We start from the raw sequence: 120,802 nt of genomic DNA, 5'->3' as shown, positions 1-120,802 counted from the left end.
ACAATTTTATGCATTCCTAATAATCAAGCAGTTATTTACTCGATAAAACATCTTAATAACAAGCCTTTGTATCTTTTTGGAAAGTTTATGTATACATATAGGTAAGCATTATTATACTCAATGAAACACCCTTGTGACAACTTTTTCGAAAAGTTGAGTGTCGTTGTCTTTCGACAGCTTTTGTTATATTACCTTTGCATTAACGATAAATAACTCATATGGCTCAAGGCAGACAATATCTTATCCTAAACATTTTCAATACCAAATGTTGGTCAATCACCATGATAACAGTCAATCTATTGAAGTGTAAAGTCAGTCCAGCTCAATTTGACAATGAAAAAAATGAGCATAATATCACTTGAGCTGCATGCCTCCAGATGAGCAAAAGAAAGTCAACTTTGAGAAAAATGAACTTGGACTTAAAAAATTAAAAATATTCACAATGCAGTTAATGATCTACATGTTATATGCAATGAATGACTGATTTTGCAGTACATTGTATTTATCATCATATTTCTACTGCATGACTAATGTAGTAAGGGCCATTTTTGCATATTTTTACCTTTATTTGGTAATTACTTGAATTGGCGTTTGTAAATGTGTAAATTACTTACTTTGTTCACATGACAATATTTTATTTTTTAAAACATTTTCAAAATTTTCATGACAATAGGCATGAATATGGAGGCGTCCTGCTTTAAAGAAATGTTACCCAATATACCCCTTGTTTGGAATTGGCCCTGTAAATACTAATTTAATACTTAATATTTAACCTTGTTTGTTACGAAACCAGATTGTATTGTGCCTTTAGTGTTTACCTCAATGTCAATGTTATGAATTATGAAGATTAGAAAGAAAAAAAGAAAAGAAATTAGTTTAAAATTTATTTCTACTACATGTATTTTGTACTATTAACCTTTGCCCTCAATGTTTGACCCAAATTTCTAAAAGGCAATATATTTCCTATTGTTATAGAATATTTGCTTGTGATAGCTAGTTATAATGTCTTCTTACTGAAAATTTTAATATCTTTATCTACGTCAAAACCATGTCTCAATCTTCTTTCTCACTTTCAGCATCTTTGACCTAATTTTTTTACTGTATCATTAAAAGTGTACAACTGATTTCTTTTAAAAAGTTTGGATAAATTTCCTAAATTCAACTGTTGATTAGTATACTATAAACTTAAGGACATTTTCGGGAGTTTTCATTTAGACATATAGGCAAAATAAAAACTGTTCAATAGAATTTCTTTAATTTTGCCTATATGTCTGTACGAAAACTCCCAAAAACATCTTTAAAAGATTTCTTTTACTTTGGTTGTAATATTTCTGTTTGTTTTTACTTATGGGGCAACTGTGACTAAGTGGTTAAGGTCATTGACTTCAAACAACTTGTCCTTCACTGCCGTGGGTTTGATAAGAGACTTTGGATTCTTTCATGTGAGGAAGCTATTCAGCTAGCTTACAGTAAAGCTGGAAAGTAGCCATATGACTTTTACAGTGTTGGTGCCACCTTTATCCCAACCAAAACAAAAAAAACTTTTGCATTTTTTTTTCTCTTTTAACTCTTTCAATATCCTGGACCCATGAAGTCATAGCCATTGCCAGACATGCATACCGTTCAAATAAGAAAATTCTTGAGTCACAGTAATTAATATTATCCTTACAGTGTAGGGTATAAAAGTGTCTTAATAATTAGACACAATGGAATTATTTGTGCACAGATAGTCTAGATACTAGAAGGTAGCTACCATAAAAGAAATAAGAAAGCCAGGGAAATAACACTCACAGTTCTCAAAACCTCTTTGGTCTAAGGGATACCATCTAGGGTACAAGTACTGGTAAATGCCACAAAGTGGAAAGTCGAACAACACGTCTGTATGAATTTCTGTATTCTTGTTAGGTTTTTAGTGATTGAAAGATGAGGCCATTTAAAATAATTACCAGGTAATGAGTTTAAATTACCACTCTATAACTGGATAACACACTAAGGAAAAATGCTTAACTATATAATTTAGATCTATGACATTTTAAACAAAGAAAGGCTAGATAATTGTTTAGGAAACTTAAATAAAGACCATTGTTTGTCATATCAAGGATACGTCAATGGCTATTAATGAGAAATTATGATTATCATAGTTGTTATGGCAACAAGAAATACGTAACTATGTACTGTGATAATACCTTGATAAATGGTACTGAAAAATCTATAACTTTTAATTATCATAATGCTACTTTAACAGAGAAAAGGTTGCGAAATCTATTGATTTTCTTTGTTGTTACAAAGGCATCTTTGTATTGGTTGATGGGTATGAAAAGACACCGGAAAGGTCCCCTTTCTGCAGAAAGGACTTGACATGGCTGGAAAGGGCCGATTATGTTCTTAATAATGGCATTTTCCCAAAGATTTCAATAAATATAATTATAGATTGACTTTCTAAGCTATTAATATTGAACAAATGCAACCTGTTAGTTGATATATGTAATCTGATCAGAATCAAAACTGTAATTTACTCACATTCAGTATTTTGATAGTCAATTTCCTTTAGGTAATAAACCGACAATTCCAAAAACAGTACCATTTAGTTTTAAGTATCATTATTCTAATAATACTTTTTGGGGACCCAGAAATGGCAGTTAAAAGCTGGGCCAAATAACTACTACTCTTAACCAGTATCAAACCATGAACCAATTGTCAAACCAGTATGAATTTAGAAAGGGAAATTGAATCTCACCTCTGCTGGGATTTGAACCCTGCATTAGGAGTCATGCTCTACCCCTTTACCGCTCTTCTTCCACCATTTCACAAATATAACTTAGTGACTGACGAAGGTGTACAAAAGGAAGATGGCTGAACAAATATAACATAGTGACGCATGTGTACAACAGGAAGATGGCTGAACAAATATAATGTAGTGACGCATGTGTACAACAGGAAGATGGCTGAACAAATATAATGTAGTGACGCATGTGTACAACAGGAAGATGGCTGAACAAATATAACATAGTGACAAATGTGTACAACACCAAGATGGCTGAACAAATATAATGTAGTGACGCATGTGTACAACACCAAGATGGCTGAACAAATATAATGTAGTGACGCATGTGTACAACACCAAGATGGCTGAACAAATATAATGTAGTGACGCATGTGTACAACACCAAGATGGCTGAACAAATATAATGTAGTGATGCATGTGTACAACACAAAGATGGCTGAACAAATATAATGTAGTGATGCATGTGTACAACACAAAGATGGCTGAACAAATATAATGTAGTGATGCATGTGTACAACAGGAAGATGGCTGATTTTTGAATTTGTTGAGGGTTTTTTTCTGATATTACATTTGTATTTGCGAGATTTTAGTTTTGACCAAAATATTTCCAATAATACAAATGTTCAGATGATTATTTTATTCATATTTCTTGGTTATGAAAAGATGAATTATAGTTATATTGTTTAATATTTATTAATGTGCTTATTAAAAGTTGATAATTTCTACATCAAGATGTAGTTCAACATAAATAATGTCGGGTGACAATAATTATAGACTTGTCATTGCTTTGTATGACATTATGCTCTTTCAAATAACAAAGAAACTACAGTTACTTTAAAGCAGGTTAAAGTGGATTGGTCTACAATGGGCACATTTTTTCTTCTTAGGTATTTCAAATATGGATATAAACAATAGAAATGTATATTTTGGATATTCTTATAAAATTGTTGAATAGGTTCTAAGTAATGTATGATGAACATTATCTAGAACAATTTATAATCTGCTTTATAATAATATGTAGATCTTATATTGAAATCAAATACTTCAGTATCTCACACTTGCCAACAACATCTATATACAATTCTTTCGTGGTTGGTTGTTATGTCTTGATACTAAATTACTGTTCAGCATAATTATTTATTGTATTACAGACCTTTTATTAAATAGAACAATTCACATTGCTTTCTAATTCATACTGGTTGTTTTGGTTATAAAGCCACTTTTCTGTTTTGCTTGTGAAAGAAGACCACAGTGTGTTACTATTTCATAGTCCCTGCCGACACCATGCTTATCTGGAGATGTTCTTATTGAGAAAAAATGACGTAAATGTTATTGTCTTTGTATAATTATTTGATTTAAACTATGATAGTCATACATACATGTATATGTACTATCTTTAAATTTCAAGATGCAACAGTGAATATCTGGAAAATAAGTTTATACAGTAAGTCTCTTCATACACTTGTATTACAGCTCTGTGGTCTCTTTTATTATAACAAATTGTTAGAAAAATACTAAATTTAAAATAATTTGAAATACGAGTGCAGTACATCAATGTTTATATAAATATAAGGAGGATTGTGCAACAATATTAATGTTTGGAATACTTATGGAAAATATACCCATTGTAGACCAATCCACTTTAAAGGCCCATTATGCCTCAGAAATGCTTTTATTTTTTATTTCTCAAAAGCTTTTTAATTTTGGTGTACTTTTAAAGAATCTGTAAGTTACTCATTGGCCAATTACCATAACTAATTACTGTAACTATCTGGAGATCAGCTTTTGCTTTTTGGCAATAAGTACAGTTATAGTAAATAAGTACTTTGTATGGAAGTCAAAATACTACATGTCCTTTGTTTACATTTTGCTTTTTTTATGACAAATTATTCAACATTTATCCCAATTTTTTTTCTTCAGGTAACAAGCATCTAACATTCTCTAAAACCATTATTTTAACTTTATAAAATTCATGGTTGCCCTTTCTAAAGATGTTAAGATTTAAGTTTCTAATGCATACTGTGCCTTGAAGAGAGGTACTTTTTAAAATACATGTCACCATGCACTATTTTTTATAACATCTGGTTGATTTTGAGCTCCGCATTTCTACCAAATTACTCCTGGAGTAAAAACTTTTTGCATACTTCAACAATAATATTTAGTACTGTGAATAGGAAGTGCCATAGACTAGCTTTTAGAACTTAAGTTTTCGCATGTGCTACTTTTTATATACTTGACAATCCAAATTTTCGTAAAAACTAGCACCAATCTGAAGGTGTAGAGGCCAGTCAAGATTCACACTGACATCCAGAAATATTCTAGCAAACATCAGATGTTCGTTTCTTTTTTAAAAAAATCTTTCTTTCACATCTTAGTACAAGTTTTGGGAACAAAATAACAACAAATTCTTTCTTTTTTACTTCTTTTTTTTTCCAAGACACAATACCATATTTTCATAGTACAGGTGATACAATCACTGAAAATTCAACAATAAAAAATACATGTATATTTAGTACAGTCTCACTTCAATTTCAGCACAAAAAAAATATATAGAGATGCCCAAAAGAGATTTAGTTCTGTTTCATGCCCCCTATTTTTTTCTTCAACTTTTTTGGGGACTTCTGCTTTTTCAAAATTTTCTTATCAATGAATATAAAATTGCATTTGTAAAAAAAATGAAACAAAACTGAAAAAAATCCTTCCAATTATTAGTTTTTTTTGTGAGTCGGAGACAAGAAACAAAACTCCAAATAAAACCAGAATTCACTGCTGACCAGTACTAAGCCTGATTTTATAAATACTCGATGATTTAAAAAAATATTCAATCAATGATACTTTAATATGTTTTTTCTTGTTTCTTTCTACAGATAAACTATTGACTTTTAAAGTACTTATATTTTGATATTCTTTGATTCTACATGTAACAAAGACTTCGACCAAATTTTCAGAAAAGACCAACTGCGAGGCAATCTTGCTAATTTCATTTACAGATATGATTACATGTACGTTATTGAACGACCGTACAAATTATCATCATTTCCTCCAACAACATTTCATTTAACAAACAGAACCAATCCTGTCTTATAACTCATAGTAGGTACATACATGAAAATCTAAATGATATATTTATTCGTACAACTGTACATACATGTACTTCATAAAGTATTAAATAACAAAACAAGATGTTTTTTACTGTTGTGTACGTGACTTTCCTGGAAATCTCTGTTTCCTGAAACAACAAATAAACCGACTGTATATGTATACAGATAAAGAGATCATCGCGAATGTTTACAAAATTATTAATGTAACAAATACTAACATATTAAAGATGTATTAAGCATCAAATTCATATCCTCAATTATCAATTATTTTTACTTAGATCTCATATAAACCTTAAGTAAAATATGTTTAGCGTATATTGAAAAATATCAAATGTATATGAGGAACAAGAATATTTGTGATAAAAATAGAACCTCCCTGATGCTATATTCACAAAGCTAAAGACATGGTTTTACTATGAGGAATAAAAAGAAAATCTATCTTTACCCTCCATGACCTTGACCTTCACCAAACTGTGACCTTAACCTCCATCCAACAATAACCTTCACTCAAATGTGACCTTGAACTTCACCCAACTTTGATCATCACCAAATTACAAGGGGAGAGGTCAAAGAAAGATATCAACACACCAAATATTAAATAAATTTGTCAATAATTGAAGGGCTATGGGAAATGTTAGCTTTCATCCCGCTTTACCAGAAAAGTGATGAACCTTTTCCTCCAGTATAGAGCCATACCTGTCTGACCAGACTCTACTCTGTTAGTAGATCAAATTTTGATTTTGAAATACCCTTAAACTTCAAGTGGACTGATCCAAATTCAAAGCAGAGCACGTCCATTCCTTAAGTGTCCGGTGTAATGGAAGGACAACAACAAACCAGCAACTTCATGCTCTTTGAAAACACTAATCAATAATTATTTTGTATAAAACAATGTATGTTATTGTTAAAAAAAATTAATACCTTAAAAACACCAAGTCTAATCCTTGTGACTGACTTACAGTCTTTATCTATATACCTCAGGTTTAAATTTAAATTTTCAACTTTTAAACATACATACAACTATTGAAAATTATTTTACTTCAATTTATAAATTTAATAAATGGATGTTCACAAAGTATCTATGGCAACAAAAATAAAACAGTTTACCTGCAAAAAATATACTTGCAATTAAGAAACATAACCACATGTTTCCTACTTTCTGAGAAATCATAATTCAGATAGTTTAATAATAATAATATTGAAAAACAGAAAATATCAAGTCCTTGGTATCCTAGAAAAGCAATGCCTTTAAATACTATGATTGTTCCAAAAAAAATGAAGATCTGGGAACTTTTTAAATGTAAGGTCTTTCTACAAATAAATGTAACTTCAACTATACTTATTTTGTGACAGTGTACATTTGTATCAAACAATATACAAGTCCAGTGACTTCTCTGTCAATCTTGACAGAAAAATCTTGACAAAAGAAATGTTTTTCAAGACGTTTCTTTAGTCTTGAAACCACGGTTACCAGTACAGAATTGATGAAAATAATTTAATAGCAAATAATACAAATACAATACAGAAACATTTGAAAATAATTAATCAAAATAGAATCAGAGTTAGATCTACATCATTTAAATGCAGATCTACCTTGTGCATTTTGATTTGATTTTTTCTTATATCAATGCTTACAGCCACAGTGACTTGCCTTTGCCACAATTGTGAGGTCAAAGGTCAAGCTTTAATACTGGTGACTGCTCATTTAAATTACATATACAAATTACATATACTTTGATTGATATTCCATAAACCACTAATTAACTTTTCTGAATTTGAAGTAGGAAAGGTATGTTTTTAATTATGGTAGGGATAAACAGTAAATTTACATTTGTTGGATATTTAATATTACCAACAAGTGAAATGGCACATCCAGTTATTTTGGAGGAAGATCTCAGGTGCTAATTCTTTCATTATTTCAGGCATTAGCCGGCAAGCAAGCTGAACCACCATTATTTCCCTAAACTATCTAGTTAGGTTTCTTACAAGAAATCAAAAGTGTAAGTATAAAACAGTTCCACATGCTTTTGCAAATGAAACTACAATGACTTTAACACAGTTAATTGAAGCTCCATATTATTTCATTCTTTCACTGTTCAATTCAGTGCAGATCTCTATCTCTTAAGCAAATACCTGTAAATTTATTCCAGAAAACAATAATTAATTCCCTCAAATTATTTTAGAGCATATCCAATAGGCTGTACAAGAAAAAAGAATAAAACAAAAAAAAAGTTGCTTCCTTTGTCCACTCATAGGCTTGATGTTGATATGAAATTTGTACAAATGAAAAATAAAACAAACACAACAAAATCATGATACATGAAAATATTGCAGGGAGTAATGACATAAAAATTTGAAAATACAAATCAAAATATTGAAGAGCAAACAAAATACACACTACATATATGTGCAATAGTATAAGATCTCCAGTACAACAAAACTTGTGTGCAATAAATCTAACTTGTAATCTACCTGTATCTAAATATTTTTTTTTTTGCATACATATGACATATATATATACATACATCTGATCTCAGCGTGAAGATATACATGTATGTGGCTAAAATATGTGTATGCTTACAGAATGAATATGTGAAATATTACATTGTCTCCTTAATACCATACAATTTATTTTCACATGTATGCAATTTCTGGTCAATTTACTCTTTTTTTTAACAATTTTTTTTATATAATTTTTTTCTTTTTTTTTTAATTTTTTTTTTTTTTTTTTTTTTTTAAAATTTTCTTCTTTTTTTTTTTTTTTTTTTAATTTATACATTTTTTGTTTGAGTATAAAGCTGAGACGAGTCTATAATGTAAGACTACTTGTAATGAGAAAAAATTATACACAGCAAATATTGAAAATTTATAAAATAAAGTTACAATGCAGTAAAATAAAATTTCAACATAGTACAGTTGTAGTTTTTCTACAATTTATCACTTTACTTCTGAATTTGTAACATTTTTTACTGAACTGTAACAGTCAAAGAACATCTGAGAAACATTCATTAACATTTACCCTCCTTATTATCTCAAATGGAATCACCCATCTTTCAATCTGGACAAAACCATTTATCATTTTTAGCGAAAATTTCAAAATATGTACTGACTGAATAGCAGACAGTGCAGACCAAAAGGTTAATGCAGAAAACTTATATACATTGTCTTATAATTCTTAACTATATTATATGAAGTTGTTACTATTCTAAGTAAATTAGAAAACATAATGCATATTGTGATAAAATGGGTTTTTGAAAATGAGATGAAAACCCCTAAGAATGTACATTATGCTGGCAAATTACTAGTTAAAGTGAGAGAAATAACCCTTTCCTTCTTTGGCTGGTGATAAAAGCATATAAAAAAAAACAATAAAGTAAAATCAGTTAGCTAAAATCTAGTAAATCAAACAATTGGTCTTACAGGCTTAATGAATCAATAGACTATGAAGTTTTTTATTGTAATTGCTTAAAAGAAAATAACTGTTAATGATTCAAATAACAGTTAAACTTTTATGTATGTAAGTCTTAAAAATAAAGTCCACTCAGTAGACACAGACGAAATTTCTAATTGTAAATTTGTTGGTAAGACATATAAAATCATGACAAGTTGCCTTGTATCTTCCGTAAACAAACGGATTATCAACATTTTTTTTTTTAAGTTTTAATTCTTCAAAACACATCAACATCTATTTTTTCTCTTCTTTTCTATATGAAAGTTTTAAATATAAAATCTCATAACAAAAAGTATCTACAAAAATATTTTCAATCGTATGACATTAAGTTTTTAATCTTTAAAGGTGTTTCATTTAGATTACCAAAATTCAAAAAGTATGAATACATTAACAGTGAACATGCTTATTAAAGCTATTTTCCAAACCTTGGAACTTTCTCAAATGAATTTGCAAAATATGTAAAAAAAAATATAATAAAACACACTTTACTGACTATTGCAAAAAATGTTATCACATAGTTTTAAAACATACATCAAAATACTTAACTTACAAAAAAAACAACTTTAACAATATCATGAACAATAAACAACTTGCAGGATATATTGGGAGGACATTTTGATGCAAAACTTTCATTTAACCTAAACTTTTAAGAAAAAAAATATCTCTTTCTATATAGAAAAAAAAATTAATATACAAATATATCACTGTGTAAAAATTAAATATTTATACTTTATAAGATTTCTTCAACAGATAATAAAAATGTCATTTCACATCAAGATTTTCTTCTTTTTTTTTTAATTCAAGTATTCTTAAACAAAAAATTCTTGTAGCTCTTGTGTACAGCTTTAACTATTTTGAGTTTTCATGAAATTTTGCACCAATATGACCCTGATGTTAGCATGAAGTTCCCTGCACTATATAATACGCATGTCATGGCAATATCCCTAGATGAATTAAAGTTCTCCTAACTTTACATGAGACTCATTAGATAAGGCATATTCATTTTTTCTTTTGTTTAAGTTTCACAGTGTCAACGTCAACAGCAATACAACATTCTTATGTACAAATAAATCACTTCTACTCTACTTCCTGTCTAAACGATGTCACTTCCTGTCTGAATGCCATCACTTCCTGTCACAGTTATTATTTTTTGTTCATGTTTAGAGCATTCATGATGTCTTGGCCCTGAAGAAGGCGGCTACTGTTGGGTGGAGCATTCACATCCACATCATGGCTAGACACTGATGTGAGAAGGTTCTGAAGAAACCCCGTTGTGTCTGGCCTTTTCCTTGATATGATATTATCCTAGAATACAAGATCAAAAATATTTTAATAGAGTGATGGAGAACATTTGAGGCAGGGCAATTTGATTTTTTTTTATCTATCCTACAAATACAGGTGAAAAGCCTTACAGGTGAACAGTCTTTCACTCTATTGGTTCCTATCCTACAAATATAGGTGAACAGCCTTACAGGTGAAAAGTCTTTCACTCGACCAGTTCCAATCCTACAAATATAGGTGAACAGCCTTCTACTCATTCTAACAGTGCCAAAATTCTAACAGTTCCAAATGCCAATATCCTCCAATCCTTTAGGTTAATACTAAATTTTATCAAAACAAAGATGAAACTATCCCATAAGAAGATATTCTTCACAAGTTTATACTACAAAACAGAAAGTGTGAAACTCCTGTCAGAAAATCAATAGCAGTTTCTATAATGAATTTCTAACAACAATCATTATAAATTAAGTATGTATATGCAAGGATTTTTTTTCAATATAATCTTATAATCAGAAGTGTGTAAGCAATTTTGCTACAGAATCTTTATATGTGATTTTAACATAATACAACAAAACAGTTTGCTTATATTTGCAAAATCTGTTTAGAAATCTAAATCAAGTTATATGTCATATGCTAAAACATATCAGTACAACAAGGTGAAGAATTGTTTGGACACATTTTTGGGCACGGTTTATAGCATGTAATTATGAAACTTTCCTTTGGTCTGAAAAAGAAATAATAAAGACAATGTATACCTTTTTACGGACACTGTAACCATGAGCAACATCCTCTCCTTTCAACAGGAGGTTCATCAGTACACTGTTATCTTGAGGAACTCCTACTGTAAAATCAGAAATAAAATCTCTATGTTCAAATTCTACATTAAGAAAGAGGGATCATGCAAATGTCTGTATTTAAAAACAAAGAACAGGATTTTCTAAAATCCTTAAATTCTAGCAAATTTTAGCTGAAAAATTTCTTTCAAAATAAAATATGAATGACATATACATTAAAAACATTTTTGATCTGTTCAATAATCAAAACTTTCTGTTTAATAATCAAAACTATAACTGAAAGGTTCATACAGCTATTTCCCAGCTGTCCCTGACAGAGGAACACCTCTGGTACCCTTAATGCATAATTTCAGATACAAAATATAACCAGGTTGAGTCCGAAACTTACTTGAAGCTAGCTAGATAATTGTTCAATATTGAAAATTCTATATCCCTCGGCAGAACTAGAATTTACGAAAACAAAAGCTGTCTGCAGGACAGGGTGCTCGACTATTCTCAGTGCATGATAGTGAAACAAGAGCCTTAGATAATGTAGAATTTTTATAAGTTCAAAGAACGACCATAATTCTGTCAAAATCTCTCTTAGAATTCTGAGCCTTGGGCAGTGACCTTCTATTATGCTCTCAAATAAATATGTTCCCTTCAGTAGTTTTTGAGATACAAACTTGCATGCAAAAAATTAACAAAAGTGTGACGGCTAAGCCCACACCTTGATGAGTACAATAGCTCTCCCTATTCTTCCAATAGTCAAGCTGATAAAGAGGTTGGGCAAGTGGTTCTGTCAGCAGCCTTTAGTATCAAAGTCTACCTACTACAAACATTTTCTATTAGTAAAATGTAGTTACCATGTAGGCTGTTCCCAATACTGACAGGTATCTGATACTTTGTCATTTTCACAGGCGGACCTTTCTCCAGGTTACTACGATCCAATCTCCGCTTCATCTTCATCATCATTTGATCACGTGGCCCCTCTAAACTCTTCTTTACTAAATTATCTCCAATCACATCATAAGCTGTCTTTGATTTCTTCTCTGTAGTTGGTCCGTCATATCGTTCATCTCTCTCATGGAAAACGCTCTCTGTACAGCCGAAGATTCTAAATATAAATGTAAGGATAATGATTTTGATTCGATATAACATATTTTTTTTTTAATTTATAATTTTCTTCACAACACTTTAACAGGCAAATTAGATGCGAAAATATCTATAATTCTGTTATAACAAACATCTTAAACTACATAAATACTGTAAATGTTTACATATGTATGGTTTTACCCCACTTAAACATATACTGTAAAATGTTTACATATGTATGGTCATTCAAAGTAATTATACAGTTTGTTAACATAATTTTATGGTTTAACCCCATTCAGAATACAATTTCAAATATAAAATGTATGTTTGACTGTTTTATCTTGAAATAAAGTCATGTAGACTTTTACATGTTAAAAGTTTGTAGCATAGATTAGACAAAAAAATTTAAAATACAGCATCTGATAATGTATTAATACATTTTTACTATTATTATTATTATTATCCGAAGTTTGATTGGAAGGGTCAAGAAGTTGTGATCAGGTCTTACCCTGGGTTAAAGTCAGCTCCCATATTGAGAAGGCTGTCAGTTGAAGGCTGACTTAATATGTAGTCTTCATCAGAAGTCATTGGGATAAATGGTGCTCTCAGAGTAAAGTCTATCTCCTGTAATATAAAATACTGAAATGATAATTATGTCAATAAAATAAAGTAAAAAAGATGCTTCCTTAGCATTTTCTAAAGTTCATGAAAGACAGGAGCATGAAAGGTCTTGTAAATTCTTGACCATTATCTTGTACACTGTCATTATATATTCAAAGTACTGGACAGGAAAAGGTTAATAGGGACTAGAGGACTGTTTACTACTCTTAAATAATCAAAAGTTGTTAAATAGGAAGTCAGACTTCATTTATTAACAAGAATATTTTTCCCCAATAATAATATCTCTACAAAGGATTGGTTATACTCTGTATGTAACTTTTTGGATGACTTTTTATCCTTAATACACATTTTATAGTTATAACTTCAAGTATATTTTCCTAAATCCAAAAGAAATCATGTAATTAAATATGAAATATTACTCTGAAAAGACTGTACAAAGTGTACATGCATGTGGACTGAAGTATTTTCTAGTGGTGTTTAATACATGTGTCTTTATAGCCCTTTGTTTCCTGTTATAATGCCCAATAAAATAAAATGTCAAAAAAATAGACCAGCATTAATTATATATTCGCTACTTGTGCTTTTATAATTCGCTACTTGTGTTTTTGTTATTATTTTCTATTATTTGAATATTACAGACCTGGCCATTCTCCATGCTGGGGTCAAGTGTTGTAAAGAGTTCATCCATGGCGCTGATATCTTGTGGATTGATTGTTGTTAAGTAATTGGCTGGGCTCTCTGCAGGGCTCTTGAAAAACAAAAACAAAAAAAGAACAACAATAAATATATTCTAGTTTGTAAAGAACAACAAAAAGGGTAAACAATTAGTAAACATCTCTCACTTTCACCAAACTTGTAAAGATTAGGAACTAACTGATAATAAGTCACACTTGTATGTTAATAAAATGACAATCACATATAGGCTTGGCATGTTTCAAAATATGAAACCATAAAAAGTCCAAAATAACTTGTTCTACCACAAGAAAACTAGCTTCAGAACCTGGGTACCGTTTCACTAACATACTTACGCAAATTCTTAAACTTAACGCAAAAATTTCCATTGATCTTTTTATGTCCATAGCAAGTATTTGTTTTTATATTTTATGTTAATTAAGTTTTGAGCAAATGAAAGATTGAATATATAAGATTTAAAAACATGTGAGTATGTTTGAATTTATTTCCTAGCACATTGAAAAAAATTTGGGTAAGTCAAGAATTTGCGTAAGTATGTTAGTGAAACGGTATCCAGATTTACATTTTTTATTTCTTTTCCTTTTTTGAAAATTACTTTTTCTGTATTACAAAAGTATGAACTATCTCTTTTATGTTCTTTCTCTTTTGTATCATAGGCAAAATAAAAACACTTCCCTTGTCATCAGAATATGGAGCCCAAGAATAAATGAACCAATGTTGGAGCATCTGAATATGACTTTTCTATCTTTATCCCCATCCCTGTCATCGTAAAATGTAAACCCCAGAAAAAATGTAGCCAATAAACAAGATGCCTGACAGACAGTGCAGTAATTGGAGTGTTGGTAACTAATACCCTCACTCCAGGTAATGCACTGTGCATGTCTTAGTATACATTTTAACTCTGACACATTTTCAATAGAAAGGTCTCCAAACTATGATACAAGGATCTGTTAATATGACTATTTATCTTTGATAACTGCAGATTCATTAAGGAAATTACCCTTCATTTATATTTTGAACAACTGGTCAATACTGATGATTCTAAATATATATTACCATGAATTTCATTCTGAGGGTTTCTGAAAGTCCTTTGTAACCATTTACACAGACTAGTGTATGGGTAAAACATGCAATACTTTACTACATGTAACCTGCCTAAATGAGCTCTTAAACTTTATATAGTTTTATATACACCCGCTGCTGTCAATTTATAAAGAAATCTCACTTTTTTCGTTAAAAAAGGAAGTTTGCAGCATTATAAATTTGTTATAAATATTCCTGACAGGTTATATGGCCGAATATAAGCAGTTGTTTGCGATGTAACCCTTGCATGGCGGCTCGGGTATTTACAAACAACCCTTTATATAGCGCCATATAACCTTTCAACAATCTTTATAACTAATAATATACATGTTAACCATTAGCCTGCTGAAACTGAAACTGATTAGCTTTTGCTACAAGTATATAGCCAGGCAGGTCTGCACATCTGTCCACTCTGATCAGGCTCTAGCTGTTAGCTTACGGCATAAAACTTTTTTTTCATCTTGATGTCCCCAAAATTGATAATAGAAAGTTCTTAAATTGAAGCATGGACTAGTCTATTTTACAAATTCAGCAAATAAAGGGTTAACAGCTAAATGCATCTATTTTAAGCATATATTTGAGGCAGCTCAATATAAAATATGTATTCACTTACCAATGTTCCATCAGGTGTGGATCTAGCTGGGCTGACAAGGCGAGGATTTCCCACTTGGTCCTCAAATCTTGACACAAATCTGTCTTTTTTCCTCGGAACATCATCATACAGGCTTATCTGACTGAAGTCTTCCACTGGAGAATACAACACATATGAGCCGTGTCACGACAAAACCAACATAATGGGTTTGCAACCAGCATGGATCCAGACCAGCCTGCGCATCCACGTAGTCTGATCAGGATCCATGCTTTTCGCTTACAAACCCTATAACAAGAAGAGAAACTGATAGCGAACAGCATGTATCCTGATCAGACTGCACGGATGCGCAGGCTGGTCTGGATCCATGCTGGTTGCAAACGCACTGTTGGTTATGTTGTGACGCGGCTCATATAATTTGTTTCACTTGAGAAAACAACATAATTATAATTTGACACTAGAATATGCAATAGAGATCATCTACTAACCATGTGCAATGTGCCTACTAAGAAACATTCACTATAGTTTTAATATTTCTTCTAAACTTATTGATTGGATGAAGATTTTGTGCCATTGAAATCTTGACCTTTGACCCAATGACCTCAAAGTTAAAAGATAGCATCTTCATGCTATTGGCCAGTTTAACAAACCTAAGCATATGATTTAAAACACAGGGTCACTATGACCTTGACCTTTGACCATATGACCTCAAAATCAATAGGGATTATATATTGGCCAAGAGCAATGTCATTAACAGCTTACAAAAATTATGAAAACCACAACTTACACCTGATTATTCATCTCGAAAAAATAACAGGATGTATGTGGGGACAAACATTACATCAAATGGGTTTACAGTGGTTATCCCACAATGCTTTTTAGCCATATATCACCATATTAGCGGCATAATACTCTCATGGAAAAGAAGGAATCGAAGAATATTTATTTATAGCTATTGTTCCCACAGCCAAACCCAATTATATGCATGAATGGATGGATGTATAGACCAACCCCAACACAGATTGCTTCCACTTTTTAAGTAGGGGCATAAATTATTGACTTTGGTATACATATAACTCAAAATTACTGTATTTTGTTTGTTTTGTTGCGTTAAATGGTAAATAAAAAGTTGTTCTGGTGGTGGAAAACATCAGTGAATCATTTCAGACTTGAGCACATTGATAGAACCATGAACTTTCTGTAAACAATCTTAATACATGTATCTTCCTCACATGAAAGAATCCCCATGATCCCTTACAATAATCTAAACCCACAGCAGCAATGGGCAAGTGATTTGAATTCAGCAACTTTGACCACTTGGCCACAACTCAGCCACAAGGGCATAAGATTGCTAAAGATAATAAAAATGAATATAGGACATAAAGTCAGAAGACGGTGAGCACAGGATCTAACAGGATATAAACACTAACATGACAAGATTAGATAAATGATTTACCTTTTTTCACATCTTCAAATAAAGGTATGGTAAGTGGTATGCATACGTCACTGTCACGTGGAGCCAGGTGCGAGAGATTAGGCCTGTCAGAACCATCCAGAGCTAAATATAGAATACACAACACAATTATAGTTATTGTCATATAAAGTCATTAAATCTGATATTAGTATTTTATTGATATTTTAAATATACCTTAAATTTATCCTCTTATAATAACATTTAAGGATTATCAAAAAATTATTACATTTTTTCATATAAAAATAACCAAAGGAAGAAGATTCTCGATTAATTACTCATTCACAATATGTTACTCAAGGACATACTAGTACATGTACATATTTATTGGTATTTACATTTTATTTCAAATCATATATTATCTAAAAATATCAATAGCAGACCTTCACTATCACTAATATCAAAGTATATCTTCCATGCCAGGTATTTTCTTTTCTTCCAAATTAAAAGGAAACAAATACAAAATGCATTGAATAAATATTTAAATTTGAAGACGCAAAAACGACATGCTATATTAACATCAAGAATGTTGTGTGTTTTTTCTTGAAACTTGTCTTTAATGATTTTACAAGACACATACATCTGTTTTGTCATAAGCAGTTAATGTAATCCACAAAAGATCATTAATTTTTTTTATAAAGTACAACAGCGGCTATAATAAATAGCTAGCCTTTATATCATCACAAATATAAGACAAATATACAATGTACATGTAAGACAAATAATAAAGCAGCAAACACAACAGATTCAATACCATTAGCTACTTCACATCTTTAAACCTTATCCCCACTAAATATGCCGAATGGACTCATCCATCTTTCAATCTGGACAAAACCATTCATCATTTTTTTGGGGAAAATTTCAGACTGAATAACTAACAGTGCAGACCATGATCAGACCCCACATCTGTGCCATCTGTACCAGCTCATCTTGTTCTGCATTGTTTGCTAGGGTAGGATCAGTTACTGCTTAGTAGGTTAAGGGTAAGATTTTACAAAAAAATGTTTGAGTTTCAAAGCAACACAAGTATATTACACACAACCAGCTTGTTAAAAGTTATTTACATACATACATTAATCAACAAAGCTGATACTACGTTAAACATGCACATGTTTCCTACTACTTATCAAAAACACTTTGTATACTTTGTTGTATATGTTGTATATACCTTAAAGAACGCAAGCACGCACAAATAACAATGGTCTTTTTATTACATGTGTGCAAAAAAAAATTTATTACTTTTTTTTTTAATATTAGTTAGTCTATTACTAGTCACTGTGCGCTCTGACAAGCCTCTGGTTGATAAATATTTAGTATTTTGATATAAAAAACATCTAAAACAGCAACAATGGACATTCCTTAATTCAAAGCTAGAGAACCCATTATAATATTAGATTGCTACATGTAAAACAGTTAAAATATCATTTTACTACAACTGAATTGTATAATGCATATTTGAAAACATGTCATTATTTCAATAATTGTTGAAATTACAAATGGATATAAGTATCATTTTACACAAAAAATGCGTACTTAGTGCGCATTGTGTACAGGAAATAAATACTGCACTTTACTAAAAATTGCAATCGTCACACTAAAGTGCACGTTTACAAATTTTTGTAGCTTTTTTTGTCTTTTTAACCAAACAAAATTAAGAATGTGACAATATGTTTATCTATACGTCATGTGAACGTCAATTTGACAAACTATGAAAATAATTGGACAACAAAGAAGGAAGAAAGATTTAAAATGTAAACAATTTTTTATTACATAGTTTACAGTAATCGTTACAAGTTATTTTGCTTTTCTTACTCTTGTCATCAATAAAATGAATTTAACAATTTATTGTAAATGTTTGATGTTTTTTACATAAAAGTCAGATATTAGGGTAAGTCAGATATTAGGGTATCTCCAATTTACTATTTTCTTTTGTTTTAGTACACGGATACTATACAGGTTATTCAATCAGAGATGTTACAGTATATTTCCATTTGTCAATATATCATTCAGCACAAAATTTTGTAAAGTTTGTGATATTTCAAGTTTTAAGTGAATCTACTGGTGCACTTAAATTGGAAATTCAAATGAGCCGTGCCATGACAAAACCAACATAATGGGTTTGTGACCAGCATGGATCCAGACCAGCCTGCGCATCCGTGCAGTCTGATCAGGATCCATGCTGTTTGTTTACCAACAATTTTACAAGTAGAGAAACTGATAGCGAACAGCATGGATCCTGATCAGACTGCACGGATGCGCAGGCTGGTCTGGATCCATGCTGGTCGCAAACGCACTATGTTGGTTTTGTCGTGATGCGGCTCAAATGTATATGCAAATGATAATAAAGAGAAAATAATCAGAATTTATTTTTTTTTTCTTTTTTGCAATATTTAGACCAATTTTAATTAAAAGCTTTGCAACAGTCCATGTTTGGGTCATTTTGTGCAATAAAAACTATAACCTACGGTATAACTCTGGAAAAAACAGAATGAACAAATTATCTAAAATTTTGAGCATATGCTGTTGATCCATGAAAAGAAAATGTAAAAAACCTTTAGAAGATTCCTTTTGATTAATTCTTACACCACTAACATAATTAGTTTTGATTGGGTTTCTTTTTATATCTTTCATGACAATATTGTTGTTAATACCCTTGTCACCAATACAAGGACATTATGCACATTTAGTGTAGATACCTAAGTTAGGGTAATTAGATACCTAAGTGAGGGTAATTACAGTAATTGTCTATTAAGAAGTACACTGTAAATAATACTACAATAATAATGGGCGTTAACCTAGTACTCGACTATTCTAATATTTCCTTAATCGGAATGAAGTTTGATAAAAGATCAGATATTATGATTATACTTTCACATTCATTGCCCCACCAAACGGTTAACCACTAAGTTTTTGAAGAGCAGCTAGTACTGAAACACTGACAGACATACAGATGGATGCACAGACAAATAGACATACAGACAGATAGACATACATACAGACATTGCCAAAACATTGAATCACATTCCAGCACACTTGACAAAGGGCAATAACAAAAGTAGGCAAAAACACTCGAACATTATTTAAAAGAAATTATTGAAGAAATTGTAAGTTATGGCGCAAATGTTGAATGTTTTAAGTGTGATTGATTCGTAAAGGTCCTGTGCAACATTTAAATGTAGTAAACACCAATACATCATCCCCGACCCCCACAGCACATAAACACCACCTCATGGCTGTACAGGGGACTGCAATATGGAGAAATGAGCACACTGTTGGGTCAATGGTAGTCCAACTAATTGTACAATGAGATATTGTGCTATTTTCGTGTCTGGGCAATATCTCACCTCTACAAGCGAGACTCTGAACCAGAACGAAAATATCTCAGAATCAGGCTTTGGCATGTCAATATATTTTAACTAGGTCAATGGATGGTTGCGTTTAGGCACCAAAGTAGCTGGAGATATGTCAAACTCACAGTGTGTAGGAATTTAGCTGGAATTTTACCAGGGAAACTAAACTTCAAATCTCAAACACTAAAAGGGCTGGTGGCAGTGGTTACAAATGACTACACAGTAATTGTAAATATATTGAGTACACTGATTTCTGTCATTTCCTATTTTTTGCCCTAACCCACAAGACACTGTATAACTAAAAATCTTTGAAAAAAATTGTGTGAACCTAATATATACATGTATTAATCATTTATCAGTGAGGAAATAATTGTTGTTTAAGACCTGGTTACAAGACCTTGAATAGTGACCTAAAATAGAGCCAGATAAAAACTTACTGTAAAACAGGTCAAGATCAAACATCAAGTTATTTAAAAACACTTAAAATATGTTCCCAATTTATACCATACATAAACTGTGGCTATAAATAGATTAATAATATTTTCCTCTATTTTTCTGTTATGTAATAAATATAATATCTTCAAGGTGAAAATTTCTTGGTATGAAGTATAAGACCTTTCAATAATAAAATTATAAAGTTTTCTGTCAACGAATTTGTGAATTCAGTTTAAACACATGTTTTTGCACCATGTGTATATTGTATTGCTATTAGTGTATGTAAATTAAACTTGTAACATGAAACAATGATTACAACTGAGGTAACAAATGTTCTTGAATTCTAAACCAAAAACATTAAACCATGGACAAAATATATTTCTTGTCTTTGTTTTGCATACTTTATGATACATGTATGACTTACATAAGTAACTTTTAACATTTGAGACTTTACTTTCATAAAGAATGATATTATAAGTTAGAATTGTAATAACCAAACAGTTTCAGACAGATAAGTTCACAAGCGTTCACTTTGTGATTTTTGTGAACTTTTTAATCATGGAGTAAGTGTTAACAAGTTTAACTTTGCATGAGCTCTAAGAAACATATTAAATAGCAGATCTAGGAAATCTTTATGATCTGCGTCACGACAAAATCAACATAATGGGTTTGCGACCAGCATGAATCCAGACCAGCCTGTGCATCCGGGCAGTCTGATCAGGATCCATGCTGTTCGCTATTTGTTTCTCTACTTGTAATAGGGTTGGTAAGCAAACAGCATGGATCCTGATCAGACTGCGCAGATGCGCAGGCTTGTCTGGATCCATGCTGGTTGGAAACCCATTATGTTGGTTTTGTTATGACACGGCTCATATTAAGTAGCAGACCAACTAGTCAAATTATTACAGTACAAGTATACTTTGGTTTTTATAGTTTCAATTTGAAATATTGTTAAGCACTTATTCAGAATGAATACTGAAGTGGTAAGAGTTAATGACTATAATTATTTAACCCTTATCTTGCTAACCACAACAGGTTCTATCCATGTCACCAGTGCAGCAGCACTTTCATGTAGTCTGAACAAAGTGCATTATCACTATTCATTTGGTATACTTTCACATCTTTGGAGGCTTTTTTGTAGTTTTGTTTTTAAGAATGAAAGATGTCCATTTATGATATAAGGCATGGTAACCATATTGTTTTTTTTTATAAAATAAACTTCAAATACTGTAACATTTTCAGATTAATCTCAAGGAAACACAAGGTTAAAAGATAATATGAGCCGCGCCATGACAAAACGAACCTAATGTGTTTGCAACCAGCATGGATCCAGACCAGCGCAGGTCTAATCAGGATCCATGCTGCTTATCAGTTTCTCTACTTGTAAAACAGTTCTTAAGCGAACAGCATGGATCTTATTCAGTTTGCGCAGATGTGAAGGATGGTCTGGATCAATGCTTGTCGCAAACCTATTTTGTTGGTTTTGTCATGGCGCGGCTTGTATGTCCTATCAGATATCATTATATTACCACATTTACATACCACATACAAAATAAGGTTACACCCTTCCATTAGTAAGAGTAAGAACTTAATAAAACAAATATTTTAGGCTTATAAAGAGCTCATACTAAATTATTATTTGCAGACCAACAAGCAGGAAAACATAAAACTTTTGCCTCACCAGTTGATCAGAAAAAAATTATATTAATAACTTTTTTACCTTCTCATGAAAAAGTTATTTTTTCAAGCTTGGTAAGAAAACTATATTTTTTATCATTATTTTGAGAACATGCTGTCATGATTACAGACCCATGTCACAAGTATAGAGCTAGGCTAGCCTGTAAATTCGTGCAGTCTAACCAGGCTCGACACTGTTGGCTTGCAAATTTTAAGAATCTCATCCTGTATCCCTTTAATTACAAATGAACTATTCAAAATTCAAAACTAAGCAAGTCCATTATGCCAATTCAGGGCTCACGCTGTCGGTCGCCATAGTCGCCATTTGCGATTATTTTATAAGATTGGCGATTATTTTAGCATTTTGGCTACAAAATCTGGCGATTATTTTTTACTTCCAACAGTGTTTATATAAGGTGTAAAAATCGATAATGAATGCAGTAGACCCAATTAACACCAGCGGGGTGCCAACTTTTTACCGGTCACGCGCTGCTAACTATATTGCCGGAGGTGATAAAATAAATGCTAGATGTATAATTGTATAAGTAATAGAAAGAGCACCGAAACACGAGGCTATCTGATTTGTACGAGGGGGCGTAGCCCCCGAGTACTAATCAGATTGCCGAGTGTTTTGGTGTTCTTTCTGTTTTGTATCATAGTCAAACATGAAAGCACGTTCCCTGTTGTCACAATATGAAACCCCGGCAAAAATGAACCAATGAACGAACATCTGAATATGACATTTCTGTCGCTTTTCCTTTCTCTGCCGTCACAATATGTAAACCCCAGCAAAAATGAGCCAATCAATGGGCATGCTCTGGAGTGCGGGTAACTAATACCCGCACTCCAGTTAACGCACTGTGCATGTATATGTATACGATTCAACCCTGACACATTTTCAACAGAAAGGTCTCCAAACTATGATACAAGTACTTCAAAGATATTGTCCAGCATTTATAATAGCTATCAAATATCCGTCAATTAGCCACAAAAACCGTTTTAAAATTGGTAAACTGGATATTGTCTTACCCAAAATTTACCGTGAATTGCAGTAATTGCAAATTTTGATTTTTGTTTCGTTTTAAGCTACTTGACTAAATCGCCAGTGGAAAGCAATGGTAAAATATTTAAAAAGTATTAACTTCCCAACAACTATTTGCACAACAACCAAAATTGTGAATATTTCTTCAGAAAACAGGAAAAATCCGATTGTCACATATTTTCGCGACACCGATAATTTTGATATTTATTTAAAGGTGAAATAAGCTATGTTCTGTTTAAAAATCTTTTCTACTATGGCAGAAAATTTGTATTACATTGGTGATGATGATATTTTTCAATAAATTATTCAGAAAAAAAGGCTGCATTCTGTTAATGAGTTTGCAAACTTGTGTTATTTCTATAGGCTAATATGACCTAGATCTACTACAGTTCTGTGTGAAATGTGGAAATTGACAGTGGTTATAGCTGACAAAATTTGATAAGAACAAACAAAAAAGTTGTCTGATAACAGCATTATGTAAAGTTATAATGCATCTTTAACATTATTGTTTACAGTAATTATACTTATGATAACGTTTTTATTCTGTTCTATAATAACAATTAAAGTTGTGGTTCTATTTAAAACTAGAACTGTGTCCAAAGGACACGGATGCCCCCACTGACAACATATATATGGTATATAGTGAAAAAATCAACAAAGGGCCATAATTCTGTTAAATTTGGTCGCAGCAAAAATCCCTTCCTTTACTACCATCTACACATTAAGGTTGTTCATCCCTGGAAGTTTAAGCAAAACCTGCCATCCGGTTTAAGAGGAGTTGCGTTCACAAAATTTCTATATGGTATATAGTGAAAAAAACTTCAAAGGGCCATAATTCTGTTTAATTTGGTCGCAGCAAAAGTACCTTCCTTACTACCGTCTACACATTAAGGTTGTTCATCCCTGGAAGTTTAATCAAAATCTGCCATCCGGTTTAAGAGGAGTTGCGTTCACAAAATTTCTACTTAGTATCTATTGAAAAAATCAACAAAGGGCCATAATTCTGTTAAATTTGGTCGCAGCAAAAATTCCTTCCTTTACTACCATCTACACATTAAGGTTGTTCATCCCTGGAAGTTTAAGCAAAATCTGCCATCCGGTTTAAGAGGAGTTGCGTTCACAAGATTTCGGGACGTACAGACAGACGTACGGACGGACAGACGTACGGATGGACGGACGGACGGACAAGTGCAACGCTATATGCTCCCACTTTGTGGGGGCATAAAAAGGTAGTAATCAACATACACAAATGTATCAGTTTATTTGAGAATCCTTATAAAACTGAAAGTTGTATATAAATGTAATGTTTATTTAATCAACTGCTTATGTCACTAATTTGTGAAAAGTCCGCTGAACTTTTGGCTATTATTTTTTTAAGTTGAAAATATTGGCTATTATTTTATTTGAGCCAGTGTGAGACCTGCAATTCAACAGTGTCAGTAAATGAAACTTGCAGCCTGTTTCATTGTTAGGAAAGAGGTAGGAAATAACTCTGTCTTCTTTTTCTTTTCTTTATTTTGGTTGATTTTGCTTATCAAGTACATGCAAACATGATTAACAAAAATAACACACACATACAATTATCTTTTCTTAATTTCACACTACAGTTATTGTCATCCATATAACGATTAATTAATAAAACCAAAGTATGGGCAAAAATTCTAAAGAATACAAATACTTAATACTTTAATAGTTAAATCATTTTCACTATTTTTCAAAAATTGGCTTAGAAATACAGCTTAAAAACTAATTTAGATGAACAATTGAAATCATTTAGATAACAATTGAAAAATTAAGAGGTCATTAACCCAATTCTATCATTGATCAATAAGATCAGGATGTTTATCTATTCTCATTAAATATTTTGATAATGTATTGTTAACTTTCTAGTACCTCTTGACCTTCCCCAATTTTTATCAAGTTCTCTTTTTCTACTACATTTTGACCTTCTTAAATGCATTCGTTAAGATCATGATAATGCAATGAAACCATTATTGTTTCATTCACGGAAATTTTGTTTGCATTAGCCATTGAAAGTACTTGTAGTTTCTAATAACCATTCATTGTATTTTTCAAAGAACTTGAGTTAGGTTAACATTGCCCCGGCCCTGATTCATGTCAGTAATAAATTTAGCAACCAGATGTCCATTAGAATTGGATGAAGATCTAAGAAGTCCCTTATTGGAAAAAAGATCCCATATATATCCCTATACCTGGGAAAAGATCCCAGACACTCTACCTGATGAAGAAACCCAGATAACCCTATGCCTGGAAAAAGATCCCAGACACTCTACCTGAATAAGAATCCCAGATATCCCAATACCTGGAAAAAGATCCCAGATACTCTACCTGAAGAAGAAAATCCCAGATACCCCTATTCTTGGAAAAAGATCCCAGACACTCTACCTGAAGAATAATTCCAGATATCCCAATACCTGGAAAAAGATCCCAGTCACTCTACCTGAAGAAGAATCCCAGATATCCCAATACCTAGAAAAAGATCCCAGACACTCTACTAGATGAAGAAAATCCCAGATATCCCTATACTTGGAAAAAGTTCCCAGAAACTGTACCTGAAGAAGAATCCCAGATACCCCTATACTTGCAAAAAGATCCAAGATATCCCAATCCCTGGAGAAAGATCCAAGTCACTCTACCTGAAGAAGAATCCCAGATATCCCAATACCTGGAAAAAGATCCCAGACACTCTACTAGAAGAAGAAAATCCCAGATATCCCTATACTTGGAAAAAGTTCCCAGAAACTGTACCTGAAGAAGAATCCCAGATACTCCTATACTTGCAAAAAGATCCCAGGAAGAATCCTAGATATCCCTATACTTGGAAAAAGATCAAAGACACTCTACCTGAAGAAGAATCTCAGATATCCCTATACTTGGAAAAAAGAACCCAGTCACTCTACCTGAAGAAGAATCCCAGATATCCCAATACTTGGAAAAAGATCCCAGTCACTCTACCTGAAGAAGAATCCCAGATATCCCAATACTTGGAAAAAGATCCCAGTCACTCTACCTGAAGAAGAATCCCAGATATCCCAATACTTGAAAAAAGAACCCAGTCACTCTACCTGAAGAAGAATCCCAGATATCCCAATACTTGGAAAAAGATCCCAGTCACTCTACCTGAAGAAGAATCCCAGATATCCCAATACTTGGAAAAAGATCCCAGACACTCTACCTGAAGAATAATTCCAGATATCCCAATACCTGGAAAAAGATCCCAGTCACTCTACCTGAAGAAGAATCCCAGATATCCCAATACCTGAAAAAAGATCCCAGACTCTCTACTAGAAGAAGAAAATCCAAGATATCCCTATACTTGGAAAAAGTTCCCAGAAACTGTACCTGAAGAAGAATCCCAAATGCCCCTATACTTGCAAAAAGATCCCAGATATTCCAATACCTGGAGAAAGATCCAAGTCACTCTACCTGAAGAAGAATCCCAGATATCCCAATACCTGGAAAAAGATCCCTGATGCTCTACTAGAAGAAGAAAATCCCAGATATCCCTATGTAACTTGGAAAAGTTTCCCAGAAACTGTACCTGAAGAAGAATCCCAGATATCCCTATACTTGGAAAAAGATCCCAGGAAGAATCCTAGATATCCCTATACTTGGAAAAAGATCAAAGACACACTACCTGAAGAAGAATCACAGATATTGAACAAGCAAGAAAACATAAAACTTTTACCACACCAGTAAATCAGACAAAAATATTAATAACTTTTTACCTTCTCACGAAACAGTTATTTTTTCAAGCTTGGTAAGAAAACTATATTTTTTATCATTATATTAGAGAACTGCTGTCATCATTATAAACCCATGTCATCAATATAGAGCCAGGCCAGCCGGTACATCCATGCAGTCTGACCAGGCTAGACACTGTCGGCTGGCAAATTTTAAGTATCTGATCCTGTATCCCTTTAATTACATATGAACTGTTCTAAATTCAAAACTGGGCAAGTCCATTATGCCAATTCAACAGAATAAGAGCTTGATTGTCAGTAAATGAAACTTCAGAAAATTGCAGCCTGTTTCATTGTTAGGAAAGAGGTAGGAAAATAACTCTGTCTTCTTTTTCTTTTTTTTATTTTAGTTGATTTTGCTCATCAAGTACATGCAAACATGATTAACAAAAATAACACACACATACAATTATCTTTTATAAATGTAACACTACACTTATAATCATCCATAAAAAGATTAATTACCAAAACTGAAGTATGGGCAAAAATTCTAATGAATACAAATACTTCATACTTTAATAGTTAAATAATTTTCACTATTTTTCAAAAATTGGCTTAGAAATACAGCTTTAAAACTAATTAAGATGAACAATTGAAATCATTTAGTTAACAATTGAAAAATTAAGAAGTCATTAACCGAATAAACTTGTATCAATAAGATCAGGATGTTTATCTATTCTCATTAAATATTTTGATAATGTATTGTTAACATTCTAGTACCTCTTGACCTTCCCCAATTTTTATCAAGTTCTCTTTTCCTACTACATTTTGACCTTCTTAAATGCATTCGTTTAGATCATGATAATGCAATGAAACCATTATTGTTTCATTCACGGAAATTTTGTTTGCATTAGCCATTGAAAGTACTTGTAGTTTCTAATAACCATTTATTGTATTTTTTAAAGAACTTGAGTTAGGTTAACATTGCCCCTGCCCTGATTCATGTCAGTAATAAATTTAGCAACCAGATGTCCATTAGACTTGGATAAAGATCTCAGAAGTCCCTTATTGGAAAAGATCCCATATATATCCCTATATTTGGAAAAAAGATCCCAGACACTCTACCTGATTAAGAAACCCAGATAACCCTATGCCTGGAAAAAGATCCCAGACACTCTACCTGAAGAAGAAAATCCAAGATACCCCTATTCTTGGAAAAAGATCCCAGACACTCTACCTGAAGAATAATTCCAGATATCCCAATACCTGGAAAAAGATCCCAGACACTCTACCTGAAGAAGAAAATCCAAGATACCCCTATTCTTGGAAAAAGATCCCAGACACTCTACCTGAAGAAGAATCCCAGATATCCCAATACCTAGAAAAAGATCCCAGACACTCTACTAGATGAAGAAAATCCCAGATATCCCTATACTTGGAAAAAGTTCCCAGAAACTGTACCTGAAGAAGAATCCCAGATACCCCTATACTTGCAAAAAGATCCAAGATATCCCAATCCCTGGAGAAAGATCCAAGTCACTCTACCTGAAGAAGAATCCCAGATATCCCAATTCCTGGAAAAAGATCCCAGACTCTCTACTAGAAGAAGAAAATCCCAGATATCCCTATACTTGGAAAAATTTCCCAGAAACTGTACCTGAAGAAGAATCCCAGATATCCCTATACTTGGAAAAAGATCCCAGGAAGAATCCTAGATATCCCTATACTTGGAAAAATTTCCCAGAAACTGTACCTGAAGAAGAATCCCAGATATCCCTATACTTGGAAAAAGATCCCAGGAAGAATCCTAGATATCCCTATACTTGGAAAAAGATCCCAGTCACTCTACCTGAAGAAGAATCACAGATATTCCTATACTTGGAAAAAAGAACCCAGTCACTCTACCTGAAGAAGAATCGCAGATATCCCTATACTTGAAAAAGATCCCAGGAAGAATCCCAGATATCCCTATACTTGGAAAAAGATCCCAGACACTCTACCTGAAGAAGAATCCAAGATATCCCAATACTTGGGAAAAGATCCCAGGAAGAATCCCAGATATCCCTATACTTGGAAAAAGATCACAGACACAGGAATCCCTCCCTATCTGAAGAAGAATCCCAAGTATACTTACCTTCATTAGTACAGCACAAAAGTGCACTTTGATTAAACTATAACCTTAAATAACCAATGAGGATAAAAGAACAAAAAATTACTTAAACATCCTTTGGGATTTGAGTTTAAGACTATATTATTTAAAGTTTTATCCGCTCGACCAGGCATGCTCCCTGACTTAAATGCTAAATGAATTTTCTACTTGGAAGAATACAAGCTGTTCTGTGAATTACAGAATCATGCATGCCTATTCATGTATAAATTACATGTTAAACAAGATCTATTCTAGATAACTTTTCACTTTTTCATAATGCTCTCTTTCAAAACTTCCAGACAAGTAAATCAACTGATATCAAATTTTCTATCAAAAAAATTTATATTTTCATGCATTTACATAGAAGAGCTACTTCAAAATATTTTCACAGGAATTTTGAGTGCAGGCATTTGTTTATTATTCATTGAAAAATTTTCAAAATTATTTTGCTGAAAATATTCTCTTTATGGATAAAGAAGTGTCTTTTTTAAATTGATTTCCTTTAACATGTATAACTAAATAAGATTCTTGAAAAAATAGTTCTTAGAATTCATATTGCCATCAGTAAAAAGATTCCAATTATCCTATGTCACCAACTATTAACATTAAATTAATGGGGTTATTTCAGCATTAATTTGGTGCTCAAAATAGCACTATTACATTTTGACTAAACGAGAAATGTCAAATAAATGGACTCTTAGCATGAATACTTGGAAAAGTGAAGCTTCTTAAAATAGAAAGATTAAGTCAGATATACCGGAAAAATTACTTTCCTTATTTGTAGAAAATGTAGATCATAATACACATATAATGTTTCCAATTTTTTTTTAACAACAGACTGGTTTAACTTTTTTTTCAAAATCAGAAAAGCTGAATGAATGGTATATAATTTTGGCTGATACTTCATATTTATCTTCTTTATCTTGACAAATAAAAACAAGATTTAGATCAAATTTATTAACATATCAGTAAATTGTTAGTGCTGTTTTTAAAAAAAATGACTGGTTTAAGATATTTCATTTCAAATTTGAAAGAGCTGACTGGTCTAGAAAATAGACTGGTACTCAATCAAGCTCCGATTATTATCCATATTTAATCAAAACTTGTAATCGCAGATCTTCATCTGTCAAAATACCGAATGTAAAGAAATATGTATTCATTTCATATAAACATACAGGCTTGCAACAGAAAACTGCAACATATGACCGGATTCCATAGTCTTATTAATTAAACATAAAGACAAGCTTTAGATATCAATTTAATTTTGACAAGATCTCAGTTCAATGCCCAACAAGTTCTCAAAAAAAACACTGTTTATATAATCTCACTTTTCAAATGCACATTTTTTTGCTCCATTTTCAGAATCTCTGTTTAGTCAGGTTTTTAATAGACTGCTCTACTTGCTGATTTTTTTTTTCAAGTGTTAGCTTTTACATTTTTTCCTTTTCATTTTTTCCTTTTATTGTTAGATTGTTGACCTTACCAAAGTAGAGGAACACACTGTCACACCTTCTAGGGGAGGGGGCTCTTGTTACTGCAGCCATAAAATATTATTGAAAAGCAACTCCTTACATGTGATTACTATCAACAACTTTTCAATCTATATCACTTCCTTCGTCAATACCAAACCACTGCTGTCAACAGAGTAACTCCCTCAAACTACAGCAGTAGTGTCCTGGCTTCCCTCCCTTTATCTTCAGACCTATGTCAGTAGGTGGCGCTCTTCACGGACATTTGATTTACTAGCTTACACCTACTACACGTTCAGTGGTGCCTTACTTTTTCTGATCAGTCTGTAAAGATGCCAAATGTGTCTTTTTTTTTCTTATTCTTTCGACTTTGCTTTTAAATTTGATCAAATTAGTAGTTTAATATGCTGGACATTTCATATCCATATTACGTAATGTGTTAACTCTCCATTTTGATACTTTCTCCTAATTTTTACCACAGCCCAACAATATCTTTTCTCATGGTATCAAAAACCTTTTCAGTGTTTACATAGTGTTCAAAAGCAGAGCATAAAAACTTTAATTAATTTAAATATGTTTTAAATCTGGTTATAAAATCCAATTTGATAAATTCAAATGAATTACAAATTACTAAAATTATGACAAAATCGGTTAATTTTTTCATATTCAATTCAGTTTTGAAATATCATCACCATGGACATTGTGATTCTAATATATTCCTTGTTTGTCTAACCATAAAGTCTTTATTTGCCATTGAACACTAATATATTTTTTGATGGTTTAAAAACGTTAAGTAACTACAAGACAAACAACATGGATTTTAGGGTTTTACTAAAATGGGGAGAAAAACACACAGCAAAACTAATTCTAAAATTTCATGCAGGGAAACTAAACAGAAAATAAGCTTGCATAAAGCTTTATAGGCTATACTGTAAACAGACTTAAAATGTAGTCATACTCTTCAAGATTGGAGGTATAGTCAATACATGCCAGACTTAATAGAAATCTATATTCCATATAAAGTTCACTTTTAATTCAAAGTGCTACTGTTTACCTCTAATTCGAAGTGCTAGCTTTAAAACTAAACAAAAAGGATAAAGAAAAAAAAGAAGAGAAAATATCAAAAAATTGAGTCTTACTTTTTTTTACACCTTTTGGGAAATAATATTCTTGTTCCATATCGTCTGTTTTTTCGCCAAAAACTGATTCAGTACTGAAAGTTGGTACGTGAAAGATGTCCTCCAGTTTCACATCCCGGCGTCTTGGTCTAGATGTTTTATTAACTCTTGGCGATGTGGTCGTTGCTTTAAGAACATCGCAAGGTGGAGGAGATACTTGTTCTTCTTTGACTGTAGCAGAAGACGTCATCTGTACGTCTGAAAGAACACGACCATGTTGCTCAACATGACTGAAAGGAAGAATGTAAAGATGTATCAGTTTATTGATAAATCACTGTCATACATTTACAATAAAATATTGGGCGCATGCATTTGAACTAGAGTTATAGCATTGGACAACATGCACCTTTTTTCCCAGCACTGGATAGTTTGATAAAAGCAAACACTTAAAAGATGCATTATAAACTGAATATCTTTGTTAATTTTTGAGGTTTGAAGTGAATACATTTCATAATTTCTTTGTGAAATGGACATTAACCCATTACTTCATGAGCATTTTGTGAAAAATGGCTGTTTTTATTGAAAAGTCTCCCATTACAAGTTCAAATTGCTAAAAAATTATAAAAACTCTTCAATACTAATCAAACATGGCACAAATGTTGACTGGACCATTGTCTTTGCAACAAAATGCTCAGGCTTAAATTTTCTGTTACCATGGCAACGAGGGGGGCATCTCAAAATTGCCAAAAATCACTATTTTGCGTTGATTTTTTCCATCAAAATTGATTTCAAAGTGCTGCAACTTCTCAATGGATTGAGAGAGAGTCAAATGCTTTTCAGCGTTGGTTACACGTTGCCTTATGATCAATCTGGGGTCAATATTAGCCTCTCACAAGTCCAAAATTTTCTTGGCGATGAGGGGGACTGCCGCCCCCTTCAAACCCCCCAAACAGAAGGGGGCACATCCCCCTTCTGGCAACCCCCTGATGTATCCTTTGGTTGGGGGCCTCGCTGCAAAAGTGGTCAATTTTTTTAACAACATTTCTCAAACAAAAACAACTGTTGGGGGCCTAAATAAGGCATTTTTTCACCATTTGAGACAACAAAATGGGGGGGGGGTGAAAAAGGCGTTAAAAGGCGTGTATAACGCGTAATGGGTTAACAAAATGATTAACTGGGGTCAAAAAAGGAGCATAACTTTGCAAAAAAACCAACACAAGGATCATGACAATAGCTCCACTTTCTTTTTGTTCAAATGTGATACTAAAATGATACATCCTAGTTCATGTTTGAGGTCAAAAGGTGGCAGGTTAACAATTTATAATATATGGCAACATAACTAAGACTTAAATATTATATGGCATCAGTCTTTTAAATTTAAATTGAATTGGTCTTCTCCTGATGAATTGAATATGGACTTGGTCTTTAACTCACTACTGGCATGAAGAATTGAAATTAGACTTGGCCTTTACTTACAACTATGAATTAAATTGGATAGACAGTTGTCTTTACTCACAACTATGACTTGATGAACTAAATATGGATTTGGTCTTTTCTTGATGAATTGAATATGGACTTGGTCTTTACTCACAACTATGACTTGATGAATTGAATATGGAATTGGTCTTTCTTTTCTTGATGAATTGAATATGGACTTGGTCTTTACTAACAACTATGACTTGATGAATTGAATATGGAATTGGTCTTTCTTTTCTTGATGAATTGAATATGGACTTGGTCTTTACTAACAACTAATTGGGTCTTTATTTGATGAATTGAATATGGAATTGGGTCTTTACTTGATGAATTGAATATGGACTTAGTCTTTACTTGATGAATTGAATATGGACTTAGTCTTTTCTTGATGAATTGAATATGGACTTGGTCTTTTCTTGATGAATTGAATATGGACTTAGTCTTTACTTGATAATTGAATTGGAATATGGACTTGGTTGGGTCTTTACTTGATGAATTGAATATGGACTTAGTCTTTACTTGATAAATTGAATATGGACTTGGTCTTTTCTTGATGAATTGAATATGGAATTGGGTCTTTACTTGATAAATTGAATATGGAATTGGGTCTTTACTTGATGAATTGAATATGGACTTAGTCTTTACTTGATGAATTGAATATGGACTTGGTCTTTTCTTGATGAATTGAATATGGACTTGGTCTTTTCTTGATGAATTGAATATGGACTTGGCCATTACTAACACATATGAATTTAACTGAATAGATATTGGTATTTACTCATAACTATGGCTAGAAGAATTAGATAGGAATGCAATAAAGAGTAGGTGGAACATCAAGTACACTTGAACTTGCATGCTAAGTACCCACTAATTACACAACCAAGATGGTTTCGATTTGCACAATGTTTCATGACAAATACAAGAATTCAGGAAATTGTCATGAACAAGGTCAAAAATGAGTATACCAATAAGTACCAGAAGTATACAGTAAAACTTATCATTCATGATCCATATCATAAATCAATTATGAAATAAGTTTGTACAATAACCAGATAGGAGTGTCTGCTTCTCAAGATCATATGATCATATAACATGAGTACAAGTTCAATGTCACTTTCTACAGATTTAAATTTCATATAAGCCGCCACTGCAAATCATTTCATAAATTTGTCAAATTTTTAGAACATTGTAATAGCATTATGAATCATGAACTAATGAAATTTTGCAAATGAAGCCAGTAAACTGTACAAAAACTTTTTCAAAGGTGACAACAGTAAACAGTGCTTGTTTTACAATATTCTTATAGCAGAGTGCAGAGAAAAATGGCCAAAAAAAGTGAAAAACAGACAGACATTTGAACAGACTGAAAAGTGTTCAAATGAGTCATTGTATATTTTTATAGAATTCAGTTTTTCTAACGACTAAGCTCTGACATAGCATAATGCTTACCTGAGAACATAATGGACACAAACAACACATTCTGGCTTCTGGGAGCGGTTGTTAAAAATAACTGTTGCCTCGGTAACCATCCAAACATAGCCCCCATTTTTAGCTAAAAATCTGTATTGTCCAGTAGCTGTTTGTCCCTTCGAAAATACTGTAAACATAAAATTATTTTGTTTATAATTTATGACAAATAAGATACTTAACTGAAAATTCCTTATAATTTTAGAGTGATGTAACAGAAGGTTTGCAACCAAGATATGTTCAACTTCTAATTTTCACTCAAAAAGCTCTAGACTTAATTCATGCTAGTTAAATAAAATTCATTCAATACACATAAATAAAGGCTATAAGATTATTTAAACCTCCCATAATACCAAGGCTCTAGTCTTTATTCATGCTAGTTAAATAAAACTTATTCAATATACATAAATAAAAGCTTTAAGATTATTTTAACCACCTTAATACTGGTTCTCATACTTAACAGTATTGTTGTCATATGAGGACAATGCCTTTAGACTCAAGTTGAGCAAAAAGGAGTTCAGAGGCAGAAATAAGACTACAAGATCACTTTATCCCTACTTAGTTTGTCTGGAAAATTTCTATATTTATGCAATTAGAAAAGTAGTTGTAACTAGAAATGTGTCTGTAAGGCACGGATACCCCTGCATTCTTCAGTTTTGTCAATCTAGTCAGCCAGCTTGACAGCGGGATGGACAGATCATAGGTATATAAAACTATTGACAAAAGAGGACTTTAACCAATAAAAGGCTGAAAGTGAAGGCTGAAAGTGAAAGGACTAAACATTTATAGAATACTTACAATCCTTAAATGCCTTCTCCATCATTTTACTGTCAATAGCATGCGGGAAGGCGTAAAATGATTGGCCGACCATCTCTTCGTTCTGGTAACCAATCAAACGCTTTATCCTGAAAGTGCAATTGTATCAATTATCAAAACAACATCTAAATGAAAACTAAATGACGTTTTTATAACTTAATGTTTTTGCACTTTATCACTGAAATTGTTTGATTTTATTACTAAATTTAAAGCACTTATGAAGTGAAAATGTTGATTCGACTTAACATGTCATAAAAATGTGAATAGTGTTAAAGTAGTCATGAACTTTCTGTTATCTATGCAAATTATTATATTTATTTATTGTGCGTTCATTTGATGAAAATGGTTGAATTATTTCATGAAGAGGATATTTGCAACTAGTTTATTAACTTTCAATTGCTGTATCCTATACAATCCCATAATGCCTTTAATAATGCACAAAGGGTCACCCACATTTACTTCTATCATAAAAGATGGAAAGTAGCCATATGACTTAACAAAAGCTGTCGGTAGGACAGCCTGCTTGACTATTCTCAGTGCTTGGTAGAAAAACAAGATTTGGGATAGTGTAGAATTTTCTCAATTCAAAAAGGTCCCTTATTCTACCAAAATCAATATTAGAGTTATGCCTTGGACAATGACCTCCTGTTATGCCCTCAAAATGTTTGTGAAGTTTCAACCAATTCACTCCAGTGTTGTGGAGATAACAACTTGCACAAAAATACTGATAACCAAGCTTTGGTGAGTACAATAGCTCTCCCTTTTCTTCAAATAAATGAGCTAAAAATTATTTGTTTCAAAAATAAATGTACACACAACAAGATACTGTTAATGCACATTTATAAACATATTCTTGTGTCATAGTTTGGGGACCTTTCTGTTGAAAATGTAAAAGTTAAATCCTATACATATACATGAACATTGGGTTAACTGGAGTGAAGGTATTAGTTACCCGCACTCCAGAGCATGCCCATTGGTTACCTCATTTTTGCTAAAATTTACACATTGTGACAGCAGAGAAAGGGAAACATTCAAATGCTTGTTCATTGGTTAATTTTTTCTGGGGATTCATATTGTGACAACAGGGATACAAAAGAGAAAGAACATCAAAACACTCGGCATTCTGATTAATACTCGGGGGCGTAGCCCTCGTACAAATCAGATAGCCTCGTGTTTCGATGCTCTTTCTATTACATGTACATTTGTTAAGTTTCTTCTGTTATAATATGAAATAAGACTGTTTTATATGTCATGAAATATCAATTTATCCCAGGTCACATGTGACATCTGACATCACATCAATATATTTTAAATATAGATCTATAATATCTTTATTCAATGGTTACTGTTACATTCACAGTGCTTAATTATTATCATAACATACATCTTATTTTAGACTTGCTGCCATAATAAAAGTAAAGCTTCAAAAATATAATACTTGACCCATTTTTCTAATTAAACATATAATAACTAAAACACTCAGGAAGGAGACACACTAGTAAGTTCAGGGACAAAAATTTCATTCACTAAGCCTACGATGTTTGAAAAATCATGTTCAAGGAAATTAAAATTTAAGGGCTTATTTTAGTCCAATTAGATAACTAGAGTTCATATATTAAACCATTTTGTATGGAACTTTATTGCAAGAAGATATACCATGTTTTTCCCTCTAAATGATGACCATGCAGAATGTCAATACTACATAAATATACTTTAAATTAAATGAAAATTTAAATATTTATCTACTCATTGACTGTAATTTATTCAGGTTTGAAAGTATGTACTAAACTAGTGATCTAATGAACGACAGGTATATTAAATTGTTAAATTTGACTACAGGTTTTCACCATTATATATATACAGAAGCATTTAAATGTTTGAATATCTGCTAAAACCCTAGGTGCTGATGTTGCTCATTAAACAATAGGTAAAAAGTTGGTCTTTAGTTTTTAGGTTTTTTTTGGGGTGTTCTTTCTGTTGTTGTTGTTTAGTTTGGGTTTTTTTCTGGTGAAAATATCAAGGACAATGATGACATTCAGGTTAATATTTCAAGAGCTTGAACATTGCTGTATATTTAACCCATTACTTCATGAGCATTTTGTGAAAAATGGCTGTTTTCATTGAAAAGTGCGGTTTTGTCCTACGTGATTTCGTGCATATATTCTTGTAGCGCTTGATTCCAGGAAATTTAAAGTCATGCATAGTGTTGGTTATGGTAATGTATGCGAAACCAACAGAAGTGGTAATTGAGTTTCAGTGTCTCTTGCATGCCTATCTTTATAATGAATATTCAATTTGTTTTAAAATGTAACATTTTGCAAAAAAAATCACATAACTATGTGGCAAGCACCTGCACAGAAACATGTGTTTGCAGTGGAACTCAAATTTTTAGATTTTGTTCATAATACGCTTACAGTATAATATAATTTCACTGTCCACTGAAAAGCATGTAATAAGTCTTATTATGCTATGACCATTGAAAGAATTAAGTGACCTACAAATAAACCAATCAGTTAAAGCGCTCAAATACCAGTAAAAACCCTAACAGTTTGCATTAAAACTATCATCATAAAAACAAATATAATTGAACGAGATTGCCAAGAACTTTTTCCTAGGTCCTCTGTCATTAGGTTAATTTAGAGTACTCAAGATATATCAGGAATTCAGCAAGGTTCTTACTATTTTATAGATTGAAGCTAATAAACGTCTATATGACCTAGAGGAACAAATAATCTTAATCAACAAGATGCTTTCCTAATAAATATCAAATATAGAAATAAACAACATTTGTTGAATCTATAGTTGCTACAGCTAGCTAGATACTGCTAGATTAAATAAATCAAATAATTCTCTACAGGTCAAGCTGATTTTATTCTGTCATTTGACTCAGTTTCTAAGAAATGTTAAACCCCAGTCACACTAGAGGTTACGATTACTTGCGACCACCGGCGACTTGTAAACCTGACGATCATCAGCGATTGTCTGCGACCAAAACCATTTTTGCACAGATAAATTTACTTCTGCGACTATCGTAAGACAAGTCATCATTGACAATCGCACGACAGGTCATAAGCAAACGTACGATGGTCTCAAGATTGTGTGGGATTACTTACGACTACCCGTGACCTGTCATGCGATCACCTACAACTTGTCGTACGACTATCACACGATTACTAAAGACTACTCAAGATTATCAGTGACTAGTGGCAATTTGTAAAGACTGTCGTAAGATTGTCGCACTTCCGAACGACCATCGTGCGACAGCCTAAGACCTTATAAGATCACTAACAACCTGTATGATCGCAAGGAGGTTGTTGTGCAAGCTCAACAACCTCTCTACGACTGAAATTGGTATATATTTACTAATGAAAACTTCTTATTCCATGAGCAATAGTTATGGTATCAGTATTACACCTATGTTATTTTGGTTCCTGTAGGTTTACAATTAATATCACCGACATTCTAACATGTTATTATCCTAACCTAGGAAATTCTTAAATAAGAGCAGTTTAATATTGCAAAACGTTTTACCAACTAAGATAATGGTTAAATTTCCTGTCTACATCATACGAGTGAACATGTGATTTTGTTTTAAGCATGTGCTTTTCTCACTATAAACGTTATTGTGTTGTAGAAAATAATAATCAGTATTCATTTACAATGCATTACCATAAATGTAAATTGTTCAGATAAATTTTCATAATGTAAGACAACCAGCAACAAAGTTGACAATCGATACTGTTACACTAACCCATTTCCTAGTCATTTCATTCCAGTTCCAATAGATAGTAAATCTCAACTTTCTAATATAAATGATTAGCAGGAAAAAGTGCTAATGCTTGGTTACCATGGTGATGGCACAAACTAAGATAAAAAATGTTTCTGATGTAAGTTGAGAAAGCAACTTAACAGTTTAAACAAATCCCACCTACCTGTTGTATTAAGACAATTACAATCATTTTTGATTGACAAAAATCCAAATAAGAGCAAAAATATTAGGAAAAGAAAAAAATACTAATATATATTAAAATGTATAATACTAAAAACTTGTATATGAATTTGATTTATACCCAAGTCTACTTAAATTTACAAATAATTTATACTTAAGTCTACTTAAATTTACAAATAAGATGTCTTAAATTATCAGATTTTGCAATCTTTACTATTGGCTGCAGTATTAAAGCATTTTGATGCTAAAATCCCTGGATATCTGCAATACAGTTGTAACTAACAATAAAAAGTTACATTTTCATACTGAAACCTGCAATAATTTACTCTAGAAAGTAACATTTTGATACTGAAATCTCTATAATAAACAATGGAAAGTAACATTTTGATACTGAAATCTCTATAATAAACAATGGAAAGTAACATTTTGATACTGAAATCTCTATAACAAACAATGGAAAGTAACATTTTGATACTGAAATCTCTATAATAAACAATGGAAAGTAACATTTTGATACTGAAATCTCTATAATAAACAATGGAAAGTAACATTTTGATACTGAAATCTCTATAATAAACAATGGAAAGTAACATTTTGATACTGAAATCTCTATAATAAACAATGGAAAGTAACATTTTGATACTGAAATCTCTTTAAGTAACAATGGAAGTTACATTTCCATACTGAAATCTGCAATTAGCAATGGAAAGTTACATTTTCATACTGAAATCTCTATAAGAAGCAATGGAAAATTGCATTTCCATACTGAAATTTACAATTAGCAATGGAAAATTACATTTTTATACTGAAATCTGCAATTGGCAATGGAAAATTACATTTCTGCAAGTAAAAACGGAAAGTTACATTTTGATATTGAAATCTCTTTAAGTAACAATGGTAAGTCCATTTTGATACTGAAATCTATGCTAGTAAAGACTTAAAAGTAACAATAGTAAGTTTCAAATTCAAGACAAGTTCTGCAGATGAATCTCTAGAAAGGTGACAGTTAACAAATGGCTACCTTTTTTATATATGAAGTTCAAACAAATTTTCTGTAATTTTACAAATCAAGCTGATGCTTCCAAATATTACTGTATACATTTATTTGCAGTTTTAGACCGCCATGTTTATTTCCCATCTGTTTAACCTGCAAAGTTTCTTAAATGGAATTGTCCAGCTTCTATTTTTAGAACCGTCCATTATCAATTTAAGGGATATCTAGATGAAATTTAAAGTCAAACCTCCCAATCTGATCTCCATCCCCTATTATATATATGCTTTGCAATAGACCTCTGACATAATAAGGTAACATAATGGAACTACTTCGGTCACATGATTCGGCCATTTTGTTTGTCAAAATTTCAAAATTTAGTCATTGTTTTCCATTAATGTGACTTAGGTCAATTGAAACAAGAGGGCCATGATGGCCCTGAGGTCGCTCACCTGTATATAGCCCCCCCCCCCCCCGGGCCAATTTTTACCCAAGGGCTTTTATTTGAACAGACTTGGTAGACACCCATAAAAAGATGTTTCATGCTAAACATCTAAGTTCTAGCTCACTGGGTTTTTTAAAAGAAGATTTTTTAAGTTTTTACTATACACATATAGTTAAAAACAATGACACCCCTGTTTTGACCCCAGGGCTTTTATTTGAACATACTTTGTAGATATTTACTTAAAAATCTTTCAAGTATAATATCTAAACTCAAGCTATTTGGGTTTTTTCAAAGAAGATTTTTAAGTTTTTGCTATACACATATAAGGAAAATCAATGACCCCCGGGGCGGGCCAGTTTTGACCCCAGGGCTTTTATTTGAACATACTTGGTAGACACCCATTAGAACATGTTTTCATGCAAAATATCTTAGCTCTAGCTCTTTGAGTTCTTTAAAAGAAGATTTTTTAAGTTCTTACTATATGCATATAGGGAAAATCAATGACCCCCTGGGGCGGGGCCAATTTTGACCCCAGGGCTTTTATTTGAACAAACTTGGTAGACACTCATTAGAAGATGTTTCATGCTAAATATCTTAGCTCTAGCTCTTTGGGTTCTTTAAAAGAAGATTTTTTAAGTTTTTACTATATGCATATAGAGAAAATCTATGACCCCCTGGGACAGGGCCAATTTTGACCCCAGGGCTTTTATTTGAACTTGGTAGACATTCACTAGTAGATGTTTCATGTCAAATATCTAAGCTCTAGCTCTTACGGTTCTTTAAAAGAAGATTTTTTAAGTTTTTACTATATGCATATAGGGAAAATCAATGACCCCCCGGGGCGGGGCCAATTTTGACCCCAGGGCTTTTTATTTGAACAAACTTGGTAGACACTCACTAGAAAGATATTTTCATGTCAAATATCTTAGCTCTAGCTCTTTGGGTTCTTTAAAAGAAGATTTTTTAAGTTTTTACTATATGCATATAGGGAAAAATCAATGACCCCCTGGGGCAGGGCCAATTTTGACCTCAGGGGCTTTTATTTGAACAAACTTGGTAGACACTCATTAGAAGATGTTTTCATGCTAAATATCTTAGCTCTAGCTCTTTGGGTTCTTTAAAAGAAGATTTTTTTAAGTTTTTACTATACACATATAGTTAAAAAACAATGACCCCCAGGGCGGGGGCCAATTTTGACCCCAGGGCTTTTATTTGAACAAACTTGGTAGACATTCACTAGAAGATGTTCATGCCAAATATCTAAGCTCTAGCTTTTACAGTTCTTTAAAAGAAGATTTTTTAAGTTTTTACTATATTGCATATAGGGAAAATCAATGACCCCCGGGGCGGGGCCAAAATTTGACCCCAGGGCTTTTATTTGAACAAACTTGGTAGACACTCACTAGAAGATGTTTCATGCCAAATATCTAAGCTCTAGCTCTTTGGGTTCTTTAAAAGAAGATTTTTAAGTTTTTACTATATGCATATAGGGAAAATCAATGACCCCCTGGGGCCGGGCCAATTTTGACCCTAGGGCTTTTATTTGAACAAACTTGGTAGACACTCACTAGAAGATGTTTCATGCCAAATATCTAAGCTCTAGCTCTTACGGTTCTTTAAAAGAAGATATTTAAAGATTTTTCTTTTGGTTGCCATGGCAACCAGAGTTCTGCATGAAATGGAATTCTTTGAACAATCTTGATAGAGCTTCATACAAAGAGTATTCCTGCCAAGTTTCATTAACATTGGCCTTGGGGTATCATAGAAGATGTCCTTAGAATATTTAAAATGTGGACGGACGACAGACGACGGACGCCATTTGGTTGGCCATCCTAAAAGCTCACCTGCACTTTGTGCAAGGTGAGCTAAAAAAATTAAAAGAAGAAGGTAAAACACAGAAAAATATTCTAAATACTGAGGGATATGTCATATGTTACTTTCTTGTAAACAAACACTGCCTGATATTACCCGGACCTATTGCTTTGGTGTGTAGTCGTGTTTTTGGTACAAGGCTAGTCCAAGGTATCAGACGATACAGGCTCAAGCCAGATACTGTTTTGCCAAGAAGTAAAAATATCTCAAAGCAACATCATATTTATAGGACTAGGTATGACACCTTTTAAACAAAGTATACAGGAAGCCCTGATGTTTTATGATTTCAGTCCTCCAAAAGAAAAGTCTGACCAGACGGCACAGATGTAAAGGCTGGCGTGTCTCTATAGTAGTGGCAAAGGCTAAAAACTTTTCCAGCTCAAGCAAGGTTAAGGAGGGTATAAACTAGTTCAGTGACATATATTTTGTTGTAACATGTCTGTATAATCATTTAGCAATTATCACTGAAAGGATGGTATATGTACTGGCAATATATTCAGGTATACATCTCTAAAGCAATAAAAGAAAAAGTTGACCGCTTCAACAGTGTTTGCTTGATAAATCAATTTTGTATATAACATTTATCAGCCTTTGCCATCAGTGTAGCATCCATCTACTACCTTTAGCAAGGTGTGCTTACAAAGGCACAGACTTGCCTTTAAACACTCATGTTTTAGCAACATTGTAGTCAGTTTTTACTTATATATTAAACCAATGACATGGTATATCATTTTAATTGTCACAGTCAACTATCCCCTACTAAGCATCAATTGCTAAAAAAATTTTGGTATAACCTATACCAACAAGACCTGTCCGCAGACAGCGTGCTGATAAAATAGTTAAAGATAGAATAAAGGGCATTATTTTGAGAACAAAATAATTTTAGGATTATCTGCCCTTTTAAAATGGTGTCCTTTATGACAATAAACATGTATAACAAGTTTTTATAGTTTTTGAGAAAATGGACCTTTACAAAAAAGGTTAAGCAATCCCCATGAGAGGATCATGTCCGAAAAAAGGAGCAATAAAAATCAATACTGACCACCACACAGCTCTCTTCACCCATAACTTGCTAGCTTCAATTGATTCTACCCATGTGACCAGTGCAGACCAAGATCACCCAACATATCAATGCTGTATGATCATAGTCTGCAATGTTTGTTATTCAGTCAGTACATATTTTAAAATTTTCCCTTAAAATGTTGAATAGTTTTATCCAGATTAAAAGATGGGCAAGTCCACTTTTAAAATTCAGTGAGGTAAGGGTTAATACAATTACAATGTACGTAGATCCCTTCTTGTAACATTACAACCACCATCACCAATCTAGTCATTGGATTCATAATGATTTAAAATTACTTAGTTGCATTTAATCTAAAAAATCTTTAATTTCATGACATTTTCCCATGATATTACCTCATTCATAAATCATTTTGAACAATTTACGTTTCAATTTAACAACTTCAAAATGACTGCTTCCTTCTATTATATTTAAATCCCATCTTGATCTAAGTAATATTTATTTCTAGAAAAAAAGTAAGAGAGCCTACAGGGAAAATGTTTTCATTGACAATCACACTTTAATCTTCCAGGGGAAGTGCTTGCTTCAGGTCACAAGCTGCATACTTTGTATATTTATATATATTTATTAAGCTATTTCACTCTTTCACTGCCTACAAGACAATTACACCCATTTCATTCACAGTACCATCTATTTCAGAAAACACAACAGTAAGTACGCTTGTTAAAAGATAATAAAATTATTTGATTTATTGATTTTATTTCATTGTATTCATCATATTTTTGTTCCTAAATTGGAAAAATCGATCATTTATTTGAACTTTATTCACTTTCTTCCATAATAATATTGATTTGACATAGTTTATATTCATGAAGTGAAAATAAACATTCGTCTGCTATAGGTCATTCTTGTTATTCCAGGAAAATCCACTATAAATAAACATTTACAGTAAAAAGGTAATCAAGCATTGGTACATGTACATACAAAGAAGACCTAGTTGCATCCCAACCTTATGTAATATTTAATACTGACAAACTATATAAGTACTGACAAACTGTCTGCACATAACTCCCAAATGCAGATCATTTTTTCTCAATATGATCATTTTCACAATGTGTGGTCATAAATGTTTAATCAAAGTGCATTACAAATAACTGAATATTATAAAATATTTCTTCTGGTAATGAAACAAGTCTGGATTTTTGCCACTAATTGGATGTTCAATCAAGAATCGTGTATATAACTTTGATTAGAAACCTATTTTTAAATATAATCATAAAGAGATCTTACAACTAATGGAATGATTGAAAAAAAAAAATTAATTTATTTTATAAATATTAATCTATTTATTTTGCATGACTAAAAGTCACGTTAACGTTTAGCAAGGACATACCCCAATTAGTTGTTGACTCCCTAGCTTTTCTTATGCATGACTATCTAAACTTCCCAAACATGCATGACTTTAAGCATAAGCTGACATAGTAAGGTTTACCAAATTATAGAAATTTCAAATGAATACATGGAGAAAATGATACGATATCCTTTTTATCATTGAAGCATGGTAAATGGAACATTGTTTATATAACTTCAGAATTTTTTTACATGGTACAACTAAGGTTTTACATGGTACAACTAAGGTCTACATGGTACAACTAAAGTCTACATGGTACAACTAAAGTCAAGGAATTTTAACACCATGTGAATACAACTTCTTTATTTTTATCTTGAACGAAGGCCACAATGTATTACATCTTTGAGCTAAGGGCAACAATGTCCACAACTTCAGATTTTTATCTTAATCCAAGACCACATTGTACACAACTTCAGAATTTTATCTTGAACCAAAGACACAATATATACAACTTCATATTTTTATCTTGAACCAAAGACACAATATATACAACTTCAGATTTTTATCTTGAACCAAAGTCTCAATGTTATACAACCTTTTCCCAGAAATTTTTTTTGTTGAATCAAGGCCACAAAATATCTTACTACAAAAACTTCATATTTTTTTTATCCCAAACCAAATATTTTGTTTTATCAAAAAACTTCAGGATTTTTTATTTTTGAGCTAAATGGCCACAAAATGTACACAAAGCTTCAGACCAAGACCCACAATGGTTACCATTTTTCACATTTTTTTTTTTAACTTTTGGAAATTTGGGGCCCAAATGAACAATGTGGTATTAAAACTTTTAGACTATTATCAATTAAAACAAAAGTGAACTGAACAAATCTAAACAACTTTCCTATTTTCTTTTCAAAAAATTAAATGAAACAGATTTTATGGGGCTTCATTTAAAGTGGGGGGGGAAAAAAAAAAGGACATTAGATCACTAGGTTAATTTTCACAAAGTTGAAGGAAATTGGACATCATTTGGCTTTTAAAAAGCTAAAGATAACTTGTTAAATTTTGGAATATTATGTTTTGGCTCCTTAAGCTTTAGCTACACATTTAGGACAGTATTTGGGGGAAAAAAGCCCAAATGTTATTTGCATTGTGGAGTTAAAAAATAAGACATACCTTTCGTCACAATCTGTGAACTTCATGTTCATGCTATGGCGTGAGATGAACGTTCTTTTATCCAGTGGCACTTTTTCAATGTGGAAATGGATGATGGGATGGCCTCTCGCGATTAGGCAAGGGAAATGAGGGAGTGGCCCTGGGCCTGGTATGGCTGTATTGGCCTCCCCCCTATCAGAAAAAATCATTCACTGTCATAGTCCTCCTCCTCCTCTTCCATTTCATTCACAACATCCGTATCATTATCCTCAGTGGACCTCAGTGTTCATCAGGTTAATTTACTTCCCTGTCAGTTTTTAAAATACCTGAAATACAGCCAAACAGGGCCAAACAATTTATTCATAACTCCAAACAACTAAAAACTTAATTTCCTAAAAAACATGTAAATTTCCTATATTTATTTTATTAAAATTCACGGGGCAAAAATTTGTTTGATATAATATTCATCTATTTAAAGGGACTTTCCAGAGGTTTTTGTTTGTTTTGTTTTTTATGTGACAGGACTGGAAATACATATATTTTTCAGCGAATTATGTACCTTTTGTATATGTCTGAAGCAATAATTTGTTTGCAAATTTTCAGATGAACCCCACTCCCAGGTTTTCCAGAATCATCATTTTTATTGCACAAAATGACTAATATAAGACTGGACTCAGGCCAGGGATATACATATAAAAAGAGTTATTATAAAAGTATATAATTATCTAGATCTAAAACTTGTATTTGACTCAAGTGGATTTTATTAAACCAGGATGACACGAGGCGCAGTAGCACTGAGTGTCATTTGTTCTTGCAAAATCCTCGAAAGCCACATACTCAGACCAAGATTTAATAACCCTTTTATTGTATACCTCCTTGACACAATATATTCAATTGTAACCTAAATCCAAATCACTGTGAGATACAATATTGATTTTCTTTCTGCTTTGTCATAATTTATTTATGTAAAGGCAGTAAATAATGCATTTTATAAGTAATTATCATTAAATTTTGATTATGTTTATATTTTTACCTTGTATACGGCAGACTTCAGATTCACACTTCTGCCTTTACTTGTCAGTGTACACTTCAGACGAATGAATATGGTCCGTGCAGCGGAACGTTCATCCCCCTTGCCATGTGGTGCCAGCACATCCTGAATCTCTTCATGGTCACATGGGTGCGCAAACTCGTAAATACTCTGCCCCATCAGATCGATCTAATGTGATGTAAGAAAACATATTAATAGATTTAAAAGCATGTTTTTGGATACGAAAACTTTATTACAAGGAAAAATTAATTCAATTCCCCACTCTTAGTAACACAAAGAATTTTTTTTTAATCTATCAGTCTGACTATCACACACAACATTTTCCAGATCATTTAAAACAGAATGCAAATAATTATGTTAAATATATGCCTTCAAAAGATATATGTTTGCTATAGTTCAGCATTTAAGGATTTGTTTATTTAAAGTCTAGAATGTCAACAATTTTCTATAGAAACTTCACTTATAAAGTTGTAATTTTATTTGAAACAACACAAAGTGAATGTAAAACTGAGGTTTGTTGCAGATAAATTGCCAATAAAAGTAAAATCTAGAAAGTTAATTACTTTTTTCTGTTTAACTAAGACACAAGAAAAAAATTTGTAACATGTTTGATCATCTATGGGATTCAATCCATAAATCAAATTTTTTGTTTGCTTTTTTCCCAAATATCTAATATGTTGAAGCACCTCATATAAATTCTTTGACAAATCAAGTAGAATAATTCCATATTTTACAGAGAAATTTTAGAGATACATTATTATTTAATAAAAGTATCACATGTGCAAATCCATATTCTATGTGTAATTTATTGTGTATTGCTGTATTTATGTTCAGGAAAGATTCTGTATTTATTTGACAAAGTTTTTTTATTTCCCCGTTAACGTCACGTTCTGTTTAGCGTATAGTTTAACAGACATTGCGTCATTTGTCATTTGTTATTTTATAAACGTCAATTTTTTCTGAAGAACTAAACGTCGAAAGGTAGAGAAGAGAGTATGTTTTCATTGAAGTGACTATATATTATTATTTAATCAAATGGTATTATAGAAACAAACAAACCTGTTGCAGCCCTAGAAATTTGGACACTGATTCCGAAGTAAAAATAAAATCTCCTTCTTTAGAGAGAACAAGCAGGAAACCATCTAGGGCTTTTGGGTATAAGGCGTCCATTTGGGCATCCAAAGAGTTTTCATCTGGTCTCTCTGAAAAGGATGGAAAAATAAACTTTATTACTGATCAATTTTTACCCCTACCCTGCTTGAACATAAAAAATTCCTGCCAAGTTTCATAGACAATGGACAGTTTCATAGACAATGGACAGTTTCATAGACAATGGACAGTTTCATAGACAATGGACAGTTTCATAGACAATGGACAGTTTCATAGACAATGGACAGTTTCATAGACAATGGACAGTTTTATAGACAATGGACAGTTTTATAGACATTGGACAGTTTCATGGACAATGGACAGTTTCATAGACAATGGAAAGTTTCATAGACAATGGACAGTTTCATAGACAATGGACAGTTTCATAGACAATGGACAGTTTCATGGACAATGGACAGTTTCATAGACATTGGACAGTTTCATAGACAATGGACAGTTTTATAGACAATGGACAGTTTTATAGACATTGGACAGTTTCATGGACAATGGACAGTTTCATAGACAATGGACATTTTCATAGACAATGGACAGTTTCATAGACAATGGACAGTTTCATAGACAATGGACAGTTTCATAGACAATGGACAGTTTTTTAGACAATGGACAGTTTCATGGACAACAGACAGTTTCATAGACAATGGACAGTTTCATAGACAACAGACAGTTTCATGGACAATGGACAGTTTTATAGGACAATGGACAGTTTCATGGACAATGGACAGTTTTATAGACAATGGACAGTTTCATAGACAACAGACAGTTTCATAGACAATGGACAGTTTCATAGACAACAGACAGTTTCATGGACAATGGACAGTTTTATAGACAATGGACAGTTTCATGGACAATGGACAGTTTTATAGACATTGGACAGTTTCATAGACAATGGACAGTTTTATAGACAATGGACAGTTTTATAGACATTGGACAGTTTCATGGACAATGGACAGTTTCATAGACAATGGAAAGTTTCATAGACAATGGACATTTTCATAGACAATGGACAGTTTCATAGACAATGGACAGTTTCTGGACAATGGACAGTTTCATAGACATTGGACAGTTTCATAGACAATGGACAGTTTTATAGACAATGGACAGTTTTATAGACATTGGACAGTTTCATGGACAATGGACAGTTTCATAGACAATGGACATTTTCATAGACAATGGACAGTTTCATAGACAATGGACAGTTTCATAGACAATGGACAGTTTCATAGACAATGGACAGTTTTATAGACAATGGACAGTTTCATGGACAATGGACAGTTTTATAGACAATGGACAGTTTCATGGACAATGGACAGTTTCATAGACAAACCAATTCTGAGATAGACAGATGGATGGACAATGTTGCCATTAGAATTCAGGGGTTTTTCTCTCTTCATCAATAGGCCTTTGTCCCTTGATTTTGGGAAAACATTACTGCTAAGACAGCAAAATAGGGAAACTAAAAACCTGGTGTAAGTTTGGATTTTTATGAATTCTGCATGAAATAAAAAAGCAGTGATAAACCTGCTTTTGTGTACGAGTGTCTGTTTTATAGGACTTCAGAACGGGCCTTTCAAAGGCCTCTGTTTTATAATGTAAAAAAGCCCTGCAATTTACAACATCCGATTTTTAAATGTTTTTGCATCAGCCAAATCCAGCATTAAGGATAGCAAGGATGTTATGAAGGACAAAATAATGTTTACATCCTATTTCAGTTTCTTGAACCCTTATCTAGTGTTACAAGGATTGCCATGCTGTAAATACTGAATTAACATGTCTTATATTTAGTCATGTTGTTAACCCCACAGTGTTTTTTCACCTTATATAATTGAGGCCTATAAAGGGCCTCTCTTTCAAATTGAGTTTTTCTTTGAAATCATGCAGTTTTCCCAAATAATCTGAACTTACAGCAGCTTTTCTCTTCCAAAATTGAAATTTATTGCAATAATTTTTCCAAAAATCAAGAGGCTAAGGCCTCTTTCCAATTAAGTAAGAAAATCACTGCCCGAGTTGCAAGTAAAGTCCTGAAATCCTGGTCAGACAGTTTACCCATCCTCTGATTTTAAAAACGGTAATTTTGAATGTAAAAAAAACACACACAAACAAAAATTTTCAATGCAAGTTAAATTCAAGTTTTAGAAATTTGAAGGTAAAACATTTTTTTACTATAGAATCTGTGTTTAGCCAATCTAAGAATTTCCATCACTAAAAATCCTAAAAAAAATAGACATGTACTGAACTGTGCTGGTAGGCTGATTTCACTATTAAAAAACAAAATTTAACCTTTCATGTTTTGTAAAAACTAATCAAGGTCTTGAATGTTTAACACCATGTAACTAGTTTAAGATTTTCATAGATAGGCTTTTAATTTGTTATCAATTTTGTATGAGAATAATAGTACTGAGATACTAGATTTATTTTCACGTGGTTTGTACTGTATAATGTATGATCTAAGAATCATACCTAATTTTGGCCTCTTCTCCATGATTGTTTTAACTTTTAATGTACTCAATAGAAGCCTCATGACGGAGGCCTTGTCAAGGGCATCGATTGTAGCTGGTGGCATCGGAAGCTGGCCTGCCAACTCCGAAAATATCTCCGCCTCTTTCCCTCGACGACTTCTAGCCGCATCCCGTGATTTCTCCTTCCGTTTTTCAGAATTCCTGAAACATGAAAAATAAAAAAAACATTTTATTGTTTTATTTACTTGCTCTCAAAAGTACATTAACTGTTAACTCCGCTATGTCAATAACATTGGTTTCTGTACAAATAATTGCACAATTTTTTTTGCTATGCACTTGAGATTCTCACTTATCTTGACAGGAAATTACAGCAAACAAAAACATATTTATTTACATCATCCAGAAAATTCCTGGAGTTTAAGTTGTAACATTTTTTTTTATAAATTTTATTTCATTTTTCTTTTTGGTTCCCCCCCCCCAAAAGGAGAAATATATTTGAGAGTGCAATAAAAACTATAGCAGAAGTTGTGTCAACACTTCAGAGTTTCCCTGCAAGGCCATTAATGGTAAAAGTACATTTAGACATTTCAATGCTATAAAATCAATTCACCATTCCATTATGGGATAGTGGCATGAAAAATATTTACATTGAACATTTTATGTTGTATAATAAAAACCTTATTTTATACACATGTCTTGATTAAACATCTCATAGCTAGGTGGTTTTACGTACTATTTTGAGAGAATGACTTGGGAATTTTCTCAAAATAGTAAATTTACATATGTTATCCAGATAAGTTGTAAGTATGAAAATATTATCATTCATAAAGATGAAAACAACTCTCATACATTTTACAACAACAACCATTGGCAATACTATTCCTGTTTTTGTCTAAAAGTAGGATGTGGAAGACTATTTTCATCTAGAAATAGGAAACAATATCAAAAACACCTTGACATACACTGTCAATTATAATCCACAAACGATTCTGTTAGATTTGCTCTCTCAAAGGGAGGTACCAGAATCAAGTATTATGTTCATTGTATTTTAACATCTTATAGTTTGGCCTTTTGCGGAAAAAAAAATGTATATAATAACAACCTTTACAAATATATCAAATTCAAAATAGCATACAAAGTTCTCCAAAACTGAAACACTTAGCAAGAATATGTACTTGTGATTGACAAACTCAAAAATAAATTTGCTTTTTATTACTTCCTAATCCTATATTCTGAACTTTATAAAAATGCAATGACTGTAAATATATTAATTAAACTATTTTATCAAATGATAATTTCATCAAAATTAATATAAAGAAATAAAGATGCATTACAAAAGAACATGTAAGTGTCTTAGACCTACTCATTTTAATGAATATAGAATAAAACAAATTGAAAAAAACCTGTTTAATTGAATATAATAATCGTAAAGATAATTCTAAAAACAAGCACCGAAAATTATGCGCCCTAAAATATTACCTGACATGACATGCAATTTTGGATCAAATTTCTACTCGTAAAAAGGGCTTGACAAAAACACTAAATATAGCAATTAATATTACATTTCTAAAGTAAAATATTGTCGTATCAAGTAGTTTTAAGTACAAATTGTACTTGTTATAAACAATAAAAAACAAAAAATTTAAATCATTCTGTACCATTCAAGCCTCTATACCTGCACTTTAAAATGACCGATGATTCATTTAAAGTTGATATCAATAAACTGTTGAGATAATGCAATAAAACGATCTCAATTTTAACCTTTAACGAGCCTTTCAAATCTTTCTTTATACAAGTAGTGTATAAAATGTATTTATTTCTGAGTGACATATCAGAATTAACATCAATGGTTGTTTGCATATTTTGCAATGCTATTAAAGCACAAAAAGCATATCTGAATAATTATGAAATATTCAAGTACTAATATCAAGTAACATAAACAGTTTAGGTTTTAGGTTATAAAGCATTCATTAATCATAAATGGTAGAATTTTGTCCTCTCATACATTAATTATAAATTAAAGTGCAGAGATAATATTTCATATCATATTTAGTTCTATTTTTTCTTCTCTCTTTTTTCAATAATCATCTTTATATTGAATTCTGTAAAAACCATAATGTTAATTACAAACTTTCATATAATTACATTTCAGATTTTCCAAAAAAATATAAATAACAACTTTCATTATCTACCTATATTGCGACATACTGGAAACTTTAATGTTTAAACTTATAAATATGGAGACTACCAAATACCAAAATAACAAGAAGCATGGATACAAATAAGGCTCTAAATGACTTCCCTATGCCATCAATATAGAGCCAGACCACTCTGAACTTTAAAGTACTGTCGCACTGTTGGTTGCTTATTTTAGTACATGTGTTTTTATTGTAAAATTCCTAAAATTAACAAGTTCAAATCATCTTTTAAGTCCACAATACAAATTCAGCAATAGGTTTACAGTGTCATGGGCAATTAGGCATAGTGTTCTTTTACATGTTTTTGTTCTCTTGGTACATGTATCACACAAATTAAAACAAAAGCCAGCACAAAATGTGAAAAAGAAGAATGTTTAACAGATGTAAACTATCTAAACTATCTTAAGTCATTGTCTTTGCTAAAACATTTCTTATAGTTGTAAATAAAAAGAATGAACTTTTAACCCAAGTGTTAAGGTCAGTTTTATTTATATATAAACCACATGATATTACATTAACAGAAATCATTATTGGATCCAATCTGATCAATTTAGCCTTGTTTTCTTTTCCAGAGTCCAAAAAGTCTGTATCAAATCCATATTGCACTCCATCTAGTCTAATTCTAATTTTCATTGTCCAAACAATATATCAAATCTATATGACTTGTACACACAGCTACAAATCCATTATTGAAATTTGTTGCGCCTTGTCCAATATAGGTTTGGAAGCTGTATTTCTCTTTTAGAATTCAGTATAGCACTCACCTATTATAATTAATAACCTTATAACATAAATTCTTGTATCAAAGAACATGATTTCTTGTACTCTTATTCAACAAAATTAGTCTTAGACTTATAAATGTAGTATTGGACTAGTCCATTCTTAGTACAAAGGATTAAAACTCAAAATAACAAAGTTGGACAAAATGCAAGGAGAATGATGCTGGCATAATTCTAAACAAGTCATAACTGTTATCACATACCTATCTATATGATCTAGAACAGGGTACAATACAGTGATACATTACCACTTGGATTAGCCAGTACAAGGTGCAATACAGTGATTGACTTTACAAATTGGATAAGCCAGTACAAAATACAATACAGTGATTATACTAACACACTGGATAAGCCAGTACAAAATACAATACAGTGATTATACTAACACACTGGATAAGCCAGTACAAGATACAATACAGTGATTATACTAACACACTGGATAAGCCAGTATACAAGCTGCAATACAGTGACTGACCTTAACAACTGGATAAACCAGTATAAGATACAATACAGTGATTATACTAACTCACTGGATAAGCCAGTACAAGTTACAATACACTGATTAGTATCACTCTATGACTATTCAACTTATGATAATATATAAAATGTTCACCTAATATTCAAATCTGTTGAAAATAAAGATTCTCTAAAATAAATTTTACCCTACCTGTAAGGCATGATGAAGAAATTAAATTTCCAAAACTGATAAAAAAAATTATAATTCCAAGAAAATGTTCACTTTATCACACAGAAGCTTCAACGCCCTACAACTGATAAGATAGACAGCAAACTTTTCAAGAAAATTTCTTAAAAAAAAACACACACAACAAAACAGAAACTTGTTTAAAGTTGCAGCAGTGGCCCTCTTGAGATAGGAAATGCACTGTTGAAAATATTTGGCAAATTATGACTGGTGAAAGAGATTTCTCACGGAAACATGATGCCTGCCCTACTTGCAGAAACTGTATATTTTGGTGCAGACCACTAAATATGCCTGCTAAATTAAGTAAAATCTGGCACGCTTATTAAGGCATCATTATTGCAAATATTGTTACTGCAATATGCTGACATTTAAATCAAACCCACTTGTTATTCTATGCTATATTTAGAATACCATACCAGAATATATCATTATATAGAGAGACTCAGATTTAATGATAAACATTATTTGTAAGGATTGTTAAAAAGACATTTTTTCAAACAAACTTTACTGTAAGTACATGTATATCTGTACATCTAAATAAGGAGAAAACTGTTCATTAAATAAACCATGTTTTACTGTCACAGTGCTGGTCCTATTACATGTACCTCCCAATGAAAAATAATCCAAATACCATGACAATTATAATAATGTTTTCAATGTAAACCAATACTGACAAAGTTTCAAGTGTAATAAATGACTGACAAGGTTAATGTGACTGATGAATGACAAACTTTCCAGGGTATAAGACTATGTGAAGAAATAACTGACAATGTTTCCAACAAGGTTAGATGTGATCAATGACTGACAAACTTTCAAGGGTATAAATAAATAACTGACAAGGTTAAATGTGACCAATAACTGACAAACGTTCAAGGGTATGTAAATGAATGACTGATAAGCTAAAATGTGACAAATGACTGACAAACTTTCAAGGGTATGTAAATGAATGACTGATAAGCTAAAATGTGACAAATGACTGACAAACTTTCAAGGGTATTTAAATGAATGACTGACAAGGTTAAATGTGACCAATGACTGACAAACTTTCAAGGGTATTTAAATGAATGACTGACAAGGTTAAATGTGACCAATGACTGACAAACTTTCAAGGGTATTTAAATGAATGACTGACAAGGTTAAATGTGACCAATGACTGACAAACTTTCAAGGGTATTTAAATGAATAACTGACAAGGTTAAATGTGACCAATAACTGACAAACTTTCAAGGGTATGTAAATGAATGACTGATAAGCTAAAATGTGACCAATGACTGACAAACTTTCAAGGGTATTTAAATAAATGACTGACAAGGTTAAATGTGACCAATGACTGACAAACTTTCAAGGGTATTTAAATGAATGACTGACAAGGTTAAATGTGACCAATGACTGACAAACTTTCAAGGGTATATAAATAAATGACTGACAAGGTTAAATGTGACCAATGACTGACAAACTTTCAAGGGTATTTAAATGAATGACTGACAAGGTTAAATGTGACCAATGACTGACAAACTTTCAAGGGTATTTAAATGAATGACTGACAAGGTTAAATGTGACCAATGACTGACAAACTTTCAAGGGTATATAAATAAATGACTGACAAGGTTAAATGTGACCAATGACTGGCAAACTTTCAAGGGTATAAATAAATGACTGGCAAGGTCAAATATGACCAATGACTGGCAAAGTTGTCAATGTCACCAAGTGTTAGCACCATAACATCTCATCTAATGTTCTGCACAACCAATGCCTCTGATACCTATGATTAATGAGGTTTACAAACAGAAACTATATTATAAAGATTTGCAGAAAGGCTGATAATTGGCTCAAAATATTTTAATGTGACTAATTACTACTTAGTGATAGGAGTTTCAGAGAAAATATTTCAATATTAATATGATTTCAAGATTATCTAACATCTTTCAAGTTTCTCAGAAATAATTAATTCATATAGGCATATTCTTCATGTACTCTGCACTATCAAGGTATTCCAACTGACTTATAAAATCAATGTTTTCCATTGAACAGACCAATGACACGAATATATTTGACAAATGTGACAGCATAATCAGTAATAAGAAAGGTTTTCAGAGTAACCAATGGCTGTTAATGTTTGCTGTAACCAATTACTGTCAAGATTCACACTTTAACTAATGACAGTCAATGTTCACATTGTGGCCAATTACAGTGAGAGTTTACACTGAGACAAAATCCAGTCAAGGAGACTACAGTCAAGGTTCACATTGACCTAAATTACTGTCAAGGTTCACAATGAGTCAATCACTGTCAAGGTTCACATTCATCTAAATTACAGTCAATGTTCATATTGATTTAAATTACAGTCAAGGTTCACATTGAGATAAACTACGACCAAGGTTCACAATGAGACAAATTATGGTCAATGTTCACACTGAGATTAATTACAATCAAGGTTCACATTGAGACAAACTACAGTCTAGGTTCATATTGAGATAAATTACAGTCAAGGTTCACATTGAGATAAATTACTGTCAAGGTTCACATTGAGATAAACTACGACCAAGGTTCACAATGAGACAAATTATGGTCAATGTTCACATTGAGATTAATTACAATCAAGGTTCACATAGAGACAAACTACAGTCTAGGTTCAAATTGAGATAAATTACAGTTAAGGTTCACATTAAGACAAATTACAGTCAATGTTCACATTGAGACAAATTACAGTCAAGGTTCACATTGATCTAAATTTCAGTCAATGTTCACATTGATTTAAATTACAGTCAATATTCATATTGACCTAAATTACTGTCAAGGTTTACATTGAGATAAATTACAGTCAAAGTTCACATTGACCGAAATTACAGTAAATGTTCACATTGACCTTAATTACTATCAAGGTTCACATTGAGATAAACTACGACCAAGGTTCACAATGAGACAAATTATGGTCAATGTTCACATTGAGATTAATTACAATCAAGGTTCACATAGAGACAAACTACAGTCTAGGTTCATATTGAGATAAATTACAGTCAAGGTTCACATTGAGATGAATTACTGTCAAGGTTCATATTGTTATTAATTACTGTCAAGGTTCATATTGTTATTAATTACTGTCAAGGTTCACATTGAGATGAATTACAGTCAATGTTCATAATGAGATAAATTACTGTCAAGGTTCATATTGAGATTAATTACCACCAATGTTCATATTGAGATTAATTACTGTCAATGTTCATATTGAGATGAATTACAGTCAATGTTCATATTGAGATAAATAACAGTCAAGTTCATATTGAGATAAATTACAGTTAATGTTCATATTGAGATAAATTACAGTCAATGTTCATACTGAGATAAATTACAGTCAAGATTCACATTGAGATAAATTACAGTCAAGGTTCACATTGGGATAAATTACAGTCAATGTTCATATTGAGATAAATTACAGTCAAGGTTCATGTTGAGATTTGCTGTGGGCATTTAATTGAATTTCACAGAAATTAGAGGCAACCCAGTTAAAGGACAAATTGTCAACTTTACTTTTCCAAGAAAATTCATGTTTCACAAATTATTCATGTCAACGAACGTTACGCATAGCACATAATTTATTTACTTAACGTAATGAAAAAATAAATATCATCTCAGTAGTATTTAATCTTTGTTAACGTTCGGCCTCGAAACTAATCAAAACAGAAACATATAACATTGCCACAGATATGACCCAGTTAGAGACAAATAGGTGAATAAATATTGTTAAAACACCTTAATGCATGACATATAAATCTAAAAATCAAGTACAAATATACGGAATACATTTACCTGCGTTTATGACTAACTGCCATGTTAATTAAGATTATATTTCCAGTGATATTATTTTAATTGGACGTGAGTTTTTCAGATTTCGTCAACTTTAATAGCTAGAAACTACTTCCGGGTTACGAAAGAGTTTGATTCATGTTTTTGATAAAATATAAAATCAAGCAGAATCAAATGAATCTTAAAAAATGTACATGTATTTTCTTTTTCTTGTAACTAAAGCTACTAGAATGATGCACATTTTGAAATATTTAGCCTATATTCTAAGAAAGGTCGTGAATTCACTTTCCATGCTCATTTAATACAATGTGCTACGAGTTAAGATATTGCGCAATAATATTATAAACAGTATGGGTAATATCTCCGCTCAAGATACCCAGAACAAAAATACATTCATGTGAAAATACACTAAATGCACAGGTGATTGTAATGCTGTAATGGATAAAAATGTACATTACTGTATAGTGTATGCAAATCTTCATTCCGTCATGACTAGGTGAATTTATATACCACAACAAATAAAACAAGTAGAGATTTTGATGCTAAAGCATCAAGTCGCCGGATAGAAAAATGATTGTATTATCATACATATAAGAAAATATCAGTTTAATTAATGGTTCAAGTATAAAGAAAAGAGAAACAATATGTTGAGTAACTGTTTATTCACAATTAAACATCATATATGAAGCAAACTAGCTTAGCAATATTGTCAAGGAACTGCATGCTATTATTATTAAATAAGCAAGTATTGTCTGGCAATATTGACCTGAGACTCATTAATTTTCGGGAGGTGTTTCGTTAGTTTATGTAACTTATTATTAATGCTAAAGATTTTATTGATAGTATAGATCTCGATATTAAATCAATAAATATTGCTCGATGGCCTAGTGGTGGTAAGTATGACGAAGTTGTGACCTAGTAGGCCAAGTTCGAATCTTTGAACATCCCTTTTGCAGTTTTCATAATACTATTTTTTATTATTTCCTTTAACTATATGAAACATAAGTTGATAAATCGTATTGCATTTCTAGCATTTTTTTATTTCAAAATTGTGATTAATTTTGTAAGGCGAGTGATATTCTTTTAATTCTACTTGTAATTCTACCTTAATTATACATATACCGTTATACCAGACATTGTATACTTCAGAATCCGATAATTACCGCCAAATAATTAACAGTCATCGAACATTTGAAAATATATTATGTTTTAATTATTGCATAAAACAATGCAATTCTAACGTAAAAGTGGTATCTGAATAAAAAATATTCTTATGCGCTATCGAAAAAATATATAATTTAGTTGAAATCAATATTCATGTCGTACATACGATATAGTTAACGTTTTATTGCCTTTCAGTTCGATAAAATATCAACAAAAAGATATTTTATTAGTTTTCTTTTAATGTTTACTATCTAATACGATTCCGGATCCCTACCGTCTTACCGCCTTGGTAACCTGCGCGACGGAAATCGACGGAATATAACGAAGACGACGATTTCAATAAATGTGCCTCTTTAGCATAAATCTATTTTGTGATGTTCAACCTAAACTAAACTATTGAACGTTGACAGAAAGGGCCAAGTTAAACCCTTTACCAAGACAAAATGAAAAGGTTTAGAAAACTTATTCTTTAATGTGTAAATTATGAGTATACAGTCCTTTCTAATGATATGAAATATGAAACTGATTAATGAAAGATAACTTTGTAATTATTTATACATCTGCATCTTATCAGCCGCCACAAGTTAGTTGCATGTCTTATCAGCAACCTGTTACTATTCATAGATTTTATAACAATAACATACATCGTGTAGTCACATGATTCTTACAGGGAGAGTCTGTTTATAATTAGATAAAATAATGAAATATAATAGGTCTCATAAGATATAAACATCCAAATAATTTAAATGTGTCATTTCAAAAATCATTCATGATTTATCAATCATAAAATAGCAACGCTTGACGCTTAAAAAAAGTAAAAGTATCCCTAAATTAAATGACTGGTCCATAGGGATACATTGTTAATTCATTTTATGAAAATTGTAATGTTGCTTTTTAAGATGTCAATATTTGTATATTTCATTTCATTTAGCAACGTTACTTAATGTTTGAATTTTTAAGATTATGAAAAGTAATTGTGGTCCTTAATTGTTCAGTAATTGATTTGCTTTTTTATTCAGATTTTAAGGCCTTCTCCTACCATAGATATAATATTAAACTGTTACAAATATAGTCGCCGGTTTCTACCGGCGACTAATAAAATCTTTGTACAACACAATTTCAGATTTTGTCTTTGGCAATAAGCCGAGGTATACATGTATAACTATGATTGTTTATTTCATGCTTCCCAGTGTTTTACTGTAATATATCAGATAATTATATCCTGATAAACCACTGGCGAAATTTATAGAAATGAATCGGAGATGGCATTTGAATACATGACATTGTATGTTTATTTCTAGTAATTGGAATCAATAAATTTAAGCATATATTAATTTGCACGATTCGAGCACTATGTAAACAACAAAATCCTATTATTGTAATTCTTAGTTAAATCTACGTAAACATGTATTTGATATAAACAATCAAGGTACATTATACAATTTCATAGTCAATTAATATTGTTATATCTCAAAGAGACTACTTTACGTGCTATTTTGCTTTATACTGATCAATATTATGATAATATATAATGCTTTGTATCGTTATTAGAAATGATACCAAATTACTTTTTACTTCTATAAAGACAGGAAAGTGATACTTGCAATCGTCATAATTTTACGATGTGACTTAGATACTGAAATGACAGGTTTTTGGTTCTTTTTCTAACAATAGACGAATCCGTTTCAGGTGTATTTTATCATGTAATATCAGAATACCCTATTAACAACCGTACCAATTAACAGTCTATTTACTAATTACCCTTTTAAAACCTGCTGGAACCAGAAATGTTTAGATTTTGCCACCAGTATCAAGATTGACTTAAAGCTTTTCGTAGTTTAATTCTTAAAAAAAATAACTATTTTAAATTTAAAGCAGGACAAATCCATTCAAGAAATTCAGAATGATTAATGGTTAACATAAGATTTTCATGTGAGAAATTTTATCCTGCTCATTTTGTTTTATAAACTTTTTTTTGTTGTTTAATTTTGGAAAAGATCATTACATAACGGTAATTTCAATGATCAAAATAATAAATTTGTGCAACAAATCTTTATAATGTATCTCTTTTGTTTGGCATATTTATGTTATGAGTTTATGTACCGTGTGAGGAGCAAATGGTTTACATAAAAGGACGGACAAGGACGTACACATTTTTTTATTTTTTTTTATCAAGAATTATATATTTTCATCAACCGGGCAATACCTCAATTACAATATACAGCATTTAACCATGCAAATATCCACGAAGGAAAAGAGTTATACGACGTTTCGATTCTTATCAGTGGAAAATAAGTAATCTCGGCGCTAAAAAAAATAAAGCGTCACATTAAAAAAAAGAATTAAGTAATAAAGAATATGAAGAAGGATCCCGTTAGAACACTATTGTGTAAGCAGCCGTATAGCTCATTCAATACAGCCACGGTACTGTAATGCGGCGTTCTCTGGTCAAGCTGCACACTATTCTTACCCTGTGACAGAAGGGAAAAGAAAATCCCCTAGATGTTTACTCCAAATAAACAAAACACGTGTAAAGACTGTATGTCAGTATATTTGTTTAAAATCTTAAAGCATAAAATAATGATAATAATAATTATAATAAATAAAATAAAATAAGAAATGACTATTATTTTTCTTATGCAGATATGTTACCTTAACTGAATTTTTTAATACGTGTAAACATGTTACGAAATATTAATAATCATTGACTTTGTTTTTTTATATTGTTTATTATTATTATTATTATTTTCTAAAACATGCATTTGGAATGGTTTTTGTAAGTTCCTAAGTATAAAACTAACCAATTAATGTCACGAAGACAGAAGAATATCCCTAAAATATGTTTTAAGGAGAAATAAAAGAAAAAACTCACCTGAAATTCATGTTTGTATATCCTAGAACATGTTCTCCCTCCATCATTACAAATCAAGTAGTCTTTGTAAACATAAGTTACTTCCCATTATTTATCGAAAATTCCCTTCAACCGGCGACATTGCAGTTAACATTGAATGAACATTACTCCGTTACTGGTGGTAACGTGAAAGTGATGGCCATCTGCGCATGTCTGATTTATATTTATGTATCAATAAATCTGTTACATATGTCATGCACTCCTCGTGTCCGTATTTGATTTACAAATCATCGATGCCTTTTGAATTATCAAATACAACTGCGTTAATTAATGCGTTTTATATACAATATCGTTTAATATTCATAACTAAGTTTAAAACGATTGTAGTGTTTTTATTCTTATTTCGCAAAGCCTACTATTTCTCTCGGTCTGTTATTTATATATTATGGTTGCTGATTTATGCCATTTTTCGTAACGATATATTTAATTTATACTACCCTGGACAAAGAAACTTCGTTTTTTTGTATTATCACATTCTCGAGACGAAAGAACGACAAAATGATGCAAAATAAATCAAATAAAGTGTTTTGATGTGTTCAGTTGCGTCTTCGCACAGAGCATGTGTATCTTTTACCGAACACCTTTTAATGTAATGCTCTCCCGCCAAAATTTCTACTCTCGGCCAATATCGTAATAAGTCGGTCATTTCCGGAACGTAATTTTTCCACAATCTTCGGTATTCAATATTTTTTTACCGTTTATAACCGGAATTAATACATAGCGATAAAGGATGAGTTATTGTAAATGATATAATGCCCAAGATTTTGAAAAAATAACGTCCAGAAATATTGGCCGATGTTAGAACGTTTTGGCGGGAAAGCATTAATTTGAAATTTGAAATCGACTTGCAATCGTAGAGAGAAAGCTCCAAAACATACTTGTATATGTGCTACAATTTCGTCTGTTAATCGAATTGAATTTGTAAAGATGTTATCGTCCAGACAAACGCTTTATCATCAAGTGATACTAATTCTGACCAATGAAAAGAATATCTCTAGTATACCACGGATTTATATTACAATAAATCCGTGAGTATACAAATAGTGATTTATTCTTGTATATCAAGTAAATTTCAATACATAAAAAGTGATAAACATTCCAGCACCACTGATATAACATCTATTTTGGAAATGAAATATTTTTCAATCATAGTATCCCAAAGTAACACGGAGTGATAACGTATATTTTTTTTTAACATTTCTGTTTCACCTATGCAATAATTGTTATACATAGGATCTACTAAAAGTGTAGGGAAAGCTAATACTGTTTTCAGCATAGATAAATTATTCCTAAAGCTTTCATTAGCAAATTCTTACATAGACTTCAACTATCAAACATGTTGAGATGTTTACACAGCTAACAGGTAAGGAATATCACCAATAACAAAGTTGATTAATGTTGCTAGACATGCTAAATATTTCACAAGTGAGCCGCGTCTCGACAAAACCAACGTAATGCCTTTGCGACCAGCATGGATCCAGACCAGCCTGCGCATCCGCGCAGTCTGATCAGGATCCATGCTGTTCGCTTACAGACCCTATTACAGGTAGAGAAACTGATAGCGAACAGCATAGATCCTGATGAGACTGCGCGGATGCGCAGGCTGGTCTGGATCCATGCTGGTCGCAAACCCATTATGTTGGTTTTGTCATGACGCGGCTCATCTCTCGTATCTTGTGGGCCTGATGAGGAACTTAGAAGGATTTGAGTTTAATGGAAGTTGATCAGAGCCATCAATAATTTCACCAGAAACACAAGTGAGATGATGGTCCGAACAATAATACCATCAATAATATAATTATAATGCGCTGTATTTAATTTAAGTAATAAGTAACACGTACTGTCCTAGGATGATAACTTGAGCCTTTGTTTACATAACAAAGACCAATAACAATGCGAAAAATAGGTTAGGCAGATCAATGCAACAACCTATAAAAATGAAAATAAAACTACAAATGTACATGTTATCATATGTCTTGTTAGCGCAGTAGGTAGAGAAACCGTGTCAGTAATATGCTATACCCGTACAGGCAGAAGTACGACTTCTGGTAAGACACTTTTTTTTACCTCAGAACAGTCAATTGTTCAGAAAACAAGTTTGACCGTTTTTTTCATATACATACATGAATACGAGATCGAATATTTTATTACACTGCGATAAAAAATACAAAAAGAAAAAAGAAAAGAATAGAAATAAAAATAATTTAAATAAATATATACTATAAAATATATATTATAAGAAGAAAACAAAAAGCAAAAAGGAAAATAAATAAATAATTATAATGATAAAAAAAAAAGACAAGAAAAAAACTGTGGTTATAAATTGGCACTACGTGGGGTTCGAACCTATGAGTACAAAACACTAAAAGTTACAATAATTTCGATCCACCGGCAGAGCCATTACGGTAATACACAAACGATCATGTAAGAATAATGCTATATACTAGTAGTATATGTAAGTGTTTTTTACGATATCGGATAATTATCCAGATAGCCCCGTTTTTGGACTTTCCCATGTTACCGTTAAGACCAAATTATCATCCTAGGACAGTACTATGGTTAAACTACTGTTTTTATCATAATCGAATTCTTCCAGTTCTTAGGTTTCTTGCTTTTTTCAGTTTTATTTTAATTATGTTATCACATTTTGTAAGCCCTCAAAACTAGAACGCGGAAATGTGACAAAGCTAAAAAGCGGCAATGTGGAAAAGCAAAAACACGACAAAGTTAGACTAAAAACAAAAATAAACAAACAAAAATAAACAAACGACAAATGCCGCGATGCCGCGTACGTCAAAGTTTATGGATACGACATGGCATAAAGCCGCCACCATATATAGGATTATACTGTCAGTTTACCCAGTACCCGTAGTTATGTGAAATGTTACAATTCTAACGGTTCGAATGTCGGTCCAAAACGAAGTATGTATAGGACTCAGTCTGACGGGTTGAAGCCGAATTAGGTGTATTAAATAGTGTCAGTATGTTCAGTGCCAGCTCGTTGTAAAGTTATATAAGTTATATGTGGACCCCAGATCTACCTCTGAAAGAAAAAACACACAATAAAACGGAATGTCGCCAGTGGCGGCAGAAAATAATTTAATACAAAAATAACAAATGATTTATCAAGGTCGAAATATTTGGTTTTGATAGATCATACGAACGTGATTGATAAGTAAAAAGTGTCCTCCCTTGTGTCAAATATTTACCAGCTAGCATTTCTCAGTCAGTTTTAACTGTATTTGATTATTATTATTATTATTATTATTAATTATTATTATTATTATTATTATTATTATTATTATTATTATTATTATTATTATTATTGCTGGTTCTTATGAAGCATAACTCGCACATATTTATTACAATTACCTGCAGAATTTCTGTACGTCACACCTGAACTTTTCAAGTATATCTGTTGAGGAGATGACAATTATTATTTAGCTGCCTTCTCGTTTAGGGAAACCGCAGGCCCTCCGTATATTTGCGTTCAAATAAACTCTGTTAAACCCAATAATTCATAGGTCAGTTACTTATATATAATTCAATCATATACCATTTGTTTATTTTCTTTCTCTTTGTTATTGAAAACAAAACGTAGAAACATTTAGGAGTAGCCTTATATTTAGAAACTTAATTTGGTGCCTTGTAGAATTGCTGGTTTAAATTATAACAAAACTCCTGTGAAATAATTGTCTAGCTGTTGTGACCTGGTATCGGGCGACAATTCCAAGGTCGTTCAGATTGAAACGGTCATATCTAAAATGTTATTTTAGTACATCGTACGAAAACTTTGTTAGGCCTCTCAAGCGGTAAGGGAAGTAACTGATGGACGAATGTTGTCAAGTCCTTGCAGCAGTTACTTACACTGATATGCAAAATAAGTTGCAAAGGCACCGATATATTATTATGATGGTGATGATGATAATGATGTTGATGATGAATAATTGATTATTATTATTATTATTATAATTATTATTATTATTATTTCAGAAACATAAATGTGGTAACATAAACAGTTGATACATTAGCATTTTTCGTTTGCAATACACGTGTTGCGTACTCACATAAACAGTTGATACATTAGCATTTTTCGTTTGCAATACACGTGTTGCGTACTCGTTATATACATTTGAGCCACGTCATGACAAAACCAACATAGTGGGTTTGCGACCAGCATGAATCCAGACCAGCCTGCGCATCCGCGCAGTCTAATCAGGATCCATGCTGTTCGCTTACAGACCCTATAACAAGTAAATAAACTGATAGCGAACAGCATGGATCCTGATCAGACTGCGCAGGCTGATCTGGATCCATGCTGGTCGCAAACCCATTATGTTGGATTTGTCATGACGCGGCTCATTTGTATGTTAAAAGTGAGATTTTGATAAACTGTAGAGAAGTTTGAGGATTTTATGCAAACAGTCCGTGTTTCGTTATAAGATCACATCCCGTACAAAGGTATTTGGAGAGGACACAATTGCAAATGGTTGTATACTTTTCATTCCAACTTTGCTTATTTTTAAATAGGCTTTTCAGAATAATACAGAAAATATATTTTCTTGAAAATACATACATTGTTCATACTTTTTGTTACTTTTTGTGATGCATTTTCACCAGTTACATCTTCATTGGGCGACCTCTCAAAATGATTGGGGGATGTCTGACATAATATAACGTTTTAGCTATCTGATTTTCAGAAGAGAATAAAATTTTGTGATATTTGAAACGTTTTTTATTGCACATGTCCGTTAAGGTTGAATCGGTCACAAGTTGGATCCTCGAGCAGAACACATTCCCTAGGCCAATTTAAATTATGTTACATTATGTCTAATTGTATATGAAACCATTCTGTTCTGTTCGTGTTCTTGTAGAGAATATGTTTGATTTAAATTTGATTAAACTATACTGAATATGTTTCCTGAATTGTCTAACTGCTGTATATGTAACGAAGTAAGTCTACTTCAGAATACTTAAGTTAATTCCAGCACATTACGTTTAATTTGGTATCTCACTTAAAAGCAAAAATATTACTCTTGCGGAATATTAGTAATATATATATATATTTTCTAACTTATATCCCCTGATTATTTTCAAACTTGTATTGGTATTTAAAAAACAATTAAGGTTTTCTGGGATTTTGAACGTAATGCGATTTCAACACTAATTAAGTTCAATCTCCTAAGGTCGCCTGATACCGGCTCCTTTGATAACTAACCAATACTGAAGCGACTTGACAACTAATCAATCATCGGTGAGAGACAAGTTACAAAATAGAACCTATGTCCTTGGAACCGATCGATGATGACCATTGTCACAAGGAAATTTGCCTCGACCTACTTGACCTAGCGACCTTGATAAAATTTTCCTAATCTCCAAAGCGGCAGACTTTGATATGGAAATAAACTTGGGCGAAGGAAGTCAGCTGTCATTATATATTTTAATCCGGAATGCCATGATGAAAATACACGCAATATTTCTTTTACGCATGCTGGTCAAAAATCTTAGAATCAATAAAATTAGGTCTAATTCTATTAGATGATTAATTCTACATGTTTGTTTATGGTATTTTCATATTTAAAATAAAAGCGCAAATTTTCATATATTCTGTTTTGTCAATTTTGATGTTTGCCAATGTAAACAATATTTTCTACAGTTGTCATATTAACATATTTGTATTAGCAAATAATTGCTTTAAAACTTCCTTCTCCGAAAAGAAATTCATGTTGTGTTCCAGAAACACTGTTTGTATAGCTATAGGTATGTTATATTATATTAACAAAACTTATTTTTTTACTTTTTCTGTAATGGTACGACTTAATTCATTCCAATATAGGAAAATACATGTATTACCATACTTCAATAGAGACTAGGTCATTTTACATCTCATTTGTAATAGATTTATATATTCACTTTTTCATTTGCATGTGTTACGGCCACAATTTTAAAATTTGTCAAAATTCTAACCAATTAAAAGAGAAATTGAAACTCGATTTTAACCCTATTTTCTTTTAATTTCAGTTTCCATGATATAAATATAATGTTTAGAGAAATTAATCTAACAAAATTTAAGTGTCACCTAAATCAGACAATATTTTAAAACAATCATAATTCTTCATTAGAGTATATGCCCGTAAATAAAAAAAAATGTTCTATCTTGTTTTTGTTTATTAAGTGTATGTTCTTTCAATGAAAAAAAAGTATTAATGTTTAATGTTTAAATCTCTTCCGCGCAAACCGGCTTTTGTTAGGTTAACAAGCAGTTATTAAGCCGAGATTATTGAAATGCTATTAGAATATATATAGGCTGCCTTATAAATTTTCTTTTTATAATTCATACCTGTTAGGTTATAGGATATCGATGAAAGATAAATAGCTTAAATGTGTATAAAACCCTTGCAATCAATCGGTGAGAGAGAGATAAGTTAAAATGGAAAATGGCGACATTAAGTACATAGCAACATAGATCGATTTTAACTACTGTTGTTTATGTATTTATTAATAACTTGCTGACTTTATTTTTGGACAAGTGATTTAAGGTGAATTCCGGCTCCATGAGGAGTGAGAATCGAGCCCGGCGGCTCCATGAGTCTAGTTGGACTACGGATTTTACGAAGAGTCGGGACAGGGATCGCGACGAGCGGTACAGTAGGCCTAAGGTCAGAGGTAAGAGTACATGCGTTCATTTTCATATATTTGTCGCATACAGGCATGTTTATTATTTACTGTATGTAACATAGCCGTGTCACTGTATCTGGTATATCAATCACGATAGTTACTTTTTTTCTGTAAAAAAAGGGACTGATAACGATTACATTTTAAACCGAGGACAGTTTATCTCCAGAAACTGATTAAATAAACAACTACAAGTATTATTTTGAATCCGGTTGAAATTGGTTATGCTATTATGCAAATAAATTTGTAATTGAATTGATACGTGAAGGAAGCAAACATGTACGGAATGTTGAACGGACGGAAGAATGGACGAATGAATGAATGAATGAATAAAGCAATCAACGAACGAACAAATGCACGGATGAATGTTTGACTGATCGAAAGAAAGTCTTATTGAATGAATGTTTCACTGACTGAATAAATGTTTGTTTATTTATTTATTTATTTATTTATTTATTTATTTATTTATTTATTTATTTATTTTTATTTATTTATTTATTTATTTAGATCTCTTTTTATTTATTTATTTACTTATTTATTGTTTGATTGATTTTTTATTCATTGATTGACTGACTGAATGAAGTATAGGTTTATATGAAAGTAGTATGAAATGAACGAGTAAAGAATAAATGTCTTGTATTAAATGAACGAATAACTTTCATTGAATAAATTGAAGAAATAACTTAAATGAACTCTTAAAGTGTATGTTAAGGGCAGTTACCTTTAATTTGACTACGTTCGAAAAACGTGCCAGAATGATTGGTTTCCTCCCTTACATTCACCAGAGTATTTGCCTTATAATACATGTACATGAAGCATGGCTGGCTACATTCTTGGACATAATATGTATGACCCAACTTCATTTGATATTCTAAATTCTTACAAATTAATGTTTCTTATGGTTAAAGAATTAATAATAGTAAATTATTTTGTATAAGTCAAAATATCGTCAGCTTATGAACTCATATAAGCGACCTAGTCCAAGTATTTAGACGTAAACCACGGATTTGAAGCTGTTTTTGTTTTTTTACATTGATCAAATCCGCTTTTCCGCTAAACGTAAAACTGTAAAAAAAATGCAAAGTCTTTAAATCATGGTGTTATTTGTCTTACCCGTGTAAGAATTTTGACAGGTTATATGATTCAGTTATGTGGTCGTAAGGAGCTCGAGCCGCTCGGTTAGTTTTATATGTTGCAAACAACCGTTTATACATGGACACATAACCTGTCGAAGATCTTGTTAGCAAATTTGTAATACAAAAAAGTTCCTCTATTTTGAATAACGATCCATCCACCCGACAAGGCACAAAAGGCAGTTTTTGTTGTCGTGTACGGACCCCGGGCATGTCATGCCCTTAAAGGGCTAATATTTAAGCGCAAAGTGCATGCAATTTCCACGGAGTATTAGCCACAGATATGAATTTTCAGCCAAAAGTTGGTCAGTGTCAGTGGCCAATGAGATGCTGAATGTACAGTAACCTTGGACAATTATGAAAGAAGTTTGCCATAAAAGACCTGCCTGTATGTACAAAAACAGCACTCGGATCTTAACCTGTTATCGTGTCCTTGGTTGAAATTTCAGCCAAGGCCAATGCCATGTACCAAGGTGAAGACAGAAGCAACGGAATACCTTTCTAAGTAAAGTGGAAAAAATGCTTGGTCATTTACAGCAGTTCTGTAACGCCATGCTTATCCAATAAAAAGCGAGTTTCAAACGTGCAGTATGTCGTCGTCAGTGTTGCCTCGTTTACGGTGCGACTGACTGACTGACTGAATGTTATGCTTGATGAGAGTCAATCCGCCCGTTAAGACACAAAAAGCAACTTTCGCTGTCGAGTATGGACCCCGGACATGTCACCAGTCATGGCCTAAAGGGTTAATCTTCGAACACAAAGTGGTGTTAATTTACCTTTATGCAATTTCCACGGAGTATTTCTAAGCATAAGATATGAATTTTGAGCCAAAAGTAAGTCACTGCTCGGCGGTCAATAAGAACATTAACATGAAACGATATGAAAAGGAGGAGCTAGCCCTGAAAAGGGCTGTTATACCAGCTAAGGTTTGCACGTATATATGTCTTATTTGCCTTTAGCAAGCTGACCAAATCTTTACTTTGGTTTCCATTTTGCTGTATATCTAGGGTAAATGGTAGATAATATATACATTTACGTATATTCGTATTAAGGACGGCCCATTGGGGAAGTTCCTTTATCAAGCTTCTCAATGAAAGAGAGCACTTGTCTTTACATACTTAACATTCTCCCTAATCTAGTATTTTAAGAAAGTAGAATCTCGGTTAATGCAAATAAATGATAGACACATCGAGACAAATTGCTTAATCTAGAGGGATCACTTGACGGTTGTCGGGACTTGTGTAGACATAATCGAGTTGTTTGCATTTAACCACTGTCCCCACAATTCACCGAATCTTTCAACATAGTGATAAAACAAATTAGCTACTGTCTCGAACCTACCTCTGAAAGAAAATAAATATAACATTTTCAAACTGTAAACAATCTCAAGTTTCGTGCGCAAGTGCGTGTCAAGCGAACGACTTTTTCACTCATCGACTTGATAAAATTGGGAAAAAAAGATTATGTTGTCGAAGGGAACCATGACAAGATACACCCGTGTTTTATACAATAGGAACCAAAATATAATTTTTCAATCGATCTATATCATCACCCCGGTTGTGATATCATACTAAAAAGTCCTAAACGGAAGTCAGTTGAAATCTTCTTTGTTGCTATGGATTTTGAGGACACCGATTTGGAGAGTTATTATTCTGAAATATGTAAGCTTTCATTTGTTGCTGTTTATTTTTCGCTGAATTATTTCAAAAGTGTGAAAAAATGTTTTAATTCAACTGTAAATATTTTTGTCAACTAAAAAAAACAACAATATAATATTTAATTTTTATCATTAAAACAGTTTTACCAAAGTTTTTCTGGATGATAATACAATTTTATCTCATTTTGATAGAAAAAAAGCGTAACGTGGATACTTTCAAAGATAAATACATGTACTATATTTGATTAAAACAATCAAATGGGGTAGACTTCAGGGCTAATAACTCCAAAAGTAGGTTGACATTACATTGTTTCAATCATATTTATCTTCTTTTTTAAGGTCCTATAACTCATTTTTTATGGTTTCATATCATAAATATGATGTTCAAATGAAGATTTATCAATATTGTAAGTTCCAAAAAGCATTATTTGTAAAGATATTACCGAATTTACATTTCATGTAAATAAAGGGAGTTAATTAGAAATTTATTATCGATAAAGTCTTAGCCAAATTGTTCAATAAGAAATGAAGGCATATAATTTATTTTAATGATAACTTAATGCGTACAAACATTTGCAGTACATATTTAACATATTCTTGGATGTTTGAAAGTTGTTTTAGAAGGATAATTATATGCATATATAAACGTTCACTCAAGTGTGATTAAACATAGAGGGAGGCACCTGGGTAGAACCACGGAAGGTCGGTGGTTCTACCCAGGTGCCCGCTCGTGCCTGAAATAATGCCCGGAGGGGCACCTGGGGTCTTCCTCCACCAATAAAGCTGGAAAAAAATCGACGAAAAATCTCGGCGGGACGCTCTAGGATGGCCCGACTTGAGTGTACGGTCGCCCATATGGGCTTTCCGGCGGCGACCTTAAATAAACGCATCAAAAAAAAAAAAAATGATTAAACATATAGGCTCTTTAAGAAAATTCTCTGCACTAGTTTATTTTTTATTATTATTTAACTAAACTGCAATATTTCACTTGACATAATCTGCTTTTAATGTGGAATTACTTGAACACTTCTTTATCTTAGGGATTTTTTGCCCGGAATAAAACATTAAGATTAATGCATGCTTTGAATATATTATCGGGTTTGCATTTTAGGCGTAAATAAGCACTTAATATGTTTCGCGACACAATGATAAAATGAAAAGTAAATACTTAGTTGATATCCCTTTAACGAAAATACTTTGAAGCAAATTTGTTTAAAGTGTTAACATTTTTCAAAGATCAGAGTTCAGCTAAAAAAATAACTGAAAAAGTTTCAAGTTATGATCATGCATAATGTATATTAAGCAAATATGAAGACATTTGTTTCACAGGGAGTAGTTGTTCTTTTATGATAGGGTCCATGTGCCATGCATGATCTTTAGTCCGAACTCTTTAAGGTGCGTTAAATTCACTTAGTCGTGATAATAGTTTCCAGCACCTTATACCTAAGAAACGAAATATTAGTCTGTGTTTTATAATCTTTTAACTATGGATTTAGTGCATGTTAAAGGCTTTTTACATCAAGAAAGCATCGTTAAATATAGTTTGTCATAAAAGTATCAAAAAAATAAATAAAGTGGTATATACTCAGTACTCCAAGTAAGCCCCTATTACTTTACCAATGACCTCCTTCAACTATATGGTTAACGTGAACTGTCTCTGAAACTGCACTCACGCGCGTACATACACACAAACAAACACACACTCGGAAAAGTAAAAATAATAGCATTTTAGGAGGCTTATCTTTTTTTTTATTCACAAAGTTCTTAAAATGATAAAACGAAACCAAATTATTGATATGTTGTTTTCAACCACAGGGAGAACTGAGATATTGTAGATATTGTTGACATGGTTAACTGACAAAGGTAGTGTCAACCGTCTGTGACAGCTGTAAAATCTCGTCCATCAACTCAGTGTCACAATATTTTCAGGAACTTTAGATTATTGATTTAAATTTAGGTTTAATACTATATTTGTACATAAATCGCGGATGGGTGGGGATGGCGAGATAGCACTGTCTGTTATATCTCATAAACACATTCAATAAAACCGAGTCTCCAATGTCCAATTACATATGTATCTGTTCTGTTGTTTTTTTTTTCTATTGTTGTTGTTGTTGTTTTTCTATTGTTGTTGTTAGGGATGTTGTTTTTTTCGTCACTGCATTCAGGGATTAATACTTTCCAGAACGTTTATTGTTTATCTTTGTCAAATATACTATTATTGGCTCAAATTCTAAATTCTACAAATACATTTATTTAAAAAACAAAAACAAAAAACAACTTAAAGCAGTAACCAAAACACCAATCATCATTTATCATACACCCTAGATATGTAAAAATCAATGAAATAATGACTTATTGTAGGAGTTTCATGATTGACCGTGTAATTATCATGCTAGGGTAGAAAGTATGCATTGTTATACAAGTTATTATTTTCTCATTTTATGCGTTAATGGCGGAAATAAGTAAGAAACATTGTGTCGGGCCTGTCATTAAAAATGGTTTTATATTTCTATACTTTTTGTTATGTTTAGGCAAATGATTTAACATGTAGGGAAAGAAACAGTGACTGCTAGGACTGCTGCATGTATAAGGAATAATTTTGTTCGTTTGTTTGTATGTAATGTTTGTGCACTGTTGTGAAAGATGGATGAAGTAGATATTGAGAAGGATTTTTTAAATTTTCTAACACTTCCTGCTGTACTTAGGGAGCATACATTTATCAGTGGTATAACATCAACCACAGGATATCGTAAGTAATACATAATATATTTGAGTTTCTTCTTAGGGCAAAAAATAATATATAGTATACATGTATATCATTTTAATATCATTTTTAAGAAGAAAATCCGTTGATACTGTACATGTATATAGAAACGCGTTAACACCGTCAGCTATGATTTGGTAAATTTTACCTTTATTTTGCAACAAGGCTTTATTAAGGCAGACTATTAAGTACGATTTCTTGTCTGTGCGAAAACTTCCTACATTTCCTTAGGGATAGCGACGAAACTTTTACAGAACTATCGTAATCCAGTCCTCTGGCACATATATTTGTCGGGGTTTTATATTTAGTCGGTTATTTTTTGACGGAATAACGGCCCTATGACTTTGTTTTTAACATGTATAATATACATATGTAGAGGAATAAAGTTACTAGTCTATGGGCGACCCCTACATATCTTAAGGGATTTCGTGCCAATGTTCACAACAAGACATTCTTGACAATCTCTGTGTTAATGTTACTATTTTGAAAGATTTTTAACCTTCACAAACCCTTAATTTATATGTATAACATAATAGATGAAATCTATTTGTTGTGTCACTATTACTAAATTTCACTGGATTTCCAGAACGACCATCATCAAGACTTGGTGCCGATGCCATATTACCGAACTTCGTGACTAAACTAATTCTCCGCGTGCTTTAAAATGAGGGAAAAACTGGATTTTGTGACAGTTTCCTGACACTTGTTTTATCATGTTTTAAACAGCTGTAACATCAAAACATCTGTGACATGATGATAAGCATTTTTTTCCAAAGTTTTATAAAGTGTGTGCAGCTCACACACCGAGAATGATTCAGTAGAAAAACTACTCTAACTTTGATTTGTAACGTCTGCAACTAAGCACGCACTTCTATATATCAAGTGGTAAGTAAGTCGTCTCAATTTAAAACAATTTATTTTAAGGGTTTTGAAATCTGCAGGGTATAAATCATTCACTAACTTCTTTTAAGCAGAACCTCCAAAGTAAATCCAGTGAAATTTATTGCACCCTATTTTCACATCGTAAGAATAACCATCTGTGATATTTGCTATCTAAACTTACTGAGTTTTAAAGTAAATCCAATTTATTCTTCCAATTTAAGTCTCAATGCATTTCAATAAAAGTATTATAATATAAAGTGAGGGCTTAGTGAATCTCCCCTTCAATAAATTCAAGATCTCGATAGCAAACAAAACCGCGAGAGCTTTTCTTTTTATATCAAATATATTTACATCAAAGTATCTAGCAATATAACAAATTAAAAGTTAATTCCTCCATTTTATGGGACAGGATTTTCAATACCGGACACCAATTGACATAAACGTTTCTTTATTCCTAATTTATTGTTTGGAGAAGTATTTACGTTCATTACCCATTAAGATTCACACATGAAAGCTTAGTTTCCCAGGTACAAGAAGAACACATGAAAATAACATGAATAAAGTTTTCAGTCGCATTTATTTTTTTCTTATAGTAAACATATTCTAAAGGAGTGTGTAAAAGATTTTTTTTTTATCAAAGATGATTTTACTGCACGACCGCCATCTTGGATTAGAATGCGTTATTCAAATCTTATTTGATGATTAAAATGTTTTATTTAATACCAAAACTAGTGATCAATATGCTGTGCTATGTGGAGTTTAGAAGACACGCAATTATACAAAAATCTAATAAGCTAATAATTTTACCACAAGAGCTTGGTTATATTCCTAAAATAAGTAATATAATAATGGATATGAAATATTTAAAATGGAATATATTCAGTGTAAGACTATAGAAAAAAATATGGCAAAAGTTAATAGATGTAGAAGTGCAGAAATGACTTTACCTCAGCCAATTATACAACCACTGAGTATCGAACTTGTACGGCGCATGTGCGGAGCCGACACTGATTCTCCTAGCTTCCGGTGCAGATCAAGTGAGTCTCCAGATGTACCTTTTTTCTTTCTTTTTTTAGATTATAATATCTATAATTTACCATTTGAGCTATTTAAAAACTCGAACTTTTTTCCGCGGTTAGAATAATAAAAGATTATAAAATCATGAAAAAAACCTGATGCTCTCTCCTATGTAGTCAAACCACGGAGGTAATTAAGATCCGTGGTCAAACTGAACACTTTATATAATACCGTGCTCATAAGTCAATAATCTTAAGAAATGTGACAGTGTTACACATTCAATACTAAAATTAATTTTAATCTTTTATTATTATTATTATTATTATTATTATTATTATTATTATTATTATTATTATTATTTCTTAACAAAAATAATAAAACGCTATATACGAGGGTTGATCAATAAATTCGTGGACACACTCCATAAATTGTTTTTTGGGGAAGGAAAGTTAATATAATTATATTTGACATTTATTCAATTATTTATCAATTTGATGTGTAAGTTTCAGATAAATAATCCATATATTTTATCCGAAATGACAGTTTTCAGAAATACATGTAAAGCTGATCGCCGCAGCTCATTTGCAACTTACGTTACGTCGTGACGTCGGCGTTACATCTTCTCAAAAACAATGCAGCACCAACTTCTACACATCGTTCATGCCTGTGTACCCACTGACTGAAAATGTTCTTATACAATGAAGTATCAAATGAACGCAACACAGCCAATGCTATGGACTGCAAATCATGGAACCCGGTTAACTTGTGTCCCTTTAACTCTGCCTTCAATTTCACTCGCATAACGTTCGCATCGCAACAAGTTTTAATTGGTCTGCCGCATCTCTTATCATCCTGAAGTTCTTCTCTACCCTCACAGAAGTGTATGTGTCACTTATAAACTAAGGAATAAGACACTTTTTTTGTTCCAGATACAATTTCCATGTTTTCTTTAGTTTGTTTTGGCGTCATACCATGATTTACACAGACCTTAATAACTGCCCTCTGCTCCAACAACGTCGTGCTCCTCTCTGGTGACACACCCCTGTCTCCATTAACATCTCGAAATAGTAGCGACGCTTGTTTTTTTAAATGTTCTATAAACGATATGAAGGAACGTTGCTGTCAATTTCATATTTTAAAGAAGTAGCCAAAATAAGGACAATTTTTAAGTATTTCAAAATGATAAATATAACTTGTTTTTGAGCTGCGGCGTTCGAACGGTATAGGGTTGCTATGGCGATACATATAATGAACAAAATGAGTTTTGTTTTTAAAAAATCACAATATATTTGAATAGTATTAAATTCTTCTCCTAAATAGCAAAAAATCTTTATAATATCTTGATTAATTATTAAGTTATTAATAGTGTCCATGAATATATTGATCAACCCTCGTATACTGTAGAGATAAATGCCTTGACATTATATATCCCGTGTTACCGTTAAAAAAGAAGTCATGGGTCCGCAATGGCTGTTCTCTCTGCATCCTTTCACATGAAATTAAGTGTAAGATCTATGTAAAAACTTATAATAGCGTAAACATATGCTAATCACAGATAATAAAGTGTTCTCAATGGATTAACTTGACATAGTTTGACAGTTTAACGTACAGATGTAGATATGCACTTGGTTTCAGAATAAAAACCCTTTTGAGAGGTTTGTAGAACTCAAATTTGATTGGCTGTAACAATTTTTTAACGAAGATGTCTCGATTCTAAAACCGTCATTTTTCTTTCCTTTTCTTTTTTCTTTTTATTTTATTCATTTTTTGTGAACCACTGACAACTGATCAGTGTCAAAGATCCTGACAATATTCTGAACAAAATTTTATATGCTAACAATTGTCCCGTGTCTGGTTCTCACACTCGCATTTTCCCGGCTTTTCCCCTTATTACATATTGATAATAGCCAATGTTCCGATTGTGTTTCCAAGCCAATGAAAAGCAAGTTCGTGTCCAGTTTGGAACTCGTTCATGTTTCTTTATATATTCTGGGACAAAACAAAAATAAAACAACAACAACAACAACAAACATTTTTGTCCCAGATATATTTTACTATCATTTTTAGTCCATGAAAAAGATCCAGTAATGATCGAATTAAGTTGAAAGAACATGACTTTTAAGTATAGGTTAGAGTGCATATTGGGTGTTCTTCGTAAATAAGAATTTACGAAGAACATCCAATATGCACTCTAACCGGCTTAGTGCTCCGCCCAATTTTTTTCCGCCCAACACACTGCGTGACGTCACACGATAGCCTAAATGTGTATAACCATATTTGGAAGAGGTAGCGGTACACATTTTCGGGTCACGTGTTTTGCATAGCTTATTCCCGCATTCTGTCTAGGTAAATCAGACAATATCACGGTGCATATCCATATCGGTACCCTCTTTGCGAAATATTCTCAAACGGTACCCTCTTTGAACATACACAGGTCATTCTCTGCTAAAAACAAATCAGCGATGGATAACAATGCAGTAAAAATTCATTGTAATAAGAAAAGGAGGTATGACCACGGAACGCTAGAATGTTTTATTTATGTGCTGATTTGTCATGTGCCCGATTTTCAAGTACGGCAACTTCACAATAAGCTACAAAATGTCGACATGTCTTGCCTCGCCCGTCACCTCGACATATTTTTCGGGCTGAAATGAACCTGTAGCTTGATTATATATGCAGCATACATATTTATTATGTTCATATACATATCATCTTCGGACAAATGGCAGTATATTGTCAAAAATAAATGTAAAATTAATAAAAACACCCTACTTTCGGTTTTGCAGCGGCACGGGCTGTAATATTTACATAAAAAATAAGAAATATTACATACATACTTTGTTGGAATAAGTGAACTTTTTATTTGGAAATTATAAAATGATACTGGTTCCGTAAGTTATAAAACAGTTTTACTGTTATTTCGCCTGTTTTCATTTAAATGAACCTCTTTTTTTAATTCTATGCCGTAGTGACGATATACATGTGCGTGTACGGAAAAACATGCATAAATATTGATTAGTAGGAGTAAACTTCAAGATCTCTGCACATGCGTATATTTCACTTTAGCGCTTTTCGAAACTTAGCTCCGCCCACTTGCGTTTTATAATATAAAACGTCCAGTTTATATAAAATCTGTTCTATTAAGATTTGAAACCTGAAAATTTGAAAAATCCTCGTCGGTGATTGGCTTAAAAAAATTGGCGAGCACTAAATTAAATTAAATACATTTTGCTTGCATAACACACATATTTTCATTGTCACCGTACGCATACACGTATCGAACATTCAACAGTTTACCATTGGTTATGCACACAGTAATTAAAACCATATTGAAATGTAAAATAAACTATAAAACTATCGAATTACTTAATGTATTGTGCCTGATTGTTCATTAAGTTTCTTTCATTTTTCATTATTTCTTTTTATAGAATGTCAATGAGCTAGGGTAGATTGCAATCGAACTTGTGTTTGTTCTTACACTGTGAAGGGTTTTCAATTCATTTAACATTCAATAGTTTGTAGAACACTTTATTAAAACTTTCCCTGACATTCTTATTTTTATCAATTTCTACGGATGTATGTGACTTTATAATGAACAAAAAATGTGAAGGTGCCTGATAAATATGTATCGATTTCTTGATTTAAAAAAAGAAAGACTGAACTGGATTTAATTCATCTGTATGTAAATCTTTTTAACTTTCCAAAACAATAAGTGTTACATGGTTGGAATGTAAGAACGAAATGCCATTGTACTAGTATCTGGTAACTAAGAAGACATTAACGGACCGGAAGGAAAATTAATGTATCATTTGAGAAAAATAAATGGTTGGATAAATTTCTATGAATGCGGAAAAAAAAACATCTAGAGATACGGGTGATTATAGTAAAAATGAAACAAAAATCGTAACTATTAAAAAAGTGAGGGTGTAAAGTGGAATAGAGTATGTGTATGCTATTGTAGCAACAGCCAACTTTGAATATAGCATTTATGAAATAAAAAGTAAAGATAAACAGCTACCTGTAAAATAGCAATGACTTTGTTCGAAGCTCGTGCAGTTTCGGCTCATTCTGGGTTTCCGAAAAGAGAAATAGAAATTCAGCAACTGTTTCGTGAACGCTCAGATTCGCTACCGGAAGCACGTAACTTCCGGCGTATTCGCCGTGCACTTGACCTAGATTCAGACCTTGATGTCCAATCCCGAGACGAAAATGCATTTTTCAGGTCCGTTGAGGCCAGACAGTGGAAATCAAAGCGTGTTACGCATAAACAATTAGAGAGAGCAAAGCAAGGACCCGACGGAGAGGTGTTGCTTATATCCACAGAGCCAATTGGCTCCCCCTCGGCTGAACGGGATATAGCAAGCTCCCCAACAGCTTTAACCAATGTCCCGTGGACAAATTGGACGCGGTGGAATTATAAACGCAGTAAGTTTTGAATGTAACAAATTTTTACCAGTGTGCAAGTGAAGGAAAAAGATGATGTTTTTTTTTAGTATTTTCTCATAGATGAGATAAACTTTTTATTATCGCGACTTCTGATTTAGATATTTGTCTTCATTATCCCAAGTCATGATCATAAACATCGCTGATATTTTATTCAATAAGAAAAACTATTATGTCAGTTTGAGCTATACGCAAGTTTGGTGTACTACTGTTATAGTGCTTAAGGTTTATTTATTCGGCATTTAATGGTGCAGATTTTCCGCCAATCAGACAATAATTGACTTCGAGTGTATATGGGTTATCTTTGCCCCTTTAAAATACTTAAATATCAAATTTCTTGGTCAATGTTTTGTTTTGTTTCAGCATTTTCTTTCAACAATAAATCAAGATATTGCTGTTAAACTAATAAGTATTCACTGAAAATATTCCCTTCAATTTTAAACATTTCTCCGATGTCATAACTTTTGGTCAGTGCAAAAGACCCATAACTTTAGTATGACATATTTTTATCAAATTATATCCCATTGTTAACTAAAAAAACATACACGACTCCTTTAACTGTCAAGCACCGAGAATAGTAAAGCTTTATGTCCCTATCCACGATAAATATCTGCTTTCAACCTGGACAAAACCATGATCAGACAGCGCAGATTCGGCGGCTTGACTGCGCTGGTCACATGGGCAGTCAGAATGATAACTATGGGGGTTTTTACACCAATTTACGACACGTTGTTATTAAAGACACTTGAAATATTTTTATCGGCCGCCAACGATGTCTAAATTAATGCTAACCACAGTAGTACGTTTATCTATTAGTCTCTATATCGATACCTTTATTAATATATTGTAAGAATCAATCAATAATAGGGGGTATATTAAATAAAACAAAAGACGTATACCAATGTGCATGTATATAGTAACTCTATGGCTACATTATAGTATGGCGATAAACATTATGTATACTTCGATATTTTGGAATTTTAAAGTTTAAATATGTCGTGTTAAAGGAAAAATAAAGAATGGATTTTAAATATCTTTTTGAAAAAGAAAAACTGGAGATAGAATCTCGGAGACATACTAGTACAAGATATACGTTTTCTCGAGGGATTACAACACGATGTATGTATATATTTATTTTTAAAGACAATATTATGAAGAAATATCAATCAATTGATCGATCGATCGATCGATCGATCAATCAATCAATCAATCAATCAACCAGTCAGTCATTCATTCATTCATTCATTCATTCACTCACTCACTCATTCAATCAATCAATCAATCCATCAATCAACCAATCAGTTCAAAGGGGAGCGGTGACCTAATTGTTATTTTTGTGTCCAATTGTATCCCTCAACACATTCTGAGTCGTGTTTACGAGCTCTGTCTTGGTCTCCAATGACAAATGCGCCGTTTACTTCATAAAATGACGACGACAACAACAACAACAACAATAATAATAATGATGATGATGATGATAAAAAAGACTTGATTTTAAGAGGCTTGTTACTTACAAGGCAAACATGTTACATAATAAAGCTTCCTTAATTATTTTTAGACTAATCTGATTAATCAATCATTCGGATCAATCATTATTCCAATCAGTAGTTTTATACTTTCGTTCGTCTGTCCGTTCGTCAATTCCAGTATTTGTCAATGTTACATTTGTCAATGTTAATGTCAAACTACTAATCAATGCGTATGTTAATGTTCCATTCAGATAGACATTCGGGTGACAGTTTTGTCAGTGGAAGTATCAAGGTCAAGATGGTAATCTAGTTTTCGTTGAATAGCACTAATTGCAACTTTATTATAGGAAGAAGCGAAGGTCTTTTCACTTAAGGTGTAATTCTATCCTGCCATTTAATGTACCTGAATTATTTGAATGTTGTATTAAAATAATGATTTTAATTTTATAAGTTATAAATTGTATGGACTAGATCAAAGTTTGTCAACAGAAGCTCTACGGTTTTCGGCAAATGTTGTAATACAGCCCATAGTCAAACAAAACCTTATCCGAAAATCAACATTTACAGAATAAATCTGGACGTTTTAATCTTAAGGATATACATATAATTGTGATTAAATGGAAAGTTTGCCAGATTACAATAATATGGATAGGATTAACTTGAAAATTATGTAAAATTGTGTCCAGGTTTATCTCAAATTTAAATATGGATAGTTGCTCTATGACGGGGTATAAGCACTTAGAATTCTGAAGTTTTTCAGTGTTTTATCATATGCTTTAATCAGTTCGTTTACAATACATCAGTAGACAAACTTGGACATGTGACAGTGTCTTGCATATACAATATTTATAAATAAAAGGAACATTTTTTATTATTTTATCTTATTCCTTGGCTGTTGTAAGAGATTTAAATGAAACAGTGCGGTTTGCTTTGGATAAACAAAATGTAATAGTAAATGGTTCGAATGTGTATGGGATATGTGCATTAATTTGATTAAGTGATCCTGGTTTTAATAAAAGTCAGTCATTACTGGTTAGGATAAAATTAAGTTAGGATAATGCATTCTGCACCAGCAGGCACAACTAAAATACGATTTTCTCAGTCGACGGTGAGAAAATCCGAGAGTAAGGAAAACGAAATCGACGGTAAGATTTCTTTGAAATGATACATGTACATGTATAGATCTAATAAAAACCCGACCAAATTGTCTTATTTTATAAGTTAAAATTTATTAAGTGACTTATAATCGTAAACCCTACATTGTATAAACCGATTCCATATTAGGAAAAAATGAGGCAATTCAAGGTGAATTATTTAGCATCTAACGTAAACGCGTCATTTAAATAAATAGAGGATATTCAAGTTTTTTTCTACAAATACATGATTTATTTTCATCGAGTGGTATGAAAATAAATATTTCATGAATGGTGATAGGTCATAGTGAAATATGATAATTTTCATGCCAGAAGATGAAAATAAATCATGTATTTACAGAAAATCTTGAATTTTCTGTTTATAATATACATTTGTCTCTTCTTGACATTATAATTTGAAAGATTTTCCCTTAAATTTTTGTATGCTGGCAGAATTTGAAAGAAAGTAGTCAAGCAAGACACCAGTGAAAATACGGAAAATATGTTTCACTGCAGTGAAAAATAAATTTTTACAGTGAAAATACGGAAAATGACAATAAGCATTTTATTTCATCAATATTTGTCAATATTTCATTAGAAGTATATAATAAACTAGTCTGTACAATTAGTAAGTGTCATTGCTTATTTAACAAATAAATTTGTAGGTTTATTGCACGGTGTCGTTACTCGACTCATTAGAACCTAGTAATATTAGATATTCCAGGAAAGAAGTTGTATCCAATATCTAGTGATGTATTAAACCAATAATATGAATATTATATTTTCCTGAAAAATCAATGTATATTAGATCTAGCTTCGATTCGTAATTTTAATTATGTTAACTTTAGTTATTTGGATATTAGTCATTCTATCAATTTATGAGATAATACATGAGTTTCATGTTAGCCATTTGTAAACTTGTGTGGATTTTCGTTGGAATATTGTAGATCTTGTTTTGTTCACATTAATGCTCATAACTTTTAACCGTGGAAAATGAATTTACTTTTTAAATGCGATATGTTAATTATCCTTTAATTCGTATTGTTTAATGTTATTCCAAACTGTATCGATCTATTAATTCTGTTAAGAAACGAGAAATACCTTATCCGCCATGAATGATTCATTTTCATAGTGCTTGCTTGATTCACTATACTTTAAATTATTCAATCATTCTATTTTGAAGAAATTTGTCAGATACATTAAAGTTACTTTGATGTTTTAAATTGTCCTGTTATTTTCTTTTGACAAGACATTGTGACAAAAAAACATAAATGTTCCAACAAATAAGAAATAACATTAAATATAACTGTACTGTACCCCCTATCTTTGACAGAATATCACAACTTCTGTGTACTCTGTATTCTTATAGAAACATTCCAGAGATAAAAGGAGACAACCACTTAATAAATATTATGTCTTTGAAATGTTGAACTCAAAATTCGGCTCACATACTTAACATGTTCAAAATGCTGTTTTTCCCCACTCCTATAGATAAAACATATACAAACTCAATTTCTTTCCCCTGTACTGTAAATAAATCTACAACATTTTATTCTGACATTTATTTACATGACACTCAGAAATACTTTTTTTAAACCTGCAATTTTCTTTACTTTTTTTCCAACAACTCATGCCTTTTAAAGTGAGAAAATTTCAGCAAAGTTACCTAGTCAAAATGTTCTTACATGCCAAAGCTAGATTCTGAGATATTTTTGTTCTGGGGCAGAATTTTGCTTCTTGTAGAGGGGACATATTGTCCATACACAAAATTGTACAATATCTCATTACATAGTACAATTAGTTGGGACTACAAAGATACCATAAGAAAAATTGGTAAAATTTAAAGACCTTGTTATGACTAATATTTTTAATTGTTATGTACAATTTTAGTTTGTTATATTTCTTTTTATTATAAAAAAACATATTTTATGCCTGAAAGTTCAGCTGGTTGTTGGTAATCTTCACAATTATTGATACAATTTAAGAATAAAGTGTGTAATTTTAGCATTTTGGAAATCATCTGTCCAATATTCATCTTCAATGTTATGCAAGAGAAAAAAAAATGACTGAAAAATTTAAGATGTGAGTTTTTATTTGATACTTGTGTGTAATAAGTTTGGCAAACATATTCCATGTAAGCGATTAGTGTTGTGTCTAATCTGTATATGATTCTATAAAGTTGTATAAAACAGGCTTTAAAAGCTTACAGCTACTTCAACTTTGCTATATATCAGATAATACATTAAAGCTGTTCTCAGATAAGCTGAATAATAAATTGAATTAACTTTTTAAGTGCTTGTATCGATTATCACAAACTTGAATATCACCAGTATACTGCAAGGCTAATTTGCCTCTTTTAAGCAGTTTGCTTTGAGTAGACCTGATAATGTCAGCTGATCATTTTTTATTTTATTTTAGTTCTTTTAATGTTTTATAATTTTGGCCAAGCTTTCCTTTAACTTCAGTTAAGACACATGTATAAAAACTGAGCAAGTGCATAACAAAATAAATCTAGTGGGTACAGTTCACAATGTTTTTTTTTTTTAATTTTGTTTAAAACAAGTTGGGCTTTCTGAAGGGGAAAACCTTAAAGCAAATCCCAACAACTATGAATGAAATTTACCCATACATTTTGTAAAATTTTCAATTTTTATTCAATCTAACATACATTGTACATAGCAGAGGCTATCTATAGGGACCACTTTTTGTCTTTCAGTCAATTAGAATCAAATAGTTGATATAAGTCAGCTGCTTTAAAGCCATGGTTCAGGCAAAGAAAGTGCACAGGGCATTTCAGGGGAAAATATAGCATTTTTAGGGGAAAACATACCTATTTTGGTCTTTATTCGGCTGTAAAATATGGGGGAAAAATCACAGGTGAACTTAATCTTGTGTAATTTTATTAAAACTTATTTGTTTTATATTGTTTATATTTGCAGCTCTAGAGATCACTGGTGAGAATTTAGAAGATTTGTTGGCATATGATGACCTCTTCCTCGACTATTTTAATGCATTTCTTGCACTGCCAGTAAGTATTAAACCTATATGTATGCTAGATATAAAAAATACCATAGTGACCTGTTAAGGTGTAGAGCCAGGCCAGCCCCTACATCCTTGCAGTCTGACCTAACTCTGTACTGCTGTCTGATTACATTTAGTATTTATAAACTATTTATAAAGTTTGAACAATTGCTTAAAATTCAAAGCAAAGCAAATTCATTACAAAAGAAAAGCCTTGACAGGGTTACATAATTGTAAATAATTAGAAGTAATTCCTGTTGTAATTTATTGTCCATGGTATGACCCAGGAAGGCAATAACTTATTGTTTTTCCCAGGTGTGTCTCCTAAAGAAATATGTTAACATATACTTTTAATTGTAAAGCTGTAACCATTTAAACCATGTACCACGCTGTAAACCATTTGAGCCGCGTCATGACAAAGCCAACATAATGGGTTTGCGACCAGCATGGATCCAGACCAGCCTGAGCATCCGAGCAGTCTGATCAGGATCCATGCTGTTCGCTATCAAGTGCTCTACTTGCTATAGACTTTGAAAGCGAACAGCATGGATCCTGATTAGACTGCGCGGCCATGGTCTCATTTAATGTTGAAGAAATGGCCTCTTTGAAATGAGTGGTTAAGGTCACTGACCGTTGACTCAACTACCTCCTCACCTCTGTGGGTTTGAATCTGACCAGGAAGATTTAATTCTTCCATTACAGCTTGGCTATTGAAGATTTATGGTTTTATTAGTTCTTAATTTGTGTAATGGATTTGTCCTGCTTGAATTTGGAACAGTCCATGCAATGTTTATGAGTTTTCAATGTCAAAATACATGTACAAAAAGTAAGCTATGTACAGTATAGAGCCTGGTCAGAGGGCACAAATGCCTGGCATTATACTGATGGCAAAGGCTAATCACTTTCAGGTTAAGCAGCTTGAAGAATAGGAGGGTTATTAACAATGAATTGTTGTGGAAACAAATATGTTAATTCACACAACACGTCTTTCATTTCATTGCAAAAAGAGTCAATAATGAGAGTGTTTACTTTTCCTGATTATTTTTACAAATTATTCAAACATTTCTAATTCCTTTTAGGATCTTGTTCAGAAATGGATCAATCATTAGTTTAACTAACTAGTTTAAGGTGACATAAATAACATATTTGAGCAGTGCATTGGTCTTTTCATACCTCTAGCTAAAATAATATATTAAGATGTTTATATTTTTGATTGACATTTATATTATAAACCAATTAAAGTACATGTATATACATATTTGTCGTAATTTTATATATACACGGTGTACATTTGACCTAAAATACTTGATATCGTGTGTATCGATCAATAATGTATTACAGTTAAGTTCATTCATTCTGATATTGTAAGAAATACAAAGTATTGAACTGTCTTATAGGTTTACATGTATGTATATTAAGAATTAATATGTGATCGTCTATATTAAATAATAAATTAACATTAACTTTTAATTTAATGGAATCAATTGAATCTGCTTATACTACCAGTGCAGTACAAGATAAGGCATGCCTGATCTGCTCCCTTACATTCAGTCAGAATATATTTTGAAACTTTCCCTTAAAATGATGAATGATTTTGTCCAGATTTTAAGATGAACAATTCCATTTAAGATATTTAGCATGGTAATGTTAATAAATTAACAAAAGAATTAAATACACTTTCCTCTTCTTGTGTAAACTTTGTTTCCCAATTCATTATTCTTATATATTTATTGAATTTACGGAAAGATTTGTACGTAAAGAAGTAAATATTTTTATTCTACAAATAGTGAAGTAAACTTTGTAAACCATTATGATTTTAAGAAGGGAAAAACTATGTTTAACTTTTCTTACTTACTTTTCTTTCTTAAACTGAATGGCAGACTTGCCACTTAAGAGTTAACGTAAATATTTGTAGACTTTGCCGTGGCGTTTTGAAAAGATCTAGCTACGTTATTAAACTAGTCACCAACTGTAGAGTTCAATTTTTTACCTATGAATGTAAAAATACTTTAGTAATTTAAACTGGCTGATAATTTAATGATTGGCAAATGTTAAAGTGTTTGTGTTCAATGTATGTATACTTGAACTAAAACCCTAAGTACTTTATTGTAGATTATTTTATATATCTTTAGATATTGTTCAACAACTCTTGTCAAAGATAAATGCAAAAATTAAAGATTTACTATCTTATTATGATAGTAAACCTAAAGTTATCAATACAAAATTTTCATGTCTCTTAAAAATCAATCTAACCTGTGAGAACTGGATTAAAATGTTGATTTTTTTATTGACTTTTTAAGATTTATTATAACTTTTTATTGCTGGGATTTTTTCTTGTAAGAATGACCTGACATTATATAGTTGTACTAAAAATGTGAGAAATTTTGTCGTAAAAATTTTGTTTCATCCAATAAACAATTTATTATGGCCTTATTCAATAGTTTGTTAGTTATTAAATGTCCAAAACTAAATACAAAATTAATGTATTAGTCAAGTTGTCAAGTGGTTAGTTGATGTACATGTTAGAAACATGAGTGGCAATATTGTGAAATAACCTGTGTAATTTTTTTTTTAAACTAAATATTCAGTAGTTTTATATCTAACAGCCTATCCTGTTCATGCATGTTATTATAGGAACTCTGTTGACGAAATTATCAGAATATAATAACTGTGAATAAGATGAACTTGAAAGCTCAGAACTACAAGACGTAGTCATTGCATATGCGCCAACATGATAAACTGAAAACTTTTTAATCTCTGAATATTTGAAATACAGTTCAGAAACAGATGTTCAACTTTTTCAATGATAATGACTTTCTTAGCTTTCATTTTTTGTGCAAGAAAACTTTAATTTTATACTACAATTCAGAATCGGTTGATTTACAACTTACTTTCAACTGTGTTACAGGTATTTCCACAAGTGTTACGTTACAACCGGCTAACAGGTGCCTTTGAAGAAGTTATATTAGACGACAGTAGTCGACCTACGTCAAAATATGACGGTAATTCAAGTCTACCATACGGTGTCACAGATGAGGAGAGGGATGCTATGTTACAATGGGCAAGAAAAGAAAGATTACCACTTTTCCTTAGGTACCAACATACGCTTTTCCATGTTTTAAAATTAGTCGTCAGTAGTCCTAATATGTTAGTGCTGTGCAGAAATATTACCATTAACAGTTACCATCAAGCACTGTACCGGCAGCAAGTTTAAGGTTCTTACATCCTATACTTTATACAATGTATCCACTTCCTGTAAAGCTTAAGTTGCAGAAGCCAAAACTTTATTTGAAGTACTATATCTTCACTGTGACTACAGTAATATTTTCATTTGTCTATTTTGCAACACTTACTTTAGAGTCAGAAAAGCTAAGAAAAAATATTAATTTCGACATGGATCTTAATGTAATATAAATCTCTGATTTCAACAACTTCTACTCACTATGAGTATTACCAGTACTTTTATTATCTTTCATTTTGAATCTGTGTTTTCCAAACTTTATTAAACTTTCCTAAAACAGTTTCTCTAATATTTTATTCTTAACTTTGTATGTTGTTTTTTCAGCACACAATTGTTTAGAGAATTCAAGTTATGTAAATTATTGCTACGACCATTAGATGATAGATATTGCTCAAGGTCGTGGTTCAACACAAAATAACGTCGGATTATACCGTCAAATCAAGAGAGTTAATGTATAGTCTAAGTAACAGTGCGGACAATAGTGCTAATGATGTAGATGATGAAGATTTTAATTTTGAAGGACATTTTAATGCCTCACAGTTGTTTAAATACCAGAGACCTGGTAGTCGTGCGTTAAGTGTTCCAGCACCTATATGCTATGGATATGGTGAGATTTTAATACCTATTTCAACAGAATAAGGCAGTAAAATTAGAATGCACATATACATTTATGATTTAATAAATGGTTTTAATTAAAGTTTGCATGTTACATTAAAATTAAATTATGCTAAAATATCAGTGAGTATTAAAAAGTGTTAACATAGAAGTAACTGACTGTTCTGATTTTATACCATGTTACAATGAGTACTTTATGACAAAATGGATTTGTGGATAAATGAAGTGTTTATATGAACTTGAAAATGTATTTCATAGTGTTCATTTATTGTATTTATGCTACATTTCTGTCAGTTAAATAGTTATACTATGGGCCTTGAATATTTCATTAACTTTGTTAATCTGTGCAACTTTTTTTTTTGAAAGCAAACCCAGAAACAAGTTTCAAGTACAAATTTAATGCAATAATCATATTCCTGTATTGTTATAACTCTTTATTTCAATATAGTTCTGAGTGTTTAATTTTGTTATAGCTGCAACATTAAAAGTTTACAAATTGATTCTAATTGTTATAAAAGTTTACAAATTTATAATAATTGTTATAAAAGTTTACAAATTTATTATAATTGTTATAAAAGTTTACAAATTTATTATAATTGTTATAAAAGTTAACACATTTATTATAATTGTTATAAAAGTTTACAAATTTATTATTATTGTTATAAAAGTTTACAAATTGGTTATAATTATAATAGATCCATATTATGATGAGGAACAAAGAGGAAGTACAACAACACATACACACGACACCTCTAAAACAGCTTCCATTAAATATAAATCTAAGTAAGTTACAGATTTTATTAATCTTTTTTTTTTTTTTTTTTTTTTATAATGTACAGAAATGAGACAAAAATATTGTTGCTTTGGAGATTTCGTCCAGAAAACAAATTCTTTGAAGATTGAGCTCAGAAATATTTTAAAACATTCAATTTGTCTGGTAGCTGGTACATTTTCTAGATATATTAAGAAGCTTGAGGCTCCTGTTTAACTTAATTTAATATGGGGTAATGTCAGTTATTATATCTCAAAATGGAAAATAAATAAATTATTTAACAATGATCATCATTATGTTACCTAAGTGTATCACTGTATATTATGTTATTACAGGAGGGATCGTGATGAAAATATGCCCGACCCTAATGATTTACAGTATAACACTACAGAAGATGATAATGCACCATTTCCAAGGGAGAGCACTGTTACATTTGATCCAGAAACTGGTGGGTTTCTTCTTATAATTTTCACTGTATAGTACTTTTTTATCAAAATAATGATTATTTGTAACATTTTATAAGTCATTCATTCTAAAAGAAGGTGACATACGATTTGTTATAGTCACTGACTTTCAATCACTTGCTTTCACTACTGTGGGTTTGAATCCCCTCCCTCAAGGGACTTAATGGAATCTTTCATGTGAGAAAGCTCTCTAACTAGCTTACAGAAGGTCAGTGGTTCTACTTAGGTGCCAGCTCGTGCCTGAAATGATTCATGGAGGGGGCACAGTATGATCTTTACAGTGTCTATGTGACTCAAAGGTACATATAATCATTTCCTTATAACTTACCACAACATCTTTGTTTAAGAAATGAATTTCTTTTAATTGCTTTTGAAATTTACTTTACATATTACCATTGTTTGTTCCTTCCAAAATATTCTTTGATGTTTTCACTTTACAGTAGTGTTATCAAATCAAAATAACATTGGTCCAGTCATACAAGTTTGTAAGTTGTGTTGTTATTGTTATTACAGCTGATCCAGAGAGTAAGTCATTACATAGTCACAGCAGACGGTCATCTAGAATGAGCCGGCGGTCAAAACGTGCGCCACAATCTGATGCTGAAGCTGCCTTCCTTAGACATGCAAGGTAACAGGGCTAATATAATTAATTTGACCCAATAGCCAGCTGGCAGCAACTAAATATACACAAGCCATCAGTGCAGACCACATCTGTGCCATTTCAATTTCCTTCTGTTTCTATTCCAGTTATTTCCTTATTTAATTCCTAAAAAAATACAAAACTGGTTTGACGCAGAATTAAAGATGACAAAGTCCCATTGGAGATATTAAGTGTTGAACAAGGTTAAATGTTAGAAGCAGGGTAGCAATCATTACATCAATGCATATTAGTAAACATTTTTGGTCAAAGTTCTGCTCATCTCTGAAAATCACATTGCAAACTTATTGTATGATATTATTTGTGCCCCCACTTTAGTGGCAAGGCATTTAGATTTTATCCTTGTCCTCCGTTCTCTTTTGTCGCACGTTAACTCAAAAAGATATTTGACCTAAGATTCAAGAAACTTTACAGGATAGTTGATCAGCATGTGTAGTTGTGCAACGCTGGGTATTTCGTCTGGATATTTTTAGTATTTTTAGAGTTACTTGCCCTTGGACTTTTAGTAAAATTTTGCAATTTTCAACTTGTGGTAGCATGTAACCTCAAAAAGGATTTGACATAGAGTCATTAAACTTACCTGAGGTTGCTCAGTATATTTAGTTTTGCACCTGGGTTTGCTTTGTGGATATTTTTTATCCCAGTATGTGGTAAGTTATTCCCTGACTTAGTAATAACGTTTCATTATTTGGTATTTGTCCTTGATGGCTGAGTTAGAATCAACCAACTTACGGAATATGATCCTCATCACTAAATTAATTATCAGGGAAAAATGATCACAAACCCCCCCCCCCCCCCCCCCCTCAACTGTGAAGCATGCACCTGGGACTTTGCAATTGGAATTTTTTTTCAGTTTGTTAGAGTATTGCCTTGACTACCAGTTATATGAGTTGCAATTTCAACTGTGTTCATCAAGCTCTAAAAGTATTTTGACTTGTAGCCTGAAAAGTTTCAAGAATGTCTGGTCAGCATTGTACTATGCACTCTTGGGTTGCTTGTGATTTATCAGTATTTGTAAAGTCTTGCCCTTTACTTAGTAAAAGATTTTTAGTTTTCAAAAAATTTTTGACCTAGAGTCATAAGACTGACAGAACAGTGGAGCGGTGGGGGCACCCGTTCTATATGGACACATTTCTAGTTTCAACCTAAAATTTACTAGTTTGTTATCATCAGTATCAAATGAAATAACTCCAAAACGTTTTTAATTTTTTTAGCAATTAAAGATTTAAAGTTTCTATATTCAAACAGCTGATTTTCTGACTGTTTATAAATACATGTATAAGAAATAAATAGGTATATTGTTAAGAAAAACTAAATTTATTTTCAGGGCATTATCTGCACCTATAAATTATGATGATTACATGCGTCACCCATATCGTGACTTTGACATGATGTTTGGTGAAGATGAGCCGGAACCCGATGGCAATGTTTATGTTACATTTGAGGATGAGGGAACCAGCGAGGCTCAGACTGAGACAGATGTTAAAAATCTTGAAGGTCGACTTAAAATGACCTTTCAACAACTCAAGGAACATATACTAGGATCAGTAAGTAGATGTTTAAAACTTATGAAGTTCAGTTCATGAACCTAGAACCGAGAGATGGCCTAGTGGTAAATGTCTCTCAACCTAGGGTAAATGGGTTTGAGCCTTACTTACATCACAATCATGGTTCTACATTAGACACCAGTACTGGTTAGTTGCTGGAAGAAGACTTAAGATATGGTTCAAATAATAGTTTTAAGCTGTAATCATAATTAAACTGTTAACACTGGCTCTCAGTTTGACTGTTCTTTATACTGAATGGTAAAATAGAAAAAGACATGGAATACATCTTTATTTTCCATCCATTAAAAGTCTAATATGGCATATATAAAATTTTGTCATATATTGTCACATTTTTTATCTAGTACAATGTATATTATGTAGCGTTTAGCTGAAATACCAGTTTTGTTGCTCTTTGTTTAACTGAGTCTTATAGATTCAATAAAATACTATAATGGTAAAGAAACATGTTAAATGAATGATCAAGATTCCAAATATTTACTAGCAACTTCTTCTAGAGCTTATCTGTCATGATGCTACACAAATTTTTAACTGTAAATTATTTGTATTGTACTTTGAATATGAGCCTGATTAGAATTCTGTAGTTTGCCGTAACAATCTTAATATAATTATGACATCTTATTGTAGTATTTCGGCATGGAAAATTTCAAGGAGTTTTTATCTGGTACTGCCGGGAAAGAGCTGGTCAACTTCTGGCTTGACTGTGAGTTCTTTAAGGATGTAATGGAGAAATATGATGAAGTAGCAATCATGGACACCAGAAATAGACTTTTTAGGTACATATTACGTTTGAAATACTCTGAAAATAACAGAATAAAGCAACCTGGTTTAACATCAAACATATGTCATCAAATAAGTTTAATCCAATGTGACAGTTTTGTAGAAGCAAATTGGGAAAGATGCTAGTGAAATTAATAAGTAATTTAATAACAAAAAAGGTAAAATTTTATTTTCTGAATAATCTAATATATACAGGCTTTTTCTATAGCATCATCATTGTTTTAATGGTCAAAGACAGTTCTTTCCTCCAATTGTGATTAAAATATTCCCATGCAGATTTTGGGTTGCAGGATGACATTGCCACTTCAGATGTCATTTAATTTAATTTGATTGTTTGAAAATGTACATCTTATTGTTGACATTTTCATCAATGTTTGCACTCAATTTTGTTTTCAGAGATATTCAGGATAAATTTAAGATACATTTAACAAAAGATGCTATAGAACAGATCTCAAAAGCTGCCAGCAATTCGAATCTCAGTCATTCTATTTTTATACGTACCCAGTACGATGTTCTACGTAGACTACGAGCTTACTGGGTCATTAGGTACATGCTTCATATGGAGAGAGAACAAAAAATTAGGTATGTGCGGTTTCTAGAATTGTGTTTTACACTTTCAAAACATTGTGCTCGATTCCACTTGGTGGACCGTCCACGACAAGTTGACAATCAAACAAAGAAACATATGTTTGACTATCCTCATTTCATTTTATTCAGGTGGAGTTATGATTACTGATGACAATGACAACAAAATTCAAGAAATATGTTCATGTAATTCGATAACAGCTTTAATGAGTGATAGAACTATTTTTCCTGATGTAGACTTAATAAAATGAACGTTAAGAGGTGATCATTACTAATGGTGATTTTGTTTTGTATATGATACGATATTCTGTAGAAATAAGATACTTTTTCATCATCAATTTAATATAGTCCACCTTTCTATTTATTAAACTGTAACATTTAGTTTCATCTTAATGGGCATTGTGCATTTTTTATATTCCCCAGCCAATCTCTAAGTCTCACAGATTCAAATAGGTGGATAACTGGAGACTCGTCACTTAAGGATACATACTCATTCTTCCCCTCAATCAACCTGGTCAGCTTCCATGCCCAGTCCCGACTGAAGATTGTATTAACATATACACGCACCAAAAAACTGGAGTCGCATGTCAGTAAAGGTGGTCGAAATATTAGACGACAGAGTGACGTCTGCTAAATTTAGAGCTCAGCCTATGACGGCAGCTTCTTTAAGGTAAAATTTTGACAGAATGAATTTGCTAAAAAAAAATCTTGAAAATTATATGATAGTTTTAAATACTGGCTAAAACTCACAGTTTTCTTTTTATCATTATAGTTGTACTCACTATGACACTTTCATGAAAATCATTTAATGAAATAAGGATGAACAATAATGACTCATGAAAACCGTGTTCAAAAATACAGATACATGTATAGTTATTTCCCTTTTAATGTTGACTGGCAAACATGAGATGCTAAATGGCAGGGAAGTCAACCTTTGTTGTCTGCCTTTTTTAGCTCACCTGAGCTTGCTCAGGGTGAGCTTTTAGGATCGGTGAATGTCCGTCGTCCGTCGTCCGTCGTCCGTCGTCCGTCCGGCCGAACGTCCCATACTTGGAACAACTCTAGCGGTCGGTTTTTTTGCCTCAAATCATCATCAAAACTTGGGTCAGGAGCTTTCTAAGTTGAAAAGCTCGGATGAGTTCGAAACATTGGGTCATCTCGGCTGAAAAACTAGTCACAAAGAGCTAAAAAATAGATAAACCTTGTGAAACACTCCTAGAGGTCACATTTTTGACCCAATCATCATAAAACTTGGTCAGGATTTTGTCTAGGTGATAGCTTGGATGAGTTCGAACATGGGGTCATCTATCGCGAATGAAAAAGTAGGTCACAGGAGCTATAAATAGAAAAACCTTGTGAACACTCTAGTGGTCACATTTTTGAACAAATCATCATGCAAAACTTGGTCAGAATGCTTGTCTAGTCAATTGCTTTGGATGAGTTCGAACATGGGTCATCTCTGATGAAAACTAGGTCACAGGAGCTAAAAATAGAAAACCTTGTGAAACACTCTAGTGGTCACATTTTTTTGACCCAAAATCATCATTCAAAACTTTGTCAGGATGCTTGTTTAGATAATAGCTCGGATGAGTTCGAAATATGGGTCATCTCGGATGAAAAACTAGGTCACCGGAGCTATAAATAGAAAAACCTTGTGAACACTCTAGTGGTCACATTTTTGCAATCAATCATCATCAAACTTGGTCAGGATGCTTATCTAGTTGATAGCTTGGATGAGTTCGAAACATGGGTCATCTCGGATGAAAAAGTAGGTCACCAGAGCTAAAAATAGAAAAACCTTGTTAACACTTTAGCGGTCACATTTTTGCATCAATCATCATCAAACTTGATCAAGATGCTTGTCTAGGTGATAGCTCGGATGAGTTCGAACATGGGTCATCTCGGATGAAAAACTAGGTCACAGGAGCTAAAAATAGAAAAACCTTGTTAACACTCTAGTGGTCACAATTTTGACTCAATTGTCATCAACTTGGTCAGGAAACTTGTCTAGGTCATTGCTGGGAATAAAATCGAACATGGGACATTTCGGATGAAAAACTAGGTCACAGGAGCTAAAAATAGAAAAAAATCTTGTTAACACTCTAGTGGCTACTGTTGTGATCCAAATATTCTGTTAATTGGTCTGAAAGTTTGTTTTGATGATTTCTAAGTCAAGATCGAACATGGGTCATCTTGATGAAAAACTAGGTCACACCGCCCAAATATGGAAAAACCTTGTTTAACATTCTAGTGGTCACATTTTCGACTCAATTATCATCAAACTTGGTCAGGGATGTGTTGTCTAGGTAATTGCTTGGATGAGTTCGAAATCGGCATGTGAAACTAGGTCACCGGAGCTAAAAATAGAAAAAATCTTGTTAACACTCTAGTTGCTACTGTTTTGATCCAAGTATCCTGGAAATTGGTCTGAAAGTTTGTTTGATGATTTCTAGGTCAAGTTTGAATATGTGTCACCTGGGTAAAAAACTAGGTCGCACTGCTCAAATATGGATAATCCTTGTTAACACTGTAGTGGTCACATTTTTGACTCACCTGTCATGAGACTTGGTCAGAATGCTTGTCTAGGTAATTGTTTGGATGAGTTTGATAATTCAGGTGAGCGATCTAGGGCCATCATGGCCCTCTTGTCTGTTTCATGATAACCAAAATATCACAGTCCTTTAATCTTAAAAACATTTCTTTAACCATTTGCTTGAAAAGTCATAGTGATTCCTTCTATAATTATTGATTTTGTGGTAAAAAAGTTTATCAAAGTCTAGTTGATTGTGTGTGGATTTTGTTTGTTTTTGGTTTTTTTTCTGTAGAAACAAAGAAAGAAAATGTGGTAGATTTGTGTGAAAGATGAAGTGCTGTGTATTTGAATGTACCATTAGTTTCATTCAGAATAATAACTATTTGACTATATGTGTTTTATATCATCATATATTTCTTGCTACAGTGATGTAAATAATCATATATTTCTTGCTACAGTGGTTTACTAGGTTTTACAACAACTCCTCGTCCAAAAAAGTCCAGGTACAGTGTTAGTTATAGACTTAAACTCTAATTTCTTTACCTTGTAACTTTCTATACATGCATGCAGCCTATATTGTAACACTTGCTGCCAACTTTGGTATATCAGGTACAATATAATACAAACAACAAAAATAATATCTCCTTCTTACATCTTATTTCCCCTATGATGACCCATTATTAACAGGTCCAAGTTCAATACATGTATTTTTGCAATGTAGATTTGTCATATTCTAAGATTGTAAAAATGTTTTTGATCTTTTTTTTTCAAATGTCATGTTGTCCTATTGAGCTGGGGCTACTACATTCTGTTTACACATGGGCATTTCATTCCAAACTCTTAATTATTAAGTGTTCGACTTAATAAATAAGTGACAAAGTGTGCCTGTCTATATGATTAAGAGGGGCATTTTTAAAAATATTGGAGCAATTTCATTGGTTGGGAAATGATGTTTAATACAAAACTGTGTGTTTGTCAAATGAAATAAGTAATATCCACAGCAGGACTTGAAACTTGGAATTTTCATACTCGCAAACATTTTTATCTATAATCTTATCATTGATTTTGATTCAGAATTGGAGATACATGTATACATTAAAATGTTTTTCATTGTCTTGAAAAATATAAATGTAATGGTTTGAAAAAAAAAATCTCATATTTTACATTACATTTTCTATTATTATTAAGTCAACATCTAGATCATGATTTTAAAGAATAAATGTGAAATGCTTTAGTGACTTTTCTGTTCCAAAGCCCAGAAATTTTATTAACAACTTCTTTTTTATTTCTTTGCATTATTTTCTGCACCCTGCCTTATATAACTGTACCATCATTAGCTTTTACTGAAAAAAAAATACTATTGTAAATATTCTCTGACATATTTATACACACATCTTTACAGCTCCTTCAGCTCCTTTTCTGGTAAAAAAAGGACAGCAATAATGATTTCTAATTTTACTAAATCATACATATACTTGCATTTAGTTACATCCTAAACCTGTTCACAACTTGAGAACGTATTACTCTGAATATAAAAGATTATTTGTCTTATTTCCTTTTTTTTTTTTAATATTGTACATACCGTATAACTGAAATGTTATTAATTTTGACATTTTCCTGGAGTAAATGTATAATTTAGCTGAAAAAAAATAACATTATTAAATCGGATGACTTGTATTGTTATTGTGCATTGTTTTCTATAATTGATACATTTTTTAATGGACAGTATATTTCATGGTTCATAAATTATGCCATAAAAATAATTCTTTGTGACCATATTTTGTATAAATCATACTACAGTTATTCTATACATATTGTACATTGCATTATAAAATGATCATAGACAAATTAATAAATTATATAAAAATCTTTCCATAAGTGATCACCATTAATGCCATTTTCATGCATGTAAAATCATTTTAAAAAGATTTTTGGAAAAGGAAAACTTATAGTAGCCTTTGGTTAAGATTTAAGCATGTTTTTAACTGATTATAATTCTATATGTTACAGAACTACCAAAGAGAGATTTCTTGTTGCCTTGGCAGCAGACAAGATGGCTGGTGGACCTTTTGAAAGATTTCTTGCCTGGTAAATTTCTTTGTGTAGATAAGATGAATTAAGATCTGATGAAATTAAAATAAAATAACACTTCAATTAAGAGTGCTATTTCAATGAGATTTTTGTGACCCATTGTCAACTGATGAGATGTGAGTCAAAATTGTTAAGCTCTAGGTTGGTTTTAAATATAAAGGACTTCAATTTTACTGTCAAGATTTTATTATTATTTAAAAAAGGCTTTCTTGACATTTGCATGCATAAGTTAGGTGTTTCTTGTATGAAAGTTTGAAGAATTTTTTATTGCAATAATAGACCTTCCTGATGAGTACAGACCATCTGATTTTAGACATGTCTATTCTGTGTGTGTTGTGTCTGATTTGTTTACCTATTTATTTCAGTCATCCGGACCATTCCCTGGTGTCTAACCTGTTATTCTGGCAGGATGTGACAGAGTATGGTGCAGCAGAAGATAGGGCTGCTGACCGTCTGCTACGAATGTGCAATGCTTGGGCAATATATAACAGATTCATTTCTGATGATAGTCAATTCAATATAGGTAACTTTTTTACTCTGATGTCATATACATGTATAATGTTAAGAATAAGGGAAACAATTGTATTAATTAGACAGGGTGGCCATGTGCATTATAAGATGATATATGCACAGCATGAAAAAAGAAATGCTTACACATCATATGATGTCAGATTTGACTATTAAAATACAAGTGACATCAAAAAAATTACTTACCCACTCAATGAAGTTCAATATACTTTTATCAATCCTCTTTTTATTAGCATATTAGAGTGGAAATAGTTACAAAATTGTATTAATTGTTCTTGCATTGTAGTATTATTATGCATGGTTAATTGATAAAGTGTTTTGTTTAAAAAACACTGACCTTTATAATTATAGTCCTGTGAATTTGAACTTTAAATGTGCATTACAAATGTATTCTACAACAATGAACTCAAAATTGGTATCTAAATGTAAAAAATATATATTGCAAAGAATCATCAAATGCCTGTCTCTAACAGAAACATGCATGAGAGCAAAGAATTTCATAGTATTTACACATATACATTTTGTATATTCAGTGTCAAGAAAATCTTTTCTTTTACAAAATTATGTTATTTGATTTTTTTGTGTTCTTTTTTCTTAAAGTTTATATCTGGTATGTGATTATCATTAATTATGTTAGATTTATTATAAGAATAATGCATTACATTATCATGCTTTATTTATCAGAAATATCAGCGAATGAGAGAAATGCTATACATAATGCATTAATGTCAGCGAAAGATTTTGTAGACTCTAGAGTATTCAACTGTGCCAAACAACATAGCTGTGAGAGACTGGAGGAGGCATGGATACGATACCTGAAAGAAGACCTCAAAATATTCCTAGAGTATGTATTGTATCTGTTACTGTATACCAAGGAAGTTGTATAGGGTAGAATTTTATGAAATGAATATTCTGCAAGAGTAAATTTTTTTTGCTATGTGGAGCTGACTTTGGGAGAATCATAGAAATGAAAGATATAACTTTCAAGTTTGATACATCTTAAAGTCTTTATCTAAAATGTTTCATTCCTTTACTTTTAACCCTTTCCCTCATGAGCATATTGTGAAAAATGGCCGTTTTCACTGAAAAGCCTCCTGTTACAAGTTCAACTGCTATGAAACTATGAAAAATGCTTCAATACTAATCAAACTTGGCACAAATGTTGACTGGATCATTGCCTTTGTAACGACATGCTCAGTCTTAAATTTCCTGTTACCAACGAGGGGACATCTCAAAATTGCCAAAAATTACCATTTTGCCTCGATTTTTTCCATCAAAATTTATTTCAAAGTGCTGCAACTTCACAAGGGATTGAGATAAAGTCAAAGGCTTTTCAGTGTTGGTTACACGTTACCTTATGATTGATCTGGGGTCATTTTTAGCCTCTCACAAGTCCAGAATTTTCTTGGCGAAAAACCCCCCAAACAGAAGGGGGCACATCCCCCTTCTGGCAACCCCCTGATGGATCTTTTGGATGGGGGGGGGGGGCAGCGCCAAAAAAGTGTTCACTTTTTTTAGCAACATTTCTCAAACGAAAGCATGTGTTTGGGGCCCAATTAGGACATTTTTTCACTATTTCAGGCCTAAAAAAGGGGGGTGGGGGTTGAAAGTGTGTTGTTTTGCGTATATATGAGGTAAAGGGTTAAAGCTAGGTCTATATAAGTTTTGAATATTCATATTTAATTTTTTCTTAGGATTGTATATACATTGTATATCAATATATATTTTAACAAGTAAAGACTGTAATGTTGGAATATGTTTCTATAAATTGATTTACATGTATATAATTATATTTGCATGATTTTTGTTCAACTGTTTTTGTACTTTTATGTATTGAACATTTATAATAGTATATTAATATTTTCCATTTCATTTGGTTTTATTTGAATGTATTTGCAGTTGTCATGTAAGACTTGGAGGACCTAGCCCACCTGGTACAGCCGCCATAGAGATTATATTAACAAATGATGAAGTTCTCATCCGTAGACCGAGACCATGGCAGAAAAAGTGAGCAGTTTCATGGTTGTTTTATGGCTCAAACAATGAATTCATACTCTCTATGCAATAGTGATTGTTTTAGGAAAAGTTTTACAGTAAATCCTGATAAAGGTTAATGGCAGTAATTTTGATTTGACCTTGAGAAGGTCAAGGACTTAGATAACAGCGTGGTAGAGGAAAAAATGGATTCTGCATATACAAATTATATAAAACAATTGACTTTTTGCTTGTTATAAAAAATGCTGTTAGATTCTTTTACTGTCTTTTCTGAAAGTCAAACCAGTCTTTAAGTAGAACATGTTTTTTCTACTATAACAGTTTCCGCAAGTTGACAATTGTTATCAATTTGAATTTTGAATTAAGCCATCATCTTTGTATACAAATTCAATAGTTGCTTCAGATTTAAAGATAACTTTTACACTAGCAAACAGAAATATTTTTTTATTGTTTACAACAATCAGAAAGATTGTTATACTTAATGACACATTTTTAGTAAAGATCAAAATGTTAGATACTATCATGTGTTAAAATCAGTCTTATAAAACAATTTTACAGGATAGGTACAACAGAATCTGAGAGAGCCAGACGTGCGAAGCCTGGAATCTCTTTGGAAGATATGGATGAAGAAGAATTGGCCGCCCTGCGTGCCAAACGTCGGGAAGCTCGGAAAGAGATGGAACGTGAGAGAAGGAAGGCAGTGAAGGCGGCGTATAAACGTCTTCGTGATGCCAAGAAGAAACCTGAAGATGTAAGAAAACTTTGTGATTTTCCTTTTCTTTCTTTTTTTCTTCTATTTGAAAAGAGAATCCAGTATATCAAGTTTATTATAGAACAGATTTTATCAGATTTGCTATGTTAGATAGTAAAAAGTAGTATTTTTTTGTCTTTTTATTCCCCAAGCAATTTTTGAATACATTTTTTCACACAGTAAATTACTAATTGCAGCACTGTAAAGGGATTTTTTTGTTCAGATTATGTCACACATTAATTCTTACAATATACATTTATAGTCAGGCACTCCTTCCAGTTTAACAGTAAGTGGTCTCACAGCTTCCCTTGCTTACCATATACATATATCATATGAATATTCATGTATATTCATTTTTTAATTTGTTTGGTGCCTTCTATAAATATAATGTTTGCAAGTTCATCTGCTTCATCAGTCTGCACATCTCAATGAAAGCTTTGTTTTTATTCCCTCACATCAATAGATAGATTTTGGTGGATATTGCTCTTGTCCTGTCGTGTCTGTCTTCTAGGACATGACATTTTCATGCATTTAAGTAAAGCCTTCATATTTTTCTCTCACCTCATGTACCTTTTAATGAAACCACTTAGCTCAATAGAAAGAGCATCAGATTAGAAATCCAGGGATGACAAGTTCAATTCTAGGGCAAGGTGAAATTTATTTGTGACAAATGATCTTATACATAGATTATATATTATAGTCATTTGTCTCACATTGCTCTTTCAAAAATTATTTCAGATAAATAGACTGTTACTGGCTGAAAATGTTTTGTTACTGGTTAATTATTAAGGAAAGCTGGTTTGGTGGACCAAAATGTATATTAAATTGGCATAAAAAAGCAGAAAAATAAGTTATTAAACATCTAAATGAGACCTTCCTTCTTAATTGATTGCAGTATGACCTTGACCCCTAGATTACAAAGACCGTAAAGCTTAATTTTTCAAAATAAAGGAAATTATATCATTACTTTTGTCTATATCATCTATATATCTGTTGGTATCAGATTTGATATGGGAGCATTTGTGTTTTATATATGCATGTTTATATCAGTTTTTGAATTATTTTGCTATCTTAAGTTGAAGTTTAATTGTTCTCTGTTGTTTCCTTTTGATTTATTTTTGAAAAAAACAAACAAAAAAAACCACACACGCACAAAAAAACCCCAAACAATGTGTATGTGTACAAAGTTCTTATATGGGTAAAGGTGATATTAGCTAGGATGAAACACTTTAGAAATTCTTAAATGAGTAGATTTGTTGGTTTGTATGAAAACATTTGATTCCTTCGCTTGGCTCCTTCCCGCACCCTACAGTTGTTCAAGACTAGTACACGGAGACTATTGGGCACAGCTAATGTGCACGCTTCCTATTGGAGCAATTTAAAGATAAATTTTCTTGACAAGATCAAGATTAAGTTTATATTTAGTTATGATAATATAAATTTTTTTCCTTATAATAATGTTTTAAATACTGCTAATGAAGTCATGATGATATATAAGAAATTTGTTTATTTCTATTTTTCTGACGGTTTTTAACTTTGTCAGATTTAAGCTCTTTTATGAATTACAAATCTTTGTAGCAAAACTTTGTCAAACCAATTTCCTGACCTTATTTCTTATGAATTGTGAACAAGAAATATTTAAATTATATGTTTTGGCCTACCATAAGAAGTTACTATTTATTTTAATCATTGAATTATTGCTCAACTTAGAAAAAGGAAGGTTCACCTACAGACGAATCACCAGTACAAACTGAGGAAGTAAGTTACCATGGCAACATAGAAACATGTTGTTTCCATGGCAACATAACTTTGTAACCATGGCAATATCTTATACTAGCAGCATACTAGTTTATTCTGCATTATTACTGCATAATGATTAATTGACTTGTAACTGATGTAATTAATCTAATGCACCTTTCAATGAGGTTAGTTATACATAAATTCCTGCATTTGATTGCTTTCTCAGCCTATTAAAGTATAGAGTAAATGCTGTTAAAAATACAGTTCATAGCATGTTGCAGCTATGATTCATAGCATATAACATTTATGGTCTATAGCACACTACATAGCATTCATAGCATACTGCATAGTTCATAAAATATTAAACATATGGTTCAGCATAGTATATTGCATTTATAAAAAAATTGCATCAACTGTGCATAAGCTAGCATATAAAATTTATGGCTCAAAGCATACTGCATATACATATGGTTATTTTATAGCATATTACATATGTGGTTAATAGCATATTATACATATGGTTTAGCATATTATGTTGCATTTATAAAATGAACAGTTCATAGCATATTACATCTATAGTTACTCTTAAAATTCTTAAGTTAAATGTTGCATTTTATCCTGTAATATATCATAAAACTTCCATATTCTTAGCTGTTAATAAAGATAATAAAAATCATGCCCATTGAAAGGTGCAAACTTAATGCAAAATTAAAAGCATGACTGCACTAATGAAATTAAAAAAATGATTTTTTTTTATTTCAGTTAACAATATGAATATTTAATGCCAAATATTAAATGTGTGTTTCTGGTTATTAAGCTTCAGAAATTAAATGGGCTGGTTAACAGTTCTTGAATTGATTTAATTGAATTTAAAAAAAAATTTGAATGAAAGCAAACAACAATTGTTATTCTTGATAATTTTCTCTCAATTTAGTTCTCAAGTGTTGACAAAAATGTGGTATTAGAAAAAAACATGGTTTATTGCTCTATAAAATGAAAAGAATATTTGTCGTAATTTTCTTCTGATATTGATTTCAAGGTAACTTGTATCGATTTCTTACTGTTTGAAAAGCATAATACATCTTGTTTATGAATAAAAAAGTTAACTTATTTATAATTTTGAATTTAAGTGTAAGTGAAAGCTAATACCTTCTATTGCTAACTATGCAGAATTTGAACTGTTTAAAACTATTTTAAAAGTTTAAATACTAACGGTTAATTTGAATAACATACAGTATAAAGCCTCCTTAGATCACAGGGATATATACTGGCTGGCCTAGCTCTATTCTAGTGGCACCTTTTTTTTTACTATTGCTATAAGCAGCGAATGGGACAATTTTTTAACTTATAACATTTTTGTTGAGAATGAAGAAACACATATTTAAATATTTGGCCTATCTTTATTAGTGCTAGTATATTTTTTCAGCTATATATTCCTATAATTTCTGTTTATTATAGAAAAAGGTAAACTATTCAAACAGAGGTAACCTGGCTAGGCTTTAATGTGCTTGCAACATATTGTCGGCTAGGAAATATATATGTTTAATTCCCATAATATATGCTTCCATTCCAACATATTGTCAGCTAGGAAATTTACATGTCTAATTCCCATGATAATATGCTTTCATCATCTTGTGGTGCTGGGAAATATATGTATATTTATGTTTAATACCTTTAAGAAATTAAAGATATAATTCTCTGAATTCAATGTATATGTAAACCTCCAATTAGTATGTGACCAGGTATCTCAAAATCTGTCAACCATATGTAGACTGTTATATAATTTTAACAATGTTACCTACCTGTATGTATATGACCTTGCAGAAGGACTGTTACTAATACTCTCTGCTACATGTAGTTGGTAATGCATTTGTGAATTTAAATGTTTTATTTGAAGTCAATCTATTGGCTGCAGCTATATGTGGTAAAATTTCTCGCAAATTTTCAAAATAAAAAAAAATGATACAGGAACTCTACTTAGGTGTAAAAGAACACTATTGAGGTCCAAAAGAATAAAAACACAAAATTTTAATTTAATATAGATCAGCAGGGGCACTTAAAAACACTAAGTTATGCAAAAGGTAATTAAGAAATATACAATTTACTCAGAAATAAATTGAAAATCTTATTTTAGCGCATTCCTAAACCTATTTAAGTTAATTTTGGGTTATTTGTTGTAACAATTAGAATTAATTTTCTGAAAAAAAATGAAAGTGAATGATCTGAAATTTATAAGAAAAATATAAGTTATAAGTTTTATTTTGAATAATTTTGGTCAATCTTTATCAAGAATATCTATGCCTACATACATGTCAAGTGTTGTTTAAATGCATTTGGTAATTAATCTTAAATCTTTGAAAAAGGGTCCCTGAAGTGAAGCATGCATAAAATTAATAAGAAACCTGCCCTAGCGCCATCTACTGGCTTTTATAGTCCAGTTGGGCCTTAAATCAAATGGAACATTTATTGCGAAATATTATTTCCAGTCCCGTCATGTCAAAAACCTCAGTGGAGTCCCTTAAATGCATGACAATGTTTTTCTTGTAACTTTTCTTATTTAAGCAATTAAGTTGTTCTTTTGTAACAATAATTTTCCATCTTGTTTTATTTTACAAGTATCATTTCTGTACTTCTTGAACAAAACATGATGAAATTGTAAAATGTAAGAAATAGTTTCAATTGTTGCCACTGCAACAAAACCAATTTAGATGACATTCAAAATGTGCATGTTATTGCTGATTTGTTTGTGAAGGTGGCAAATACCTGCTATAAAGTTTATGAATTGCATGTGTAATGGGCGGATAACTGCTTGTGTAAGTTGTTGCTGAATTGCATGTATAAAGGGCAGACAACTGTTATATTAATGAATAAATATGCATGTTTTGGCTTTGCTGTATGCTACACAGTACAGAAGTGTAATCAGGTGTTAGAATTCTATATGGCATTCTTTATTATGTAAAGCTTAAAATTTGTTTTAATTTTTTTTTCCAATAAATATTTTAAGAACTTTTAATATATTTGCAAATGTGTGATTTAAGGTGGATGTTAAAGCATATGTTTATTATAAAAACTTGGTAAGTACAAAACATATGGAGAAAATGTGGTAAAAATGTTTCTTATTGGTACTTTGTTGCTAGAGGATTTTTTTGTAATAATTTATCTGGTTATTGTCATCATTAGCGTACCATCAAGAGGAGGGTTTTAAAAAAGCGAGATAATGTAATTATTATAGACTGATTTACCCTGTAGAAATGATTAAAATTAGAAAATTTAATTTTTATGATTATGTAAACAACATAGATTGTTGTGAAGATTTATTATGTTTTTATTTTTTGGATTTATTTTTGTTTAGAGGCTGTATTGTATTTATTTGTTTGTTATTTGTAGCATATTTTAAAGTTTATTTAAACTTTCTGCAAAAATAACATCCTGGATGATAAGTTTTATCTTGGTAAAGATTAGAATCTGATTTTATGCCAGACCCTTAAATAATTGTGTTTTCTTCATCAGTTTTTTTATATAACAAAATTAAAAAGAGGACATGTAAAATGCATTTATTCTGTTACATTTAGACTGGTTTTGAAAATACACCTTTGTTTACATGACTTTATGTAAATTTCCAGACACCATCATATGTAAATTTTCAGACACCATCATTCTGATTCTAAGTATCCAAAATTCAAGATTTTACAATTCACTAAATACATATAAATACAAATAGATATGTCAATAAGGAGGTGTCTCTGTATAATGTAAAGAATGGAATTGCTTGCCTAACTAAACATAACATCTGTACTTCTACTGACTAAGTTCTAGCTCTACTAAGTTCAAGCTCTACTAAATTTTCTAGTTCTATTGAGTTCTTGTTCTACCAAGTTCAATATCTTATAAGTTCTGAGTTCTAGCTCTTATGAGTTTTACTTTTACTAAGTTCCAGCTGGACTGAGTTCTAGCTCTACTAAATTTTCTAGCTCAACAGAGTTAAAGCTTTTCTAAGTTTTGATTCAAGCCTTGAATTTGAGTTTTAGGTCTATTTAGTTATACTCAAAAACTTTTACTACATTTTTTAAAATCAAGGGAATGGTTTACCCTTTTTATGGGTCTGGTTATTTTTTTTATATTTATTAAAAGTTTTTATATTTTTAAAAATTGATTTTTCTTTTTCCCCTTTTTTTTTGTAAAAAATAAATGATTATCTTTAAATTTTTTATAAAGATTTTTTTTATAAAAACGGTTTTTTTTTAGCATGTCACAAATGCAGGGGGGACTTTGTGATCGCTTTTCGTCCGGCGTCCGTCCCGCGTCCGTCCGGCGTCCGTCCGTCCGTAAACTTTTGCTTTAAATGACATCTCCTTATAAACCACTGAGCCAATTTCATCCAAACTTCACAGGAATGTTCCTTTGGTGGTCACCTTTAAATATTGTTCAAAGAATTTAATTCCATGCAGAACTCTGGTTGCCATGGCAACCGAAAGAAAAATCTTTAAATATCTTCTTTTAAAGAACTGTAAGAGCTAGAGCTTAGATATTTGGCATGAAACATCTTCTAAAGAGTGTCTACCAAGTTTGTTTAAAATAAAAGCCCTGGGGTCAAAATTGGCCCCGCCCAGGGGGGTCATTGATTTTCCCTATATGCATATAGTAAAAACTTAAAAAATCTTCTTTTTAAAGAACTGTAAGAGCTAGAGGTTAGATATTTGGCATGAAACATCTTCTAGTGAATGTCTACCAAGTTTGTTCAAATAAAAGCCCTGGGGTCAAAATTGGCCCCGCCCTGGGGGGTCATTGATTTTCCCTATATGCATATAGTAAAAACTTAAAAAATCTTCTTTTAAAGAACCCAAAGAGCTAGAGCTAAGATATTTAGCATGAAACATCTTCTAATGAGTGTCTACCAAGTTTGTTCAAATAAAAGCCCTGAGGTCAAAATTGGCCCTGCCCCAGGGGGTCATAGATTTTCCCTATATGCATATAGTAAAAACTTAAAAATTCTTCTTTTAAAGAACCCAAAGAGCTAGAGCTAAGATATTTGGCATGAAACATCTTCTAGTGAGTGTCTACCAAGTTTGTTCAAATAAAAGCCCTGGGGTCAAAATTGGCCGCCCTGGGGGGTCATTGATTTTTCCTATATGCATATAGTAAAAACTTAAAAAATCTTCTTTTAAAGAACCGTAAGAGCTAGAGCTTAGATATTTGGCATGAAACATCTTCTTGTGAATGTCTACCAAGTTTGTTCAAATAAAAGCCCTGGGGTCAAAATTGGCCCCAACCCAGGGGGTCATTGATTTTCCCTATATGCATATAGTAAAAAACTTAAAAAACTTCTTTTAAAGAACCCAAAGAGCTAGAGCTAAGATATTTAGCATGAAACATGTTCTAATAGGTGTCTACCAAGTATGTTCAAATAAAAGCCCAGGGGTCAAAACTGGCCCCGCCCCGGGGGTCAATGATTTTCCTTATATGTGTATAGCAAAAACTTAAAAATCTTCTTTGAAAAAACCCAAATAGCTTTAGTTTAGATATTAAGCATGAAACATCTATAAGTAATATCTACAAATTAAAGCCCGGGGGTCAAAACTGGCCCTGCCCCAGGGGTGTCATTGTTTTTAACTATATGTGTATAGTAAAAACTTAAAAAATCTTCTTTTAAAAAACCCAATGAGCTAGAACTTAGATGTTTAGCATGAAACATCTTCTTATGGGTGTCTACCAAGTCTGTTCAAAAAAACAAATAAAAGCCCTTGGGTAAAAATTGGCCGGGGGGGGGGGGGGGGGGGGGGGGCTATATACAGGTGAGCGACCTCAGGGCCATCATGGCCCTCTTGTTATTTTAAACAGTATTAAACAGTAAAATAAATATTGATACTTGCAAATTTTTTTAAACCGAAGAAATTTTTTAACAGAAATAAACTTTGCTGCTGATGATTTTTAAGTACAAATTTCTAAAAATTAAGAAACAGCCTGAACGGTGTTCTAGAGATAAATAGATAGAGCTGATATTTTACCAACTTGAAATATTTTATTGTTGTTGTTGTAGAAAAAAGATGATGACATGGATTTTGATGAAAGTGAGAAAAAGTCTGCCCGTCCCCCACCACCCTTCCATGAGATGATTAGCAATAAGGCGTAAGTTAACTGCCTTTTTTCATGTATCAAACATTCTATGAAAAAAAAATTAACCCAAAAATTCAAGTTGTAAATGATTAAGTAAACATTTGTCTGAGATAACTTAAAATCGTGATATTGTCATGAGTTTTATTGTAGCAAAAGTTACATGCAGGTAGTCTGGCATTTGATTAAAGGAGTATAATCAAGGATTGTTGTACTTCATGTACATGTAGTTTGCTGGGGATAGTTTCATTGAAAACACTTTCTTATTTTGTGTGGCTGATAAGACATTTTATTTTTAGTTTATAAATTGACAGTTAACCCCAAGCACCATAATTATATAGCTTTAAAAAGTCTGTTTACTTGGAATTTTCTTAACCTTGATACTGCTTTTGGCAACAAATTCTACCAAAGAGACCAGTGCAGAGGGCATGTTTGTATCTGATCATAGTATTCACTGTTTGCTATTCAGTCAGTATATTTTTTTGAAGTTTTCCCTAAAATATGATTAATGGTTTTATCCAGATTGAATGATGCACCAGTCCATTTAAGATTGGTAAGGTTTTCATACCATGCTATTATCATAACAAATTAACATGAAGAACTAAACTAGAGTTATTTTACATTACAGAATCATGTCAAACTTCAAGAAGCACCTTGTAGAGCAGGAAGAGAAAGAATGTTTAAACATGGTTGGATTGTTTACAGATATAGAAACCTTTCTCTCATATGGTACAAATAAAAAGGAAATGCAGCGAAGAGAACAACATGCAAACTTTATTCAAAAGTAAGAATTGTGTACCTTGATCTTTAAAACCCAGCTAAAAGTTTTGCAATAGAATTGTCTGGATTTTAAATTCGAAACTTTCCATTGCAGATTTTAGTAAAAGCTGAATTTATTTGTGTGTTTGTAAACCCTTAATCTGCTGGAACAAAAAGTGATTAGCCTTTGTCACCAGTGCAAAAGTGGTTATGGTGTAAATTGAGAAAGTAATGAGATGGAATATGAAAATATCATGGTTTATTTAAAACTGAAGTATAGAATGTGAAAAAAGATGCAGGTAATCAAGGTATCTTTGATTTATTAGGAGGCTGTAATTCATGTAAGTTTTGTTCAATTTACACTTAGCAACAGATATGTTGTATATTGCTTGCAAATTGAATTAAAGTAAAGGTCTTAGGGATAATACTTGACAAATTGTCAAAGTATGAAAAAACATTTACAGATTATGCTGTATATAGAATCTGGGATACATCAAAACTGCACTGCTGCCTCAGCTGTTAGAAAGTACTGGCAACTGTTAGTCACAGATTTTAAATCATATGACCATCAGTGCCAAGAGATGTTGATTTTTTTAATGTAAGGAGACTAGTATCCACCTAAAAACTTATAGAAGGTTGAAAACTCTATTTCTCAGTGCCTGAAAAATGTGCAACCAGATGAAGACAATCCCTTGTTGCATTTCTTTGAATGGCCAAATATTTATAATGCTCTAGAAGGTACATGTAACATGCTGAGATGTTATAAAAACACTTAAATTTATCATTTTGCTTTTATCTTTCTACATTCTAAGAATTAAACATTTTCTTGACAGAACTTATTTGGACTCTCATGGTAAGAAGAGGGTTGAGTTGTCAGACAAGTTAAAGAGTAAGGTACATGACAAAGAGAGACCAAAGACACCTGTGATCAAAGAAATACAACATAGTCTACATTCTAAGATAGATGAACATTTTAAATCATATCTAGTGGTAAGTTTTGTTAATATCATCATTTTACGGCAATATTATTGGTATATAATTGCCTTTCAAAGGTTGTTTGCATTAATTCCTAATAATTAAAAGACTAAGGTCAAGAGTGTGTAAATTAACTGTATATGCCAAGGTGATAAGTAGGACTCCTGTGTAATTGTGCTTTACACCTTTCCACATAAAAAACACTAGAATCCTCATTTTAAATAGACATGTATAATTTTTCGATTATGATATATAAATTATGTAAGTATGTGTATTTCAGAATAAAGCCGAGGAACAGGGTATTGAACCTGGTGATCTTGTAAAACTGTCTCAAGCCGAGCTTTCTATGCGACTAGGAACTGATGCCTCCATGGGAACCTGGCGAAAAACCCGCGGGAAAGGAAAGGTGAAAAATATTACATTTTATATCTACATATTATTATTCATTCAAATATATGTAAAAGTAGTGGTACATGTATTTGATTTCTTATTTTATATTTATTAGGACATCAGGTTACCTAACTGTTACGCTTAGTTTGTTTTGTTTTTGGTACTATATACATCTAAATTGATTTTGGTTTGAAGGAGATTAGTATTTTCTATCTTTAACAATAGAGTTTGCAAGATTCAAGGGAATATGACATTAATTGAAAGGTTTATGTCATTGATGTTATAATCATTTGAAAAATAAACAATGAATAACATGTTTTTAGTTTTAAAAGAATTTTGAAATTTGCCATTCTTTCAGATTCTGTTCTTTTAAATGTTAATTTCTTTAAATCAAAGCATTTTAACAATTTGTATTACCTTTAATACCTATGTTATCCATATTGTTCTTTTTTGTGCCCCCACTTTAGTGGCGGGCATTTAGATTTACCCTTGTCCTTCCGTCCATCCGTCCATCCTTCCGTTCGTCCGTTCACTTTTGTGTTGCACGTAACTCTAAAATTATTTGACCTAGAGTCATGAAACTTTACAGGAATGTTGATCAGCATGTGTAGTTGTGCACCTGGGTATTTTCGTCTGGATATTTTTAGTTTTTTTTAGAGTTATTGCCCTTGTCTTAGTAAAATTTTGCAATTTTTAACTTGTGTCACATGTAACTCAAAAAGTTTTTGACCTAGAGTCATGAAATTTTACAGGAATGTTGATCAGCATGTGTAGTTGTGCAACTGGGTATTTTCGTCTGGATATTTTTAGCATTTACAGAGTTATTGCCCTTGATTTAGTAAAATTTTGCTATTTTCAACTTGTGTCGCATAAAGGATTTGACATAGAGTCATGAAACTTTACAGGAATGTTGATCAGCATGTGTTGTTGTGCACCTGGGTATTTTCATGTGAATATTTTAGTATTTTTAGAGTTATTGCCCTTGACTTAGTAAATTTGTTGTAATTTTCAACTTGTGTCGCATGTAACTCAAAAAGGATTTGACATAGAGTCATTAAACCTTATGGGAAAGTTGCTTTGCATATTAGGTTTTGCACCTGGGGTTTCGCTTGTGGATTAATCCAGTATTTGTAGAGCTATTTCCCTTGACTTAGTAAAAACTGTTTCATTATGTTGTTATTTTTTCCTTGAGTGTTTGAGTTAGAATCAACCAACTTTACAGGAATAATGATCAACATCACTAAAATGCAGGAATAATGATTCACATCACTGTGAAGCTATGCACCTGGGACTTTGCATTTTTTTCAGTTTTGTTAAGAGTTATTGCCCTTGACTTACAGAAGTATAAATTTACAATTTTCAACTTGTTCATGCATAGCTCAAAAAGTATTTCACTTGTAGGCCTGAAAGTTTACAAGAATGTTGGTCAGCATGTGTACTTATGCACCTTGGGGTTTGCTTGTGGATTTATTCAGTATTTGTAAAGTTCTTGCCCTTTACTTAGTAAAAGATTTTTAGTTTTCAAAAAATATTTGACCTAGAGTCATAAAATTGACAGAACAGTGGCGCGGTGGGGGCACCCGTGTCCTATGGACACATTTCTAGTTTATCATAATGTATTTATTTAATGAAAAAAAGATTCTACAAGGCTTAAATTTTACTTGTACTCAAAATGCATTTCTGTGTGAAAAATGATTTTACCCACTCAATTTACATGTGCCAATAATGCTTTTATGTCCTGAAAATAGTTATTTACCCATCATGCAATTATGTGCTGAGAATATTTGTTTTACCAATAAAACGTCTATCTGCTGAAAGAATTTTACCAATAATACATTTATGAGCTAAAAGTTGTGTTTTTTTTTTAACCCAGATTGCATAATTATTGTAAGTGCAGAAAACAGCTTTTAGTATTTTTTCCATTGATTTATGTTGAGAATATTTTACATAATACAGTTATGTGCTTAAATTAGTATTTTTACCCATAATGCATTTATGTGCTGTAAGTATTTTATTACCCATAATACATTTTTACGACTTAACATACAGGACGGAGATATGGAGAGGGAATATTCACACCCCTCTGTCAGAATAACTATAAGTAAATTAGATAAAAAGTCTCGTAGAGTACATTTTGAAAAGGAAGGTACTGACGTGTCCATGTATTCGGAGGCGACAAATTACACGTACCTGTCAACATCGCAGGTATACATGAGTGATGCATGTTGGTAGTAATGGAGACCAGCGACCTAAACGCTTCATGTTTTTAACAAAATCTAACACTAGCATTGATATAAATAAATGGAAATGAAATAGATGATAAAATCGGAAGATTTGTAAACTAGCTGTGTGGTAAATTATATGAGATTTTATAGTAGTAATTGTTTGTGGTTTGAGATTTACTAACAAATGTTTTAACAGTAGCTGTATTATAAACTGATTCACTTATTATATAACATAGATTTATTGTACATAATTATAACAAAGCCTACAGAGTGTTTGATAAATTCAAGTAACTTAAGTGTGAAATAAAAGTAACTTAGTGTGAAATTCATTAAGTAACTTAGTGTGAAATTAAAGTAACTTAAGTGTGAAATAAAAGTAACTTAAGAGTGAAATTCAAGTAACTGAAGTGTGAAATTAAAGTAATAACTTAATGTTGAGATTCAAGTAACTAAAGTGTGAAATTCAAGTAACTAAAGAGTGACATTGGTAGTTTCATTATTAACTTGGGTGAAATAATTTTTTTTTTAAGACAAAAAAGAACTGTTTTTATTTTGATGTCAGTACAATAGAAAGAGATATTATGGTACTCAAAATACTAAAATCTTGTTTTTTTTAATTGGTGAATAATTAAAGTAATTATGCAAAAAAGTAAACATATTGTCACTCTACTGTGGCAATATCAAACTTCATACTTGTGTCAAGTGTAAATGATATTTAATTAAATATCATATTCTATATAGAACAGTAGAAAGCAAAATTTTTGTATGGATTTAGATCTATCCTATGATAAGGAAACAGGCTATTTTAAATGACTCACTGTAAACTTTGATTGTCATATCTATACATGTATATAAAACTAGGATGAGTCCAGCTCTTCAACCCCTAGGGGCCCGGGCAGCTCCCAGATGTATAGACGCCCTAAACGGGCTCGGTTCCACAATAAGGTATCGTCTACATGTATATGTATGGTGTTATGACGTTTATTTTGATGAACAAACACTCACAGTTTTCTGTACTGGTATTTTTACTGCTTTGCCTCACACTTGTTTATATTTCGCATGGCTTATTGTATGCTTGGTATAGCTCAGTCTTGACTCAGAGTTATAAAACTAGGACTGGAGACTCAGTCTGAACACTGATGACTATCTTTAGTTCCTGTAAAACCTTGCCTTGATGAATATAATTATTATGTACTTGAGTTGTTCTTCTTTAAATTCAGAACCTGTCATTTATTAAATGATACAAGTGGAACAAACAGGATAAATTTTATGGTTTAGTTAATGTTGTTTACCAATGTTTGGACTCTTACAAGTCATCATCAGGGTCACACCAAACAAAAAAACAAAAAAATTATTGCAGCCATCAGTGTAGAGATTGGTCAAATTAAGTAATATGGATGTTCATAAGTATGATACCATTGTTTCTAATAGCCAACCAGCAAAATCTGTTGAAAAGCTGGGATTTCAGACTGGTTTAAAGTCTCCAGTTTTACTAGTCTGGATTACCTGCCCCTGTTACTTCTAATAATCGTAGAATAGTAGGGGTGGAACCAGACTACTGTTTTACAGCCAAGATTTCAGAATGGTTTCCAGTTTTCAGTTTTATGACATTGAGTAAACATTCAGGGGTCCCTGGTAGAATAGATACAGGTGATGAAATGTTAAACAGAATGGATGATGGTTTATATATGTTTTTATATACAGCACAATAATTATTGTATATGTATATGTAATTTGTTGTGTCACTTTTGTTTCATAATATGCCTGTCTTTTATCAATTGTTGATAACCATTTATGTATGATTAATCATTTTAGGAATATTTTACACATTTTTTCATTGTTTTCTGAGAAATTGCATTACATGTATTTTTATTATATCCTTTTATAAATTTTTATTGTATTTTTACCTTATCTGAAGTGAGATGGGGGCAAGGGGATGTTTCATGAATTATGTGTGTTCACATCTGCAGGCAATGTCATATTAGATAGCAAACTTTATATTCCAGTTGAAACTTTCCCTCTCTCTTCAGCTTCTATTTGATATAGTCATATTCTCTAATTTAACTTTATCTTATAAGCAAAATTAGTCACCCTGCTTCCCATCTTTGTCTCATTGTTTAAATTCATTAAGAAAACATATATATGCATCTTAAATGTTATATTAAAGTACTGACTAAAGAAAATGAAGCCTGGTTTAAGCCAGTTGTAAAAGCCTATGGCAAATGGCAAAAAAATCTTTGGTGAATTGTCTGAAATAAAATTGTCATGAACCACATGTACAGTGCATGCCACACCATTCTTTATTTATCACCTTATAAATATATACTCTCAAATTGCACCCTGTTACATTGAATTATGTACTGTAAATTTTTTTATTATCAAACATGTATACAATTGTCATGCAGAACTACCATAAACATGTATGGTTATTTATTCAAACATTTAATAAATTATTACCTTTTTATTTTTTTGAATTTATTTTTCTTTCTGTATTTTTAAAAGAAAATAATTTATTTGCATTGATTGTTTCTTTTTATTTATTACCATTTTGTGGTTTTCTTTCTTCAACTTTGTTTTTGGTTATGGGTTGTTACTATGAAAGTTGTTTAACACATATAAGTTATGAGTCAGCTTTTAGTCTATACTCAGTAAGCACTGTTGAATGCCTTTTGTTTTCATTCAATTTGTTTCCTTCTCTTAAGTAGGATGAAATTTGTTCTATTGATATAAAAGTATAGTGCTACCAGTATAGCGTCAGGCCTATATGAACATTCATGTAGTCTGACCAGGTCCCATACTGTTGAATGACCAACTATGAAACTTTCCTTTCCATGATAATATCATATAATTATGTAGATGTATTACCACTTGGTTCCAAAATGGAAGTTGTACAAATTGATGGAAGTTGTACATATGACAGAAGTTGTACAATATGATAAAAGTTGTACATATTGATGGAAGTTGTACATATTGATGGAAGTTGTACATATGACAGAAAGTTGTACAATATGATAAAAGTTGTACATATTGATGGAAGTTGTACATATTGCTGGAAGTTGTACATATTGAGGAAGTGTAGGAGATTTAGGTTAGGAACTGTGTCTGAGAATGTTGGTACAAACAAGACAAAATCATTGAAAATGTCAGGTTGACATCTTATGATTGGATTTTTTTTTTTTAAATATTCTAATGACTTAACACAAAATGTTTAAATGTTTCCAGTGCCTTAGAAATAATAATGCTTGTAAAACTGTTGTTGAAGTAAATTTATTTCCCTTCTCTATCTCTATATTCAATAAGAATTATGGTCTATCAAATACCTGTTATAATGCCATACCTTTCAGGTATGTTTGATTTTTTTCACATAAACATTTACTTGTATAGCTGGACTAATGAATGTCATTGGTATTATAAAGTAACCACCTATGCTATATGAGCCATGTCTAGACAAAACCAACATAATGGGTTTGCGACTAGCATGGATCCAGACCAGCCTGCGCATTTGGGCAGTCTGATCAGGATCCATGCTGTTCGCTATCAGTTTCTCTACTTATAATAGGGTTTGTAAGCGAACAGCATGGATCCTGATCAGACTGCGCAGATGCACAGGCTGGTCTGGATCCATGCTGGTCGCAAACCCATTATATTGGTTTTGTCGTGACATGTATGTGTTCATGTATATATATGTATTTCCCACAGACATCTGTGGTCAGCCTCCACTGGTAATAGCTGGAAAGTCACCATTCAATATGACCATCACATGGCCAGTGTGATTTGAAACACAGGCAATATACAATATGCATGTTTTCTCACAAATCAGACTAAAATGTTCAAAATTTCTGCTGTAGCATAGGAAAAAAAGAACTGATATGTGCATGATTGTACTTTATGTATTGTTTTTAATATTTATTGGTTATTTTATTTGCAATGAATAATACTGCATGCTCTGTTTATGTAAATGATAATGTAACAAATGAATGTGATGAATGTAACATTACTGTTGTTATATTGTTGGAACTTATTTTATTCATTTATAAAATTAAAATTTTCAATGTTTCTTAAGAGATAAGTAGGTTGTTGGGTGAAACTTGTAAAGCTGTTGTAAGTAAAATTGTACATCTTAATAATTGTATTGTTTTTGACATTACATACATATAAATGATATTATCTGGTATAAAGAGTGCAACTTTTTTTCCTATCATCAACTTTTCAGATGACTTAGGACAAACCAAACAATTTTGGATTTTCATTTTTACCTCAGTTCCTTTAACCCTCTAATATTCAAACATATCCTATATAACAACTTAACTATAACATAAATATATCAAGTGTCTTCCTGATAATTGGCCCAGACGCAAAATTTGCTTAAGTCTTTAAAATGAAAATAAGAAAAGTTTTGTTCTTTTTGTAGACTGGACGAGCACAACCCCATAAAGATGACCGAGAGGAGTTTTACAAATCGCTCAAAACATGTGCCGCTGGAAAAATGTCATTACAGATGCTCTATTTCTATAAATATCTGCTCAAACACGCGGAGGAGGACAATATGCCTCTCATTGACAAAGATCTGTTCTTCTATATTGAAGTCCAAAAATTCAAGGTTTGAGTCTTTATATTTACAAGTGCTACAACACATAAATGCATTTTTGTTTTCTTTCTTTTTCCATTTGTTACCACATTTGATTCTGAAGTATTTTGCTATGTTTTTGTAATCATAACATTATTATAAAGGAAAAAAAAAGGATAGCAAATTTGAAATGATCAGGCATTTGTAAATTGTATTGATTTACATACTTTAATTTTAGAAATGCAGGGGTCAACTGGTTAAGATCGTTGACTTCAAACTATTTGTCCCTCACTGCTTTGTGGTTGGAATCACAAGAGGGATTTCTTTCTGAATTCTTTCTTGCGAGGATATTATCTAGCTAGCTTACGGAACATCGCTAGTCCTACTCTGGCGTTAACACCATGTACCGACTCATACCTGAAATAATGCACAGATGGGCACCTCAGGTCTACCTCTGGCCAGTAAAGCTGGAAAGTTGACATTTGACCATTAAACTGTCAAGGTGACTTAAATCCGAACAACAAAAAAAAAGATTTTATGAATACAAGAGTTTACACAAACATCCTAGTAATTCTAGTTTTGCAATTGCTCAAT

General features: G+C 31.9%; 2 protein-coding genes across 2 annotated transcripts; one reads left to right on the top strand and one right to left on the bottom strand.

The window, feature by feature from the left end:
* Positions 1–5,190: 5,190 nt before the first annotated feature.
* Positions 5,191–58,746, bottom strand: LOC132713894 (hypoxia-inducible factor 1-alpha-like). The gene is given in 17 exon segments (XM_060696601.1): positions 5,191–10,642; positions 11,374–11,459; positions 12,258–12,508; positions 12,995–13,110; positions 13,748–13,855; positions 15,497–15,630; positions 16,929–17,030; positions 31,909–32,177; positions 34,813–34,960; positions 35,629–35,735; positions 46,452–46,594; positions 46,597–46,704; positions 46,706–46,756; positions 47,464–47,649; positions 48,541–48,683; positions 51,109–51,308; positions 58,595–58,746. Coding segments are annotated over 17 exon segments (2,337 nt in total). The 5' UTR covers positions 58,618–58,746; the 3' UTR covers positions 5,191–10,480.
* Positions 58,747–80,568: 21,822 nt separating this feature from the next.
* LOC132713733 (uncharacterized) lies at positions 80,569–120,241 on the top strand (the record flags this gene model as incomplete). The annotated part of the gene is given in 27 exon segments (XM_060696414.1): positions 80,569–81,222; positions 86,782–86,870; positions 89,772–89,956; positions 90,429–90,519; positions 90,522–90,711; positions 91,415–91,502; positions 91,827–91,939; positions 92,469–92,583; positions 93,941–94,160; positions 94,806–94,954; positions 95,355–95,540; positions 95,967–96,147; positions 96,149–96,213; positions 100,087–100,164; positions 100,533–100,690; positions 101,380–101,539; positions 102,595–102,702; positions 103,249–103,441; positions 103,704–103,727; positions 105,152–105,199; positions 111,219–111,307; positions 111,921–112,076; positions 112,885–113,041; positions 113,307–113,432; positions 115,466–115,621; positions 116,503–116,586; positions 120,053–120,241. Coding segments are annotated over 27 exon segments (3,792 nt in total), but the record flags the coding sequence as incomplete, so codon positions are not given.
* Positions 120,242–120,802: the final 561 nt, after the last annotated feature.

Source organism: Ruditapes philippinarum, unplaced genomic scaffold (genome assembly GCF_026571515.1).
Source record: "Ruditapes philippinarum isolate M1 unplaced genomic scaffold, ASM2657151v2 ctg635_1_1_1_1, whole genome shotgun sequence".
Classification (NCBI taxonomy): domain Eukaryota; kingdom Metazoa; phylum Mollusca; class Bivalvia; order Venerida; family Veneridae; genus Ruditapes; species Ruditapes philippinarum.
This window is presented reverse-complemented; position numbering and strand designations above follow the sequence as displayed.